This window comes from Pongo abelii, chromosome 6, assembly GCF_028885655.2.
Source record: "Pongo abelii isolate AG06213 chromosome 6, NHGRI_mPonAbe1-v2.0_pri, whole genome shotgun sequence".
Classification (NCBI taxonomy): domain Eukaryota; kingdom Metazoa; phylum Chordata; class Mammalia; order Primates; family Hominidae; genus Pongo; species Pongo abelii.
In genome coordinates, this window is record NC_071991.2 from 52,135,702 (window position 1) to 52,253,871 (window position 118,170).

The 118,170-nt window shown below is 39.3% G+C and overlaps 1 protein-coding gene and 2 pseudogenes across 2 annotated transcripts; 2 read left to right on the forward strand and 1 right to left on the reverse strand.

Moving 5' to 3' along the window:
- The first annotated feature begins 47,959 nt into the window (after positions 1-47,959).
- LOC129056666 (probable C-mannosyltransferase DPY19L2) lies at positions 47,960-55,153 on the forward strand (annotated as a pseudogene).
- Positions 55,054-110,655, forward strand: LOC100438739 (putative C-mannosyltransferase DPY19L2P2). Of its 2 annotated transcripts, none has more exons than XM_054546765.2 (10): positions 55,054-55,191; positions 83,394-83,487; positions 88,968-89,025; positions 91,360-91,451; positions 94,170-94,269; positions 97,333-97,428; positions 98,690-98,771; positions 99,933-100,006; positions 108,150-108,209; positions 108,902-110,655. In XM_054546765.2, exons 1-9 carry the CDS (start codon positions 55,170-55,172, stop codon positions 108,177-108,179), a joined length of 648 nt encoding a protein of 215 aa, XP_054402740.1. In that variant the 5' UTR covers positions 55,054-55,169; the 3' UTR covers positions 108,180-108,209; positions 108,902-110,655. The 2 variants fall into 2 exon arrangements, with proteins under 2 accessions (XP_054402740.1, XP_054402741.1); XM_054546766.2 differs by having other exon boundaries at positions 97,333-97,410.
- On the reverse strand, positions 66,625-67,082 carry LOC129056663 (protein S100-A11-like; annotated as a pseudogene).
- Positions 110,656-118,170: the final 7,515 nt, after the last annotated feature.

A 118,170-nucleotide genomic window follows, 5' to 3' on the forward strand; every position in this document is an offset into this window, starting at 1 on the left:
ATTTACATCGTTCCAAAGTCAAGTTTACAAAACAGGAGATATTGAAAGAAACTTTTTTTTTTTTGAGATGGAATTTTGCTTTTGTCACTGGAGTGCAATGGCGTGATCTCGACTCACTGCAACTTCTGTCCCCCAGGTTCAAGCGATTATCCTGCCTCAGCCTCCCAAGTAGCTGGGATTACAGGCATGAGCCACCACACCTGGCTAAGTTTTGTATTTTTAGTAGAGACAGGGTTTCACCATGTTGGTCAGGCCAGTGTCAAACTCCTGACCTCCAGTGATCTGCCTGCCTTGGCCTCCCAAAGTGTTAGGATTACAGGCATGAGCCACCACACCTGGCCGAAAGAGACTTTTATTATGTTGTTTTCGGAGACAGGGTCTCATTCTGTCACCCAGGCTAGAGTGCAGTGGTGGGATCATGGTTCATAGCAGCCTCCACCTTCTGGGCTCAATCGATTCTCCCAAGTCAGCCTCCCAAGTAGCAGGGACAGTCGTGCACCACCACACCCTCCTAATTTTTTGTATTTTTTGGTAGAGATCAGATTTCATCGTGTTGCCCAGGCTGGTCTCCAACTTCTAAACTAAAGCAATTCACCCACCTTAACCTCCCATAACTTTTATTTTTATCCCTCACTTTGTTATTTCCCTCTTCCTGTAATTAACCATTTTTAAATGTTTATAGTTTATCCTTCCATTTAAAAAATATAGCAAGTACTGGCTGGGCACAGTGGCTCATGCCTGTAATCCCAGCACTTTGGGAGGCCGAGGTGGGCGGATCATGAAGTCAGGAGACCGAGACCATCCTGGCTAACATGGTGAAACCCTGTTTCTACTAAAAATACAAAAAATTAGCCGGGCGTGGTGGCAGGCGCCTCTAATCCCAGCTACTCAGGAGGCTGAGGCAGGAGAAAGGCGTGAACCCAGAGAGCGGAGCTTGCAGTGAGCCAAGATCGCGCCACTGCACTCCAGCCTGGACGACAGAGCGAGACTCTGTCTCAAAAAAAAAAAAAAAAATATATTTATATATATATAATATAAATATAAATATAAATATATATAATATAAATATATCTATAATATAAATATCGATATCTATATTTATATATAATATAAATATCTATATTTATATTATATATAATATAGATATAAATATCTATTTTTATATAATATATAGAGAGAGCGAGCAAGTATTTTGTATACATAATATATTATGCATTTTACTATACACAGACAAACTTTCCTCCACTTTGCATCTTAATAATAATATGTTTTGACGATCTACTCTATCAATCTGACATTATTTGTATAATCAGTCCTCTACTGGTGGACAATTGGGTTGTTTCTGTCCTTTTTGCTCCTACAAATATTGTCGTAAGGATGGCTGTACGTGGTGGGTCATGCCTGTAATCCCAGCACTGTAGGAGGCTTTAGTGGGAGGATTGCTTGAGCCAGGAATTTGAGACCAGCCTGGGAAACATAGAAGACCTCGTCTCTATAGAAAATTTTCCAAAATTAGCCAGGCTTGGTGGCATGTGCCTGCAGTCCCAAGTCCCAGCTACTCAGGAGGTTAAGGTGGGAGGATTGCTTGAGCCTGGGAGGTTGAGGCTGCCGTGAGAAGAGACTCAGCCACTGCACTCCAGCCTGAGTGACAGAGTAAAACACTGTCTCATATATATATATTTGTTGTAAGGACTAACAGCCTTGTGTGTACATTTAAAAAGTATTTTTGCAGCCAGGCGAGGTGGCTCATGCCTGTAATCCCAGCACCCAGCACTTTGGGAGGCTGAGGCGGGCGGATCAAGAGGTCAGGAGATCGAGACCATCCTGGCTAACACGGTGAAACGCTGTCTCTACTAAAAATACAAAAAATTAGCTGGGTGTGGTGGCGGGCACCTGTAGTCCCAGCTACTCAGGAGGCTGAGGCAGGAGAATAGCATGAACCTGGGAGGCGGAGCTTGCAGTGAGCCGAGATTGCGCCACTGCACTCCAGCCTGGGTGACAGAGTGAGACTCTGTCTCAAAAAAAAAAAAAGTAGTTTTGCTCATGCCTGTAATCCCCGCACTTTGGGAGGCTGAGGTGGGCGGATCACTTGAGGTCAGGAGTTCGAGACTAGCCTGGCCAACATGGTGAAACCCCATCTGTACTAAAAAAAAACAAACAAAAAAACAATTATCCAGGCATGGTGGCACATGTCTGTGGTCTCAGCAACTTGGGAGGATGAGGCAAGAAAATTGCTTGAACCTCAGAGGCAGAGGTTGCAGTGAGCTGGGATTGCACCACTGTATTCCAGCCTGAGTGGCAGAGCAAGACTCTGTCTCAGAAAAAAAAAAAGATTGTATTTTTGCCAGTTTGTTTTGGGGATAAATTCCTAGAAGTAGAATTGCTGGTCAAAGGGCGTATGCACTAGTAATTTTACCAAATTCTGCCCAATCCTCCACAACCACCATAGTAAAAGGGTAATTTACAGGACCATCAGCAATGTGAGCATGCCTGTTTACCCATCAGCAGTCATGTCAAACTTTCTAATTTTTGCCAATTTAATATATGAGAAAGAGAATCTGTGATTTTATTTTTTTACATTTCTGTTAATATGAATGAGATAAGCATATTTTCATATGATAAAGAATCATTTGAATTTCTTTTCCTGTTTATTGTTCATCCTACAAGCTCATTTTCCTAAGGTTTGGGTTCTTTTATTATTATCTGTTTATTTTACTTATTTATTTTTGAGATGGGGGTCTCGCTATGTTGCATAGGATGGTCTTAAACTCCTGGCCTCAAGTGATCCTCCCACTTCAGTCTCCTGAGTAGCTGGGATTACAGGCTTAAGCCATCATGCCCAGCTTTTTATTTGTAAAGGTTGTTTATATATTAGAGATACTAACACTAGGAATACCTTTTCTCATTTTGTCATTTGTCTGTTTACTTTGCCTGTGATGTCTTGTTACTTGCAAATGTTTAATTTTTGGTAAGCAAAATTATACTTCTGGAATCTGAGCCATAGTTAGGAAAGTTTTCCCCACTCCCTGGTTATAGAGGAAATCACCAATGTTTCTTTGAAATGGTTTGGCTCTGTGTTTCCACCCAAATCTTATCTCAAATTGTAATCCCCATATGTTGAGGGAGGGATCTGGTGGAAGGTGACTGGATCATGGGGCAGTTTCCCCCATGCTGTTCTCATGATAGAGAGGGAGTTCTCATGAGGTCTGATGGTTTTAAAGCATGGGACTTCCCCATTGCTCATGTTCCCTCTCTCCTGCTGCCATGTAAGTTGTGCCTTGCTTCCCCTTTGCCTTCCACCATGATTGTAAGTTTCCTGAGAGAGCCTCCCAGCCATGCAGAACTTTGAGTCAATTAAACCTCTTTTGTTTATAAATTATCCAGTCTCAGGTAGTATCTTTATAGCAGTGTGAGAACTGCTGAGAACTGGTAGTGGGGCACTGCTATAAAGATAACTTGAAAATGTGGAAGTGACTTTGGAACTGGGTAATGGGCAGAGGTTGGAACAGTTTGGAGGGCTTAGAAGAAGACAGGAAGATATAGGAAAGTTTGGAACTTCCTGGAGATTTGTTGAATGGTTTTGACCAAAATGCTGACAGTGACATGGACAATGAAGTCCAAGATGAGGTGGTCTCAGATGGAGATGAGGAGCTGGAGTAAAGGTCACTCTTGCTATATTTTAGCAAAGAGACATTGACATTTTGTCCCTGCCCTAGAGATCTGTGGAATTTTGAAGTACAGAGAGATGATTTAGTGTATCTGTCTGAAGAAATTTCTAAGTAGCAAAGCATTCAAGAGGTGTCCTGGCTTATTCTGAAAGCATTCCGCTATGTGTTCACAAATAGATGGTTTGAAATTGAAACTTATGTTTAAAAGGGAAGCAAAGCATAGGTTTGGAAAATTCATAGGAAGCAGAAATTTGGAAAATCTGCAGCCTGACCATGTGGAAGAAAAGAAAAACCCATTTTCTGGGGAGGAACTCAAGTGAGCTGCTGAAATTTGCACAAGTAACAAGCAGTCAAATGTTAATAGCTAAGACAATGGGGAAAATGTCTCCAGGGCATATCAAAGACCTACACCGAAGCCCTTTTCATCACAGGCCTGGAGGCCTAGAAGGGAAAAATGGTTTCATGGGCTGGGCCCAGGGCCCCACTGCTCTGTGCAGCTTCAGGACTTGGTGCCTTGTGTCCCAGCTGCTCTAGCTTGAGCTGTGGCTAAAAGGGGCCAAGGTACAGCTTAGATTGTTGCTTCAGAGGGTGCAAGCCCCATGATTTGGAAGCTTCTATGTGGTGTTGGGCCTGTGGGTGTGAAGACAAGAGTTGAGCTTTGGGAACTTCGCCTAGATTTCAGAGGGTGTATGGAAATGCCTGGATGTCCAGGCAGAAGTCTGCTGCAGAGGCAGAGCCCTCATTGAGAACTTCTCCTAAGGCAGTGTGGAAGGGAAATGTGGGGCTGGAGCCCCCACACAGACTCCCCACTGGGGCACTGTCTAGTGGAGCTGAGAAGAGGGCCACTGTCATTCAGACCCCAGAATGGTAGTTTGCAACATGTACCTGGAAAAGCCACTCAACATCAGCCCATGAGAATAGCTGCAGGGCTGTACGCTGCAGAGCCACAGGGGCAGGGCTGCCCAAGGCCATGGGAGCCCACCCCTTGCATCAGCATGCCCTGGATGTGAGACATGAAGTCAAAGGATATTTTGGAGCTTGAAGATTTAATGAGTGCCCTGTTGGGTTTCGGATGTGCATGGGGCCTGTGGCCCCTTTGTTTTAGCCAGTTTGTCCAATTTGGAATGGAAACATTTACCTAATGCCTGTACCCCCATTGAATCTTGGAAGTAACTAACTTATTGATTTTACAGGCTCATAGGTGGAAGGGACTTGCCTTGTCTAAGATGAGACTTTGAACTTGGACTTTTGAGTTAATGGTGGAATGAGTAAGACTTTGGGAGACTGTTGAGAAGGTATAATTTATTTTGAAATGTGAAAAGGATATCAGATTTGGGAGTGGCCAGGGCAGAATGATATGGTTTGGCTCTGTGTCCCCACCCAAATCTCATCTCGAATTGTAATCCCCATGTGTCAAGGAAGGGAACTGGGAGATGATTGGATCATGGGGGTGGTTTCTCCTATGTTGTTCTCATGAGAGTGAGGGATTTTGCATGAGATCTAATGGTTTTAAGGTATGACAGTTCCACTTTACTCTCTCTCCCTTTCTCCTGCCACCATGTAAGATGTGCTTTGCTTCTCTTTCACCTTCTGCCATGATTGTAAGTTTCCTGAGGCCTCCCAGCCATTCAGAACTGTGAATCAAACTTCTTTTGTTTATAAATTACCTAGTCTCTTGTAGTATCTTTATAGCAGTGTGAGAACAGATGAATACATTATTCTACGAACTTATACATCTACAATTGTTCAAGCACCATTTTTGAAAAGACTATCCTCTCCCTATTGAATACCTTTATTAAAAATATTGACTATGTGTAGGGTCCAGCCCCACAGGGTCGGTGGGTTTTTCTCCCCATGTGCAGAGATGAGAGATTGTAGAAATAAAGACACAAAACAAAGAGATAAAAGAAAGGACAGCTCGGCCCGGGGGACCACTACCACCAAGAGGCGGAGACTGGTGGTGGCCCCAAATGCCAGGCTGCGCTGATATTTATTGGATACAAGACAAAGGGGCAGGATAAGGAGTGTGAGCCATCTCCAATTATAGGGAAGGTCACGTGGGTCACGTGTCCACTGGACAGGGGACCCTTCCCTGCCTGGCAGCCGAGGAGGCAGAGAGAGAGAGAGTGAGAGAGAGAGACAGCTTACGCCATTATTTCTGCATATCAGAGACATTTAGTACTTTCACTAATTTTGCTACTGTTATCTAAAAGGCAGAGCCAGGTGTAGAGGATGGAACATGAAAGTGGACTAGGAGCATGACCACTGAAGCACAGCATCACAGGGAGACGGTTAGGCCTCCGGATAACTGTGTGTGGGCCTGACTGATGCCAGGCCCTCTACAAGAGGTGGAGGAGTAGAGGCTTCTCTAAACTCTCCTGGGGAAAGGGAGACTCCCTTTCTTGGTCTGCCAAGTAGCTAGTGTTTTAACTTGACACTGACGCTACTGCTAGACCATGGTCCTCTTGGCAACAGGAGTCTTCCCAGACGCTGGTGTTAGCACTAGACAAAGGAGCCCTCTGGTGGCCCTGTCCGGGCATAACAGAGGCTCGCACTCTTGTCTTCTGGTCATTTCTCACTATGTCCCCTCAGCTCCTATCTCTGTACAGCCTGGTTTTTCCTAGGTTATGATTATAGGGGGAGGATTATTATAATATTGGAATAAAGAGTAATTGCTACAAACTGATGATTAACGATATTGATATATAATCATGTCTATGATCTAGATCTAGTATAACTCTTGTTGTTTTATATATTTTATTATACTGGAACAGCTCGTGCCCTCGGTCTCTTGCCTCGGCATCTAGGTGGCTTGCCACCCACAACTATACAGGCCAGGCACTGTGGCTCACGTCTGTAATCCCAGCACTTTGGGAGGCAGAGGCATGCGGATCACTTGAGGTCAGAAGTTTGAGACCAGCCCAGCCAACATGGTGAAACCCTGTCTCTACTAAAAATACAAAAATTAGCTGGGTGTTCACACCTGTAATCCCAGCTACTTGGGGGGCTGAGTCAGGAGAATCACTTGAACCTGGGAGGCAGAGGATTCAGTGAGCAAAGATCGCACCACTGCACTCCAGCCTGTGCAGCAGAGCAAGACTCCATCTCAAAAAAAAATATATGTATATATATATATAGATAGATAGATAGATAGATAGATAGACTATACATATGTATGTGAGGATCTTTCTGGATTCAATTATATCCCATTGATCTATGTCTATCCTTATGCAGTACCATGTTATCTGTATGTTAGAGTAAGTCTCCTTTGTTCTTTTTGTAAAAATTGTTTTGACTATTGTAGGACCTTTGCTTTTCCACATAAATGTTATAATCAGCCCATACATTTCTGCAAAAAAAGAAAAAAAAACATAGTGGTGGTTTGATAACAATTGCATTAAATCTGTAGAACAATTTGGAGAGAATTACCAACTTACCAATATCAACTCCTCCAAACTATGAACATGGTATATTTCTCTCTTCAGATCTTTTTAAATCTCTCTCAGCAATGTTATATAGTGTACAGTTCTTATACATCTCTTGTTGAATTTATTACTAAATGGTTTTCCTTAATGACACTGTTAATTTTTTTATGGCTGGGCACAGTAACATAATCCCAGCACTTTGGGAGACCAAAGTGAGCACATTGCTTGAGCCCAGGAGTTTGGGACCAGCCTGGGTAACATGGCAAAACCCCATCTCTACAAAAACTATGAAAATTAGCCGGGCATGGTAGCTTGTGCCTGCAGTGTCAGGTACTCAGGAGGCTGCAGCGGGAGGATTGATTGACCCTGGGAGGTTGAGGCTGCAGTGAACCATGATGGCACTACTGCACTCCAGCTTGGGTGACAGAGTGAGACCTTGCCTCAAAAAAAAAATGTTTTTTAATAGTTGATAGTACATACAATGCAGTTATTTATTGACTTTTTTTTTTTTTTTTCAGAGATGAGGTCTTGCTCTGTTGCCCAGGCTAGCCTTGAACTCCAGGGCTTAAGTGACCCTCCCACGTCAGCCTCCTCAGTAGCTGGGACTGCAGGCATGAGCCACCAAGCTTGGCTTATATTGGTCTTTATCTTGTAACCTGGCTGAGTTATTATTTCTAGAGTTTTTGTTTTGTTTTTTGAGACTCCTTCAAAGCCATATGCCTTTTCATTTTTCCTTAAACTATTAAGGGTTAAATTTTTTCTTTTTCTTGTCTTATTGCCTCAGTTAGGACTTCTAGTACAATTGTGAATAGAGGTGGTGAAAGCTGACATCTTTGTTTAGCTCCTGATGGTAGGGGGAAAGTTTTCCATCTTTCACTATTATACATATTAGCTGTAGATTTTTCATAGATGTTCCTTATCAGGTTGAGGAAGTTTCTTTCTCTTCCTAATTTGGTGAGTTTTAATTATAAATGGGTCCTCTAATTTGTCAAATAATTTTTCTATGTATTAGTCCATTTTCACACTGCTATTAAGAGCTACCTGAGAGTGGGCAATTTATAAAGAAAAAATGTTTAATTGACTCACAGTTCCACATGGCTGGAGAGGCCTCAGGAAATTACAATCATGGCAGAAGGAGAAACAAGCCATATCTTACATGGCGACGAGAGAGAGAGAAGAGAGAGAGGAGAGAGACAAGGGAGAGAAGGAGAGAGAGAGAGAGAGAGAGAACAAGTGCAAAGGGGGATGTGCCACACTTTTAAACCATCATATCTAGTGAGAACTCACTATCACAAGAACAGCATGGAGAACTGCCCCCATGATCCAATCACCTCCCACCAGTTCCCTACCCTAACATGTGTGGATTAAAAATTCCACATGAGGCTGGGCGCAGTGGCTCATGCCTGTAATTCCAGCACTTTGGGAGGCCGAGGCGAGTGAATCACCTGAGATCAGGAGTTGGAGACCAGCCTGACCAACATGGTGAAACCCTGTCTCTACTAAAATACAAAAATTAGCTGGGTGCACAGGCGTGGTGGTGCACGCCTGTAGTCCCAGCTACTCGGGGGGCTGAGGCAGGACAATCGTGTGAACCCGGGAGGCGGAAGTTGCGGTGAGCCGACATCGCCCCACTGCACTCCAGCCTGGTGACAGAGCAAGACTCTGTCTAAAAAAAAAAAAAAAAAAAAAAATTCCACATGAGATTTTGGTGGGGACAGAAAGCCAAACCATATCAGTGTCTATTGGCACAATGCTATGTCTATTGTGATTTTCTGATATTAAAGCAATCTTTTATTTATGAGATAAACTCTACTTGTTTATATCCTTTTTATATGTTGGGACTTTTTTTTTTTTTTTAATTCCAACTCATTTGATGGTTATTTGACAAATCCTTTTTCCATGGTGTCAGAGACATTTCAGTACTAATTATAATTCCAAAATAGTTGCCCGAATGACTTTACTGAAATTAAATTTTTCTTCGTGACCTATACACTCCTTTACATAGGTTTTGTTCAGTTCTATGCTTGTTATGTGCCACACACTGTTAGGTGTTGAAGATAAAGAGATAAATAGGATAGACACAGGCCCTTATCCTCACAGCAGTGAAGACAATCAAAATGACTAATGCAGTTTGGTGTTAAGTAATATGAGGTGCATTTGAAATTTAAACAAAAGGAACCAAGATAGAATTTTTGTTAAAGCCCCCTGGAGGAAGTTACATGAAGTATAAATTGAACTTAACCAGGGTTACCATATCATTTACCATCCAAACAGGCACATTTTTGAGAGTGATAGTGAAAACAAGCATAAACTAGGATGTATGGTTACCTAAGATTTAACAAGTCCATGGGGAATGGTGCTTAAGGCAGAAAAAACTGTATGAAAAGAAGGCCCATTAAAGTAACTAAAACATTCAATTTGGTCAGTTTGTAAATTGTAAAGAAGGAAATTAGTCCAGAAAAGCAAGCAAAGACCAGATTCAAAAGGCCTTATAAATCAGAAAATAACCTGGATTTTATTTCAAGGGTAATAAATGTTCTAAACAAAAGCATGACATTAAAATTTTATTGAAAAATATCTGATTGCAGTGTGGAGAAAGTGTGAGCAAAGAACTGCACCAAAGAGATCATCTGGGGAGGGAACGGAGAGTGGTATGGGTTTTGGGGGTCATGAAAATATTACACAATGGATTGATAGGTGCACAACTCTGTGAATACTCTAAAGATCAATGGATTGTACATGTTAAATGGGTGAAATGTATGGAATGTGAATTACAGCTCAATAATGCAGTTAATTTTGAAAAACAGATCACTTAGAAATTTATTAAATTCTCCAGGTGACAGATGATAGGGGCTCTATTCATGTGTTAGAAGTGAGGATGAATTCAAGAGATTTGAGAACCTGCCAGGCCTTGTGACTGACAGAATTCATGGAGGTGAGGAAGAGGGAAGAGTCGAAGTTGACTTTCACGTTTCTACCTTAGCAAGCCAGTGGGGGATGGTGTCACTTACTGAATCTGAACCACAGGCAGGTTTGGGTAGAGAAGAGCCAGAAGTTCTTCAGACATGTTAAATTTGAGACCTTTGAGATATCCAAGGTGGATATCCAAGGCAGACTCTCAGGTAATGGTCTGGGTTGAAGGGTATCAACATGAATCACTGTGGTGAACAAGACTGCCTATGGCATGTGTGAATAGAGGAAGGCCAAGATCTGAGATGGTTACAGGTGAGATCAGCAAGAGGCTGAGGAAATCCCAAGATAGGAAGAAAACCAGGCAAGTATAACATCAGAAGTCCAGTTCAGAGTGTTTCACACAAAGTGTTCAGTGTGGATTACTATCATGTGTCAATGAGACAAGTAGCCTCTGAACTTTAAAAAGATTGAAGTTTCAACTTCAGTGGAGTGATAGTTGCACAAATCACTCTCACCTGGGTTCAGTGGAGAATTGTGGTTCATCAGAAGACAAGGCATGGAACAAGGTTTGTGAAGGGGAGAAGAGGGAAAGAATTGAGGCGAGAAAGATCTTTGTTTTTAAAATGGTTTGGCTGTTTTTCCTTCAGAGAGGTTAAAGATATTGAAGAAATGAGCAGGCTGCATAAAAATCAGCTAGGAATGATTGTTTAAAAGTTAAGGTTTGGTGGTGGCCGGGCGCGGTGGCTCACGCCTGTAATCCCAGAACTTTGGCAGGCCAAGGCAAGTGGATCACCTGAGTTCGGGAGTTCGAGACCAGCCTGACCAACATGGAGAAATCTTATCTGTACTAAAAAATACAAAATTAGCCGGGCATGGTGGTGCATGCCTGTAATCCCAGCTACTCGGGAAGCTAAGGCAGAAGAATCGCTTGGACCCGGGAGGCGGAGGTTGCAGTGAGCCGAGATTGCGCCATTGCACTCCAGCCTGGGCAACAAGAGTGAAACTCCGTCTCAAAAAAAAAAAAAAGTTTGGAAGGCTGGGCACGGTGGCTCATGCCTGTAATCCCAGCACTTTGGGAGGCTGAGGCGGGTGGATCACAAGGTCAGGAGTTCAAGACCAGCCTGGCCAAGGTGGTGAAGCCCTGTCTCTACTAAAAATACAAAAAATTAGATGGGCATGGTGGCGGCACCTGTAATCCCAGCTAATGGGGAGGCTGAGGCAGAGAATTGCTTGAACCCAAGAGGCGGAGGTTGTAGTGAGCCGAGATCACACCGCTGCATTCCAGCCTGGGCGACAGAGTGAGACTCCATCTCAAAAAAAGAAAAAAAAAAAGTTAAAGTTTGGCGCCAGGCGCAGTGGCTCACGCCTGCAATCCCAGCACTTTGAGAGACTGAGGCAGGCAGATCACTTGAAGAGAGGAGTTTGAGACCAGCCTGGCCAACATGGTGAGACCCTGTCTCTACTAAAAATAGGAAAATAAGCTGGGCATGGTGGCAGACACCTGTAACCCCAGCTAATGGGGAGGCTGGGACAGGAGAATCACTTGATCAGGGAGGTGAAGGCTGCAGTGAGCCGAGATCAAGCCACTGCACTCCAGCCTTGGTGACAGAGTGAGACTCCCTGTATGTCTGTGTCTACACATGGCATTCTCCTCTCTGTGTGAGTCTCTGTGACTCTTCCCCTCTTATAAGGACACCAGTCATATTGGATTAAGGTGCACCCTAATGACTTTATCATAGCTTGATCACATCTGCAAAGACCCTATTTCCAAATAAGGTCACATTCTCAGGTACTGGGGTTAGGATTTTGGCATATCTTTTTGGAGACGCAATTCAACCCATAACAGTTGGGAATATCTGTCTTACCTTTATTTGCATGCCAAGTTCTTTGTTAAGATTCAAATCTCCTCTCAGGTTTTCTTTCCTGCAGGAAGAATTCCCAAGATGCCTTGCTCCCATTTCCATCTTGGCGGCACCACCATATCATATTGAAGTTATATTTTTATATGCCTTCTCCCCTATTGGACTACCAGCCCCTCAAGGCCCAGGATATTCATATATGCCTAGGGCAAAGGCTGGTGTCTAATAGATGATATTCAAAGCAGAATTTAGATTTTGTGTGTGTGTAGTTTAAATCTATTTTTTCTTTGTTGCGAGTTCTTATTGTGAAAAGAAAAATTATGTTTTCCAAATCATATACCCTGGAGGCACCCAAAAATGATCCATTGGCATGTAGAAATAATACATTAGAATATCTATTTACATATTTTATATCTTCCTTTAAAAGCTTTTTGTCAAATGTGCATTATTATGTTTATACTATATTTGTACATAGTACAGATATGAAGTCTAGAAATATTAATAAGTAATCAATAAAATTAGTAAATAAATACAAATATTGGCAAATGCTAACATATATCTCTGTTTTCCTTTTAAATGACAATTACTAATTTAAAGTGGCTTCACCAGAGTAGGCAAAAAAAATCACATTTGCACAAACACTCAGCACTCTGGCTCATATTCAAATGACCCATCCTCTTCTCTGACCCATCAGAGCTTCAACTCCTGTTGTACTGAGCCTTTGGTTTTAAAAAATTAACATTTTCGGCCGGGCACGGTGGCTCATGCCTGTAATCCCAGCACTTTGGGAGGCCGAGGCGGGCAGATCACGAGGTCAGGAGATGGAGACCATCCTGGCTAACACGATGAAACCCTGTATCTACTAAAAAATAAAAGTAAAAAACCCCCCAAAAATTAGCCGGGCGTGGTGGCAGGTACCTGTAGCCTCAGCTACTCGGGAGGCTGAGGCAGGAGAATGGCGTGAACCCGGGAGGCAGAACTTGCAGTGAGCCAAGATTGTGCCACTGCACTCCAGCCTGGGTGACAGAGCGAGACTCCGTGTCAAAAAAAAAAAAAAATTAATATTTTCCACTCCAGCCTGGGTTATAGAGAGAGACCTCGGATCAAAAAACTAATAATATTTAAGAATACATGAGACTTCAGAATCTACAATGAACTCAAACAAATTTACAAGAAAAAAACAACCCCATCAAAAAGTGGGCGAAGGATATGAACAGAGACTTCTCAAAAGAAGACGTTTATGCAGCCAAAAGACATAAAAAAATGCTCATCATCACTGGCCATCAGAGAAATGCAAATCAAAACCACAATGAGATACCATCTCACACCAGTTAGAATGGCAATCATTAAAAAGTCAGGAAACAACAGGTGCTGGAGAGGATGTGGAGAAATAGGAACACTTTTACACTGTTGGTGGGACTGTAAACTAGTTTAACCATTGTGGAAGTCAGTGTGGTGATTCCTCAGGGATCTAGAACTAGAAATACCATTTGACTCAGCCATCCCATTACTGGGTATATACTCAAAGGATTATAAAACATGCTGCTCTAAAGACACATGCACACGTATGTTTACTGTGGCACTGTTCACAATAGTAAAGACTTGGAACCAACCCAAATGCCCATCAATGATAGACTGGATTAAGAAAATGTGGCACATATACACCATGGAATACTATGCAGCCATAAAAAATGACGAGTTCATGTCCTTTGTAGGGACATGGATGAAGCTGGAAACAATCATTCTCAGCAAACTATCGCAAGGACGAAAAACCAAACACCGCATGTTCTCACTCATAGGTGGGAATTGAACAATGAGAACACATGGACACAGGAAGGGGAACATCACACACCGGGGCCTGTTGTGGGGTGGAGGGAGGGGGGAGGGATAGCATTAGGAGATAGACCTAATGTTAAATGAGGAGTTGGGTGCAGTACACCAACATGGCACATGTATACATATGTAACTACCCTGCACGTTGTGCACATGTACCCTACAACTTAAAGTATAAAAGAAAAATAAATAAATAAAGAATACATGAGACTTAACGCCTCCAGGGATACTTTTTTTTTTTTTTTTTTTGAGACGGAGTCTCGCTCTTGTTTCCCAGTCTGGAGTGCAGTGGCACCATCTCGGCTCACTGCAAGCTCTGCCTCCCGGGTTCACGCCATTCTCCTGCCTCAGCCTCCTAAGTAGCTGGGACTACAGGCACCCGCTACCATGCCCGGCTAATTTTTTGTATTTTTAGTGGAGACGGGGTTTCACCATGTTAGCCAGGATGGTCTCGATCTCCTGACCTCGTGATCCTCCCACCTCGGCCTCCCAAAGTGCTGGGATTATAGGCGTGAGCCACCACGCCCGGCCACCTCCAGGGATACTTTTATAAAATTTTTCTTGTGGAAAATGTCAAGCATTGACACAAATAGGAGATTAGTAAAATAAACCCGCTGCGTGCCCACCACCCAGCTTCAGCAGTGAACACCCAGACAATCCTGTTTCGGTCACTCCCCACTCCCACCCCCGTGTCAGTTACCCCTCCTTCCACATTATGATTTTTCAAAAAGGTTTGTTGAAGTATGATGTACATACACATGTATACGTATACACAGGCACAGAAAAGCGTATGCTATAAAATTAAAGAACAGTGAATTTTCGTAACCCAAAACCATTTGTGTAAATGCAAATCCCAGATACCCACCTCGTCCTATCTACTGGTCACTATCTCCACCCTCCACCCCGCTCTCTTCACCTCAACAGCACGGGTTTGTGATTTTCTTTTTGCTTTTGTACTTCATGTAAATGAAATCATACTCATCCTGTATTATTTGAAGCTAATCCCACAATCATTGTATTCATAAATATTTCGATATGTGTCTCCAAAAGATAAGAACTTTAAAAAAATGACCAAAATACTGTTATATAATTAGATTTCTACCCTCTGTATTTCCCTATTCAATCTTGGCTGCCACAATCAGACAGACAGAAAGTGTAAGGTCACTTTTTTCTTGCATCTGCAGGGGAAACCTTAGCAGCAGACAGTAATTATTCTAGTCTGTCAAATAGATGCAAATATAATTGAATTTTTAAAGAGATGTGTTGTTAATGCCAACATATCACTATCTCTGGGAATGAGTGGAGGAGATAGTTGTGAGGGTCGTTTACTGCCAGCAGTGTAAGTTGGGGCACGGGGCAGGTTGTTTACTGAGCCATGTTCTCCTCTGCCCCTTCGTGAGGTTTTAGACACACCAGATTCAACAATGACAGGGCTGGGGATCAAATGTCTCCACTCACACCTGTGCTGGTTGCTGATGTTTATTCTGTAGTGTGTTTCTCCTAAGGTAGTTACAGAAAGTCCTTTTTGGGGAATTGGAAGAGCTGGAATTGGGGGAAACTGATCCTGGTTATGACTGCGGGTGAGGATAAATCTGCTTGTCCTGCTGTTCTTGATGACTGCACTGTAGAGGAAGAATGTATCTTTTGAGCATTCATGTCAAGGATCCTTGACTGGAGAAATCCCTCTACAGCTGCACTCAGAGCATCTTGTAAAATGTGTGGGTAAAGCAGAGATCTGCTGAGGTTCTTCACTTGTCAGAGACGTAAGTGCCCTTGACTCAAACGCTCCAGCACCCCGCCCTCGGAAGCTTCTAGAGCTCTTGCCCTAATGTTGGTTCTATTCTAAGTCCATGAATGGAGCCTCTTGTTCCAGTCATGTCAGCCTGTGGAACTCAGTTCTGCCAGATTTTCACAGAAAATGCAGTCACACTAGCATGTGTGAGCCATTGGCTTAAGGCTGAGAGTACAAGTCAGAGGCCACACCACCTCCCAGACAGCCTCCTCCAGCTGCAGACTTCTTCCCCCACCAGAAAGAACCTAGGGGCTCATTCCCTCAGGAGCAAACACATTCCTCTCTTCCCCAGGGTGAGTTGTCCCACTGCCTTCCTTTCCAAATCCCCTGCCCGCAGGCTCTCAGTCAGTTTTCAGACTGACTTGTCAATGATTCATGTTCAAATATTACAGAAGTCATAATAAGTGGTCAATAAATATTTCTAGAATTAAACTCTCCCTGCAGATTGGTTATTAAAAGAGGAAAGAAACTAACATTTGCTGGGTGCTGTTATATGCCGATCATGATGCTACAGTCTCTCACAAATAGTATCTTACGTAATTCTCACAACAGCCTTGTGAAGAAGGCACTATTATTCCTAGTTGGAAAGAAAAGGAAACTGGCTGGATGCAGTGGCTCATGCCTGCAATCCCAGCATGTTGGGAAGCCGAGGTTGGGGGCGGATCACTTGAGGTCAGGAGTTCGAGACCAGCCTGGCCAACATGGTGAAATCCCATCTCTACTAAAAATACAAAAAATTAGCCAGATGTGGTGGTGCACGCCTGTAATTCCAGCTACTCAGGAGGCTGAGGCATGAGAATCACTTGAGCCCAGGCGGTGGAGGTTGCAGTGAGCTGAGATTCTGCCATTGCACTCCAGCCTGGGAGGCAGAGCACAACCATCTCAAAATAAATAAATAAAAGGAAATTGATGCTTAGAGGGATGAAGTGATTTGCTGCAGCTGTTCCAGACATCACATCCAGACCCTTAATATTCAGTGTCACTTCCTGTGAGTCTCCCTCAAAAGCCAGGGACCTTCCCAGCAGTTTCTCCCTCTCAAAAAAGTCTTCCCCTCAGGCTGCCTCCAGTCAGAAGTGAAGCAGAGAATGATCTCAGTGTTCATAACAAATATTGTCTCAATGGCTGAAGGGGAGAAAAAAGCAAACACCTCCTCTAACCATCTGGCCCCAAACCTGAGTCTTCAGAGCAGGCCCACACTGTCACTGCATCCTGAGGAGGGTGGGTGGCGATGGGGTCTTGGGAGGTGGACAATGGTCATGATCAAGAAATCCATTGAGTAGATACTGTTATCATCCGTACTAGATGAGAGGAAACTGGGCTTAGTGAAGGATAGTAACATGCCTGAGTGTTCAGTGCCAGACTCAGATTTTGAATCCAGTTCTTTCCGACTCCAGAAACTTGTTCTTCACCAGTGTGAAAGCACTCACGCTGGACTCACACCAGATCTTCTCCCCTCCTGCCCCAGGGAGAGCAACAGCAGACTCAGCCCTGGCATGATGGGGCTCTGGCTTGAGAGGGGTCTGGGGTCCCCAGTGAGAGCCCTGGCACTAGGCACAGGGCCACCTGCGGCACAGGGGAGCCTCCGCACAGCAACCTCTCCTCCCCACCATGTTGATATCAACCTCAGTTTCCTTGCTCAGCAATTTCATTTCCTGCTGACTAGAGCCCTATCCTGAATGCATGCCCAACCCCCTAGCCCTGATCTCCTCCTTAACTCCTGTGGGAAAAAAAAGTCAATATATTAATTTAATCGAGTGAAATGAGTGTTCATTTACAAAAGCCAGCCATGCAGTCTGCTAGTCAGAATGAAGAGTGTATTGAAACAAACACATACGAACACTCGCCAGAAGAAAGGAAGGGGACAGCACGCCTCTCTGGGAGGCATTGTGTTTTTAGGAAACCCACACACGGAGTCTGAGCTAAGCCACTCTGGGAGTCCAAATATGTCATAATCTGCTCCCCAGCACTCACAAAATCATATTTTCATTATGAACAGAATAAGTGTTTATTATAGAAAGTCAATTGAGAAAGGAATAAAGAAAAACCTCTATCATCCTGCAACTCAGATATATGTGCATGTGTGAGTGTGTGTGTTTACAGAATCGTAGTTATACATTTATTATATACTACAAAGTATATTGCTTATATATTTACAAAATTGGACACACTCTTAGCTACCTTTTGTGAAGTCATTTTTAATATTTGGATAGTTGTATTGCTTTGTGTAGATCAATATTTTCCAAATTTGGCCGTGCTTCACAATTGTCTGGGGAGTTGAAACATTTTTGCAAATTCCTGGGCTCTTTCCTACATGTTATTGCATCAGAATTTCTAGGTTTAGAAGTCTGCCTTGTTTGCTGGGTGCGGTGGCTCACACCTGAAATCCCAGCACTTTGGGAGGCTGAGGCGGGTGGATCATTTGAGGTCAGGAGTTCAGGACCAGCCTGGCCAACATGGTGAAACCCCGTCTCTACTAAAAATACAAAAAATTAGCCAGGCATGGTGGTGGGTGCCTGTAATCCCAGCTACTGGGGAGGCTGAGGCAGAAGAATTGCTTGAACCCGGGAGGTGGAGGTTGCAGTGAGCCAAGGTCGCACCATTGCACTCCAGCCTGGGCAACAAGAGTAAACTCTGTCTCAAAAAAAAAAAAAAAAAAAAAAAGAAAAGAAAAAGAAGAAGTCTGCCTTCTTTTAGCCCTCCCTGGTGACTCTGATGCAGGCCATCCTGCTGTGACCCATTTTGGGAACCACCGGCGTCCATGTGCCCTGGTAAGCAGTGAGAAGTGGCACCAGGCACAGGGCCACCTGCAGCACAGGGTGAGAGCTGTCACCTTGGAAGAGCCCAGGAAGGTACACCTGGCCAAGTACCCTTCCAGTTCTCTCTTTGAGGGCAGAGCGTTAGGGCAGCCTCCTGGAGCTGACGGAGAAGGATGACCCTGGGAAAGAAGAAAGGCTTATTGAAATGTATAGGGACCTGGGTCTTCCTATTTGCATAAAAGGAAGGAATGTGTGACCTCACTGTAGTCATTCTCATAAGATATAGTCTACCTCCCACCTCAGGTCTTCACTTTGTACTTAACACCACCACAAATGGCCTTTTATTTTGGGTGACAGCTCTGCTTCATTCATCTTCTCCAACTCTTTGCTAAGGGCTGGGCCCTGCTGCCTCTTCTGGGTGTCTGTTTTGAAGTGACAACTGGCATTGTGGCCACTCCAGCTGAATGTGGACCCCATCTTTGAGCACCTGACTCAGAGCCTCCCTGGAGGCTTTAGGATTACCCTAGTGACTCTGCAGCCATTTCAGTTTTATGATTCTAATGGGCACCAACATGTTCTCCCACATCTGTCACCAATCCTACCCTGATGGCCGCCTCTCAGCCACCTGACCGTTCTGCCTCTGGTCTCCCTGGACTCCTGGAGTGGGTGGACCAGTCCTCATCAGGCGTGTGCAGTCTGCTACCTGGGCACTCACTATTGCTCCGTCCAGCTTTTCTGAGGCTGTGCCTCTGACCCTGACCTCCATCCCCTTCCCAGACCCCCAAATAGTGCAGTGACACTTGTCCCAACACCCGGGGCCTGGCTGCTACACTCTCTCTAGAAGCCCTTGTCTTGTCTTCCACTGCCCTCTCCTCAAGACTGTCTGCAAGGAGGCAGGAGTGGGCCACCCTCTTTGTGTCAGGTTTTGGATAAGGGGCCCTAAGGGCCACCATTTTGATGTCAGCTTGGCTCTGTGCTCTTGCCACCCCCACACCCCCATGCATCCAAGTCCCACCACCTGTCAGAACATTACCTTCCTGGCCCCACCCCATGAGAATTGTGGCTCATCAGTTCTCAGTGGCTCCACGGTCCATGCTGAGATCCAGATCCTTTTGGCTATCAGAATGATTGTCATCTTGGTGGCCCCATCTTGTGGTTCATGAACCAAATGTAGACCTTCTAACTTCCCAACTCCTTTGGAGCCGTGGGTACGGGTGTCTACTGTCCAGGAGTGGGGGGCAGGCCCAGGTTGTGTGTCTGTATGGGGGACTCAGGCTCTGCCATGTGACCTGCAGCCCTGACTCTCCCAGGCCTGATTCCCCAGTGACTCCTGCCACCCACTGACCCTCACTGCTGGAGTCCTGCAGCAGAGCTCCTGGCATTCCAAGTCTTTTTCTGCTGTCAGAGCATTTCTCTCCAACCTTGCTCAATGAAAGCTGGATTCAGATCATATTCAATGGTCTCAGACAGAGGCTGAGTAGGAAAGTGGTCCCATAGCGGTCATGACTCAAGAGATATCAGCCTAGCTCCTTCTTGGACCTCCTGATACCATTTCCATGATTAGAGAGTCTTTTTTCTTTCTTTCTTTCTTTCTTTTTTTTTTTTTTTTTTTGAGATGGAGTCTAGCTCTGTCTCCCAGGCTGGGGTGCAGTGGTGCGATCTCGGCTCACTGCAAGCTCCACCTCCCGGGTTCACGCCATTCTCCTGCCTCAGCCTCCCAAGTAGCTGGGACTGTAGGCGCCCGCCACCGCGCCTGGCTAATTTTTTTGTATTTTTAGTAGAGACGGGGTTTCACCATGGTCTCGATCTTCTGACCTCGTGATCTGCCCGCTGCGGCCTCCCAAAGTGCTGGAATTACAGGTGTGAGCCACGGGGCCCCGCCGAGTCTTTCTTTTGAAACAGAAGCCATTGACTCTTTTGAAGTCCCCACTTAAATACAAATATTAGGTTGTATTACAAGTAATGGCAAAAACTGCAATAGCTTTTGCATCAGCCTCTGATATCTTGAGATGAATCATGCCTTAAGCCTTTCTCAGGGGGTGACATGGGCAGGACTGGGGTGGTGCTGTATGTACTAGTTGACAGGCAAAGGAAGCAATTTCTTGTTCTTTCTGAACTAGAATTGACAGTTTTTGTGTCAAGAACTGTGCTAAGCACTTTCCTGTGCTTCATTTCAGTTAATTTCATTGGCATATCACCACATACGGCTAATATCAGCATCTGCATGTTGCAGACCAGGAAAATGAGATCCAGAAAGCGTAAGCAAAATGCCTTAGTCACATAGCCAATACGTGGGGTAAGGGTTTTGAACTTGGGCTTCCTGACATCCTGCCCCATGATGTGGGACAGCAGTGATATTTCCCTGCCCCCTTCTTTCTCTCCTCTCCTCCCAGCTGCAGTACAACATTTTCAAATTCTGCTGTCTGCATCCTTCCCTGATCCGCTTGTGGTTTATGGCTGTCACCTCCTGTCCCACCTGTCTTTTGCCCCTTCATCTCTCCCTGCCCCACCATCCCTCCCAGTCCCTGGCAAAGTTTGCTGTAGCTTTACACCCTTTTCCTTGAGGAGAGACAAACAGGCCTTGCAGTGTGTCCAAGGAGCCACAGTGTTTCTGAGGAGGGTGGTGGGGCTCAGGAAGGGCTACAGGAACAGTGGCCATTATAATAGGGCTTTCAGGGCTGGGCTAAGCATGGTGCACACACAATGCCTTGACTTTTGTCTCTTAATCGATTCCTGGTCCATTTAGCTGGTTCCTGCCATTCAAATCCTGTAGTAAAGGGCCATTGTGCTTCTTTCCCAAATAGAATTGGGTCTGTCATTCCAAATGTAGATAGGAGCCCTGCCTTTTAGTCAGCATGTACAGTGCCACTGTCCCTGCAGCTCCTCATTCTCTCCTAACAATAGCAGCCAGGTGCTGCCAAGAGCATGATTCCACACAGCTGGAGGCCTCCAGGAGGCGCTGGGGCTTGACACCCTCTCAGGGAGCGCTTGATTCCTTGCTTCAAACTTGCGGATCTCTAGGCCAATCTGGGGTGGAGGGTAGACTGATGATGGAGCCCCAGGGCCAGAGACCTTAGTGATCTGCCTGCATTTGCAGCCTTCCGTCTCATTCCTTGAATCAGACCCTTGAGGTAGGGTGCTGGAAGCAGCTAAGCTCTCTGGAAGACGTTACCCCTTAGAACAGGGCTTCTTAACCTTCAAGGTGTGGGAATCATCTGGGGATCTTGTTAAAATGCAAGTTTAGATTCAGCCTGAGAGTCTGTATTTTTAATAAGCTTCTGAGAAAGACCAATGTTGCTCCAAGGGCCCTGTTTTTACTAGCAAGGGCTCACGAACTTTCTCAGTATGGTCACTTCGACTTTCAATTACTTATGTGTGGGACTAGGGCCTGAATTTGATTATCAGGAAGAGTTCCAAGCATTTGTTCATTAATTCATTCATCTAATAAATGTGCAAAGAGTGTCTACTATTGTTTTGGAGTGATAATGCCACAGGGACGAAGATAGAATATACCTGATTGTAACTGGTCAGTGGTGGAAGCAGGCAATTAAGCTGATAATTAGGTATAGTGCATCAGGTGAGATAAGTGAAGTGATAGAGGAAGTACTTCCCAGGAGCAGGATCCTTGAAAAATACATCTGTTGCTGAAAAAAGCAGAGGTAGTGGGAGCCAGGAGAACAGAGGAAAAGGGAGAGCCAATGGTCTGCTTAGCCTTGTTGGAGCAGTAAGTCCAGAAAGGGGAAAGGGAACCAACATGGCCTGCTGGAGTCCTTTAACTTGGTACTTCACATGGGACCTGGGTTTTCCTGTTAGTTGCTCATGCGGGGAGAGTTTGCCTGGCTCTGCTCAGTTTAAATTCTTCTCTCCCTACTCCCTTCCTCCCTCATTCACCATTCCTAGGGTCCTCAGAGGATGTTACCCAGACGCTCCATAGATCCAACCCTTTCAGCTTTCAGTGGTTTTAAGCAATAAGACAAGATGGTCCCATGGTTTAACTGAGGTTTAATTGAACATCCCATGAAACAATCCATTTCTGACTATTGTGGCCCTTGCGCAATTCCAGGGGTAGGACCTGGGGACAACATAAATGACACCCCCACCCCCAAATTATCCCTCCTTTTTTTTTTAACCGGTGCCCATTTTCATCAGGTCTCTACCCAGGAATCTTTGAATTCCTTGTAGCAGCCTGATGGTAGGGTGAATCTTAGGGTAATGTGAGCTCAAATATGACACCACTATGTTTTAAAATATTAAGTAATTTAGTTCTTACAAGAAGATCCTGACAAGCAGTATTATTGTTTCTACATTACATTTGAGCAAAGGGAGGCGCACACAGATAAATAAGCACTGCAACTTTCCTAGCATCACTGGGCTGGTGGTGGCCAGAGTGCCAAGGCTCCCCTTAGCTGACATGGTGAGGACAGTCGTCTAGTTCCAAGAGCACTGGGCTGGGGTGGGAAGCCAGACTCCAGTCCCAACTCTCTGCTTGTTGGGAAATTTACTCACTTCTCTAGGCCTCAGTCTTCTCCTCTTTCAAGAGACGACTGTGTATCATTAGGGCTCTTGCCAGCTCTAACTCACCATGGCCCTTACAGGTATGAGTTGTTATAACTTCAGTTATCAATGATCAGTTAGGGGCTGACAATAAGGCCCCTTTGCTGCACTCAGGGGAAGCTGAATGATGAGGAGCCTGCTTTGTTCTCCACTGCTTCCTGCCGCCTTATCTTCCTGCCTCCTGCCTAGGCTGTTTCTGAAGCCTGTTCCTGGCTTGCCCCACCTAGTCCAGCTGTCTTGGCATTCATCTCTGTTATGGTTTGGATGTTTGTCCCCTCCAAATCTCATGTTGAAATGTAACCCCCAGTGTTGGAGGTGGTAGCCTAGTAGGAGGTGGCTCCCTCATGAATGGTTTAGCCCTATCTGCTTGGTGAAGAGTGAGTTCTTGCTCTGGTAGTTCATGTGAGATCCGGTTGTTTAAAAGAGTGTGATACCTCCACCTCTCTCTTGCTCCTGCTCTGACCATGTGACACATTGGCTTCCCCTTCACCTTTCACCATGGTGTAAGCTCCCTGAGGCCTCCCCAGAAGTGGGTGCCAGCACCATGCTTCATGTAAAGCCTGCAGAACCATGAGCCAATTAAATCTTTTTTCTCTGTAAATTAGTCAGCCTCAGGTACGTTTTTTATAGCAATGCAAGAATGGCATAACACAAAATAAGTACTGAGGAGAGGGGCATTGCTGTAAAGATACCTAAAAATGTGGATCTAGCATTGGAACTGGGTAATGGGTAGAGATTGGAAGAATTTCGAAGTTTCAGAAGAAGACAGGAAGATGAAGGAAAGTTTGCAACTTGTAGACTGGCTAAATGGTTGTGACCAAAATGCTGATAGAAATATTGAAGTCCAGGCTGATGAGGTCTCAGATGGAAATGAAGTTATTAGGAACTGGAGTAAAGTCACCCATGTTATGCTTTAGTAAAGAGCGTGGCTGCATTTTGTCCAGGCCCTAAGGCTCTGTGGAAGTTTCAACTTAAGAGTGATGACCTAGGGTATCTGGCAGTAGAAATTTCCAAGCAGCAAAGTGTTCCAGAAGCGGCCTATTTGATTCGAACAGCCAATGCTTATATGTGCGAGCAAAGAAATGACCTGAAACTGGACCTTATATTTAAAAGGGAAGCAGAGCATAAGAGTTTGGAAAATTTTCATGCTGGCTGATATGGGTAGGCTGTGTCCTCACCCAGATCTCATCTTGAATTCCCATGTGTTGTGAGACAGACCAAGTGTGAGATAATTGAATCATGGGGGGAAGTCTTTCCTGTGCTGTTCTCATGAAAATGAGTAAGTCTCACAAGACCTGATCATTTTATAAAGAGGAGCTCTCTCTCTCTTTGTCTGCTACCATCCATGTAAGACATACTTTGTTCCTCCTTGCCTTCCATGATTGTGAGGCCTCCCCAGCCATGTGGAACTGTAAGTCCATTAAATCCTTTTTCCTGTATAGATCACTCAGTCTTGGGTATGTCTCTATCAGCAGCATGAAAACAGACAAATACACAGGCCATGTAGCAGGAAACAAAATCATTTTCAGGAGAGAAATTCAAACAGGCTGTGGAGCAACCACTTGCTAGGGAGATTAGCCTGACCTAAAGGGAGCCAAGTGTTAATATCTAAGACAATGGGAAAAAGGCCTTGAAGGCACTTTAGAAGTCTTGGGGCAGTCCCTTCCATCATAGGCCCAGAGGCCTAGGAGAAAATTGGCTTAGGGGGCCAGGCCCAGGGCCTTGCTTCCCTGTGCTGCCACACTGCTCCCTGCATCCTGTTCACTCTGGCTCCAGCCATGACTCAAAGGAACCAAGGTTCAGCTATGGCTGCAGCTCTAGAGGGTGCAAGCCATGCCTCAGCCGTTGTCACGTGATGTTAAGTCTTCGGATGCTCGGAATGTAATCATGAATGAGGCTTCCACCTAGATTTCAGAGGATTATGGAAGAGCTTGGGTGCCCAGGCAGAAGCCTGTTGCAGGGTGGAGCCCCAACAGAGAAACTCTACTAGGGCAATGGCAGGGGGAAATATGGGATTGGAGCCTCTACACAGAGTCCCCACTGGGACACTGCCTAGTGGAGCTATGGGAAGGGGGCCACTGCCTTCCAGACCCCAGAATGGTAGATTGGCAGCTTGCAAACTCTGCTTGGAAAAGCCACAAGCACTCCACTCCAACCCTTGAGAACAGCCATGTGTGCTGCACCCTGCAAAGCCACAGGGGTGGATCTGCCCAAGGCCTTGGGAGCCCACCCCTCATACCAGGGTGTGGGACATGAAGTTAAAGGAGATTATTTTGGAGCTTTAAAATGCAATGACTGTCCTGCTTGGTTTTAGACTTGTGTGGTGCCTATTACTCCTTTCTTTTGGTGAATTTCTTTGTTTTGGAATGGGAAAGTTTACCCAATGCTTGTGCCACCATTGTATCTTGGAAGCAAATAACTTGTCTTTGAATTTACAGGCTCATGGTGGAAGGAGAATGAGTCTCTGATGAGACTTAGGACTTTGGACTTGATGCTGGAAAGACTTAAGACTTTGGAGAACTACTGGAAAGGTATGATTGTATTTTGTAATGTGAGAAGGAAATGATATTTGGGGGCCAGAGATGAAATGATATGGCTTAGATGTCTGTCCCGTCCAAATCTCATGTTGAAATGTAATCCCCAACGTTGGAGATGGGGCCTAGTGGGAGATGTTTTTGTCATGGGGGTGGATCCCTCCTGACTGTCTTAGCCCCATCCCCTAATGACGAGTGAGTTCTTGCTCCGGTAGTTCACATGAGATCTGGTTGTTTAAAAGAGTGTGGTGCCTTCTCCCTCTCTCTCTTGCCATGTGACATACTGGCTCCCTGTCACCTTCTGCCATTATTGTAAGATTAGTGAGGCCCTCAGCAGAGGCAGACGCCAGCATCATGCTTCCTGTAAAGCCTGCAGAACCATGAGCCAATTAAATCTCTTTTATCTGTAAGTTACCCAGCCCCAGATAGTTCTTTATATCAATGCAAGAATGGCCTAATATAATCTCACTTGCCACTTCCACTACTAAGCCATTCACAACCTGTGCTTTCAGATATCCATCTATCCATTCATCTAACCTTCCTTCCATCCATCCATCCATCTATCCATCCATCCATCCATCCATCTTACCCACTTCTTCCTGATTAAGCTGTCAAATTAGGCCACCCTGTTTTTTCATGTCTAGATGAAATGAATTTAAAGCCCTAGTCCAAGGATTCTGAAGTACCTAGAGCTTCACAAGATTTTCATAAATTCCCCAGGGACTTATTAATTGTGGTCACTTCTGGCTCCAGCCTCCTTATTCTGAGCAAATTCAGTCTAGGGATCCCCGTGCTTGTTGCTCATGTCTTCCCTGTTCTGCACCCCATTAACTCAGGTATAGAACTCAGCCATTTTTCTTAACATTCACCAGTCCAACCATTTATATAAGGCATTCACATTGTGAATATCTTGTAGGTATGGAATAATTTTAGCTCAGAAAAGGAAATCTCAGTGTTATATATTACTATACCTAAATATCCTATGGTCATTTCCACAATTTGGGCTCATTTCACCTCATACTTGATTCCTTTCCTAAAATGAAGTCTGATGACAGCTGTTAAAATAAGATATATATTTTTTCCTGGCTCCAAATTTATTCAACAGGAATTTATTTTAGAGTGGTCCAGAAACTGGGCCAGGCACTATACCAGGGGCTGAGGATATTGATGAGTCATGTCTGACTCATCCCTGGCTCCAAGAAATTTACAGTACAGTGGGGTGACAGTCACATGACTAGGTAAGTGCTGAAGGTGTTCTGGGTGTGCGCATGGTACAGAGGCAGCTCAGAGGGAGGAGTCTGCTCTCCCTCTTGGGCCCAAAACTGCTTTGATATTTGAATTAAGTCTTGAAGGTAGGTGTTCATCAGGCAGATGACAAGAAGAAGAGATTTCTAGGCACAGAGAGCAGCCTGGGCTAAGGTACAAAAGTATGCTGGTAAATGTTCAACAACCTGTTCTTGAAAAAGAAAAAGCCTAGTGTCTGCATATTTGTAGTGACTACTGATTTCCATGGTGTAAATATTTCCACCCAGGTTGATTTCAAGCTACCAAAGCAATATCACTGAATGCAGAGTTGGGAAGAGATGTGCACCCTTGGTCTCCATGAGCTGGTAAAAGCCCGCGCCTACACCACTGAATGCAGAAGAGCTGAACACAGAGGGGTGCTAAATTTTGCCCGTAGAATGTAACTTCCTAAAGTCAGGGACTTTTGGTCTTTGGTTTACTGTTCCCTACCACTCTTAACAGTAGTCTGGGATGGAGTTGGCACTTGATAAATATTTTTTAAATGAATGAATGAATGGATGGAGGCTGTTATAAGGCCTATACTGTGTGTAGACTTTTGCCCCAAGGGTGTAGGAAGTCGGGGAACATTGCTAGAGGTAAGGAGGGCCCTGAAGAGTTTGGAGATTTACACGGATTGTTGTGAAAGCAGTGGGGAAGTAGAGGAGTACAGTGAGGTGAGACTGGTGACAGTCAGAAGACTACTGCAATAATCCTAGCAGTAGTTCATTATGTCTGATAGGAGAGGGTGTGTGGGAATGGAGAAAAGGCAGAGATTTTAAACAGGATCTGATGTCATCAAATTTGCGTTTTAGATTAATCACTTTGCAGTACTGGGCCTTTATATCCCCCCCTTGTATTGTTTTGTTGTTTCACTTGAATCGTTTCATTGTCTAATCCATGCTTCGCTGGTTTTTGCCTCCGCTTGGTTATGCAGGACACTTTCTCCCTATGGTTTCCAGAGGCTGTCATTGATGAAAAGTCCTGTCTGCTACCATACTGTGGCAGCCCTGTCATGGAGTAGACGTTCTTCCTGCCAGTGTTGTGGGACTCATTTCCCCAGAACCTTGACCTTAAATGCTAAATAGAGTGGTGCATGCAACATCTTTCCTTTATCAATGATAGAAACAGTAGGTTCAATGAGAGGCAGCAAGGGGCAGGTCCTCAGGAGTGGTTGGTCTCCTCTCTGGCTGAAGTCCTGTCTTCTGCAAGCAGGCTTGTTGCAAGTAGGCAGTTTGTTGCTCTGGGACACCCCCATTCAGGCCTTTGGAGATTTAAGGGTCAGCAGCACCTCTTTCTCCATCTGTGTTATATTTTGTCAGAGGGGGACAGAGTAGTCCTAATGCCTCACAGACTTCTAGTGACCCTGCCTGCCTGACCCCGGGGTTTAAATGGGAGTCCATGGAAACTGACTCAGGGAACAAACACAAGTGACCAAGACCACAATACTGTGAGAGCTGCCCCTCTTATTTTGAGGAGAAGGTTTGTCTTACTGGGCCAATCTCATGCACCCAGCTCCTTCTTCCCTTAGTGGAAGGTTTCTCTCTTCTGCCAAGAGCAAGCTCACCCTGCCATGTCTGCTGGACAAGCGTAGACACTGCTGTGCCCAGTGGTGCATCCTGCTGAGAGTCATGATAGATGTTGAGTGCAGCTGTGTGTCCAGATCTCATTCCCTTTCCTTGACTTTGGGGCTTACTTTTTTGCAGATTGACCCTCAAACTTTCTTGGTCAGGAATGCTGAAATTCCCAACTTTGATTTTCTCCTTACTTGGGTTAGAGTTACTTAGGTCAGGCTAAGAGAGAGACTAATAGGCTAGGCGGGAGTAACAGAGGGCTGTGTGGTGCAGAGTGGGGCTGCTGCCTGGTCCCTCCCTCTCCAGGGCTGGCTTTCTAGTGAAGGAGGAGCAGAGGTTTTAGACCCTTCCTAACTCTCACTTTTAGCTATCGCTGAAAGGGTCTACATCCCTACTTTCCCAGGGCTTTGAAACCTGCTGACTTCTTGCTCTTTAATAAAGAAAATTCACCAGGGGTTTATTTAATAACAGTCCACTATCCCACTGTGCCTGCAGATTATTTGGTGATTTGGCTAGTTGAACTGTCAATCTTAGATTCCTCTCATTTGATTTCCTCCCTAATGTCATTGTTTTTGGGGAGACTCAGATACTTCAGTATAGTATAGCTTTCCATGTTATAAATTTTAAAGACTGAAAGTTTTCAATAATACTGGCTGGATTTTCTCCATTTACGGTAGGCATAGCTCATTACTTTATTTATTCTACAGATTTCAGAGTTCCTCCTTTTCCATAGATGAGCTTGGAATTGAGTACCAAACTGTTTTAGACTTATCCTGAAAGGCTGGGAGTACAATGCCACAGACACCACTGAGCAGGGGAGCCACTTGCTTTATAATTTCTTAAGAGAGATTGCTTCTTAAGGAAGCTATAGTTCTATTCATGTCCCCAGTGACCCATTACTTATTTCCAGAGCAAAAATCAATCATCCCTGTTGCTCCTGGGGTGATACAGGAAATCTTCAGGAAGAAAGATGACACTGCTTCGCAGCTATGACAGTTGTGAGTCACAGGGACTTGGATGTGTTTCCAGTGGGCCCTCTGATGTTACTGGCCAGTGGGCATTGCCCCAGGCCTGCCTTCCTTGGGTTGAGGAGATGGCCTGGCCAATTGCCTGTTCCCTCCAGCTGCTGGCTTCTGGGCTCCAAATAGCCTCAAGCATTTACTGAAGATAGAAATAGGAGGTGCAATGAGAGGCAGCAAGTGCGAGGATTTGTGAGGCATCAGCTGGGATATCCTATCTCACATGGGACTCCACATCTACCATGCTTTCCACCTGCCACTTTGCCATCCTCTCCAGGGCTTGGCTTGGGAATAAGCCTTCTCACCATCCCTCCTCCCATCTGTTCTGTTTTGGAGGTTGAGTCCACAAAGCCTTTTGGCTCTTAAAACTCTGTCAGGACAATCACTCCCTTTCTTAGAGACATTCATTGGCTTTGATGATTAGGGTTCTGAGTTCCTATGTTACAGTAGCCCATGTTTATGGGTACTTATACTCAGAGCTTCTTTCACCTTTGCTTGAAAGGGTCTTATTCAGGCCTCAACGTCCCACAGTGGAAGGGCTCAGTCTTGCTCCTGGGTGGAAAGATGACACTGAGGCCTGGCTGTAGTTCTCCCATCCCCAGAAGAAGAGAAAGTCAAAATCTCTCTCCCACCCCCTTTTTTTTTTTACCAGCACCATGATTTCCTTGAAGACCTCCCATGTGGTCTAAAGAATTTTTCAATGTGGCACGGGTTTTGCTGCAGGAAACTTTTTTTTCTAACTGTAACCTCCAAACGTCATAGTAACCTAAAGAATATCCCAATAATTCACCTAGCTTACTCTCCTTTCTCCCTAAAGTGCAAATCTTGCAAAACTATCTAGTGTTTATTCATACCCTTTTCCCAAAGTTTGTAGCTCAAGGCATCTGCTATTTTAGGTAGGAAGAGGAGAAGCCCATATGATCATGGTTTTCTGGATCACTTATCACAGTCTAATGCAATTGTGGAAATGAGTTGTCTCAATCAGGCAAGGCACAGTGACCTTGACCACCCAAGTCAGGTCAAGGAAAAAGGGGCTTATTATAAACATAGACATGGAAAGAAAGCACTGAACAATGGACAGGTTCCAAGATATCTCTGTGAATTGTTTCCTCCAGGCTGTGCACTCTGCCTCCTGTCCCTCCGCTGTCCTCTCATCATTTGCATGTCCCACTACAACTGTGCCATTGTCCTTTCTCCATGAGGTGACTTCCTCCATTTACTCATGGGTCCTGCTGTCTCGTGGTTTTTAGATGGTTCATTGTGACTTATCTCATTTGAATTCTACATCATGAACTTTGGGTTTCAATTCCCATTAACTGGCTTATCTCTCAGCCATAGTGTGCTGACCAATCCATGGGCGTCCACCTCTGCCTCATCTGTTTTGGTTGGGAGGTGGAGGCCATGTGGGACAAAACGTTGGCCCAAGTATCCAGGGCTATGCAGGGCATTGTCCCTCAGTAGGGACTACGAGCATGGCAAGCACATTGAAGTGGATTCATCCCAGCATTAGTTTTGTTATGATGAAGATTGGAGCTTTTCTCTCTCCTTTTCAAATAAAGGCAGAGAAGGAAGGTGGGTCTGTAAGGCAGGTGGACTCTGGGCATTGCTGTGGGTGCAAACTTCCCTTAGGAAGAGCCTGGTGATTTGTGAGGAAATGACCTCATTGTTAAAAAGAAGAATGCATCCAGGATCCTTATTATGTCTGCTGAGAATGACCCTTCATGGACTCTGGAATCTGGAGCAGGTGGGGAGACAGGTCAGGAAGGGCTGTTTCTCCTTTAACTCTCACCCAAGCTTGCCCAAAGGCAACCATATGACTAGCATTCATGGGCTAGTCAGAAGACAGAAATGTAGTGCCCCTCTGTCTTATACCTGCTAAGGATGCCAAGACGGGGTATGTCTTGAGAAACAGTATATAGAATCTGGATGGGAAGCAAAGGGAAAGATTTCTAGACATCAAGAAAAAGCTGCACAAAAAGAAAACACATTTCGGTGGGGAGCTGTTTCCTTCCATGTGGCGGTGTGATTATTTTAGCCTCTGGAAAGAAGCTCCCTCACTCCTACCAGGGAAGAAAGAGGGGCTTAAGCTGCTTGGATTGAATGTGGAAAGATTCTACTGAGCATGCTCAGCTCAGCCTCGCCCTCTTTTTCTTGGGGGGAGCTGTCCATAGGGTCAGAAGTTTCTTCCGCGTCTCTGTCTCACCTGAGCAGTTCACTTCCTGCCACAGGAAAACCTGTCCTGCCTCAGGGCTTCCAGGGATTTTCTGGATGTTTCAGTCAGGATAGGCTAACCAGTGAAACAGACAACTTCCAAACATTCCGTAGTGGAACAAAAATAAATGTTTGTTTCTCACTTATGTCACTGTTCAATGAGGATCGGTGGTAAAGAAACAGGCTCTATTCCATGCAGTAATGCTGAGACCTAGTGTTCTTCCATCTGGTGGCTTTGCCCTCTTTTAAGCCCTGAAAGTCCTCTTCATTCAGCTTGCAAATGAGGGGAGGGTGTGAAAGCATGAAACACATTTGGGAAATTCTTATCGACCATGTTAGGAGGGTGCACAGAATTTTTTCCACATTCCATTGGCCGAAATTCAATCACATGAACAGAGTTAACCATAACGGAGGCTGAGAAAGATATAGTGTAGTTGTGCCCGGAAGAGGGGACAAACACACACATGGGTGAATAGTAGCTGTTTATGCCACAGTGGGGAAGACCAGTTCTAGAGTTCATTGTTAGCAGGCTTTCTTGCCTGTAGGCACAAGCCACATTTGTTAGTAATAAGGGTGTTGTTTTAGTCTCTTCTCTGTTCTCTGTTTTATTTTATAATCTGTTGAAGATGCTCATGAGGAAAAAAGAAGTTATATTTGGACATCTCAACTCCAACATTTGTGCATAGCCTAGGAACATTGAGAAATATAACAAAGAGGTTGAATAAGAAATTGGGATATATTTTGGACATTAATTTTCTTTAAACTTTTAATTACAAGGTGAAGAGAATATGATTTTGGACTTTAACTCCTTTGGGGTTTAATATCTTTGTACATTAATCATTGAACTTAATCTTTTAATTTTAATTTCAGAAAATTCATGATGAGAAGGAGTTTATATTCAAATTTGGAATATCTTGTAATTGGTATTTTATTGCTTGAATATCTTTTTTTGTCTTTTTTTTCTTATTATACTTTAAGTTCTGGGATACATGTGCAGAACGTGCAGGTTTGTTACATAGGTATACACGTTCCATGGTGGTTTGCTGCACCCATCAACCCGTCATCTACATTAGGTATTTCTCCTAATGCTATCCCTCCCCTAGCCCTCCACCCACTGACAGGCCCCAGTGTGTGATGTTCCCTTCCCTGTGTCCATGTGTTCTCATTGTTCAACTGACACTTATGAGTGAGGACATGCAGTGTTTGGTTTTCTGTTCCTGTGTTAGTTTGCTGAGAATGATGGTTTCCAGCTTCATCCATGTCTCTGCAAAGGACATGAACTCATCCTTTTTTTGCGGTTGCATAGTATTCCATGGTGTATATGTGTCACATTTTCTTTATCCAGTCTATCATTGTTGGACATTTGGGTTGGTTCCAAGTCTTTGCTATTGTGAACAGTGCTGCAATAAACAAATGTGTGCATGTGTCTTTATAGTAGAATGATTTATAATCCTTTGGGTATATACCTAGTAATGGGATTGCTGGGTCAAATGGTATTACTGGTTCTAGATCCTTGAGAAATCGCCACACTGTCTTCCACAATGGTTGAACTAATTTACACTCCCACCAAAGTGTAAAAGCATTCCTATTTCTCTACATCCTCTCCAACATCTGTTGTTTCCTGGCTTTTTAATGATTGCCATTCTAACTGGCATGAGATGGTACCTCACTGTGGTTTTGATTTGCCTTTCTCTAATGACCATTGATGATGACCTTTTTTCATACGTTTGTTGGCTGCATAAATGTCTTCTTTTGAGAAGTGTCTGTTCATATCCTTCACCCACTTTTTGATGGGTTTGTTTGTTTTATTCTTGTAAATTTGTTTAAGTTCTTTGTAGATTCTGGATATTAGCCCTTTGTCAGATGGATAGATTGCAAAAATTTTCTCCCATTCTGTAGGTTGCCTGCTCACTCTGATGTTAGTTTCTTTTGCTGTGCAGAAGCTCTTTAGTTTAATTAGATCCCATTTGTCAATTTTTGCTTCTGTTGCAATTGCTTTCGGTGTTTTAGTCATGAAGTCTTTGCCCATGCCTATGTCCTAATGGTATTGCCTAGGTTTTCTTCTAGGGTTTTTATGGTTTTAGGTCTTACATTGAAGTCTTTAATCCATCTTGAGTTAATTTTTGTATAAGGTGTAAGGAACGGGTCCACTTTCAGTTTTCTGCATATGGCTAGCCTGTTTCCCCAACACAATATATTAAATAGGAAATCCTTTTCCCATTGGTTGTTTTTGTCAGGCTTGTCAAAGGTCAGGTGGTTGTAGATGTGTAGCATTATTTCTGAAGCCTCTGTTCTGTTCCGTAGGTCTATATATCTGTTTTGGTACACAGTACCATGCTGTTTTGGTTACTGTAGCCTTGCAGTATAGCTTGAAGTCAGGTAGTGTGATGCCTCCTTGCTGGAGTATCTTAATATTGTCATTGAATTTCACTGTAGAACATATGATGGTCTATATTTAGAGTGACCATATAATTTATCACTCAAACTACATAGTTTCTAGAGAGAAAGGAGGCTATATTAATAATTTTGCTGGCATAACAGGCAAAAACCTGGACTGTCTTGGGTGCATTGGTATGTATGGTCACCCCAATTATATTGGGCAATGCAGAATAGCATACTTCTGGAAGAGAAATGCAATAAGGAATGGATTTGCAGTCTTGTAGAAATTTAATTAGTAAATTTTCTGACCCACATCAGAGCTCCCTGGGGATGAATTTTAACTTGTCCACTTGATGTTCCCAAAAGTATCTACAGAGAAGCTGTATGAGTTAGGGCCATCCAGGCAAAGAAAGAGAAACCACACTAGGTATTTCAGATAGAGAGACTCAATGCAAGGAACTGATCCCATGGCTATTGGAGGACTGAAAGAGCAGGAAGGAGGAGTAACATAGAAAGTCTAACTGCAGAAAGCTGCTAATATTCCTAAAACGGGAGGAACGAAAAGTAAAGGGTAGAACTATCCTGAGGGTTCAGAGGAGGCCCCAGGGCTGATGCTGGGACTCTGGGGGTGAGCTCCACACAACTCAGGACAAATAGTGCCTGGATGCTGCTAGTAACTGAGGAGATGGCAAAGCTGGGGCTTGGAGGAAGAACTGCCCGCTGCCACCCCTGACCTCCCCCCAACAATTATGTTCTTGCTTGCTTCCAGTCTCCTGCCTATCTCCTTTTGGCAGACAGGAAGTCAATGACTGAGGTAGTCTGAGAAATTTGGTTTGCAAAGTACTCACCCCACCATCAAGAGAAGGGAATAGAAGGCTGGCTTTGGAACTGAGAAACAATAGGGAAATAAAGGGCCCAGGTGCAATGGTTGGCACTTGGGGAGTGCCTGTTGAAGAGGGAGCAGAATGCTCTTGCTGGAACTTCTGATCTCTGAGGATCACCACAGGCTTAAACTGAGCATGGGCTTAGGAGTCAAGTGCAAATGAGTTAATAACAAACAGTTGGGGATATTGGGGTGGGTTCTTCTTTTCCATTCCTGATGTCTTCTTTCATTGTGGAGATGTCACATTCCCAATTCCTATTTGCCCTTCAGTCACTCTGATGAAAAGGAATGGCTGAACCATGCATCATGAATTTGCAGAGAATAAACCAAGCATGCTCAGCTCTGCCTTCCCTATAGGCTGCTTATAGGAAGCTGATGTTCTCCTTTGCCCCTCCATGTGTAAATATTACCTGTGCGTTCATTAAGCTAATATTTATTGGTGTCTACTCAATTTTGGGTGTGGTTCTGTCCTTGGGAATACAACACTGAATCAAACAAAGATAATTGTCTCATGAGAAATATCAACAATAAACAATAAACATAGCCAATAAGCACATTGTACAGTATGTTAGAAAGAAATACATACTACTGCAAAAGAAAAATGCTGGATAGTCGGGCATCCGGATTGCTGGGCTGGCAGCTGCAGTATTAAATGATGTAGTCTGGGTGGACCTCTCTTAGAAAGTACCATGTGGACAAAGATCTGAGGAAAGCAAGGATGTTGGACAAGCAGATATCTGGGGGAAACATATTCTCAGAGCCGGAACTGTTCAAGTTCACGGGGAGGTGGCTCAGAGGCTCATTCTGACAAACATGAGTGCTGTTTGTTGCTCAAACTCAGAACCCTGGCAAATGCCATTGACTTTGAGGTGAATCTTGACTATTCTCTTCCTCAATTCAAGCAATCACCTGTCCCCAGTGTAAGTAGGGCATCAGGTTCTTGCCCCCAGCAGAGGTGGGTTTAATCACCAGGTGAACCTGCTGAGGTGTTTGTTGCCTGGAACGAAGCCTCAATCGGCATTGGCTATAGTTAGCACTTTTACCAGCTCTGCAAATGGATGCGAATGGTCCCTTAGCTTGCCTGCCTCACCCGCCTCAGCTTTGTGTCCAAGAGAACAGTGTTACAGCAATGGCTGTCTACTGGTAAAGAAAGGAACACACTGCTTTTCTTTGAAGATGCAGTCTTCAGTCTCCAAAGCATGGTCCAGAACTAGGATGGGGGGTGGAGAGAGTGGGGAAGTGGGGGCCAAGTCTGAAAATCTTGGGGGTCTGTGAAGTCAAAACTATTTTTCTAACAGTACTAAGATGTTACTTGCCTTTTTCATTTTTGTTCTGTCATGTGTACAGTGGAATTTTCCAGAGGTTACATGGCAGGTTATAGTGCAACAGATTAAGTGCAGAGGTAGATTAAAATACTCCTTTTTTTTGCTAACTACGTATTTGTGAGGACTGATTTTCCTATATATTTCCATCAAAACAGCATATTGCAACAGATTGAATGCAGAAGATATGAAAATCTGTCTTCTATTAAGTCAAACTTAAAGAGATTTGCATGAAGTTAAAACAATGTCACTTTTCTCACTAAATTTTGTTGAAAATAGTTATTTTCATATAAAAGATATTTCTGTTAATATAGTGAGTTTATTATTGTTATTTGTAAATGATTTATAAACAAATATTTTTTCATTTTAAATTTTTAACATGAATGGATTATAAATATCCATGTAAATATCAATGCATACAATACACATAAGCAATCATAAAGGACTTGTTTGGTCTTTTTGAGGCCAAAATATTTAAGAATGGCTGCTCTAGAGTGCTTTGATAAGGGATCACATCAGCATGTTGGTATAGCCCTCAAAACACCTCTGCTGAGGTGTCCTTCCTTGTTCCAAGACATCACATCAACACATGGCCATATTTCCCAACTTGGCTCTCATTTGGACATTTATATGCATGCATAACTACATTAGATTAAAGTCCATCTTTATGTGAAAAAAATGCATTTAATCTCTAGTGGAAAGAGGAAGAATTAGAGATGTCTTGAGTTTACCAGCAGATATCTAGATGGTTAGAAGAAGTGATAAAGTTAGACTCTTAGGAGGTAACTTTCGTATTCCAGTTGGACCATGGGAAAACATTTAGATGTAAGCAAAGGAGGCCTACACAGTTCCTGGCCATGAGGTACTTGAGCTCTGACTCCCTGGGATGCTCCTAATTACCAGCCCATTGAAGAGTTGCACCAGAGCCACCTGGATAAATCACCTGGGTGAGTTGCTGTAAATACAGATTTCCATGTTCTACCCAGAACCCAGTAAGTCAGAATCGAGGTTGGGGGTTCAGAAATCTGGATAAAAAATAAATTCCTTGAGTGATTCATGATGCAGCCAGGTTTGAGAACATTGGATTGGCCTACTTAAAGTCTGTCAGATAGTTATGATGATGTTTGAGTTACACTGTTTGCCACAAATAGCTCTTCCAGTTGCCTACCATGGGCCCAAAGTCCCAAGCTTTGGTAATTAGTTCTTTGGGGTTAGAGCAGCAATATCTCCAGTGTTCCCTATATAGAGGATGAATCCTCTCCTGAGGAATGCTGTGTTCAGCTGTGCTCTGGGGCTAACATCACCACATAGTGGGGTATTATACACTTAAGAGCTCTACCCTGGGAAACAAGGAAGGGCAGAAAGAATGAAAACGAGCAGGAGGAGACTCTTTGGATGAATATTGAAGTGGGAAACCAGGAGCAAAAGCTTAAGGATTCCAGATCCCCTCAGCAGGCAAGAAGAGAACAGAAGATGGATATTGATTTCTTCTGAACTGACTCACAAGGCTCTGTGGAGGAGCCAAGTCATTTCTGCAGACTTTGAAAAATGTTGGCATCAGTGTTCCTGCTATCATTGGATGCTAGTCATAGATGATGGCTCTGAACACAGAGAAGGATTTTTCAGCTGTCTCTGCTGTTTTCTGTATGTAACCAAGACCCAGTTGATCACCTCCCTGTTTCTAGTCTGGAGCCCTTCTCTGCACTGCTTCCAAAATAAACTGAACACCCTTGAACCTGCCACTTAGAGCAAAAAAGAGACTTTGCCAGCCTCTCTCTGTACATCTCCTTCGTCTCCCCACAAAGATATTTCAATCTGGACTCTTATAAAAAGTGATTTCCTGCTTTGCTTTAGAGTTTTATCACTGATATGGTTTGGCTCTGTGTCCCCACCCAAATCTCATTTTGTAGCTCCCATAATTCGCACGTGTTGCGGAAGGGACCCAGTGGAAGATGACTGAATCATGGGGATGGGTCTTTCCTGTACTGTTCTTGTGATAGTGAATGGGTCTCACAAGATCTGATGGTTTCAAAAATGGGAGTTTCTCTGCACAAGCTTGCTCTTTGACTGCTGCCATCCATGTAAGATGTGACTTGCTCCTCCTTGCCTTCTGCCATGATTGTGAAGCCTCCTCAGCCATGTGGAACTGTAAGTCCAATAAGCCTCTTTCTTTTGTAAATTTCCCAGTCTTGGGTATGTCTTTATCAGCAGTGTGAAAAATGGACTAATACAATTACCTATGTGTGCACTGCCAAATATGATAATTTAATTTTGGCTAGTTTTGAATTTCATATAAATGAGATCATATGATATCTTTAATGTCTCTGTCTTTGACCTTTATATTATGTTTTTAAAAGTTTTTTTATGTTGCTGCAAGCATATGCAGTTTCTTCATTTATTTTTGTTGCTGTAAAGTATTCCATTGTATGAAATATACCATAGTTTATTTATCTATTCTACTGCTAATGGGCATTTGTTTTGCCTCCAATTTGAGGCTCTTATAATTAGTGCTATTAGGAATATTTTTTCATATCTATTATGGTGCACATAATTTACACTTCTGTAGGGTGTGTACTCAGTGTGGCATTTCAAGGTCACGAGAAACACAAATCCTTAGTTTTACTAGTTTAAGGCATGTAATTTTCCAGAATAGTTGTACTAATTATCCTCCAGCCCACACAAGATAAGCATTTCTGATGCTTTGCATCCTCACCAACATTTGATATTGTCAAAGGTTTTAAGTAATGCCAATATGCATACTCATATATCATTGTGATTTAATTTACTTTTCCTCGATTTTTAATGAGATTAAACACCTTTTCATATGTTTGTTGTACATTTGGATAACCTCTTTTCTGAAGTTAATTCTTGCCCATTTTTCTTTGTCTTCTATTGTGTTTTTAAATCTTTTTCTTACTGATTTGCAGTAGTTTTTATATATTACAAATACTAGATCTTGGTCAGTTATATATTTTGCAAATGTCATTTCCATTCTATAGCTTGTCTTTTCACATTTTTAATATATTTTGATGAACAGAAATTTCTAGTTTTAGGTAATTAAATGTATCAGTATTTTCCTTCTTGAGTACAGTGGTTTTGTGTTTTGTTTAAGAGCTCTTTCCCTCCCCTGAAATCTTTAAGGATATTCCCTCATATTATTTTTTCAACGTTGTATTGTCTTGTGAATTTAGGTCTATAATCCACCTGGAACCAATTTGACATATAATCCAATAGGTTTTCATTTAAATTTTCTCCCGCATAAATGTCCAGTTTTTTATATAATTGAAAAGAACACCCTTTCCTTACTGCTTTGCAATGTTACCTCTGAAACAAATCAAATTTACCTATATGTGGGCATCTTTTTCTGGACTCCTTTTCTATTCCATTTGCTAAGTTGTCTACTTTAGCGCCCATACCACAGCTTTCATTATTATTCTTTCAGGATAAGTTTGATATGTGGTTAGTTGAGCTCTCCCATTTTTTTCCTTTTGAGTCAACAGTGTCATGGCTATTCTTAGCCTTTGCATTTCCATATAAATTTTAGAGACAGTTTATCAAGTTCTACCAAATTCCTCTTGGGGCTTTGGTATTCTACTGAATCTTCAGAGATCAATTTGAAAATTGATCGTCTTAGGATATTCAGTTTCTGAACAATAGTCATGATATATTTCTGCATTTCATTAGTTTTTAGAATATTTCTCAATAGTATTATAATTTCTCCATAGAGATTTACATACCTTTTATAAATTTACTCCTACGAATTTCATTTTTTAAGGCTATTGTAAATAACGAATGCAGGAGCTCATGGAACTTTACCCTAAAATATGGCTTCATGGTATTGTAATGAGTATTTTGAATTAAAGTCCCTTAGAGATCAACAGATGCTAGAAGAGATTTTTCCCCCCATCTACATAAAGACTGGACCAGTTTTCAGTTCTCTTACCAGAGAGAACATTTGTTTCTCCTCTCCCTCCTCCTTCCTCTCAATCCTGAAGTTTCCTTATCTGCCTAGTTCTAGACTTACCAAAGAAGAAAACAATGACTTCCGGTCCCTTCCCTGAGTTTTCATTAACTGAACCCATATCACAAAAAGGAAGACAAAAGTCTATCAACAAACCTGGACAGACTTTTGTCACAAACAAAAGTCTGCTCTGTGAGCCCAACAGACTCTGTCCTGGACCATTGTTTTTTTCAAGCCCACCAAATTCCTAAAAATCATTTATTATTTCCCTAAAATCATCCACACTTCCCTATCTCTCTTTCCCCTAAGAAGAAGGCTCTACAAGCATCTGTACCCATTGAAGTATTGGCCAATCACTCCGATTTTCCCCGTGTGCATAGGAGTAATAAATTTGTATGCTTTTTCTCTTATTTATCTGGGTTTTTGTGACTTGATTTTTTGGTGAAGCCTCCAAGGGCAAAAAGGAAGCTTTCCCTTCATTGCTACAAAACTTTAAAAATTAAATTTTTTATTTATTGCTGCTATGTGGAAATAATATTGATTTTTGTATCCTGCAACCTTTTTAAACTTTCTGATTAATTCTAATAATTTATCTGTATATTATTTTGGATATTCAACTATATATTTGTATCTATAATGTTAGTTTTTATTATTCATTATGAAACCATATACCTTTTGTCTTATTTTTTTTTCTTGTTTTACTGTATTGGCTAGGATTTCTTACAATGTTGAATAGAAGTGATGCTGGCATTCTTCACTCATTCTTTATTTCAAAAGGAACGTCTTCAAAGCTTCAACATTAAGTATAGGTTTCCTGTAGCTATCTTGCAGATAAACTTTAAGGTTTAAGAAATTGTCTTCTATCCCAAGTTTGTGAAAATCTTTTATCATAATTGGAGGTCAAAAAAAATTTATCAAACATTTTTTCTGCATCTGTTAATATATTGTTTTATCCTGTAATCTATTAATGAGTTGAGTGATTTTCTAATAGTAAGCCAACATTGCATTCCTGGAATGAAACTAGTTTTGTCACATATGTTAGCCTTGTTATGTTTTGCTGGATTTGATTGGTAATTTTTGTTTTTGGAATTTTTACATGTATTTTTATGGCAAAATTGACTTGTGATTTTTTACTTGTAATGCCTTTGTAGCGTTTGGTATTGAGGTTTCTTTAGCCTTATAAGTAATCTGAAAAGTCACACTTTTTCTATTTTACTGACGACGATAAAATTGGTGTTGCTTTGTCCTTAAATTTTCATAGAGCTCACCAGTGAAGACATTCTCTTTCTTTAGCAGTTATGCTACTATTCTGGTTTTGTTTCTTCTTGGGTCAATTACATGTTTTCCCATTTATCTGTATTTTCAATTTGTTTTGACATAAGCTTAATCCTAATATCCTTTTATTATCTTTTGATTGACTCCAGGATCTATAGTGATATCCTTTAAAAAATACTGTTTATTTGTGCCTTCTCTCTTTTTCTTCCTTTGATCAGTCTCACTAGAGGTTTATTAATTTAAATTTTTTCAAGAACACAATTTGATCTTTGTTGAGGCTTTTATTATGTTTGTTTCTTATTTCATTAATTTTACTCCTATTCTTATTATTTTATTCTTTCTACTTCCCGTGAGTTTAATTTGGAAAATTTTTCTAACTTCATAAGATAGATAATTTGTTTATTGATTTTAATCCTTCTCTCTTTTCTTTAAGTATTGTTTTATTTGTATCCCATACATTTAATACATAATACTTTCATTAGCATTCAGTACAATTGTTTTCTAATTTTCATATGCTTTCTTCTTTGGCAATAAGTTATTTAGAAGTGTACTTCCTAACTTCCAAACCTATCAGAAGTTTCTAGTTATCCTTTTACTCTCGAGTTCTAGCATAATTACAGCGTGATCAGAAAAACTAGACTATATGAATTCAACCTCGTGGAAGTGTTGAAGCTTGTTTTATGGCCTGGCATGTGGTCAGCTTTGGTAACTGCTTTATGTGTGCTTGAAAAAAATGTCTGTTCGGGGGTGGTAAGGTAAAGTGCTCTTCCTGTGTTATTCATGTTGTTCAAATTATCCAGATCATTCCTGATTTTTGTCTGCTTTAATTACTGGCATTAAGTGTGATAAATTTCCCCATTATGGTTGTGAATTTTTCTATTTGTTTTATAGTTCTGACAACTTTTAAAAGTATATATTTGAGGCCAAGTTTTTAAATGCATGGAAATTTAGAATTATTACTTCATCTTATTGAACTAAAATGTTTATCATTACGAAGTGTCCCTGTTTAACTCTACTAATACTTTTTGCCTTAAAGTGTATTTAGTCTTTACTAATATAGCCTTACTAGCTTTCTTTTAGCTACAGTTTCCATGGATTCCTTGATCCATTCTTTGATTTTCAAACTTTCTGTATCCTTGTGTTTTAGGCATATTTTTTGTAAACAACAGACATTTATTTTTTAAAAAATCAGTCTCATAGTCTTTGATTATTAACTGGGGCATTTAATCTCTTTGCACTTATAATTACTAATCAGTTTGGATTAAAAAACCACCATCTTCCTATGTGTTTTCTGTTTATCCCAGCTGTTTTATGTCTCTGTTTCTCTCTTTTCTTGCTTCCTTTCAAATTGTTTGAGTGACTCGTCACTCAGCTTTCCTTCTCTTTTAGTCTGAAAGATATGTATTTTTGCATTTCTATTATTTCAGTGATGACTCTGAAATTGTAACATTCATTCTTGGTGTATCAATGACTAATCTTAATCTACATTTTGCATGCAAGATAATTCAAGGAACTTGAAACTATTTAACTACATTTAATCGCCTCTCGATTTCTATGCTATTGTTGTGTGTAAGAATTTTTTTTTTTTTTTCAGGCGGAGTTTCCCTCTTGTTGCCCAGGCTGGAGTGCAATGGTGGGATCTCGGCTCACTGCAACCTCCTCCTCCCAGGTTTAAGTGATTCTCCTGCCTCAGCCTCCCAAGTAGCTGAAATTGCAGGCGGCCCCCCACCATACCCTGCTAATTTTTGTATTTTTAGTAGAGATGGGGTTTCACCATGTTGGCCAGGCTGGTCTTGAACTCCTGACTTCAGGTGATCCACCCTCCTCGGCCCCCCAAAGTGCTGGGATTACAGGCGTGAGCCACCATGCCTGGCCATGTAAAAATATTGAGTCACCTCCTTGGAACAGCTTTGGAGTCTCTTAGCAATCTGAAAACCACAAGACCAGATTATATAAGACTCCATCCACTTTAACATTCTGTAAGCCTGGAATTGCACTTTTAAAATGTTAACTGGACCAGCCCTGTTGCGGATAATGTATTCTTAAAATGCAAGTGCAGAGAAATGAGGCATGGGTTTTTCATGTTTCCAAAAACACAGAGATTGGCACCTAAACAGTTACGGCCCTCTCCCTTCAATTGAATGCATTTGGAAAGCTTCAGGGAACACTAGTCGATCTGCATATAAGATGAGGTATATTCAAATGATGTTGAAAAAATTGGAGTTAGCAGCAGGTCTGTAGCTCACCTAAGATAATTCTAGAAGAGCAGAATCACTTTATTTCCTGCTAAAGATATTTTTGTTTTCCTTTTTTCTCTCAGACTCAGGCTTGTGGCCTTTTCTGATTGACATGGCAAGTTGGTGTCTTTCCACTTTCTCCTTGATGAAACACCTGCATCCAATATGAATTTAAAGAAGCTCTGTAAAGTAATTCAACAGCAGCAAATATGCTGTTTAAAAATGAGTCAATCCAAGATATGTAAATCTAAGAAAGGTTTTAGATTGAAGCAGTTGTTTTATAAAATACACATGTCCAAAGACACTTTTTTTAGTGGAGGCAACTTGCTGAAGAAGAATTTGAAAGGATCTTTTAACATTTTTAAACAGACCAATTTGAAATTGCCTAGAAAATAAGTAAGCTCCAAGAAGAACATACCTATGGCCATGCTATTTTTTGAAGACAAAAATGGAGCTACAAAATTAAACAAAGGATGTATTTCATGTTTGAATTTGTAGAAGTCTTAGAGCAGGATAATGAAAATAAATAAAATTACTAAATAAAATAACTATGAGATCCTAAGAATTTTGCCACCATCTTTGGGAATAACTAATGCTGATAAACTAGAGACTAATACTTTGGTGCCAGTTCCAACTCCTTGCACTGTACAAAGGGGGAAAAGTATCTTAATGCATAAGAAATTATAAGACAGCACAAATAAAGACCAATCTTTTATGCAGAAAGTTTCAATTAAAGTGAAATTCATATTTTAAATTACCAAATTATAAGTGGAAAAGTTTGTAATATTTTCAAAATGGTCTTCACTGAACTACCTCTATCTAGTCTGGAGGCTAGAGATGGAACTTAACTATCCACTTAAATTTATATCTATGTATTTGTGCAAAGTTAAAACTTTAAATCTAATAAATTATCTGAATCAGTTAAAACAAAGTCATTATTATTTGGAAAACTAAATCTTGGCCATGATGAATATCTTGATTATTTTGATATATGAAATATGCAATGTAATTTTTATGTGGGGTTACATTTGGAATTTTCCTACATTTCATGTTTAGTAAATGGATTTATTATAAGAACAGTGATTTTTTTAAAGAATGAATTTAATAAGTAACTTTTGAAATTTTGATTTACAGATCATTATTGCCATCTGCTGGTTACATAGTTTAATTGCATTTTTAAAAATTCCCAATTGTTTTACTAAAAGACAAAGGAAAAACTGAGGCAAGTTTTAGATATCCATAACCGGATTAGAGATCTCTATGTAAGACAGATAATTTGCAGCCCGGTGCAGTGGCTCATGCCTGTAATCCCAATACCTTGGGAGGCAGAGGCGGCAGGAGTGCTTGAGGCTAGGAGTTTTAGACCAGCCTGGGCAACATAGTGATACCCTGTCTCTACAAAAATAAACAAAATAACTGTGTATGGTGGCCTGCACCTGTAGTCCAAGCTACTCAGGAGGCTGAGGTAGGAGGATCGCTTGAGCCCAGGAGTTCAAGGGTGCAGTGAACACCATCACACTTTAGCCTGTGTGACACAGTGAGACCCTATCTTGAGAACAACAACAAAAAAAGCTAAATCATGAGGCATCTCTGTTTCAAAGATGATAAGATAATGCAAGAATATATTGCATCATACCTAATTATAATGTGCTATTTTAATTGTCAATTCATCATAGATTAAATTATCAGGCTAACTGCTTTAAGTTATTGTCATTAGTTAGTATGCAGCTAAAATGTGACTAAAATAACCATTGAAAATAACGAGGTCAAAATAAGTGACCACTGTTAGAGAGGCTGTAAAAACATGAAAATATCCATGATTCTATCTAACCGCACATAAAACTAAGTGTCATGATTTCCCTCTTATACACAAATCTACTCCTCTCCTTAGTAGGAGTAGATACATAATGATTTAGGCAACTATCTCTCAGTTAACTAATGAACCTAAAACATGTATTACTGTTTAATAATTACTAACATATCACTTGATGACAAAGAAACCAAGTGAGCAAAATATTAATTGGAAGTGCTGGCAAAAATAGCCATAACTTTTGCACCAACCTAAAAATCCTCACTAGTGCACTATAGGATGGCCGGTCTAGAACATAATAAAGGAACATTTGTTTAAGCATGTGCTGTGTTTTTGATGCTTTACAAGCATTAATTCATTCAATCATACCATCAGTAAGACAAACATAACTGTCTTCATTTTTCAGATGAGGAAATTAATCCTAGAGTGGCTAAATTACTAGCTCAAGGTCATACATTGGTAATCTTCCTATATGAGTCCCCTGTGTAAAAGATTCAGAGCAGCACATGGCACACAGTTAATTTTATGTGTTTACTAAACATATGAATCATAAAATACATCCTGCTTCTTTTTTCCTTTAACATTATATCATGACTATTTTCCTATATCATTAAATATCCATGCAAAATGACTTTAGTGGCTGTAATGCTTCATTATATGAATGTTTCATAACTTAGTGTTTGACATTGAGGCCATTTCTATTTTTTCAACGATATAAATAATAGCACAATGAACATTCTTATAAAAAGATTAATTTTTTAAATGATAAAATGACCAGATTTGTACTTTCAAGGGCTAGACCAGGGTAAGAGCATTTTTTATCCCACCAGGACACCAAGTGATGCAAAAGGCAATTGGAAACTCCAGAAAAAACAAACTGACCAAAAAGAAAAACAATCACTCCACTTCACTTATTGTCCCCCAAAAATTAAAAAGTCATATTTTAAAATAAGGTGCTTTATTTTGAGTTTGCCTAGCCATTCGAGAATATATTCTTATCAACCACCATAAATACTTTGTATTTTAAATGCAGTAGTGGACAGATAGAATTTATTAGCTGTTAAAACTTGGGCAAATAACTACATCCTGATGCTTGATTTTAAAATTTGCATATAGCTATTGCATGAATTAAGTGAGAAAACATTTTGAGCACCAAACACAATGCCAGGAATGTAGAAATGCTCCTTAAAAAAAATCTCCCAAAACAAGAAATGGACAGTAATAGCACTTACTGAATTTAAATGAATGACAAGATAAATGGTACTGTCAGTTAAGTGCTCTAGACCTTCAGAAAAAGCATAATTAATATGGGCTGGAGAAATGGGCTGGGGCTTGGAAGGTGACAGCATTCAGATGGGCAGGGAGAAAAGGATGTAAAAGCCAAGGGGTGGCTTTTCCATATGAGTAAAGGAATTCAGCAGTTATGGTGTCTCAGGCTGTGGACCTCACCTGAAATGACTGGGATGGAAGATTTGTGCCTGAGGAAGTGGGAAATTAAAGTTGAAAAGGTATATTGGGCAATTATTGAAGGCATTAGTGAGCAAGCCTAGGAGTTGATTTGTGGGCTATGGGGAGCCATGAATATTTTTGTGCTGTGTTGCATCAGGAAAAATCAACCTGGCCACAATGAGCCATGCTTTAGACTGGTCAGTTAGGATATGGGAGTTCAATTTGATCCATCATCAGACAGATGGGAAGTGAAGCGGTGTGGGCTCCAGCATGTGGCCCGTGACAGAGGACATGGAAAATGTCAGTGGCCCCAGTGCATCTGTGCCAGCCGCTTTGGCCTCCTGTAGGGCTGCGCGGTGATTGGGAGCTAAGCGCTCCCCTCTTAGTTGTTCCTGGCTGGTGCTGAAAGCTCTTGAGCACACCGCTCCTAGGGCTGACGACTTCTGAGGAACCTCATTGGAAAAGCATGTTGCTTTAAGATTCAGTAAACGCTGTCCCGTGCCAAGGAATTGGCGTCAACCTGAGGCTCTGGGATCAGACCCACCAGACTCAGGCCGGCTCTGCCACGTGTTGCCGGCAGTCTCGGCCCGTTCCCTCCGCGTTGGCAACGGGCACTGACTGTCCGATACCCCAGCGATCGTAGGAGAGCAGAGACGTTCCTAATGCCGGGCGCACCACGGGCGGGCCTGCGGGTCCGTTGGCTTTCCTGACACACTTCCTACAGTCATTTCTTTCAGCTGAGATCTTCCCCTTTAATACCTCGTTAATTAACGTGTAACCTTTTGGTTAAAATGTCAAAGCTAAGACTAAACCCGAAGAAAAGAATGAAACCACGGGAAGTTCTTCAGACTTAGTCGCCAGCAAGGTTATGGCCCGAAGCGGTGCAGGGGCGGCGCGCAGGGAAGCGATTGGCAGAGCTGTGCGCACTGGGGGTGCTGCAGGCGCTGGCGAGAGTGTGGAGAGGCCGCGTGGAGCTGCGCGCTCGGGGTGGGAGCTGCACTCCCAGTGAAGCGCGTGAAGGGCGAGCGGTGATGGGTTCTGCGCCAGTGGGGCTGGGAGCGTGTGGGGGGCTGTACGTGGAGCTGCCGCAAGGTGAGGACTGCACATGTGGGCTTGGGGACTGCGCGCACCGGGGGTTGCAGGCGCTGGGGAGAGTGTGGGGGGCTGTGCGTGGGGCTGCCCTCACCGGAAGCTGCACGCTCGGGGAAGCGCGGAGGCGGGGGTGCTGCGCGTGCTGGGAAGCACGTGGGGGGACACGAAGGGACTGCCCGCGCGAATGGCTTCGAACGCACGCGCCCCACCCCACATTTCACAGTCGCCAAGACGACAGGGAGGTCCGCAACGGCTGCGGGGACAAGTCCGTTGAGGCTGCCAGGCGAGTCAGGCCTTTCTGGACCTCGCCCGACTGGGCTGGGCTGTGCCTGAAATTGACCCAGCTCCACCAGGGATTATGAGAAAACAAGGAGTAAACTCAAAGCCGCTACAATCTTCCCGCCCGGGAGCCGGAGGTGGAGGAGGAGGTGGAAAAGTCGGCCCTAGGCGGCGGGAACCTGCCAAGGGGCGCCCCGAGGTACTCCACGCGGAGGATCCGAAATCTGAAAGCACGAAAAGGCTTGGAGCTAGAGGTGGGGGCCAAGACCCTTCTTCTCGGCCCCTTCCAGTTCGTCCATAATTTCCTGGCGCAGCTCCGGGAAAAGGTGCACGAACTGCAGGCGCGGCGGTTCTCCAGCAGAACCACTCTCGGCATCGGTAAGGAGAGGGCAGGAGAGCCCTGGGAGGGAGCCGCATGGCGCTTTTCTTAAGTCTTGAAGGAGATCAGTTTAACAAGCAAGGGTTTGTGGGTGCCTAGTAGCAAATAATAGCAAGGTCCGAGTAGAAAGCAGTTGGCCAAAGATCTTGCCATTGAACCAGGGGAGAGAGAGAGATGGGGAGTATATTGGTTTGAAGGGCTGTCAGATCGCACAGAGTGTTTTAAGGTCTAGGAGTTTTAAAGGCTGAGGGGAAGGATCAAGGGAAGAGGATGAGATTAAGATTCCAAGAGAGGAAATAATTAGTGGAGCAAGTCTTGGAATATTTGGGAGGGGTAGAATTAAAGGCACAAATTTGAGAAGCTAACTGTGGGAAAGAGGAGAGAGAATTCCTTTTCTGAGATGGCAGGGAGTAGAAAAGCGAGGATCACTATATGGAGAAATGTTAAAGTGGAGATAAAAGAAGTTGAGAGTGCTGGCGTCTAATGGTCTTTGTTTCAGTGAAGTATGAGACTGGGTCACCTTCAGAGGTGAGATTGATAGGATGCCGGGGTCCAGGGGACATGCTTCTGTTACAGCTTGGAAAGGGCATGTGATAAGCCCTTCAAGCATTTAGAATACTGGCATCATTACACCATATCATTTTTTTTCAGATGTGGTATGTGGGTTAAGGGAGGGAGTGAGAGACACAGAAAGATTTTGGGCATCTTTGGAAAGCTGGATGAATTTGGTAGTATATTTGACCTTTTCCTTATATATCATCTGAAGGGTTTTTGCCAGTGTATATAATTGTTAGGAGAATTAGAAATAGGATACAAATATAGTTGAATAGGATAGTCTCTGTATATTTTAAAATTAATGAAGCCTAATAAACAGTTAATGAGCATCTTTACAACCATTTAAAGTTTTCAGCCTTTTAAAAATTATAGCAACTGTGCTTGCAGACAGTCCAAAAATACACTGTGGGCCATACTTTGCCTATCCTGGTATAAAACAAGTAAATCTTCTGAGCAGTATTTAAGATAAGCCCAGGACAGTTAGTAGTATAGGAAAAGATCTGGATAAGCATGGTTGAGAATTTCAACATTGCAATTTTTTAATTTAAAAAAATTTAATTTCTTCAACAATTATTGAATTAATTTGCATTTATTTTGTTAGCCAAGAGGAGTAATTTTTGAATTTTTAAGAGGCTATTACTGGTGGTTTATAAGACGACTTGCCAAGTATATTTGTGATAACCATAAGAAATACCATTATAAAATCTCAGAAGGGAGGTAGGACTTCTGGAATAGCCAAGGAAATGCACTCCTCCATGATGACAATGAAAATACTTGGAAAATTATCAAAATCATTTTCTTCAAAACTTTGGAAATTAACCAAAGGTTTACAACAATCTAAAGGGCATTAATTCAAGAAAAGCTGCTGAACCTCTATAAGAACAGCAAAGTCTGTGGTGTTTTAACTTGTTCTATTCCCCACTCTTCTCTCTCCAGCTCCATGGTACCCTTGAAAACAAGCAATTCCCCAACCAAACAGGGGCACAGGCTGCGTTTGCAGCTCTGGTAAAAGCTCCATACCCAGCGCAGTGTCTCCCAGCTCCCTGGTGAAGTCTTATGTATACATGGGGCGCTGGCACAGGTGCCTCCAGATAAGTCTCCTAGGCCATCTAGTAGTTCCTAGGTCTGGGCGCTTGCAAAGAGCTTGCAATTAATCAAGGCTGAGTTGCACAATGGGGCTTTTAGATGTGATGCTGAGGAAGTGATTGCCTGCATTTAATCGTCTTCTGATGAATGCTGGAGAAACTGATCTAGAGTGGCTCCTCTTGGTTAGAATTAGCTGAAGCATACTGTATATATTTACTTCTTTTAAAAATTTCATATAAAGAAATAGAAAATAATACTAAAAAAAAAAAGGTCACAATCTTCCATAATTCCATCACTCTTACCAATTACCTGAAGTAAAAAAACCCTCTCAAGTCTCTCCCTTTGCTTGTCAAGCCCCGCTGCAGAGAGGTAAGGTCTGTTCAGAATTTGCTTTGAGTCCTGGATTTTTTCCTATGCTCTTAGAGACAGGATTAGCTGGCCGTCTGGCTTTGTGTGCTATCTTTCTAGACATGTAAAATAATACATTTGAAATACTTGTTTTAACGGTATTTTATAATAAAGCAGCTTTTAATAACTTTCCTTTTCTTTTTTCCAGCCGTTTTTGTGGCAATTTTACATTGGTAAGATTTAGTTTCAGTTTGAAATATTTAAAAACATTTGAATTAAAAATTACCATCACTCTTTGCATACAGTAAAACAATAACTTCTGGCTATATTTGTAGAACATCTTTATGTGTGCCAGTTTATACACATATTTTGCTTTTTTACAAACCTCATATGTGAAACAGCATTTACAAAATAGATGCATTGGGGAATAGTAACTTATGAATTAAAATATTTTGGTTTTACCAAATAATTCACCACACTTTTTAAAAATATCTAGCTTTTCTAGTGTATTTTGCATGTGTAGTTCATTTAAAACCCTCCTTTGTTTTATGGTAATTATATGTTGCTAGTGAAATAACTTTTTTTTTTGTTTTTTTTTTTTGTTTTTGAAACAGTCTTGCTCTGTCTCCCAGGCTGGAGTGCAGTGGTGCAATCTTGACTCATTGCAACCTCTGCCTCCCAGCTCAAGTGATTCTCGTGCCTCAGCCTTCGGAGTAGCTGGGATTACAGGTGTGCGCCACCACACCCAGCCAATTTGTTGTATTTTTAGTGGAGGCGAGGTTTCACCGTGTTGGCCAGGCTGGTGTCAAACTCCTGGCCTCAAATGATCCACCTGCCTTGGCCTCCCAAGGTGTTGGGATTACAGGCATGAGCCACCACACTCAGCCAGTGAAATAACTTTAGTGATAAAGTTTTAGTAACACCTGCCAATTGGAAGTCAGGTAAAAAAGAAGATGAAGATTCTGCAGTGGTTATACAGAGTTAAATGGCTTTGACTCTTTCAGTGTGCAAGCCTGTGTACATTATTTTACAAAAGTATTTATAAAAATTTGTAAAATAATATTTCCCTCTGGAATATTTTATTTTTACCTGTGCTCAGCGATTTCTACCCTTGGGAGGTATGAGATCTACCCCTATGTTCTGTTGACACAGTTCTGCTCTAGACATTTAGTCTGCAGGGAGATTTTGATGTTAGAACTGAAGCTGCAATGGTAGGGAATATTCCTGCAGTTTTTGGTACCCTGGCATATGTCCTACATGTAAAGAAGGGTTAGTGGAAAACGGGGTTAATATATATAGAACTTTGCTTTATTTTCAACTTCACTGGAAAGTACTGACTACCTAAGTTAGCTATAGCATAATTGTCGACCACAGCTAATTTTGTTTATCACATATGCTCCTTTCTTCACTGCCTACAGCTGTTGAGTTTCACTACGAAAAGGTGAAGTACACACCTGTATTCTTTGGCACTTGAAAGTTGATCCTTTATGTGATATACTTATTGTAAGTCTGCTTTGATCTAAAGTAATTTTATTTAAAATTATATTCTGAACCCTTTTCAACAGTTATGGAGGTATTTCCCAAGGCCGGTACATTAGAATCACTTGAAACTTAAAAAACAAACACTAACCTGCTTCTGTTCTGATTTAGAGGCCTGGGATGAAAGGAAGGGTGAGAAAAGCCACAAGAATTTTACATATACAATTAAGTTTTTTTTTTTTTTTTTTTTTTTTGAGACAGAGTCTCACTCTGTCACCCAGGCTGGAGTGCAGTGGCATGATCTCTGCTCACTGCAACCTCCGCCTGCTGGGTTCCAGCAATTCTCCTGCCTCAGCCTCCCTATCAGCCAGGATTACAGACATGCACTACCATGGCTGGCTAATTTTTGTATTTTTAGTAGAGACAGGGTTTCACCATGTTGGCCAGGTTGGTCTCAAACTCCTGACCTCAAGTGATCTGCCCACCTCGGGTTCCCAAAGTGCTGGGATTACAGGCATGAGGCAACGCACCCGGCAACAATTACGTTTAAAAAACCACTGAGTTAAGGAATTTCAGGTGTGTGCCATACTGCATTATAAATCCCTAAAAACATACAAGTTAGTAAGCAAATTATAAAAACAATATTATAACAATTTATTGTTTTCTTTTTTATGGCTTTCTTATCGCTTATTTTAATGTTGGTTTTGAAACTTGTTCTTATTGTAATATGATACTTCATTTTTTTCTAGGTTACATTTAGTAACCCTTTTTGAAAATGATCGTCATTTCTCTCACCTCTCATCTTTGGAATGAGAGATGACTTTTCTCACTGAAATGGTTAGGTTTCTTCTTCTAACGAATTAATTTGTGGTTTAAGAATAGCGAGACTATGAGGCAGAAATGTATTAGGAATTGAAACGAACTTTTGGTGAACTGCACTGTTTCATAAGCTATAACCCAGGTTTATTATTTAAATAGTAAAGCATTTGAGATTATTTTTCTGTTACTTACTTCATTATCTCTCACCCTTTCCTAATGCAGACTTCTTTTTAAGATAATGAAGATGAATTATAGTAGCTGAGGAAGGAGGACAAAGAAAGCACTGAAGAAGTGATAAAGGGGAATGAAATGAGATGTTATCAGAAATTGCTTTCTCTTTGGCAACAGTTGGGAGATCCCATGTTTTACTGGGTCTTTTACTGATGATGATGATTATTTGGCTCTCTTTTGATTTCAAGATAGTCTCTTTTAAGAGATAACTTTTGATATAATTTTTAAATATTTTTCTGTTTTTCGATACTTAATCTTTAAAATGGAGTTTTCTGCCATACACATCTCACAAGTATTGTGAGGAGTAAGTGGAATAGCGAATGCCAAAATTGTGCAATTTTACATTTAGAAGACACCACAACCGTCCATCTTCCAGATCTGCTCGCAGCTGGTCGGGGGCCTAGTGAAGCATTGAAACTGACTCTCCTCACTCTAGCCATTGCTTTTTGTTTAAATTATGGTAAAATTTAGATTTAAGTTTGTAATAGAAAAATTTCAATGTTTATCATTTAAGCGTACAATTCAGTGACATTAAGTACATTCTTGTTGTCTTGCAACTATTACCACTGTCCACATCCAGAACTTTTTGCTATCCCAAACAGAAACTCCACCCACTAAACACTAATCACACCCAGCTCTATTTTCTGTCTCTATGATTTTGCCTATGCCAGGCCCCTCAGTCACTGCTTTTTAATTTTCATCCCTATATTGCCCCTATAAAGTTTCAAAGCATTGGATACATTAACATATGTATGACATTTGAACATTTTAAAGGTATTTCCAAAGACAGAATATAAAATATTATTAAATAAAGAGTGTAACTGTGGCAGAGTCTGGACTTTGGTGACAGATTGCTGGATTCTAATAGCAGTTCTGTGCTTTATTGTATGATGGCTAGTCAGGTCACCTCTCAGATTCTCAGTAATCTCATCTGCTCAATAGAATAATGCCAACCTTAGAGGGGTTTAGGGACAATGAAGGGAGATAATGAATGGCAACACATAGCAGAATACTTAAAACAATAGTTGTTATTAGTCACTTATTTATATATTTAATATTTCCCTAAATATAGACTTTTGCATATTAGATACCTTTAATTATTATATTGCTTTATCCTCCTAAGCAGAAAGGAAAATTCTTTATGAACTCATATTTTGCCAATCAACTACGAGGTAATGGCCTTTCAGACATCAGCTAAAACAGACCTTTAATTTAGTAGCTACTCATGTTGGATGAGGCAGATATGATTATAGCATATAGCATTTTTTAGGGAGAATGCATTTTAAACAGTGTGGCCCTTTTTTGCTTTTAGATTTTAGGAGCGAAAGCAAGAAATTGATGGGGAAATAAGACATAACATGCTGTTGTTAATCCATGAATTTTAACTCAACAGCACTTTTACTATCCTAATGAAGCCTTTATTTTATATGCTGAAGTGCAAGACACTAAAATAATCTGCTTTTTAGTACATAGTATTTGTGAGTAACAATAGTCAATCAACATTGAGCTTCACTTTGCACAGAGGATTAGATGGAGCTATGAAGTAAGCTAGAAGCACTGGATTCCTTGCTCATGATGCTTATGGTCATTATATTTTATTTCCTAAGAGCATGGGAAAAAAAGAAGTAATTTTTTATATGCAAAGTTGTACAGAGGCATGAAGGCATCCCTGTTTATGATAGAATTAATCAGATGTCAAACTTCAAGCATCTCAAATGTGGGGGATAAAACCAGATTTGGGAAAATTAAACATATACTATCTACACATTTTAAGACATTATTAGAGAAACTCTTTAAATCACTCGACCATCCCTCCAACTCTTTAGTTTGAAAGCCTATAGAAAACTTGAAAGAATAGTACAGTGATCACCTGAAAATACGTGCTTTTTAAAGTCCAAGAATGCAAAATAGCGAGGAGTAATTAGGAAGTCTTATTACTGACCTTTTTTTTTTTCAGAAAAAAAGTTCTAAAGAAGTGATAAAAATAAATATTTTAAAGTTTTAATTACATTGACAACATGTGCCTTCTTTTTTTTTTTTTTTTAAAAAGGGACTTTATTATTCCTACTTCAAGACCATTATTGAAGCACTTTCATTTTTGGAAGGATTGTGGACGATTATGAATGACAGGCTTACTGAATATCCTCTTGTAATTAATACAGTAAAATGCTTCCATCTTTATCCAGAGGTGAGTCATAATTTGAGACAAATAATATATTTGTAGAGTGATCCTCTTTATCAGATAAAAATAGTAAGCACAATCTTGTTAAGAAAGGGAGGGGACCTTTCAGGTTTATTAGTTGTGTGTATCCTTATAGTTGAGCAGAATATCATAAGTTCCTCTCTTAAAATTTAAAGACCCCAGAAACTGTTCTCTCATGACCTCAAAGAATGAACCTTAGTGTGTAAATAATGGCCAGAGTAATAGACAAGCCAAATGGAAAAGAGAGTCATGGGAGCCAAAAAGTTCTAAATGGGGATGGGCTTTTGGCTTTGGATACCTTGTAGGTGGGCACGATGACCACGTGAAGGGACAGTGAGAGTGATGAGCTTGAATAGTGATCTTGGAGTTACATTAGTAAAGTAAGATTTATTTAGTCACACAGCTGGAAATCTATTACTATCTTCCAACACTTAGCCTAAAAGAGTATGGTTGTTATAGTAGTCTATAAATGCTAGACATTTGAAAAACGGAGACAAAATTAGTGAACTCAGTTTGTGAACTCAAGATAAATGCTAAATTTGACACCATGGTAAATACTACTGTTGAGTTTAAAGTTGTCTCAGAATCCAGCATATTAATTAAAAGTTACTGCTTTCTAGTCCTTTATTTATATTTTTATAGCTTTTAAAAATTATTATTCTTTAGATTTTGAAATGCTTAAAACTACAGGGACTTAGAAAATAATATTCAAATATGTGTGATCAACCATCTAAAATAAATAAATGCTAATCTTTGTCATTTTTGCATCAGCTATTTTAAAATAATTAAAATATAAATACAGTTAAAATCACCTTTGTTCTGCTTCTAGTCCAACTTATACCTTTATTAAAATTTGGTGTGTGTATCCATCCAATCTCTGTTTTCAGAGATTGTTTTATTATGTGCTTTAAGTCCACATAAATGATCTCATACTGAATGTGTCACTGTAGGATTTTTTCTTCAAAATTGTATTTTTGAACTTTCTGTATATATATATTTCTTTAATTTTAACCATCTTATGAATTCTAAAGTTTATATATTTCCCCATCTTAATATATTATTTCCAATTTTTTGATTACAAGCAATGTAATCTAAAATGTACACTTTTGTATGGTTTTCTTCTGTATATGTGCAATATTTTGTCTAGGATATATACCTAGAAGTGGAATTGTTGTTATAGAGTGTGTGATTTTTCAGCTTTACCAGAGATTGCTAAATTGCTGTCTGAAGCAAATGTAGCAGTTCACACTGCTGTCTAGAATTTTCTCATATCCTTATTAGATTTTGAATTGTCAGACCCTGTGATTTTTACTCTTATGATGACTGTGATATGCTTTTTTGTTTTAATTTTTACTTCCCTTATGATTTATGGGGATAAATATATTTCCACGTTTAATAAGCATTTGGATTTTTTCTTCTATCAACAACATATATAAATCTTTGTCACCAAATCAGCTTTTTTGAGGTATGACTTACATGTAATAAAATGTGCAAATTTTGAGTGTACCATTCTCTGAGTTTTGACAAATGTATGAAGCTATATATCTATCACAACAATTGAGTTACAAAACATTTTCAGAAATGCTCCATTGTGGTAACTGTCTTTTCCCCCATTGAATTAATTGTCTCGGTACAATCGTTGAAAATTGATTGACCACATTGAATCTGTTTCTGGACTCTATTGTTCTCTTGATCTATAATTATGCCAATGCCACACTGTCTTGATTACTGTAGCTTTACAATAAATCTTGAAAGTAGATAGTTCTCCAACTTTGTTTTTCCTTTTTAAAATTGCATTTCTATCTAAATGTTAGGGTCAGCTTATTAATTTCTCAAAAAAACCCTGGGATTTTGGTTGGGATTATGTTGGATTTGTACATGTATTTGGGAAGAATTGACATCTTAATAATATTGAATTTTCCAATCCACGATCATGGTATAGATCTCCATTTTGTTGATTATTTTTAATTTCTCAGCAATGTTTTGTATTTTTTCAATGTACAGTCTTCCCCAGTACTCTTTTATTATAAATGGTATTATTTTAAAATTTTTATTTTTCTACTTTTTGTTGCTTTTGAATAGAAATATAGTTGATTTTGAATATTAACTTTGTACCTGCATCTTGATGAAGTCAGCGGTTCTAGTAGCTTTTTTGTAGAATCCTTTGGATTTTTCTATGCACATGATGATATAGTCTGTAATTAAAAGCAGTTTTACTTTCCAGTAGATATACCCTAAATGTTTTTAAAACAGCTTTATTGAGGTGTAATTGACATATGATAGCTGGTCATATAGATGAAGTGTAAAGTTTGATTAGTTTTGGCCCACCTGTAAAACCATCACCACAGTCAAAACAATGAGCATATCCCTCATCCCAAAGTTTCCCTGTGCTCCTTGGTAATCCCTCCTTCCTTCGTCTCTCTTTGCCCACATCCCATCCCTAGGAAGCCACTAATATTCTCTTTGTCATTATGGTTTAGTGTGCATTTTCTAGAATTTTATAGAAATAGAAACAGAGTTGTTCTGTGCCTAGGTCTTAATTTACGCAGTTGACTGAGTGATGACACAGATAGATCAGTGCCGCTGAAAGAAGAATTTGTGAGTAATACTTCCTTGGAGAAGAGGACAAGTCACATCACACAGAGCCGCAGGAGAGAGACAGTTTGGTCAGGCGGAAGCAGTACTGAGGGTGAAGCCTAGGCCATCACCTTTATTGGGGTTTCTATGGGAAAGGGAAAACCAGGCAGAGTTTAAAAAAGAAAAGAAACAAAATCAAAAGACAGTTGATAAACTGGGAGAAGATATTTGTTTGGTTTCTTTTTGTTTGTTCTGAGACAGAGTCTCACTTCATCGCCCAGGTTGAAGTGCAGTAGCGTGATGTCGGCTCCCTGCAGCCTCCGCCTCCCAGGTTCAAGCGATTCTCCAGTCTCAGCCTCCGAATAGCTGGGATTACAGATGCGTGCCATCACGCTTGGCTAATTTTTGTGTTTTTAGTAGAAATGGGGTTTCACCATGTTAGCCAGGCTGGTCTCAAACTCCTGGCCTCAAAGCTAGGCTGGTGATCCTCCCGCCCTGGCCTCCCACAGTGCTGGGATTATAGGCGTGAGCCACCATGCCCGTCCAGGAGAAAATATTTGTAATATACCTTACAGATAAAGGGCTAATACACCTAATATATAAATAACTCTTAATTCTTTATATATTTAGCTTCTGGAGGCTTCAGGTTTCAGTTTGGTGACGAAGAGAGCTGGAATGATGGCACTCTCATTCCTACAACAAGGAAAATAGCTGGACAAACTGCAAGATAACACCTTTTCTTGAACCCTTCAGAAAACTGAGGTCAGAGGACAACCAACACAAAATTTCAAGAAGGACAGGTGCCTGCAGAAAGCAATAGGAACTGAGCATTCTGGAATAGGAACTGCTTGACTGAGATAGATGCTTTTGAATGCCATATAAGCTGGTAGAAAGATTAAACCAGAAATTTTTAATGAACTGCTACAGGCTTAGTGTGAGCTGGCATGAAACGTGAAGGTGAGCAGGCTCTCTCAGGGAAGATTGGGGAAGTATTTAGAGAAAGCTTTCCCTATGGTGCTGGCTAGGGGACAGGAAAAGCAATCATTGCTCAGACTCTGCTCACACCCATGTTGTGAAATCTCTCCTAAGGAAAAGAAAGCCATGATCTGCAGGGAGAACGGTATCAAACCCATTGTCTGAGGACACTGGTGGGTATCCAGTGAAGCTGGTGAAAGAGAACAGGCAGGGAAAAAAAAAGACCTAAATGTTAAAAAACAGTCATATTCCTTGAGGAGGGAACACTTATGAAGGGTACAGCCCCCAAGTCCCAAATTTACAGTACCTGTCTAAGATTGAGGCTTAATTGGAACATCAGAAAACCTGCCACTCTTCCCCCATTACATTAACAAGCCTTTGGTAAAAATCACAGTGGAATGTGACTGAGTGAGTTTTGCAAGGCATTTTCTTTCTAGGGAGCAGCACAAAGGAAAACCCAAAACCAAGTTCAAAACAAGGTACCACTAGAGGAATTTGAAATTGCTAGTGTCCATAGCAGCAACAAACTCCAGCTTTGGTAACTATAGCAATTACAAACTTCAAATCCAGCCCACCCTAACTAAATTAACACAAATCCCTACAATAAAGACCTAACAGTAAGAAAGATGTTCTTATTTTCAAGCATAAAAATACTGACCTCTACGTCTAATGTCTTATACAACATGTCTAACTTTCAGCAAAAATCATGAGGCATACCTAAAAGTAAGAAAAAGCACAGTCTGAAGAGACCGAGCAATCATCAGCCAGACCCAAAGAAGATATAGATATTGGAACAACTGGACAGGAGATTTAAGTAACTATGATTAATATTTTAAAGACCCAAATGGAAAAGACAGATGATATGCAAGATCAGATAGATAATTTTAGCAGAGTTGGACACTGTAAGAATCAAAGGGAAATGCTAGAAATAAAAAAAAAAAAGAAGTAAAAAATGCCTTAGATGGGCTCATCAGCAGACACAGCACCGCAGAAGAAATAATCGGTGAGTTTGAAGATAGGTCAATAGGAATGCAAAGAGAAAAAAAAGTGGAGGAAGGAAATGATAGAGCATCTAAGAGCTGTGACACCATATCAAATATTCTAATATATGCATAATTAGAATCCCGGTGGGAGAGGAAAGGATGAGGAAGAATAAATAATTGAAAAATAAATGACTGAGAATTTTCCAAAATTAGTGACAGATACCAAACCACAGATCCAAAAAACTCAGAGAACATCAAAAAGGATAAATACCAAACAAATGCATGAATGAATAGATAAACAAACCAAACATGTGTATACAAACCTAGGGCTAAATATAAACGCGTTAAAGAGTATGAGACAGAGACTATCTCACAAAGCCTAAAATACTTATCATCTGGCTCTTTATAGGAAAAGCTTGCTGACCTCTTATTTAGGAGAATGAATAGACTAGGGATATAATGCGAGTTTCTTGGGCAGCACCAAGGGCTTCATTTGAGGTGGATGGTCTTGAGAACAAAACCAGCCAACAGAATTGTGTTTCTCCAGCTATATTCAGATTCCCAAGTATAAACACGGAGAAAATGGAGAGTTGGATTTAATCATGTTGGGTCAGCTTTCCCTTGGATGTAGAAAGCCAAAAAGAACATTGCTCATGGCCTTCCAGCAATGTCAGCAGCAACAACAACAAAAGCCAGACAGTCTTCAAATTTACAACTTTTCCTGAAGCAGTCACGGAGCTGAGGACATAGGGCAATCAAATAACCCAAAATAAATTAAAAAGAAAAACCATGTGCAAGGAGAACAGAAACAAGCATTTAATTATACGGGTCATGCCACTAGACGCAATGGTAAAGAATTCAGCTCAAATTGTTCACCAGTCAGTCAGTAAATGCCTAGTGTGGGTTAGCAAGGGAATTTGCAATTGCTTACAGACATTTTTGCACAGATCTCATAAGGTGCTGACAAAAGATTAGCAAGAGTGCTCAGAAAGCATCCTCCATGGTAAAGCCTGGGAGAACAGGAGCCACTTAGAGAAAGGCATGAAACCCACCCACCCCCCTCTTCCTTATCTCCCCTATAAGTCTTAAACTCTCTTAGCTTAAACTGCTGGTGGAAAGGTAACAAACACTGTCCTTTTCACATTACTGGTACAAAAATAGGCCACAGATCCTGATATGGTCCTTGAGCCTTACTTTTGCTAACCCCTTGATGCCTGTTTCATATCTTCTGTTTCCAGTTATCCCAAACCTCCTGTCCCCCTTTCATTCTCAGTGAATGACCTTGTTTTCCACTTTTTTCTCGTGCCCATTATGTATTTCCTAGCTGTATCCCAGGTGCCTACTTCCTGGAATATGGAGTTGATTCAATATCATATTTGTTGAATAAAGGAAACTATGCAAATTTCCTTGTGCTACATACTCCATACTCAGTAGTCAATGGATACAACCTAAGCACAACCAAAATTAGGTTTATCTGTATCCTCACCTGCATTTGGTATTGTACTATTTTTTATTTTACTCATTCTTACACATATGTAGTGATAGATCATTATGGTTTTAATTTGCATTTCCCTATTGGCTAATGATGATGTACATCTTTTTGTGCTTATTTGCCATCCGTATGTGAAACATGTCTTTATGTATTTTGCTCCATTTCTATTTGAATTGTTTGTCTTATGAATTTTGGATCTTAGGATGTTCTTTACATATTATAGATGCTAATTATTTTTCATATATATGGATTGCAAATATATTTTCCCAGTCTGTAGCTTGTCTTTTCATTCTCTTAAACAGGGTCTTTTGCATAGTGTTATTGAGTTTGTCTCAATTTTGGGGGAATTTCTGTCTAGTTCTTCTATCAACTAAAAGAACTAGTTGAAAATACTAATTCTAGTTTTTTGACAGAGGGATTCTGAAGTCTCTTAGTAAAATTATGTATTTGTACATTTCTCCGTTGATGTCTATCTGTTTTTCTTCACATATTTTGTAGCTCTATGTTTGGTGCATATGCATTTAGGATTGCCGGGTCTTCTTGTTGGATTTTTAAAAAAATAACTTAACGATGGACTTTTTCTTCCTTCTCTGATAATTTTGCTTGCTCTGAAGTGTGCTTTTTTCTGATAATGGCATCGTCACTTCTGCTTTCTTTTCATTACTGTGTGTATGATAAATTCATCATTTTCCATCCTTTCACTTTCAGCCTGACTATTATTATATTTGAAGTGAGTTTCTTGTAAACAGTTGGGTAATATTTTTAAATCCAATCTGTCAATGTATCTCTTAATTGGTGTATTTACCAATTGGCCACTTACATTTAATATAGTTATTAATATGTTAGAGTTTAAGTCTGCAATTTTATTTTGTGGTTTCTATTCTTGGTTTTCAATTTGTTTTCTTTTTTTTAACCTTCTTGTGGCAGAACATTTTATTTGAACATTGTTTAGAGTTATATTTTGATTTATCTATTTTTTAAATATATTGCTTTACAAAGCTTTTTTTAGTGGTTCTAGTGATTATATTAACATAATTTATTACAATCTATTGCTGCTGTCATTTTACTCTATGTTTTAATCATCAAACTTATTTTAAACTCAAGTTTTCCACACATTTTATAAACTCAGGAAGAAAGTGAAAACCTGTTTTATTTCATCCATGTTTTTTATTTCTTCCTCTTTGATGTTCCAAGATTACTTCTTTTATCATTTCATTTCAGTTTAGGGAATTTTCTTTAGCTACACTTTTAGAATAGATGTCTGTTCTAAAAGTTCTGCTGGCTGCATATATATTTTTTTTTTTTAGCTTTTCTTAACTCAGAGAATGTGGTTTCTTTCCATTACTGAAGAATATTTTTGCTGGACATAGGATTCTGGGTCAATAGTTCCTTTCTTTCAGCATATGGCAAGTGTTGTGCCATTTTATTCTGGCCCTCCATATTTTCTGATGAGAAATCCACGGTTAGTTGAATTCTTTTTCTCCTTTAGGTAAGGTTTTGTTTCTCTCTTGTTGTTTTCAGTATTTTTTTAAATTTAGTCTTCAAAAGTGTATCAAAGTATAATGTTCAAATTTCAAACGTTTTCTAAAGTATGTTGTATTTTAGTGTGGATTTGTTTAGATTTTTTTCTGTTTGAGATTTGCTCAGCTCCTTGAATATTTAGGTTTATATCTTTTGCCATATATGGGAAGCCGAGTCATTATTTCTTTTTCTTTCTTTCTTATTTATTTATTTATTTATTTATTTATTTATTTATTTATTTTGAGACAGGATCTCACTCTCGCCCAGGCTGGTGTGCAGTGGTGCAATCTCAGCTCACTGCAACCTCTGACTCCTGGAATCAAGGGATCTGCCCACCTCAGCCCCCTGAGATGGGCAACTACCATACCTGGCTAATTTTTTTGAATTTTTTGTAGACATGGGGTTTCACTATGTTGCCTAGGCTTGTCTCAAACTCCTGGGCTCAAGCAATCTGCCTGCCCTGGCCACCCAAACTGCTGGGACTACAGGTGTGAGCCACTGGGACCAGCCTCAGTAATTATTTCCTTGAATTCTTTTTCAGCCCTGCCTCTTTCCCATCTCCTTCCAAGACTCCAATGACATGAATGTAGGATCCATTGTTAAAGTTCCACAGGACCCTAGGGCTGTTTTGTTTTTTTTTTTTATTCTGTTAGCATCTGTTTTTTCTCTTTTGCTCAGATAGAGTAATTTCTATTGTTCTGTCTTCTAGTTTACTGGTTATTTTCTTCTATCTCTACCATTCTTCTCTTGTACCATCCATTAAGGTTTTTTATTTTGATCATTTTATTTTTGAGTTCTGAAAATTTTGACTTTTCTTTATGTCTTCTATTTTTCTGCTGACACTTTTTCTTCTTCCAACTTCTATTTTAGGTTCATGGGATACATGTGTGGGTTTGCTGTATAGGTAAATTGCATGCAGTGGGGGTTTGGTGTATGGAGTATTTTGTTACCCAGGTAATAAGCATAGTACTCAACAGGCAGTTATTCAGTCTTCACCCTCCTCATACTCTTCACCCTTAAGTAGGCCCCAGTGTCTGTTGTTCCCTTCTTCGTGTCCATGTATACTCAGTGTTTAGCTCCGCTTATAAGAGAGAACATGCAGTATTTAGTTTTCTGTTCCTCTATTAATGCACTTAGCATACTGGCCTCTAGCTCCTTCCATGTGCTGCAAAGGACATTATCGTGTTCTTTATAATGGCTGCGTAATATTCATGGGGTATATGTACCACCACATTTTCTTTATCCATTCCACTATTGATGGCGTTTAGGTTGATTCTATGTCTTTGCTATTGTGAATAGTGCTGCAGTGAACATACATGTGCATGTGTCTTTATGGTAGGCTAACTTATATTCCTTTGGGTATATACCCAGTAATGGGATTGCTGGGTTGAATGGTAGTTGTTTTAAGTTCTCTGAGAAATTTCCAAACTGCTTTCCACAGTGTTTGAACTAGTTTATGTTCCCACCAGCAGTGTATAAGCATCCCCTTTTCTCCACAACCTCACCAGCATCTGTTATTTTTTGGCTTTTTTTTTTTTTTTTACATCACAACATGTTTTATTGTGTGAATTTTTTACAATACAAACAAAAAATACAGAAATGCAATATATGAATACAGCTAAATGCAGAATGGTGACTTTTTTCTCTTCAAGAGGCCATGATTCCCATTTCTAGTAAAATAAAGAGACTGCATATAGGTAGAAACAGGTTGGTCATTAGCTTCACAATTTTGCCTAGAAATGATCTATAAATGCATTTTTCCCCCTGCTACTTACCATAAAGTGTAAAAAGGGAGTTAAAGGAAAGTTTCCATGTTGGTTCCTACCATATGAAAGATGCTATATTCTATTTTACAGGGTCAATATATGGAAAATATCTAAATATTATTACAAAAATGAAGCAGTAATGAGATTCTGGCTGAAGAGGGCACTAAATGAGAATAATATATAAAGAATCCAAAACAAACAAACAAAAAGAGGTTGTTATAAAAAAGCTCTAGGTGCACTGTAAGCATATAGGGTTCTTTTTTCATGTGTATTTTTAAACAATGGAAGTGTCAAAAAATAGGGTCAACTGTGTTAGACTAAATTACATTATTGTATATGCTGCATTGAATGGAACCTTTGTATTATAATCATCATAGAGAAGCACAATTTGCATATTATGGCGATTTATCCTCAATGAAAACCTTCCAGAGTCCTTTTATTTTGGAATCTCCTGTAATCTATCAAACCATTAGAACATGATTGTACAACAGTAAAATGTTCTCTTGCATTAAACTGAAGATACCTGTTTAATAAAAAAAGAAAAAGAAGATGTAGGAAAGGTACTCAGAGCTGTTAGTTTCTAAGTACACAACACCCTAGACAATTCAAGGCATCTTAATCTCCATCAAGAACAACAAGAAAAATAATTTTTGTCATGCTGTTAAATCCATCATTATGGATAAAACTGGTGCAAATTGGTCAAACGGATCCAACAAACACTGACGTCCAAGCTGGCATATTAGCAACTAATACATAACTTGTGGTCAATGGAGAGTTTAAAAGATCTTCCCTTTCTTCTTGTTCTTTTCCAAGGTTCTTGAAGAGTTCTGTTGTTCTAAAATACGTTGTTGAGCTTCCCAGTTTGCTTTCTCATCCTCAAACTGTCGACGTTTTTTCTCTAATTCTTTGTGCCGTGCTTCCAAATTCTTTTTCATTTGCTCATGGTGCTGCTGGAGCTTTATCTTTTCAACAAGATAATTTTCTTCTTCATCATCTGTTTCTGGAAATTCATATATTTTAATTTTATGTTCTTGGATTTCTTTCATCATCTGTTTTGTAAACTGTTGGCATTCCTCTGGTGTGAGTGTGTCTGCTTTGGCAATAAGTGGGATGATATTCACTTTTTCATGCAAATGTTTCATAAACTCAGTATCCAATGGTTTAAGTCTCAACAAAAGGCAATGCCACGTAGTTACAAACATGTACTACCCAATCCTGCCTGAAGGTGGGAGTCTTCAGTTATGTAATGGTCCATGTCCTATAGGAGCAATGAAGTATAAACATTGCACCCTGTTATCAGGCATCTGACATCTGTTCACTCGCGATTCTGCATTTAGGTAGTCCTCAGATTTACTATCAATGTAATCGATAACAGGCTGCCAGCAATTACTATTATCCACTGCATCTCCAAATCCTGGGATATCAACTATTGTGACCAGCAACTGACCACCACCTTCTTTGATTAAAACTTTGGATTGTTCCACGTTTCTCCAGTGCTAGATTTCTAGGAGACCACACTCTTCTCTTCCTGTTCCTTCTCTAGATAAAAATGCAGCACAAAGTTCTGACTACAGATTTCTTCAAGAAAGACCACTGGATTCGGTAAGAGCAAGAGCCCAGGCTCAGGCGAGGCGAGTACGCGGCCCGGGCTGCAGCTGGCGCTGGCCATTGAGGAGCTTCTGCGCGACCATGCGATCGTGCCCGCCAGGCGCCGGCCAGTTGGCGCGCAGAGACTGCTCACGCCGAGTCTGGCCCTTGCTGCGCCCGGCCCCGCAGTCTGGGAAGTCTAAAGCTCCTCGTGTAGCTTATGGGCGGCAGCTGCAGGGCCGAAGCCTCCGGACTCAGAAGGGCCAGGTCAGTGGCGGTTACATCCCGCCGGGCCGCTTGACTTTTTAATAGCCATTCCGATTGGGTTAGTGTGGTTTTGATTTGCATTTCTCTAATGATTAGTGATGTTGAACACTTTTTCATATGATTGATGGCCACATAAATATCTAATTTTGAGAAGTTTGTGTTCACGTCCTTCATCCACTTTTTTTCATATTTTAAAAAAGTGACATTGTTTTATTACTATCCACAGGTGGGGCCTGCGTGATGTGGTGGGTGTGCTGGGCTCAGGGGACTTGTGGGCTGTGAGGACGAGATGATGACAGAAAGTCTGGAAAGAAAGGGGTTGGATTTGAAGGCCAGGCTCAAGGGGTCCTCAGGTCCACTTATGGGAAGGGACAGCCTTGAGGAAGGAGTCATGGCAAGCCACAGCTAGGCCACCAATCAGATTAAGAAATTCTAGGAAATCTAACTGCCCATCACTGTTGACATCCAGTTTCTTCATGCGGTCAAGGACACTGGGGTCCTTCTGGTTCTCTGTGAACCAGCCAGCTCCGTATTCATGAAGCTTAGGAACTCCGTCTTGGAGAGATTGCGGTTGTAACCATCCTTTCCAGCATACTTCTGGAAAACAGCAATCAGGGCTTCAATGCACCGCTCAGTCTCTGTAGGGCTGGAGATGTTTGCTATGTTGGAGCTGACCGAGGTGCGGGAGGCTGTGACTGGGAGTGGCATGGAGTACCCATTTTTTAATGGGGTTGTTTTTTTACTTTTGATTTGTTCCTTATGGATTCTGGATATTAGATCTTTGTCAGATCAATAGTTTGCAAATATCTTCTCCCTTTCTGTAGGTTGTCTTTTTACTCTCTTAGTAGTTTCTTTTGCTATGCAGAAGCTCTTTAATTTAATTAGGTTGCATTTATCAATCTTTGTTTTGTTGCAATTGCTTTTGACATCTTCGTCATGAAGTTTTTGCCAGGGTCTATGTCCAGAATGGTATTTTCTATGTTTTCTTCTAGGGTTTTCATTGTTTTAGGTTTTACATTTCAGTCTTTAATTCATCTTGAGTTGATTTTTGTGTATGGGGAAAAGAAAGGGTGACGTTTCAGTCTTCTGCATATGGCTAGCCAGTTATCCCAGCATCATTTATTGAATAAGAAGTCCTTTTCCTATTGACTTGTTTTGTCAGGTTTGTTGAAAATCAGATGGTTCTAGGTGTGTGACTTTATTTCTGGGCTCTCTATTCTGTTCCATTGGTCTATGTGTCTGTTTTTGTGCTAGCACCATGCTGTTTTGGTTATTGTAGCCTTGAAATATAGTTTGAAGTTGGGTAGTATGATGCCTCTGGCTTTGTCCTTTTTGCTTAGGATTGCTTTGGCTATTTGAACTAGTTTTTGGTTTCATATGTGTTTTACTTTATTTATTTGTTTAACCTTATTTACATTGAAGGTTTTAGAATAGTTTTTCTAATTATGTGAAAAATGTCATTGGTGGTTTGATAGGAATAGCATTGAATCTGTAAATTGCTTTTGGTAGTATGGTCATTTTAACAATATTGAATCTTCCTATCCATGAGCATGGAATGTTTTTCCATTTGTTTTTATTGTCTCTGATTTCTTTCAGCAGTGTTTTGTAATTCTCATTGTAGAGATTTTTCTCCTCTCTAGTTATCTGTATTCCTAGGTACTCTTTTATAAGTTTTTTATTACTTTTTTGTGGCTATTGTGAATGACATTGCATTCTTGATTTGGCTCCCAGCTTGGACATTGTTGGTGCATAGAAATACTACTGACTTTGGTACATTGATTTTACATCCAGAAAGTTTGCTGAAGTTTTAAAAAGACATATCTAGGAGCTTTTAGTCAGAGACTGTGGGGCTTTCTAGGTATAAAATTATATTGTTTACAAAAAAGATAGTGTGAATTCCTGTCTTCCTATATGGATTTATTTTCTTTCTTTCTCTTGATTGCTCTGGCTGGGACCTCCAGTACTACGTTGAATAGGAATGGGGAGAGTGAACATCCTTTTGTTGTTCCAGTTCTCAAGGCAAATGCTTCTAGCTTTTGCCTGTTCAGTATGGTGTTGGCTATGGGTTTGTCATAGATGGCTCTTATAATTTTGAGGTATGTTCCTTCACTGCCTACTTTGTTGAAGGTTTTTAAAATGAAAGGATGTTGAATTTTATCAAAAGCCTTTTCTGCATCTATTTAGATAATCATGTGGGTTTTTTTTTTTTTTAGTTCTTTTGTGTGATCAATCATATTTATTGATTTGCCTGTGTTGAACCAACCTTGCATCCTAGGAATAAAGCTTACTTGATCATGGTGAATTAGCTTTTTGATGTGCTGATGGATTCAGTATGCTAGTATTCTGTTGAGGATTTTGCGTCTATGTTCATCAGAGATATTGGCCTGAAGTTTTCTTTTTTACATTGTGGCTCTGCCACGTTTTGGCATCAGAATGATTCTGACCTTATAGAATGAGTAAGGGAGGAATCCCTCCTCAATTTTTTGGAATAGTTTCAGTATGATTGGTATCCAATCTCCTTATATGTCTGCTAGAATTTGGCTGTGAAGTCATCTGTTTCAGGGCTTTTTCTGGCTGGTAGGCTTTTTATTGGTGAGTCAGTCTTGGAACTTGTTATTGGTCTATTCAGAGTTTTCATTTCTTCTTGGTTCAATCTTTGGAGGTTATATATTTCCAGGAATTTAGCCATTTCTTCTAGGTTTTCCAGTTTGTGCCCATAGAGTTGTTCATAATAGTCTCTCAGAGTTTTTTGCATTTCTACGGGGTCAATGGTAGTATCTCCTTTTTCATTTCTGATTGTGTTTATTTGGGTCTTCTCTCTCTTTCTCTTAGTTTAGCTAGTGGTCTATTAAACTTATTTGTTCTTTCAAAGAACCAACTTGTGGTTTTGTTGATCTTTTGTATGGTGTTTTGTGTCTCAATTTCATTCAGTTAATCTCTGATTTGGTTATTTCTTGTCTTCTGCTAGATTTTGGGTTGGTTTGCTCTTATTTTTCTGGTTCCTCTAGGTGTGATGTTAGGTTGTTAATTTGAGATCTTTCTAACTTTTTGAAGTGGGCATTTAGCTCTGTAAACTTTCCTCTTAACATTGCTTTAGCTGTTCCAGCGATCCTGGTATGTTGTATCTTTATTTCTGTTAGTTTCAAAGAATTTCTTGATTTCCACCTTAATTTCTTTGTTGACTCAAAAGTCATTCAGGAGCAGGTTGTTTAATTTCCATGTAATTGTGTGGTTTTGAGAGATGTTTGTAGTATTGATTTCTGTTTTTTGCTGAGACTTTCTATTTCCCTGGTAAGCTTTTCAATTTTTCCATTTGTTTTAAGCATGCTCATTAGAGTATATTTATGATTGTTGCTTTAAAATCCTTGATAATGCTAGTATTTCTTTCATCTCAGTATTGGAATCCATTTATTTTCTCATTCAGTTTGAGACCTTTCTGGTTCTTGATGAGTGATTTTCACTTGAAACCCAGACATTTTGAGTATTATGTTATGAGACTGGATTTTATTTAAACCTGCTATTTTAACTGGATACCTCTGGCATCATTTAAGCAAAGGAAGGGGAAAAGGGGGAAGGTACCATCTTGTTGCTTTCAGGATCACCTGAGGTCAGGAGTTTGAGACCAGCCTGGCCAACCTGATGAAACCCTGTCTCTACTAAATATACAAAAATTAGCCAGGCGTGGTGGTGGGCACTTGTAATCCCAGCTACTTGGGAGGCTGAGGCAGGAGAATCAGCTTGAACCCGGGAGGAAGAGGTTGCAGTGAGCCGAAATCGCGCCACTGCACTCCAGCCTGAGTGAAAAGAGCGAGACTCCGTCTCAAAAAAAAAAAAAAAAAAAAAAAAAGCCCAGGGAAGGTGGAAGTCTAGCTTCCCCACTTGGCCTTTGTTTATATGGTAGGGATGGAACCACATTTTTTTTTTTCCCTCTGGTAATTAGTTGGAGCAGAGATTATCATCTAAAGGTTTTGTGTATTACTAGGCTGCCCCTTTTCTGGTCTTTTGACTTTTTTGGTACTTTTTGTATATTTGTCTTAGTCTGTTTTGTGCTGTTTGAACAAAGTATCTGAGACTAGATAATTTATAAAGAATAGAAATTTATATCTCACAATTCTGGAGTCTAAGAATTCTGGAGTCCAAGGAAGTCCAAGATCAAGGCGCCAGCAGATTTAGTGTCTGGTGAAGGCTGCTCTCCACTTCCAAGATGGTGCCTTGGTGTTGCATCTTCTGAAGGAGAGGAACACTGTGTCCTCACATGGCAGACAGTAGAAGAGTAAGAGAGCTTTAATCTCACTCATGAGGGGGGAGTCCTCATGGCCTACTCACCTCTTACAGGTCCCATCTCTTAATACTATCTCATTGGCCATTAAGTTTCAACACCTGAATTTTGGATGGGACACATTCAAGCCATAGCAGTGCCCATTGGCATTTCTGGATTGCCAGCCTCTTTAACTCCAAATTTGAGAAAATGAGGCACAAAGAGAGCCCATGGAACTCATAACCATGTTGTTCTTTGGGTCTCAAGTCTGTCTTCTCTCTACTTTTCAGAGTCTTCTTATGTTTCATTTGTATATAACTCAAAGGGTTTTCAGTTGTACTTCAAGGGGGTAATCAGGAAAAGTACATCCACTCCATCTTCCTAATAGCAAACATTTGTATTACTTAAATATTTATATGTTGTATTTTCATTTTCATTCAGTTCAAATTGTTTTCTAATTTCTCATGTAATTTCTTCTTTGATCCATCGGCAATTTAAAATTGTGTTAATATGGACACAGGGAGGGGAACAACACTCACCGGGGCTTGTAGGGGAAGGGCAGGGCAGGGGAAAGCATTAGGGAAAAGAGCAAATGCATGCTGAGCTTAATGCTTAGATGATGGGTCAATAGGTGCAGCAAACCACCATGGCACACGTTTACCTGTGTAACAAACCTGCACATCCTGCACGTGTACCCTGGAACTTAAAAATAATAATAATTTTAAAAACCCTTCTAGAAACACACACAAATAACAAAATAAAATAAAATTGTGTTGCTTAATTTCCAGGTAATTAAAATCTGGAAAATTTCTCAGATTTTGATTTCTGTACATTTTTAAATGTAATTTGTAATAGTAACAACTGGATAATATAGATCTGCCTAAGATTAAAGCCGCAGTTTTCTGCATCGACTTTCTCTGCATCCCTGCTTACTCTTTGGCAGCACTCTTCCGTTTTTATTTCCTCTAATGGCTATCTTCATGACTCTAATGTAAATGCAAAAACCCGAATGCAAAAACCTATTTCCTGTATCTTCAATTTCAGTTAAGGTTGACTTACTCTGTATATATAAAATGAGGGTTTAACTTATTACACTAGCCCCATTTCTCTCAGTGTTTGATAATTAGTATTTTTAATTTTTTGGTTATACTTGAATCTTTTAATTGTATAGTAAAATTCTCTATTTCTTGTTTCATTAATTTCTAACAGTATGGTCTCAGTGACAACTTTTTAACTTATTCAACAATGTTTATTTAATGATTAGTAAGGACAGTTTTCTTTTTTTTTTTCCATGACAAAATAAAGTTTATTCCAGGGACATAAGGCTGATTCAGTAGTCAAAATTCAGTTAAAGTTAATCATACCAACAGGCTAAAGAAGAAAAAATATCACATGATTATATCAACTGATGCAGAAAGAGCACATTTGACACAGTTCAACACTCATGCAGTATTAAAACTCCCGGGAAGCTAGTAATAGAAGAAAATGTTCTTAACAAAGAACATCTATAAAAAATGATCAAATAAACCTACAGCTAACAACACAATTTTTAAAATATATACCTTTTTTATAATACTTTAAGTTCTAGGGTACATGTGCACAACTTGCAGGTTTGTTACATATGTATATATGTGCCATGTTGCTGTGCTGCACCCATTAACTCGTCATTTACATTAGGTATATCTCCTAATGCTATCCCTCCCCCCTCCTGCCATCCCACAACAGGCCCCGGTATGTGATGTTCCCCTTCCTGTGTCCAAGTGTTCTCATTGTTCAATTCCCACCTATGAGTGAGAACATGCAGTGTTTGGTTTTTTGTCCTTGCGATAGTTTGCTGAGAATAATGGTTTCCAGCTTCATCCATGTCCCTACAAAGGACATGAACTCATCCTTTTTTATGGCTGCATAGTATTCCATGGTGTATATGGGCCACATTTTCTTAATCCAGTCTATCATTGATGGACATTTGGGTTGGTTCAAAGTCTTTGCTATTGAAGCACAGTTTTCAATTTCTTCTTTGACATTATGAAAAATGTCAAAAGTAATTATAATGTAGTTCGGTTGTTTTTAAAACTTGATAGCATTATGAAGAACAGGACTTGTTCCCAGTCTTGTCACATCACAGAGATAAAAAATTGAGAGGATCTAGATTTACTGCCAACACTATGTAGTACTGCAATGTTGAATTTTATGTTCATACTTTTTGTGTTCACAGGAGATTAATCTCTCATTTACAAATAAAAATGTAAGTTTAGAGCAGAATGTTTTAAAAAGGTAAAAGCATTCACTGCATACTATATGCCAGCACCATACTTAGGACATATAGGACATATATGACTGTATATGTGAGCTCTTATCTCACTTCTCTTGTAGAATGGTTATTATTAAACTCATTTGAGAGATGAAGTGATTGACAGCCGTTGAAGGATTACTTGAGACCATAGAAACTATAACTTGCAGAGTCAGAATTTGAGTTCAATTCTGACATCAAAGCTATGCTTTGCCTACTATATCAAGCTGCATAATAAATCTACACTTGTGAGACGTGGAAAGATGTTTATGATGTTTAGTGATGTATATTACATTAACATTGATAATATGATCTCATTAGGTAGTATTGAGTAACTCTAATTTCATGTTTTAAATGCCCAGGGGGAGGACTGGAAAGATAATCACCAACTTTTTTTTTTTTTTTTTTTTTTTTGAGATGGAGTTTCGCTCTTGTGGCCCAGGCTAGGGTGCAGTGGTGTGATCTCGGCTCACTGCAGCCTCTGCCTTCCAATTTCAAGTGATCCTCCTGCTTCAGCCTCCTGAGTAGCTGGCACACAGGCGCCTGCCACCATGTCCAGCTAGTTTTTGTATTTTTAGTAGAGATGGGGTTTCACTATGTTGGCCAGGCTGGTCTCGAACTCCTGACCTCGTGATCCGCCCACCTTAGCCTCCCAAAGTGCTGAGATTACAGGCATAAGCCACCGCACCTGGCCAATCACCAAGATATTAAAAATGGTTAGCTCTAAGAGGTGCTTACTTTCTCTTTTCAACTCTTTATGTTTTGACTTTTCCCCCCAGTGATCTCACATTAGTTTTCCAGAATGTATAATGTTCTTTTTAAAAAACCTCTAAGACATGAACATTCTGTTGGAAATTTTTTTCTGTTGTTATTTTTCCTTTGTCTTTGAACTTTTAAAAATAGCTTGCAGATTGGGAACAATTGGTCAATTAAATCTGCTTGGTTAAAATTGTAATGGGCACAGGTGCTATTATTCCATTCTGTTCCAGTTTTTATAATATATTTTATATATTTATGAAGAAATAAATTCAAGGATCTAAATGAAATGAATTATGAAATGTTTCTATAAATCTTTGTATTTTTCAGTTAATCACCATATTTTAATGATATACTTTTATATTGACTTACAGTTACTATTATTTATATTACAGAATTGGTTACCACATATATATTTTTCTATGTAGAAGCATAATGTATAATTTTGAAGTGACTGATTCCTAAGTGAAATGATCTAAATAAATTTGTGAGAGTTTATAATGTCTAAGGCAACCATCACAAAATGGTATTTTGGAAAGATTATTATTATGAAGAGAATATATTTTCCTCCGTTATCTCTTTGTTTTGATCTTTTTAAAGGTAATCATAGCCGCCTGGTATCGCACATTCATGGGAATAATGAATTTCTTTGGACTAGAAACTAAGACCTGCTAGAATGTCACCAGAATAGAACCTCTTAATGAAGTTCAAAGCTGTGAAGGCATGTTTCTTCCAAAAATGCTGTCATTTGTAAACATTCATAAACATTTAATAATATTATGATTCACTTTTAAAAATTATTGTAAAATACTGTTGTTGATTTAAAAAAAATTAGAACTGACTCACCTCAATGAGTATTTTACATTTTAAAGTAGTTTTCTGAGAAGGCTGTATACTTACAAATTTGAGTATAAATTTTAGAATTTGAATATTAGCATATCCCATTGTAAGGCAATCTTGACTATAAGTTAGTCTTCTATTTCAGAATGTGAAGATACAGAAAGATTTTTTTTGGGGTAGCTTCAGTATATAAATTTTGAGGATAGATTAAATAGTCAAATACCTATTTGTAATAGCTAATGTATAAATTTAATTATGCATACATATTTAACAATAGGATATGCAATAATAGATGGATTTAGAAAGATTACTTTTTTATATATGCTCATAGTCCATGAGTAGTATTAATGAAACTCTTCCTATTTATCTTCTACATTGGTTTCTTTGTCAAAGAACCGCTTTTGGAATCATCTAACAGCTTTCCAGGATACATAGTGTTCACTTCCATTTAAGATGTTTGCATTTCAGCACTTTTACAATTCAAGTATGGTGCTGTCCCTTGAGACTCTCGTTCAGAGTCACATGTATCTCTTTTCATAACACTAACACTGTTGTTTTTTCTTTTTTTTTTTTTTTTTTTCTGAAAAGAGCTGGTGGGGCTTTTTTATTAGGCAATATTAAATACATTTACATAGCCTATCTCCAATTAATTTGCCTTTTGTCAGTTGATTTTTCAGCAAAACTTCATAGGGCAAAGCGGAAGTTTCCCCTTGGCTCAAACACCCTTTTCCTTCTTTTTTTTTTTTTTTTTTTTTTTTTTTTTTTTTTTTCTTTTATTATTATTATTATTATTATCATTATTATACTTTAGGTTTTATGGTACATGTGCGCAATGTGCAGGTAAGTTACATATGTATACATGTGCCATGCTGGTGCGCTGCACCCACCAACTTGTCATCTAGCATTAGGTATATCTCCCAATGCTATCCCTCCCCCCTCCCCCCACCCCACAACAGTCCCCAAAGTGTGATGTTCCCCTTCCTGTGTCCATGTGTTCTCATTGTTCAATTCCCACCTATGAGTGAGAATATGCGGTGTTTGGTTTTTTGTTCTTGCGATAGTTTACTGAGAATGATGATTTCCAGTTTCATCCATGTCCCTACAAAGGACGTGAACTCATCATTTTTTATGGCTGCATAGTATTCCATGGTGTATATGTGCCACATTTTCTTAATCCAGTCTATCATTGTTGGACATTTGGGTTGGTTCCAAGTCTTTGCTATTGTGAATAATGCGGCAATAAACATACGTGTGCATGTGTCTTTATAGCAGCATGATTTATAGTCCTTTGGGTATATACCCAGTAATGGGATGGCTGGGTCGAATGGAATTTCTAGTTCTAGATCCCTGAGGAATCGCCACACTGACTTCCACAAGGGTTGAACTAGTTTACAGTCCCACCAACAGTGTAAAAGTGTTCTTATTTCTCCACATCCTCTCCAGCACCTGTTGTTTCCTGACTTTTTCATGATTGCCATTCTAACTGGTGTGAGATGGTATCTCATTGTGGTTTTGATTTGCATTTCTCTGATGGCCAGTGATGGTGAGCATTTTTTCATGTGTTTTTTGGCTGCATAAATGTCTTCTTTTGAGAAGTGTCTGTTCATGTCCTTCGCCCACTTGTTGATGGGGTTGTTTGTTTTTTTCTTGTAAATTTGTTGGAGTTCATTGTAGATTCTGGATATTAGCCCTTTGTCAGATGAGTAGGTTGCGAAAATTTTCTCCCATTTTGTAGGTTGCCTGTTCACTCTGATGGTAGTTTCCTTTGCTGTGCAGAAGCTCTTTAGTTTAATTAGATCCCATTTGTCAATTTTGGCTTTTGTTGCCATTGCTTTTGGTGTTTTAGACATGAAGTCCTTGCCCATGCCTATGTCCTGAATGGTAATGCCTAGGTTTTCTTCTAGGGTTTTTATGGTTTTAGGTCTAACATTTAAGTCTTTAATCCATCTTGAATTGATTTTTGTATAAGGTGTAAGGAAGGGATCCAGTTTCAGCTTTCTACATATGGCTAGCCAGTTTTCCCAGCACCATTTATTAAATAGGGAATCCTTTCCCCATTTCTTGTTTTTGTCAGGTTTGTCAAAGATCAGATACTTGTAGATATGTGGCGTTATTTCTGACGGCTCTGTTCTGTTCCATTGATCTATATCTCTGTTTTGGTACCAGTACCATGCTGTTTTGGTTACTGTAGCCTTGTAGTATAGTTTGAAGTCAGGTAGTGTGATGCCTCCAGCTTTGTTCTTTTGGCTTAGGATTGACTTGGCGATGCGGGCTCTTTTTTGGTTCCATATGAACTTTAAAGTAGTTTTTTCCAATTCTGTGAAGAAAGTCATTGGTAGCTTGATGGGGATGGCATTGAATCTGTAAATTACCTTGGGAAGGATGGCCATTTTCATGATATTGATTCTTCCTACCCATGAGCATGGAATGTTCTTCCATTTGTTTGTATCCTCTTTTATTTCCTTGAGCAGTGGTTTGTAGTTCTCCTTGAAGAGGTCTTTCACATCCCTTGTAAGTTGGATTCCTAGGTATTTTATTCTCTTTGAAGCAATTGTGAATGGGAGTTCACTCATGATTTGGCTCTCTGTTTGTCTGTTATTGATGTATAAGAATGCTTGTGATTTTTGCACATTGATTTTGTATCCTGAGACTTTGCTGAAGTTGCTTATCAGCTTAAGGAGATTTTGGGCTGAGACAATGGGGTTTTCTAGATATACTATCATGTCATCTGCAAACAAGGACAATTTGACTTCCTCTTTTCCTAATTGAATACCCTTGATTTCCTTCTCCTGCCTAATTGCCCTGGCCAGAACTTCCAACACTATGTTGAATAGAAGTGGTGAGAGAGGGCATCCCTGTCTTGTGCCAGTTTTCAAAGGGAATGCTTCCAGTTTTTGCCCATTCAGTACGATATTGGCTGTGGGTTTGTCATAAATAGCTCTTATTATTTTGAGATACGTCCCATCAATTCCTAATTTATTGAGAGTTTTTAGCATGAAGGGTTGTTGAATTTTGTCAAAGGCCTTTTCTGCATCTATTGAGATAATCATGTGGTTTTTGTCTTTGGTTCTGTTTATATGCTGGATTACATTTATTGATTTGCGTATATTGAACCAGCCTTGCATCCCAGGGATGAAGCCTGCTTGATCATGGTGGATAAGCTTTTTGATGTGCTGCTGGATTCTGTTTGCCAGTATCTTATTGAGGATTTTTGCATCAATGTTCATCAAGGATATTGGTCTAAAATTCTCTTTTTTTGTTGTGTCTCTGCCAGGCTTTGGTATCAGGATGATGCTGGCCTCATAAAATGAGTTAGGGAGGATTCCCTCTTTTTCTATTGATTGGAATAGTTTCAGAAGGAATGGTACCAGCTCCTCCTTGTACCTCTGGTAGAATTCGGCTGTGAACCCATCTGGTCCTGGACTTTTTTTGGTTGGTAAGCTATTGATTATTGCCACAATTTCAGCTCCTGTTATTGGTCTATTCAGAGATTCAACTTCTTCCTGGTTTAGTCTTGGGAGAGTGTATGTGTTGAGGAATTTATCCATTTCTTCTAGATTTTCTAGTTTATTTGCATAGAGGTGTTTGTAATATTCTCTGATGGTAGTTTGTATTTCTGTGGGATCGGTGGTGATATCCCCTTTATCATTTTTTATTGCATCTATTTGATTCTTCTCTCTTTTTTTCTTTATTAATCTTGCTAGCGGTCTATCAATTTTGTTGATCCTTTCAAAAAACCAGCTCCTGGATTCATTTATTTTTTGAAGGGTTTTTTGTGTCTCTATTTCCTTCAGTTCTGCTCTGATTTTAGTTATTTCTTGCCTTCTGCTAGCTTTTGAATGTGTTTGCTCTTGCTTTTCTAGTTCTTTTAATTGTGATGTTAGGGTGTCAATTTTGGATCTTTCCTGCTTTCTCTTGTGGGCATTTAGTGCTATAAATTTCCCTCTACACACTGCTTTGAATGCATCCCAGAGATTCTGGTATGTTGTGTCTTTGTTCTCGTTGGTTTCAAAGAACATCTTTATTTCTGCCTTCATTTCGTTATGTACCCAGTAGTCATTCAGGAGCAGGTTGTTCAGTTTCCACGTAGTTGAGCGGTTTTGAGTGAGATTCTTAATCCTGAGTTCTAGCTTGATTGCACTGTGATCTGAGAGACAGTTTGTTACAATTTCTGTTCTTTTACATTTATTGAGGAGATCTTTACTTCCAAGTATATGGTCAATTTTGGAATAGGTGTGGTGTGGTGCTGAAAAAAATGTATATTCTGTTGATTTGGGGTGGAGAGTTCTGTAGATGTCTATTAGGTCTGCTTGGTGCAGAGCTGAGTTCAATTCCTGGGTATCCTTGTTGACTTTCTGTCTCGTTGATCTGTCTAATGTTGACAGTGGGGTGTTAAAGTCTCCCATTATTAATGTGTGGGAGTCTAAGTCTCTTTGTAGGTCACTCAGGACTTGCTTTATGAATCTGGGTGCTCCTGTATTGGGTGCATATATATTTAGGATAGTTAGCTCTTCTTGTTGAATTAATCCCTTTACCATTATGTAATGGCCTTCTTTGTCTCTTTTGATCTTTGTTGGTTTAAAGTCTGTTTTATCAGAGACTAGGATTGCAACCCCTGCCTTTTTTTGTTTTCCATTTGCTTGGTAGATCTTCCTCCATCCTTTTATTTTGAGCCTATGTGTGTCTCTGCACGTGAGATGGGTTTCCTGAATACAGCACACTGATGGGTCTTGAGTCTTTATCCAATTTGCCAGTCTGTGTCTTTTAATTGGAGCATTTAGTCCATTTACATTTAAAGTTAATATTGTTATGTGTGAATCTGATCCTGTCATTATGATGTTAGCTGGATATTTTTCTCGTTAGTTGATGCAGTCTCTTCCTAGTCTCGATGGTCTTTACATTTCGGTATGGTTTTGCAGTGGCTGGTACCGGTTGTGCCTTTCCATGTTTAGCGCTTCCTTCAGGAGCTCTTTTAGGGCAGGCCTGGTGGTGACAAAATCTCTCAGCATTTGCTTGTCTGTAAAGTATTTTATTTCTCCTTCACTTATGAAGCTTAGTTTGGCAGGATATGAAATTCTGGGTTGAAAATTCTTTTCTTTAAGAATGTTGAATATTGGCCCCCACTCTCTTCTGGCTTGTAGGGTTTCTGCCGAGAGATCCGCTGTTAGTCTGATGGGCTTCCCTTTGATGGTAACCCGACCTTTCTCTCTGGCTGCCCTTAACATTTTTTCCTTCATTTCAACTTTGGTGAATCTGACAATTATGTGTCTTGGAGTTGCTCTTCTCGAGGAGTATCTTTGTGGCGTTCTCTGTATTTCCTGAATCTGAATGTTGGCCTGCCTTGCTAGATTGGGGAAGTTCTCCTGGATAATATCCTGCAGAGTGTTTTCCAACTTGTTTCCATTCTCCCCGTCACTTTCAGGTACACCAATCAGACGTAGATTTGGTCTTTTCACATAGTCCCACATTTCTTGGAGGCTTTGCTCGTTTCTTTTTATTCTTTTTTCTCTAAACTTCTCTTCTCGCTTCATTTCATTCATTTCATCTTCCAGGGCTGATACCCTTTCTTCCATTTGGTCGCATCGGCTCCTGAGGCTTCTGCATTCTTCACGTAGTTCTCGAGCCTTGGTTTTCAGCTCCATCAGCTCCTTTAAGCACTTCTCTGTATTGGTTATTCTAGTTATACATTCTTCTAAATTTTTTTCAAAGTTTTCAACTTCTTTGCCTTTGGTTTGAATATCCTCCCGTAGCTCGGAGTAATTTGATCGTCTGAAGCCTTCTTCTCTCAGCTCGTCAAAGTCATTCTCCGTCCAGCTTTGTTCCGTTGCTGGTGAGGAACTGCGTTCCTTTGGAGGAGGAGAGGTACTCTGGTTTTTAGAGTTTCCAGTTTTTCTGCTCTGTTTTTTCCCCATCTTTGTGGTTTTATCTACTTTTGGTCTTTGATGATGGTGATGTACGATGGGTTTTTGGTGTGGATGTCCTTTCTTTTAGTTTTCCTTCTAACAGACAGAACCCTCAGCTGCAGGTCTGTTGGAGTACCTGGCCGGCCGTGTGAGGTGTCAGTCTGCCCCTGCTGGGGGATGCCTCCCAGTTAGGCTGCTCGGGGGTCAGGGGTCAGGAACCCACTTGAGGAGGCAGTCAGCAGGTTCTCAGATCTCCAGCTGCGTGCTGGGAGAACCACTGCTCTCCTCACAGCTGTCAGACAGGGACATTTAAGTCTGCAGAGGTTACTGCTGTCTTTTTGTTTGTCTGTGTCCTGCCCCCAGAGGTGGAGCCTACAGAGGCAGGCAGGCCTCCTTGAGCTGTGGTGGGCTCCACCCAGTTCAAGCTTCCAGGCTGCTTTGTTTACCTAAGCGAGCCTGGGCAATGGCGGGCGCCCCTCCCCCAGCCTCGCTGCCGACTTGCTGTTTGATCTCAGACTGCTGTGCTAGCAATCAGCGAGACTCCGTGGGCGTAGGACCCTCTGAGCCAGGTGCGGGCTATACTCTCCTGGGGCACCGTTTCCTAAGCCCGTCGGAAAAGCACAGTATTCGGGTGGGAGTGGCCCGATTTTCCAGGTGCCGTCTGTCACCCCTGGAAGGGGAACTCCCTGACCCCTTGCGCTTCCCGAGTGAGGCAATGCCTCGCCCCTGCTTCGGCTGGCGCACGGTGCGCTCACCCACTGACCTGCGCCCACTGTCTGGCACTCCCTAGTGAGATGAACACGGTACCTCAGATGGAAATGCAGAAATCACCCGTCTTCTGCGTCGCTCGCGCTGGGAGCTGTAGACCGGAGCTGTTCCTATTCGGCCATCTTGGCTCCTCCTCCTTGTTTTTTCTTTATTTCTTCAAATTCTTAACAACATGACATTATACTTCAAGAATAAATTTTTAGACTTGTTTGTAACAACATTCAACTCTTGGAATATAAACTAAATCTATTTTCCTTACATTTTTTACTGATTCCCTCAGTAAAAATAGAATTGATGAGGATGTTTGAGGGGCAATTATACTTTTTTGTGTACAATGTAAAGGATTGGAGAAAATGCCTCATAAAATGAGATGCTTTTCAATGAGTCAATCAGCTAGAAGGTGTGACCCTGTCTGAGTGGTGAAAATGATCACCTAAATATGGTATTAGTTACATTCTCAATAAGTGATAAGTTAGTGTTTGGCACTTGGGACACAGAGATGAACCAGCTAGATATGGGGCCTTACCCTCATAGAGCTTATGCTGTAAAGGGGCTGTTAGCAGTTACAACTGTGATGGATATTACAAATAAGAAAATAAGGTTAGCGACATTAGGAGTAAGAGAGGATAAGTATTTTAAGAATAGGGAATAACATATTCAAATATCCTGAAGCAAGAGAGAACTGAAAGAAGGCTAGAATTCCTGGAAGCAATGGAGAAGAAAAATGATGTGAAATGGTGCTGGGAATATAAGCAAGGATCAGATCATGAAAGGGGTGTACTTATGAAGGATTTTATACTTTATCCATTGAAGAATTTTAACAGATTTTCATTTTAAGACATTATTTAGTCAATGGTATGGAAAGAATATTAGTAAAGGGACAAAAGTAGGTTCAGGGAGGCCAGGTAGGAGACAATTATATTCTCAGCAAGTGATTGCAGGAGAAATAATGTGCAAATGCCTGGGTTTGAGAGAGATTTTGGAAGTAGAATGGAGAAGACTTGGTAATTGTTTGTTAAGAGAGGGGAAGGTGAGTGAAGAATCATGTGAAACACAGTTTGGTTTCTAGCTTAAGTAACTGAGCTCCTTTGAATGGTAGGAAACATTTGAACAGCAGCAGGTTTGTATTGTTATGTTTCATTGTGTATGCGTGAATTTGAGGTACTTGAGAGACCTCAGAGTGGGGACATGAAGTGGCCATCTGGGTATAAGAATAAGGAGCAAGTTCTGGATTAAATGTAGAGTTGGAGTCATCTGTATATAGATCATTGGAGTCATGGATGTGGAAGGATTTCCTTATGGAGAATGTGCAGATGGAGAAATGAAGGGGGGATATGACAGAGCCTAAGGTGGTCCAGTATTAAAGAGTGGTACATAAAACAAGAGAAGTTACTGGAACTGACTGAAAAGAGTGATCAGAGAGGCAGGGGGAATCAGAAGGCCAGCCTTCAGACCTTGGCTCCAGCCAGTTAAAGTGAAATAACCTTTGACAAGTTGAATATTCTATGTTCTGTTTTCTCAATCATAAGAAAAGTATTTTTATACCAGCTAATATCATAAACTTGTTCTGAGAAAAATGTGGGATGATTGTAAAGTACATATTGCTACACACATGCGTGATCTTCTATATGGAATATACTAAGATTCTAGCTATACATAATAATGGATCAAATGACTGGATCATTTCATATAGACTAAAGCTGTACCCTGAAGTCAAAACCATATCTTAACTCTTCCTAGAGCCTAGCAAAAGATAAAAATAATGCAATGGATTTTCTTTTGTATTCATTAAGTGGTTCTACAGTTCCAGACACTGAACACTAACAGCATCACCTAAATAAATGTGAATCCCCAACAAATCATTACAGTATAATAGTAATTCATTAGAGGAAAGTACAAATACAATTATAAAAAGTATAAACTGTAACTATTTAATACCTCATTAAGGGTGAGCTTACATATGTGTATGTATATCTATGCACACACATATATATACACACACATATATATATGTGTCTGCATACACACGCACACATACACACACAAACTCTTATAAGGGTGAAGAATTAAATACAGCAGCAATCTGGAAAGCAAATGCTTTCAGCAAATTCATGAGCTCTTGTTGCAAAGCACTGAGATAATTATGCCCAATTGCTTTAGAGTCATATATTCATTAAACACTGATTATCTGTATCTTTTCAAAGGATTGGGAGATCCTGCTTGCTTTTATGTTGGTGTAATCTTTATTTTAAATGAACTAATGATGGGATTGTTCTTCATGTATGGAGCATACCTGAGGTAAGACTACTACTGAATTAAGAGACCTTTCAGTGGGCTTATACAGACTGGCTGATATTTTTTGATTAAATGAAAAGGAAAATTAATGAGATTAGATTCATATGAGGAAAGTTTGTGGATTTATTTGATTTTTTCAGAAGCTTAACCAATATCATGTAACCAGAAACTGGAGATGTCACTAAAATTCTATCTCAAAGGCATCCCTTTTATCCTGTAAGGATTTTTTTTTAACTAATTAAGATTTCCTAACAAAGGCTTTAATGGAATATGTCCTAGTTCATGTGTAAAATTAACAAAACATTGGAGGAGATCTTTGGTTAGCAGTAACAGCAGCTTATTTCTAATTGTATTCTCTAAGGATGAAATTAAGAAAGCAGTATGAAAAACTGTGAATCACCTGTGGCAGGCACTTACATCTGCTGGCCTGCCTATCTTGATAAGAGTACCACGATGAAGAAGCGGTGAGACCGGTCTCAGGTGATAAGTTGAAATTAATTTCAGCAGTCATGTGTTTTGCTCCCACACTTAATTGCTCCCTGAGATAGCCAAATCAGCGAGTTTTTGTCAATGAAAACTAAGGTGAAGTCAGTTTTGGTTACATCTAGGAAAGTATCTGCCTTTCTCACAAAAGGACAGACTTAGCTGCCCCTTCTCTGTTTCTTTCTGCTTTTATTACACTAGGATGTCATGCCCAGAGCTGTAGTGGTCATCTTGTGACCATAAGGGAAAGGCCATAAAAATAGCAGATATATCCGGCCTACCATCCTGCTGCTGCTGCTGCTGAACCAATGCCAACAGATACTTATCTTTCATTTTCTTGTTGAATGATATAATAAACAACATCCATATTCTGTAAGCCACTTTTGTTAGGTTTTCTGTTTCTTTCAGTGGAACATATTCCTAGCTGAATCATCAGATTTCTTTACAATGTTATTCTTGTTGTGCAAAACATTTAAAATTAAAATTAATTAATAGCTTTACTCTTTTTTTATTTTATTTTATTTTATTATTATTATACTTTAAGTTTTAGGGTACATGTGCACAATGTGCAGGTTAGTTACATATGTATACATGTGCCATGCTGGTGTGCTGTACCCATTAACTTGTCATTTAGCATTAGGTATATCTCCTAAAGCTATCCCTCCCCCCTCCCCCCACCCCATAACAGTCCCCAGAGTGTAATGTTCCCCTTCCTGTGACCATGTGTTCTCATTGTTCAATTCCCACCTATGAGTGAGAATATGCGGTGTTTGGTTTTTTGTTCTTGCGATAGTTTACTGAGAATGATGATTTCCAGTTTCATCCATGTCCCTACAAAGGACATGAACTCATCATTTTTTATGGCTGCATAGTATTCCATGGTGTATATGTGCCGCATTTTCTTAATCCAGTCTATCATTGTTGGACATTTGGGTTGGTTCCAAGTCTTTGCTATTGTGAATAGTGCCGCAATAAACATACGTGTGCATGTGTCTTTATAGCAGCATGATTTATAATCCTTTGGGTATGTACCCAGTAATGAGATGGCTGGGTCAAATGGTATTTCTAGTTCTAGATCCCTGAGGAATCGCCACACTGCCTTCCACAAGGGTTGAACTAGTTTACAGTCCCACCAACAGTGTAAAAGTGTTCCTATTTCTCCACATCCTCTCTAGCACCTGTTGTTTCCTGACTTTTTAATGATCGCCATTCTAACTGGTGTGAGATGGCATCTCATTGTGGTTTTGATTTTCATTTCTGTGATGGCCAGTGATGATGAGCATTTTTTCATGTGTCTGTTGGCTGCATAAATGTCTTCTTTTGAGAAGTGTCTATTCATATCCTTCGCCCACTTTTTGATGGGGTTGTTTTTTTTTCTTGTAAATTTGTTTGAGTTCTTTGTAGATTCTGGATATTAGCCCTTTGTCAGATGAGTAGGTTGCGAAAATTTTTTCCCATTCTGTAAGTTGCCTGTTCACTCTGATGGTAGTTTCTTTTGCTGTGCAGAAGCTCTTTAGTTTATTTATATCCCATTTGTCAATTCTGGCTTTTGTTGCCATTGCTTTTGGTGTTTTAGACATGAAGTCCTTGCCCATGCCTATGTCCTGAATGGTATTGCCTAGGTTTTCTTCTAGGGTTTTTGTGGTTTTAGGTCTAACATTGAAGTCTTTAATCCATCTTGAATTAATTTTTGTATAAGGTGTAAGGAAGGGATCCAGTTTCAGCTTTCTACATATGGCTAGCCAGTTTTCCCAGCACCATTTATTAAATAGGGAATCCTTTCCCCATTTTTTGTTTTTGTCAGGTTTGTCAAAGATTAGATGGTTGTAGATGTGTGGCATTATTTCTGAGGGCTCTGTTCTGTTCCATCGGTCAAGTAGATTACATCGTATATCTAGAAAAATTTTTAAAGTTTATGGATACAGTATTTGCAAGACTAAGAAAATTTACAATGTTACTAGATGTAAACATTAATATTAAAATTCAAAATTATAAATTTTATACTTTAGCATCAAATAGAAAATGAAATTTTGAAAGGATGCTATTTAGAATAGCATTAAAAGCATGATGTTCCTCAGAATAAATCCAACAAAAGATATATATGACAGCTATGGGAAAATGATTAAAACATTCCTGAGATATGTCTAGGAAAATCTAAGTGGAGAGATATTCCACATTCATTGATTGAAGACTTGATATTAAAAAGGTTTATACATTCAATGCTCTACCAGTCAAAATTCCAACATATTTTTTTGTTGACTTTGATGAGCTGATTTAAAAGTTATTCAGAAATGCAAAGGGCCAAATACAGTCAAGGTATTCTTGAAAAAGGAGGATTGGCACTATCAACTGTTGCTATATTATAAAGCTAATGGAAAAAACACTATGATATTGGCACAGGAATAGACAAATAGATAACCGAAATAGAGTACAGCCCAGAAGCAGAAATGTACATTTAAAGGCATTTGATATATGGAAGACTGGGTATTGCAGATTGGTGGGTAAGGAGAGGCATTTTAATAAATAGTGCTGGAATAATTGGGAGATCATATGGAACATAGAGAAATTGGAACTATATAAATAACAAATCCAATCTGGATTAAGCACTCAAATATGAAAGACAAATTTATAAAGTGTTCAGCATATAATATAGAAAAAGTCACTTGGAATAAGAAATGATTTCTTAAACAAGATACAAAAATCCAGCCATGAAGAAAAACTGATAAATTTGATGAAAAGAACTTCAGTTCCTCAAAAGAACTGTAGGATAAAAAATAAACCTCAAAGGGAGTGAAAATATTTACAAAGTCTATACCCCACCTACTATCCAGAAATTCCATTCATTAATTTGATAAATATTTATTGAAAGACTGTTGTGACCAGGAGCACTGTTCTAGGTGCTTGAAATACACAACAGAAATCTCTGTCCTTGTGAAGTTTATATTAGAGTGGGAAGATAAAGAAGAAAGACAACCTGATAGAAAAATGGAGAAATTGTTTATGAACTGATATTTCCCAGAAGAACACCAAATGGTCAATAAACATATGTAAAGTTGACCACCATTATTAGTCATGAAGAAAATACAAATTCAAACTACAGTGAAATACTAACTCACATCTAATAGATTGATAAAGGAGATTTCATCCACCACAGGTGGACATATAAATTGGTGCAACTATTTTGGTAAACAGTGTACATTATCTGGTAAAGTTGAAGGTATAGATACCTTGTAACTCAGCAATTCTAATTTAAAGTATTTATTCCCAAAAAAGTATTGCACATGTGTACTAGGAAGTACATACAATGATATAGTAGCATTATTTGCAATAGCTTCAAACTGGAAACAACCCAAATATCCATTAACAGAGAAATGAATACATTTTGGTTTATTAACATGGTGGAACAGTATACAATAATGAGAATGAATGAACTATACAGCTACACACAACATGGTTGAATCTTACAAATATAATTTTGAATGAATGAATCCAGGTATAAAATTTTAAAAAATACTGCATTCTTCCATTTGTATGTTGTTTAAAAACAGATTAAAGTAAATCATAGTTTGATACATATTTAGAAAGAGTTATGTTGATAATCTCAAAAATCAGGTCAGTAGCTGATTCTTATCTTGGAGGCTGGCAAGTGGAGACTCAGTATAATCATTTCTCTATTTCAATTAATTATATGGTGACTACATGGACATTCCCTTTACAATAGTTCTATAAGCTAGAAATTTTATGCACTTTTCTATATGCCGTATAGAAAAATATAAGCTCATTAAAGTATTTTGAGGGAAAAGGATTGCTTTGAGATTGTTTGGGCAGGTTTAAAAATGTTCTTTTTTTAAAAAAAGTTCTGTTTTTGGGCCGGGCGCAGTGGCTCACGCCTGTAATCCCAGCACTTCGGGAGGCCAAGGCAGGCGGATCATGAGGTCAGGAAATCGAGACCATCCTGGCTAACATGGTGAAACCCTGTCTCTACTAAAAATATTTAAAAAATTAGCCAGGCATGGTGGCGGGCGCCTGTAATCCCAGCTACTCGGGAGACTGAGGCAGAAGAATCGGTTTGAACCGGGGAGGCGGAGGTTGCAGTGAGCCGAGATCGCGCCACTGCACTCCAGCCTGGGTGACAGAGCGAGACTCCGTCTCAAAGAAACAAACAAACAAACAAAAAACCAAAACAACAACACAAAAGAAATGGTTTTTATCTTTCATCTGATTTTTGTATTCTGCATTATTGCTTCTCTGGGACTCAAGTAAAGAATATTTGCAGTAGTTTAGACAGTTCTAAGTTAATGCTACATGAAACTGTTAGAATCTTGTCTTCATCTCTCAATCCCTTCAATCCAGTTTCAAAAGATAAACATTTGCCTTTATTCAGAGTATTCAAAGGATGTGATCTAGACTCTAAAGTGCTAGCCTGTTTCTTAAAAATCATTTTATATGGCCGGGCACAGTGGCTCACGCCTGTAATCCCAGCACTTTGGGAGGCCGAGGTGGGTGAATCACGAGGTCAGGAGTTTGAGACCAGCTTGGCCAACATAGTGAAACTCCATCTCTACTAAAAGTCAAAAAAAATTAGCCAGGCATGGTGGCATGCGCCTGTAATCCCAGCTACCTGGGAACCTGAGGCAGGAGAATCGTTGGAACCCAGGAGGCGGAGGTTGCAGTGAGCCGAGATTTCGCCACTGCACTCCAGCCTGGGCGACAGCGCAACACCCCGTCAAAAAAAAAAATTATGTTCACACCTTATGTATTTTATTTAGAAAGTACTTTAGCGATAATAAATTATAAAATTGAGATTAATTTATATGTACACTTTTTAGAGTTGTACATTCAGGATTTAAACATCAACCACATGGGTATGGTTTTGTACTATTATGTTTTAAATATGATTTAAACTATGGTTTTAAATTCTGAGGTAATTTTGTGAAAAACTCACTATATTTTACATGAATTTAGATTGTATACTCTGTTATTATTATTATTTTTTACAGTGGGACTCAACTAGGAGGTCTTATTACAGTACTGTGCTTCTTTTTCAACCATGGAGAGGTTTGTTTTCTAGGAAGCAATTTTTAAGAAATAGAAGGGGCTATAGAGGAACAAGGAAATATACTCATCAAAACAATATATAATTGTATACTACTTATGACTTCACAATATTTTAAAGACCCTTGCGTTATAAGTTGATATTTTAATCATGTTGATTGAAATGTTTAAATAGCTAGAATTTCAAACATGAAATCTCTTGCCTTATTTTTAGTAAATATATACATATATTCTGTAGAGCAAAGGAAATACTGTACTTGTTGAGTTGAATCATGTCATGCACATTATCTGATTTATTCCCACTAAACTTTTTTTGTGGATGGTGGTAGCCTCACCATACAAGTTATGAAATTTAAATTTTGAGAAAGTTAAGTTACTTATCCACATTCCACATTTACAAATGATGAAGCTGGATTTCCCATTCTATGTCTGTCTGCCTCTAAAACCTGACATGTATATATTAATTTATAGTTTATAAATTATGAAATTACAGTTATATTTTATAAAAACATCATGTATTATATATATAATATATATATATTCAGCTTTTTTACTGTGGTAAGAATAAGTAACATGGGATCTGCCCTCTTAACAGATTTTTAAGTGTACAATACAGTATTAACACAATGCTATGTAGCAGATCTCTAGAACTCATTCATCTTGCCTAACTGAAACTTTGTATACGTTGCACTCCCCTTAACAAGAATGAAAGAGGCCTCAGGGCTGACAGCAGGGACACGGTTAAGACACTGCCACCTGCTCCCTCACTTCTTTGTGTTACATCATGCTGTCTGTTCAGTAATGCAAACTGCTGAATTCGAAATAGACATTAACTTACTAATTCAGCCCAATGAAGCATAGTCCACCTAAAAAAGAGCTCATAGAAGCTTATTTCAAATACAGTGGATTCATTCAACAAAATATTGAGTACATACCATGTCCATGCTCTGTTAGATGCTGAGGACATGGCAATGAAAAAGAGAGAGATTCTGACTCCTAGCTCTTGGGAGCAAAATATTTAATATGTTATGACACAAGTTACGTAGGGTAGAAGTACTTTTTTTTTTTTTTTGAAGATGGAGTCTTGCTCTGTTGCCCAGGCTGGAGTGCAGTGGTGTGATCTCGGCTCACTGCAACCTCCGCCTCCCGGATTCAAGCAATTCTCCTGCCTCAGCCTCCTGAGTATCTGGGATTACAGGCATGTGCCACCACGCCCAGCTAAATTTTTGTATTTTTAGTAGAGATGGCGTTTCACCATGTTGGCCAGGCTGATCTCAAACTCCTGACCTCATGATCCACCTGCCTTGGCCTCCCAAAGTACTGGGGATTACAGGCGTGAGCCACCATGCCCGGCCAGGGTAGAAGTATTTTATCCATTGCTATTGGGTTAATTTTAAAAAATCAGTTAGATAAAGGAATCATAAAAATTATACATAAAAGCCTTATATATATTATTTTAAAGCAAACAAATGCATTGTCATTCAACAATGTGCTTTTTAAAAAGACAAAGCTTTTTCTTTGAGTGTGCCAGACAACTGTTGGTATAAGTTGACTTTCTTATATGTATCATAATTCCTCTTCCAACGTTTACAACTTTGGTATCTTGGAAGAGGAGCAATAACTTTTAAGACCCTTGCAAAGTAATAAGAGTTCACATTCTTTCTAGAATTTCAGAATTTTTGATGGAAAATTTTTCTAATACTCTGACCCATATATCTTAGAAGTAATTTTAAAGTTTGTATAAAAATTTAATACTTTTATTACATGCATCACATTTGTAGTTCCCAAATACTTCTAGTTGTTTTTAAAATATATACTTAACCTTTTTTAAGGTACATTTTACAAATTCTGAGGCAATCGTAGCTATTCAAAGTATGCATTTATATTCATTGATACTTGTTACGTAGAAACTCTCTTGGTGCTTGCGAATGACCTAGGTGACATGTGTTTAGGTGTTTGTCTCAGCATGCATATATCCCAAAGCCTGGGATGCCAGGATCATATGCCAGGATCATACTGCAGGGCTGGGCTGCGGATCTAGTTGGTCAGTCCCAGAATTCTCACAACTCTTATACGTACAATCTTGTTTGTCCCTTGGGTTTCCTTTTGCTCGGTCTGATATATCTGTTGCTGGTTTCTGGACATGGTAGTTAATTGCTCTCTACTTAATGGCCTCATGCGTTAAGAGAGCTTCAAAAACTGAGAAGCTATGCCAGACACTCAGAAATGGGATCTAGTGAGCCTAGTATTAAAATTACTAAAATAAACTCACCCCTGGTTTTTAAGTATGTTTGTTGTAGTAAATATGATGTAAAGTGGGCATTTTGTTGATTTCAGGCCACCCGTGTGATGTGGACACCACCTCTCCGTGAAAGTTTTTCCTGTCCTTTCCTTGTACTTCAGATGTATATTTTAACTTTGATTCTCAGGTAACTTCGATTTATAAAACAAAGTCAAATAAATTATAATTTAAGTTTCTTAAAATATACTTCAATTCAGCACTTTGGGAGGCCGAGGTGGGCGGATCACTTGAGGTCAGGAGTTCGAGACCAGCCTGGCCAACATGGTGAAGCCCCATCTCTACTAAAATACAAAAATTAGCCAGGTATGGTGGTGTGCATCTGTAATCCCAGCTACTTGGGAGGCTGAGGCAGGAGAATAGATTGAACCCGGGAGGCGGAGGTTGCAGTGAGCCAAGATTGTGCCACTACACTCCAGCCTGGGCAATAGAGCAAGACTCCCTCTAAAAAAAAAATGTAAATATATATATTATATATATACTTCAACCTATGAAGTTGTAATTACCAAATTTAGACCATTTTTTAGTAATTTTAAAAGTAAATTGAGTATGGAGTTAAGAAAATAATTCAAAATTGCTATGTAAAAATTGCTCTCCATTTAAGAGCGTAGGCTACAGGTTTTAGATAACTACATTATGTTTTAATAAACCAAAAGGTATGTGTTTGTATATAGTTTGCCAAGATTCAAAAGTTTTTGAGAAACAATTACATTTTCTCTTCAAAGTTTAGGTACACTGACATTGTTTTCTAACCTGTGGTTTTGATGGATGTGCCATGAAAAAAGTGTTCTGTGTGCAAATGAATTTGGGAAATGCGGAGTTAGATGGATAAGGAGTACACATATATTCACATATTTATGAAGCATTTCTGAACAACCAATGTTTCTAACAGGACAATCAGTTTCATTTCAAACTTTTTTTTTTTGGATACACTTTTTTTGTAGGGATTACATTTATAAGCATTTTAGATATTGAAGAGGTCTGAGAAATGAACCAAAAACCCCATAAGTCGTAGAATAGTATAAGTAGCCTTATCAGAGAAATAAGTTTGATGGAATACTAATGAGAACTCTCACTGAATGAAATAAGGATCACTATCTCCTCCAAACTCCCAGAGGACCCCATTCTTCACCTACTAGTCCCTGGCAGATTCTGCCTTATATAAAAATCATTTGTTTTTCTTCCTTGTTTTTTAAAACAGTATATTTATGAATCACCCACACATTTACAAATTTTTATTTATTTATTTATTTATTTATTTAGAGATGAAGTCTTGCTCTGTCACCCAGGCTGGAGTGCAGTGGCACGATCGGCTCACTGCAAACTCTGCTTCCCGGATTCAAGTGATTCTCCTGCCTCAGCCTCCCAAGTAGCTGGGATTATAGGTGCACGCCACCACCCCCAGCTAATTTTTGTATTTTTGGTAGAGGCAGGGTTTTGCCATGTTGGCCAGGCTGGTGTCAAACTCCTGACCTCAAGTAATCCGCCCACTTCGGCCTCCCAAGTGCTGGGATTACAGGGGTAAGCTACTGTGCCCGGCCAATTATATGTATTTAAAAGTACCACTGGAAACAGGGACCATGCCATATTTATCTCTTTAACCACAGAACACTGTACACATCCGTGCAAATATTTGTGGCACTCAGATAAAGCTAATTGAAGAGTGGTAAATAGTAGTGTACTGGGGTGGCACAAACCTTGAGAATGGAGCAGGCTAACTTCCGATTTCTTACCAACCTGACAAGTATATTCTGGGGTTGAATTTGGATTTAGGAACCTCCTCCTCATTCAGATTTCTATATCTTTGCTCTACACTTTGTCTTCTCTCAAAGATTAGGTGATGGAAGCTGCCCATTCTTCATCACCCCTTGCTATTCATTCCCAGTTTAATTCCTAGGAAGGTGGGTTATTTTTATTTTTTTGAAGTGATATCAGTCTGGTCAGTCAGGGGTTTCATGGAATAAAATGTCTTAATTAGAACATTTAGGGTTGTATCATTGAGGGCATGTGCTATACTCTGTATCTTAGTCAAAAGTAATTTTTGTTTGAAAAATATAAGATTACAAAGTACATAATGAATATTTTATGATAACATTAGTAAACAATATGAACATTTAGAATTTTGTTTTTGAAAATTTATATATGATTGTACAAAGATTCATCAGAATCCAATACAGCATTTAAAAAAGGAACAGTTACAGTTTTATTATTTAGGTAAAATGTTTGTGTTTCTTTTTTCATATCTAAAAGTTACTGTAATTCTCTGTGGTAAAAGGTGTTGGTTCCCAATACATCTCAGTAATGCAGAATGGACAATTTAAACTTCCACATGCTTCAGCTGAATTCTAGAACGATTTTTTAATTTTTTAAGGTTCTTTTTCCTTAAATTTTTTCCCATAGTTGTTAACTTATTACTTTGTCAGCACTTAATTTCTCTTCAATGTTTTTTGAAACAGAAAAGTGGTGTTATATAAAAGTTGTTGCTACACATACAGGAGAAGCATGTTGAGGTGTGCAGGGGCAGCGCCGTGTCCTATTTTCTGACCTCCTTGCTGGAGTATTAAATTTCTAATGTCATGCATATGTAGAGGAAAATGAGCTTTTGTATTTAAAATATTTAACGGTAAATTACAATGTTATTTTTAAAACTCTAATTTTGATTGCTTCATGCAAGGCAGGAAGTATTTCAATTTCTTTTTAGTATACTTTAAAAAGTTAACTGTATTTTGTTGTATTATAGTAAAGGTAATGGAATAATTTAGATTTTATCATTTTGCAATTAGTCTTTCTTTTCAATGACAGACTATTTTTAGGGTGAAACTTATTGGTATCAATTCTCTCTGTTAAGGACGTTGAGCAATGATAGAAGGCCCTTCGTTGCACTCTGTTTTTCCAATGTTGCTTTTATGCTTCCCTGGCAATTTGCTCAGTTTATTCTTTTTACACAGGTAAGATGATTTTTTAAATTAATTTTTATTTTAAGTTCTGGGGTACATGTGCAGGATGTACAGCTTTGTTACATAGGTAAATGTATGCCATGGTGGTTTTTGCACCAATCAACCTATCACCTAGGTATTAAGCCCAGCATGCATTAGCTATTTTTCCTAATGCTCTCCCCACCCCATCCCCCAACAGGCCCCAGTGTGTGTTGTTCCCCTCCCTGTGTCCATGTATTCTCATTGTTCAGCAACCACTTATAAGTGAGAACATGTGGTGTTTGGTTTTCTGTTCCTGTTGCTGAGGATAGTGGCCTCCAGCTCCATCCATGTCCCTGCAAAGGACCTGATCTCGTTCCTTTTTTATGGCTGTGTAGTATTCCATGGTGTATATGTACCACATTTTCTTTAGCCAGTCTGTCACTGATGGGCATTTGGGTTAATTCCATGTCTTTGCTATTGTGAATAGTGCTGCAGTGAACACATTGGTGCATGTGTCTTTGTAATAGAATGATTTATATTCCTTTGCATATATTAATTAAGTTGAATGCAAGATGTACTTGGTTGTTTCCACAGAAATTTTTAAATATGGTTACATTTATGCCTTAAAGATTTTCAAAATAGGGAATAAAGTTTACTTAAAGGTATGATTTTTATGAAATAATATAATTCCACATTCTTTTACTGTATTGATTAGTTTGACAGATTTTAAGGCTCAACGTGTGAAAGAGTTTTTCTATTATTTTTATTCACAAATGTTATTTTTGGTGTTTGAGATAATATCTGTATGTATCTACCTAGAGATTTTCCTTTTGTCCTGGGAATGATTCTGGGTGCCAAACTACACAGCATGCTAAGGGCCAATCCTACTCTTCACAGCAGGATGTTCTGTGTCTAATCCAGCTAAATGTTGGCTGTTTTATCTGTGGAGCAGAATTTTACCTGGCACCATTTCTGCGAGCTTTAATCATAAAGCTCATCATTGCTTAAGAGAGCTGAGCCCATATCCTGTTTCCAAAGCAACTACGTAACTAGTACCAAGAAACTGAATTGGGGAAGCAAAGAGTAAATGGAGAATTTTGATGAAATTTCATGATACTAAGATTTTCCATCAGAGTTCCTTCCTGCATAACAAATGCTGATGATAATAATAATATTCTATATTGGAAGTGAGAAATTCTGCCAAGAAGTCTCATGCTGCCAATAGCCTACAAAGAATGAAATTATAACCCCAGCTCAATTGGTGCTGCATGTTTAAAGTATTCCCTCTGTTTTATTTCATGATAGTTGGCCCCTTTCAGGTTATAACACAGACATTATTCTATGGTTTTCATTATTTGCACATGCCAACAGAGTAGAATAGATTTTTAATGAGCATCACTTCATTGCAAGCAAATTTATTAATCCAGTGGTACTGATGAAACTAAGAAGCTCTTTGGGGCCGGGCATGATGGCTCACGCCTGTAATTCTTGCACTTTGGGAGGCTGAGGCGGGTGGATCACGAAGTCAGGAGTTCAAGACCAGCCTGGCCAAGATGGTGAAACCCTGTCTCTACTAAAAATACAAAAAAATTAGCCGGGCATGGTGGTGGGCACCTGTAATTTCAGCTACTCGGGAGACTGAGGCAGAGAATTGCTTGAATCCGGGGGAAGGTGGAGGTTGCAGTGAACCGAGATTGCACCACTGCACTCCAGCCTGGGTGACAGAGTGAGACTCAGTTTCAAAAAAGAAGAAAAAGAAGGAGAAGGAGAAGGAGAAGAAGAAGAAGCTATTGAGTAAGTTTGATATTGCTGTAATGATTTTCTAGACATTCTCTGGATATATACTAGGCTTTTATTTTTCTTTACTATTGTATATAGTTTTGTTTGTATGTGTGCATTTCATGCTTACAGAGGGATAATTCAATGTTATTTGTTATTTTCTGGGAGTACATTAAGATTTATTCTTTATTGTGTTTTTCATAGATTAAGGTTAAAATTAGTTCATTGTGCCATCACACCTGGCTAATTTTTTAATTTTTTGTAGAGATGAGGTATCACCTCTTGCCCAGGCTGCTCTTGAACTCCTGGGTTCAAGCAGTCCTCCTATCTTGGCCTCCCAAAATGCTGGGATTATAGGTGTAAGCCACCATGCCTGGCCCAATTTTTTTTTTTTATGACTTCTGTGCTCTCCTGGAATTTTCAATCCTATCAGTTATTTCCTTGAGCATTTGAAGCAAAACTAAAGACATATCTGATTATGCCAGACAAGTGTTTGAGTGATCTCCAAGCTAAGAATAGTTTTTATATATTTAAAGGGTTATAGAACAAAAATAGAAAAAGAATATACAAGAGACTGTATGTGACCAACAAAGCCTAACATATTTATTATCTGGCCTTTTATATAACAAATGTGCTAATCCCTGATCTAAATCTTTTGTGGCTCTGTTTCTATTGTGTTAGTGATAGTGTCTTATCTCCATCTATGCTGGGTTATTTTTGATTTGGTGCTGGACATTACACATGAAAAATTGGAGAGGCAAGTAAAAAGCACTAATAAATCTTGAACCACCTTCATGCAATCAGATTGAGATGATCCATAGATGGGTTTCAGTCTTTCTCAGGGCTGCTTGATTTCTGGTTCACTATTATAGTATGGCCTTTTGAAGCTCCAAACTAAAGCACCCTTCTTGGTGCACTCTGACTGCTGAATCTGCTGAAATACCTGCTCAGCTTGTTGGTCTCCCAACTGCCTCTCAGCTGGCAGGCATCTGCCTCTGTTGAAATTGGCAGATACCTCTGGGAGAAAAGTGGCCCAAAATATCATGCTCATTGGTATAGATTGCCATCTATCTTTTTAATTCCTCATTTGCTTTGTTAATAATCTGTGGCTTTTGTGCATATTTTAAAAATATGTTTATTTATATATTTATATTTTTCCTAGCCATTCTAGTTCTTAGTGGGAAGGTTGGTTCAAATTCCTTTGCTTACCGTTATTAGAACTGTAGCCCTCCTCTTGTATTTACTTTGCCTGTGAATAATAAAGTGTTAGTTTTCTATACTTTTTTTCACTTTTGCTTTTTTATATTATTTCAGATAGCATCATTATTTCCCATGTATGTTGTGGGATACATTAAACGAAGCAAATTTCAGAAGATCATTTATATGAACATGGTAACATTTTTAATATATGTAAGTCAAATATTAAGATAGGTTCTCAGAGTTTATAAAATCGAAGTGATTCTGTTTTATAGAGTACCTCCTCTTTGGTAAGATTTAATACATATGGTATTGGTGATATCCAGAAGGAAAACTGGAAATGTGTATTATAGATGTCATGTTATAACACATTGTACTTTCAACTAGACTGTAGATGTGTTTAACTCTCTAAAACTTTTATTTGTATGTTTTATTTATTATTATTACTACTTTTAAAACTGCCTTTTCTTTCTCGGACATGAGATTTTTAGCATTTTGCCTGAATATGACACTCTAACTGAAATTTTATATTCTTGCAATTTTGTTTTTGGCTTAGATCCCAAACATAGCTTCCTTAAAAACATACTGGGTATATACCCAAAGGACTATAAATCATGCTGCTATAAACACACATGCACATGTATGTTTATTGTGGCATTATTCACAATAGCAAAGACTTGGAACCAACCCAAATGTCCAACAATGATAGACTGGATTAAGAAAATGTGGCACATATACACCATGGAATACTATGCAGCCATAAAAAATGATGAATTCATGTCCTTTGTAGGGACATGGATGAAATTGGAAATCATCATTCTCAGTAAACTATCGCAAGAACAAAAAACCAAACACCACCTGTTCTCACTCATAGGTGGGAACTGAACAATGAGAACACATGGACAAAGGAAGGGAAACATCACACTCTGGGGACTGTTGTGGGGTTGGGGGAGGGGGGAGGGATAGCATTAGGAGATATACCTAATGCTAAATGATGAGTTAATGGGTGCAGCACACCAGCATGGCACATGTATACATATATAACTAACCTGCACATTGTGCACATGTACCGTAAAACTTAAAGTATAATAATAATTAAAAAAAAGCTAGTAAAGCTTCATAAATAATAGAAGTCCTGAAGTCTAACAAAAATAAGATTAGTAAAACTGGTATTTATAACTAAGTCTTTCTTGTTATATTACTCCATTGATAAAACAATAGAAATCATAGACTTATTTTTCATTGTTCCAAGTAGCAGATGGAGAAAAAGTTAAATTCTGCCAGATAGAGTTTATAGTCTTGAATTTTAATACTTAGAATCTAGCAGTGACTTGAAATTCTATTATCATTTGGCCAAGAGTCATTCATCTTTATACAAATAAATTTGCATTAGAAATGGCTATATACCTACAAAGTATGCATTATGCCAATATGTGTAATAACCATTAATTGTATTTTTTTCACTTTTTTTCAGATTTCAGTTATCCTTAGTTTCATTTTGATGTTTGGAAATTTAATGTACTTCTTATTATTTTTTGTCATTGTTAATGACGTGGGTAAGTGTTTAGTTCATAAAGTTGGGTTTTTTTAACTTACCAAATGGCATGTTTTCCTGTCTAAAACAGGTATAAGAGAATAAATAGGCCCTTTCCTGATTATCATTCAACATGACACAGTTCTTCCCAAGGAAACCTTTTTATCTATCTTATCCTTGAAAAATATTACAGTATGAAGTGTTTCTTTTTAAGACAGTGCCCAGGTAAATATTTAAAAATTATCATAAAGTAATAAGACTTACTTTAAACATATCCCATTTTATGATAAAAATGACTTATTTTCTCCTAAGTCACTTAAGGAGGTTAAGTACTCATTGCAGTGACATTGCCATTGCCCAGAACATTTTTGGAACTCCTCAGAGTTTCCTTTGCAGATATGGCACATTCTTTAGAATGTCTTCACTGGTGGCAAATCTTTGCCTTTCAAGAATGGATTTGATTTTTGGAAATGACCAAAATTTTGTGAATATTTTGTGTGATTGCACTGGGTAATACAGATCTTGCTCAAATGATGGTGTGACAGTAAAGTCATAAGACCAATTATTTTGCACCTATAACTAAATTATTTCTGAAGGCAGTTTAGAAAGTGTAGTTCCAAACTACTTTGAGCAACAGCAAGATAATTAGAATAAGTGTGTAGTCTCCTCACAGGAACTACATGGAATGACACTCATTTGGTTATGTGTTTGGAAGGGTGGTTTAGTAAATCAGTTCTATTACATTGTTGTCATATTTCTGATATCTATAAGCCAGAACCTAGAATATTCTCCTCTACCTCCCTTCTCCACACTGATCAGAAATGATACCAACTACAGTAATGCCAAAATATGGCACTTTTCCATGTATGGTGCAGTGATTTAATCTTTCAGGATTGCCCTTTATGTTTTAACATTTTTGCTTTCCATATCCTTTTTCCCTCATAGTAATTAATCCCTCCTCTTTCTCTCCCCACAAAAATGCTCTTTCTTTCCAACATTTTGTCAAACTATTCCACTATTACAGAGTAGAGGACTCCTAATAGTGTGCTCATCTACCTCTTTTAATGAAAACATTTTTATATTGAAATATAGTACAGATAAAAACTGCATAAAGGAAATGTTTTGTGTGCTGACTTAGTGCTGGCTAATGCTGATAAGTACAGTCTCCCCTCTGTGTCTGCAGGGATTGATTCCAGGACACCCCCAACCCTTGTGGATACTAAAATCTGCAGATGTTCAAGTTTCTCATGTAAAATGGTATGTTATTTGCATATAATCTATGCACATATTCCTATATATTTTAAATCATCTCTAGGTTACTTGTAACGTCCAATGCAATATAAATACTATGCAAATAGTTATATACTATATTGTTTTTTATTTGTACTTTTTAAACGGTATTATTATTATTATTATTATTTCAAATATTTTCTATCTGCTGTTGGTTGAGTCTGCAGCAATTGGAACCCATGGATGTGGAGGGCTGACTGTGTTATGTATTATGTGGCAAACATTCTTAAACTACCATTATATCAAAATTATAACTTTCTAAATGAGTGTAGAAGCCTCCATGTGACCTGTCCCAAAGCACTCCCTTGTACTGCCCTAAAACGATAATGACTGTCTTGACTGCTATGATAGTAACTTTCCAGCATTCCTTTATAGTTTCATTACTTAAGTTTCTCTTTTTAGCTACAAGTTTCCTGCATATCTGCCTGGTTTTATCCTCATGAAATTTATTTGTTGAGGAACCGGAGTCATAGAACATGTGGAGGATTTCATGGTCCAGATTTTGCTTTTTGAGTTCTTGTGGTGTAGCTAAGCATGTTCCTTTGTCTCATGGTATAACTTAATATATTAGAAATTGGATCTGAAACTTGGATTGCTTCAGGCTTGATCACTTTGGCAAGTCTATAGTATTGTTCCTTCATTAAAAGGCACATAATGTCTCTCTTTATGGTACTAGCCATCAGTGCCTTATGATGGATCTGTTAATTCAATAGGGATTGCAAAGTGGTCACATTCTAATCCATCATCTAAAGTTCATTTAGGAAAAGTAAAGTAAGTGTTGATTTACCTCTTTATTTGCAAGTTTTAAAAATAATTGATTCCCTGTCATCTTCCAAATGTGGGCTCTTTGGGCTGTGTATGTATGTGTTTAGGTTTCATTAGGAACATAGAGATTTAAACATTTTTTATGTATTTCAAGTTAATTGAAATTAATATCTTTACTCATTCTCAGATTGTTTCTTTGTTGACCAGGGGAGCCTCTTTAGGTTTCTCCTAAGTTCTCTGACATGACACTCGTGGTCTGATAGCATACTTGTGTCATATATGACAAGTTTTTCCAGGTCTCTCTTGTGTACTCCTGCCCAAAACCTGGAGGAAGCCATTCCTGCAAGGCACCCTCCTTGCCTTTACTGGGGAAATGGTGTTTTAAGACCGCTGTCTGGGACCCAAGGATGCTCATTGCTACTGAGTAGGTCATTGTTTCTAGGCCTTATTAGTGGGCAGAGCTAGGAAATATTATAGGTTGCAGGCTCTCTCTCTTTCTTTAAAAATCTACCATGAAAATATGTGTGTGTGTGCATGCATTTATGCTAAACTAGCTCACAAGTTCTGATAGATATTTCCAAATCAAATTCAAGAATATAGAGTTTTTACTTAACTCTTTCTATCCTGTATTTGTTTTTTTGTTTCTCTTGAGTCTCAAGAAGCCAGGGGATGATAGAATATCATATTTCCATTTGCCTTGTCCCAAAGCGTGTGCATGAGAATTGCCATACTGCACCACGCACAAGATTATGAGAAATAATTTTTTGCATATCCTTCTTTCGTTCTCTTCACCCAATTTTTTTTTTTTTTTTTTTTTTTTGAGATGGAGTCTCGCTCTGTCACCCAGGCTGCAGTGCAGTGGCGCGAACTCGGCTCACTGTAAGCTCTGCCTCCAGGGTTCATGCCATTCTCCTGCCTCAGCCACCCGAGTAGCTGGGACCACAGGCACCCACCACCACGCCTGGCTAATTTTTGTATTTTTAGTAGAGACGGGGTTTCACCGTGTTAGCCAGGATGGTCTCTATCTCCTGACCTCGTGATTCACCTGCCTTGGCCTCCCAAAGTGCTGGGATTACAGGCGTGAGCCACCATGCCCGGCTCTCTTCGCCCATTTTTTTTTAAACTAATTCTGTATCTGTATTGCCAGAACATAGAGTATTGCATACTGTACTTTCTGCCTTATAAATCTTATTTCATGTTTTTATGTGAACAAATATACATTTATTTATCACCAGTCTTTATGTCGTTTCTCCTAGTTATCTTGGTTATTATAGTCTTGTTCTACAAGATAATTTCTTCAATTCTGATGTGTTTGTCACAGTTTGTTTTGTCGCCTTTTACTTGAAAGTGAAGTTGGCTCTATGTAAAATTCTTGTCTCTTTTATTTTTACTTTTTCTTTCTTTTCTTTTTTTCTTTTTCGTTTCTTTTTTTTTTTTTTTTTTTGAGATGGAGTTTTGCTCTTGTTGCCCAGGCTGGAGTGCAATGGTGCAATCTTGGCTCACTGCAACCTCCAACTCCTGGGTTCAAGTGATTCTTTTGCCTCAGCCTCCTGAGTAGCTGGGATTACAGGTGCCCGCCACCACGCCCAGCTAATTTTTGTATTTTTAGTAGAGATGAGGTTTCACCATGTTGGCCAGGCTGGTCTCGAACTCCTGACCTCAGATGATCCACCCTCCTCTGCCTCCCAAAGTGCTGGGATTACAGGTGTGAGCCACCACACCTGGCCATCTCTTTTATTTTTGGTGTTGAGTACTTGTTTTACTTCTGTCCAAAAGGGTTGCTGTTAAAAGTGTTATAAGTTTTGATATGTTATAAACATATCACTTTCTCTTGAATACTTTTATCTTTTTTTTTATTGCTAAAGGTTTCTTCTCTTCACCTTTTATAGCTCTTAAGGCATTATTATTATGTTCATTTCCTCGTATTCCTTCTACTTTAATTTTTGTGTCTGAAATTATTGTTTTATTTCAAATTCTTTGATTTCTGTCAGCTCATTTCTCAGTTTTTCTAATTTTGATTTCTGTCATTCTTTCACATATTTTAGTATTTTTAAATGTCTTATTTTAAATGGCTCATTTTGAAATATAAGTTTAGTTTAATTATTCAATCTTTCATCCTTAAGTAACAGTGTTAGCTATAGGATTTTTCAGAGAAGCCCTTTATCAGGTTGAAGAAGTTCCCTTCTGTTCAGTTTGCTGAGTTTTTTCAAAAATGAATTTTGAAGATGTGTTAGAATCATATAGTTTCTCTTTTCTGTTTTGTTAATGTGCTGCATTATATTGGTTGATTTTCAAATGTTATAGCATCTTTGCATTCCTTGAATAGACCTCATTTTGGTCATGCTGTATTATTATTTTTTGTTGGATACAGCTTTCTAAAATTGTGTTCATAATTTTTGCACCTAAGTTCATGACAATAATTGGTTTATAGTTTTCTTATGACATTTTTGTCTTTTTTTTGTTTCATGGCAATGCTGGTCTCATAAAATGAGTTGTGACGTGTTCTCTCATCTCCAGTTTTCTGAAGAATTTATGTAAAACCATTATTATTTCTTCCCTAAATATTTGGTATAATTTACCACTGAAACCATTTAGGACTTTCTTTGTAGGAATGTTTTTAACTACAAGTTCCATTTCATTAATAAGGTATAAGGCTATTCGTTTTATCCATTTCCTCTTGAGTGAACTTTGGTTGTATCTTTCAAGGAATTTTTACATTTTATTTATGATGTCAAATTTATTGACAAAGGCATAATATTTTCTTTCTTTTATGCATCTATAGTATCTGTAGTGATAGTTCTTCTTTCATTCCTGGTATTAGATGTTTGTGTTCTATTTTTTTTTTTTCTGATCAGTCTGGTTAGAGGTATATCAATTTTATTAATTTTCTCAAGGAATCAGCTTTTGGTTTCATTGATTTGCTGTACTGTTTTTGTTTTCTGTTTCATTGATTTCTACTCAATCTTTATTACCTCATTTCTTCTGCTTACTTTGGGTTTTGCTCTCCTTTTTTTCTAGGTTTTTTTTTTAAAGGTATAAAGCAAGGTCATTGACTTGAGACCTTTCTTGTTTTTTGTTTTTTTTTTTAAACACAGGTGTTTAGTGTTATAAACTTTTCTTAAAGCACTGCTTTATCAGCATCCCACATATTTTGATAAAGTGCATTTTTAAATTTATTTCATGTTATTATCATACATTTTACTTAAACATATGATATAGAAATCTCAATAAATTTTTGTTTTTATTTAAACAGTAAATTACCTTTTAAAAGTATTCAAAATTTTTAAAACGTTATATATTTATCCCGTAGTTACAATTTTCAGTGCCCTTTACTTGTGTACAGCCAGATTGACCTACTGTATTCCTGCTGTCTGAAAGACCTCCTTTAACATTTCTTTTAGTACAAATCACCTGGTCATGAAGTCTTTATTTTGCCTTCATTTTTGAAAGGTATGTTTCCTGGGTGTAGAATTGCAGGTTAACAGCAATTTTCTTTAAGAATTTAAAAGATGCTGCTTGATTTGTCTTGTTGTTTGCATTTTTTTCTTATGAAATCTGTTGACATCCCTAAGCTTTCGTCTGTAAATAATATGTTACTTCTCTAGCTGTTCCCAGCTAGAGATAAGATTTTCTTTTTACCACTGATTTTGAGCAGTTTGTTTATATAATGTGCCTTACTATAGCTTTCTTTATGTTTCTTGTATTTAGGATTCATTGAAATTCTTAGATCTTTAGGTTTACAATTTTTATCAAATTTGGAAAAATTTTGGCCAGTATTTCTTCAAATATTTTTCTGCCTCCCCACCTCACTTTCATTTAGGGACTCTCATTACATGCATATTGGGCTGCTTGAAATTGTTCAGTGGTTCATGGAGCCTATGTTTATTTTTGTTCTTTATTTAATTTTGGATAGTTACTATTGCTGTGTCTTCAAGAGTTCACTAGTTGTTTTTCTGCAGTATCTAACCTGTTGTTAATCACATCCAGTGTATTTCTCATTTAAGTCATTGTAGTTTTCATATCTAGAAGTTCATTTTGGATCTTTGAAGTATTTTTGTGTCTCTAGTTAACATGTTCTCTCTCTGTTACCACTTCTTCACCATGTGTAATACAGTTATAGTAACTGCCCCAGTGCCTCCACCTGCTAATTCTGTCATCTGTGTCAGTTTCAATTAATTGTTACTTCTCCTCATATCGTAGTTGTGTTTTCTTGAGTGTTTGCATGCTTGGAATGTTTACTTTGATGCCAGGCTTTGTGAATTTTACCTTCTTAGCTGCTGGATATTTTCTTATTCTGATAGCTATTCTTGAGCTTTTTTCTGTGATGCAGTTAAGTTACTTGAACATAGGCTGATCTTTTCGGGTCTTGCTTTTAAGATTTGTTAGCTGGAATTAAAGTAGTGGTTAGTTTATGGCTAATATTGCTGCACTCTGAAGCAAACTCTTCTCTGTAGACTACCTGATGTGCCCTTTGGCTGCACTATTTTATATTCCCACCAACAGTGCATAAGCATTCCAATTTTTCTACATTTTTGCCAAGACTTGTTACTTCTGGTTTAGTTTTTGTTTGTTTTGTTTTACAATGGCCATCCTAACATGTTTGAGGTACTATCTCATTGTGGTTTTGATTTACATTTCCCTGATGATAAGTGATGTTGAACATCATTTTAAATACCTGTTGGACATTTGTATTTATTCTTTTAGGAAATGTTTATTCAAGTCCTTTGCTCATTTTTAATAGAAATATTTGTGTGGTTTTTTTTTTTTTTTTTTTTGCTGTATTCATCAGAGATACTACTGGCCTGCAGTTTTCTTGTAGTATCTTTTTCTGGATTTGGTATCAGAGTAATGCTGGCTTCATAAAATGTGTATAGAAGTGTTCTCTTCAGTTTTTTGGAAGAGCTTGAGAAGGATTGGTGTGAATTCTTATTTAAATGTTTCATAGAATTCTCCAGTAAAGCCATCTGGTTTGAGGTTTTCCTTTGTTGAGAAAATTTTTATTACTGATTTAATATCCTTATTAGTTATAGGTCTGTTGAGTTTTTCGTGTTTTCATAATTTACTCTTCGTAGCTTGTATGTTTCTAGAAATTTATTTCTTATAAATTATCTAATTTGTTGGCATATAATTGTTCATAGTTGTCTCTATAATCTATTTTGCTTGGTATTTTAGTTTTTTAGGGTGAGAAAGTAAATGTGGTTCCTGTTATGCAAACTTCGACAGAAGCAGAAGTTTCATTCTGATTGATTTTAGTTACTTTGGGTGAAACATAACCATGTTTCAATGAGGAAGAAATATAATTATACTCAGAAAATATTCCCTACTAAAAAAAATACATATATATATATTTATTTATTTATTTATTTATTTATTTATTTAAGCCGGGCGCAGTGGCCCATGCCTATAATCCTAGCACTTTGGGAGGCCGAGGCGGGCGGATCACGAGGTCAGGAGATCGAGACCATCCTGGCTAACACGGTGAAACCCCGTCTCTACTAAAAATACAGAAAATTAGCCAGGCATGATGGCGGGCGCCTGTAGTCCCAGCTACTCGGGAGGCTGAGGCAGGAGAATGGCATGAACCCGGGAGGCGGAGCTTGCAGTGAGCCGAGATACGCCACTGCACTCCAGCCTGGGTGACAGAGTGAGACTCCGTCTCAAAAAAAAAAAAAAAAATAAATAAATAAATAAATAAAATAAAAATAAAAATAAAATTATACTCAGAAAATATTCCCCACTATTCCTTCCAGCCCATTCTCTCCACCTTTCTTTTCACTCTGTTACTGCCTATTCCTTGTAGATAAGAAATCTCATTAGTTTTCTGGTTGACCCATTTAGTTGGGCTTTTTTGAGTACTAATAACTGTTATATGTGTATTTTTTATATCTCCTCTTGTTATATTAAAGATAGACTTTTGCACATTTTTTTTTGCATTTAACAACATATCCTGGATGTCAGTTCATAGAGATTTTCCTCATTATTTCTGGTAGTTTCCTAGTGTTCTACTGTGGATTTACTGTAATTCAGTCACTCTCCTATGTCTGGGCATTTAGGTTGTTTCCTAAATTTTGCATTTACAAACAATGTTGCAATGAATAATCTGATACATTTATATTTTCCTATTGGAAGTTTAGTAATCCTGGCTCACTCTGGGAATTTCTACACCAACTAAATGATATTTTGAATCTAAATCTAAATAATATGCAAGTCCAAGAATTCAGCTTCTCATGAGAGCACTGTTTTCACCCCAAACTTGGGAATAAACAAATAACCTATCAACTTGTAGAGATGGTAGGTGAAGTATTCTTAGTCACTGTGTGTCTTAGTCAGTTTGGGCTGTTAACAACAAATTTATCACAGACAGGATGGCTTAAACAACAGGAATTTATTTCTCACAGTTCTGGAGGCTGAGCAGTTCAAAAATCAAGGTCCCAGCTGATTTGGTTCTTGGTGAAAGCCCTTTTTATGGTTTGCAGTCAGATGCCTTTTTCTGTGTCCTCACATGGTAGAGAGAGACATCAACTCTCTAGTCTCTTGTAATATGGGCACACTAATCCCATTCATGAGAGTTTCACCCTCATGACTCAATTACTTCCCAGAGGCCCACCCTCCAAACACCATAACACTGAGGATTAAAGATTCAGTCTATGAATTTGAGGTAGACACAAATACTCAGTCCATAGCACTGCAGGTATAGTTTTGAGGACCCTAGCTTTATGTATTAGTCTCAATTCCATCTTCTTACCTTGCATAGACCCAAGGCCTCTTCTGCCACCCTCCCTTTACAATACAAGCCTATAATTGTGACCTTATTCTGCAGGCCTTTATAAAGACTGCCAGGGGTGGTGGTTCTCTGCTAATTAATATTGTATTTTTAAAAATTCACCTTTTTTCTAGCATCAGAAGTTCCTTCTCTTTCACAAGAGTATACATTTTTAAAACATATTTAAATATTTTATTTGGCAGTTTGGAGAGGAAGGATTTTCATGTTAGTTTAGTTCACTAATGTTGCTGGATAACTCACATACAGACTTGCATGGATGCTGTCATTTGCTCACATACCATTTACCTTTGTAGAGGAATTATCCTGCAGAAAATGGCCAGGGTATCTAAGTGAGGAAATAACTTGATTCAAGAGGCAGCTTTTTGACACACAAATGATTTAACTCTCACCTCAAGGACTTGCTATATCCAAAATTTGAAAAATAAACAGTTAAGGAGGAAAATGGCTGGTGATAGGTGAGATGGAACAGGGTGGCTATGTAATTTTTGAAATGTACCATATATACAAAATATAAATGTTAATTGAATTGAATTGTTTCATTTTCCCTTATGTGCATTTTAGCCAATAATTCTAAAGAGAAATAAAATTTAAAAACTGGGAGCATCTGAACTCAACTTTTGGGTAAGATTCAGTGTTTTTAATGCAGTTCATTTAAATTCTACTTTTTATTTCTATAAACTGAACACGGTTAATAGGCTTTAAAATGCTAATGACTTATAGTTAATAAATAGCTACTGTCTTAAAAATAGCTACTATCTAGGGTAGATAGATATGTAAGGAAATAGTCCTTAGCAAAGACTAGAAATCATTTTCAAGAAGTTAGCTCACGTATTTCACAACTAACTTTCAGGCCACTCTTCCTCTATGTTTCATTCTGCTATATCCATACAGCCTTGCTTTTTAAAATTTGTCTTGAGTTTCTCTCTTTAGCTTCAATTAACCTTCCCTTCAACATAACTCAAGTTTGTAGTTTCTTTCCAGCTTTCTCCTTTTCTTTCCTCTGCATCTATCCATCATCTATCTCTCTTTCCTTCTGCTTCCAACTTTAGACTCTATTACTTTTGTCCTTTTAACATTTTCCTTACGGTCTCCCAGCCCCTTCTAATTTGAACTTAGCCACTGACTAATTTTTGTTTGGCTTCTTCCCAAATATGCAGATGGATGACCCGTATTACCTCCATGGTTTCCTAGTAAAATAAGTTATTAGGCAGGTAGTGCAACTCCTAAATTCTCTTCATATGAGACAGATGATATTCTTTTTCTCTGGTCTGTGATGTACTTCTATTAAAAAATAAATCCTGGGCCACACACAGTGGCTCATGCCTGTAATCACAGCACTTTGGGAGGCCAACGCAGACAGAGAGCTTCAGCCCAGGAGTTTGAGACCAGCCTGGGCAACACGGCAAAACCCCATCTCTACAGAAAAATAGAAAAACTAGTTGGGCATGGTGGCATGAGCCTGTGATCCCAAATACTCAGGAGGCTGAGGTGGGAGGATTGCTTGAGCCCAGGAAGGTTACAGTGAGCCATGATCACCCCACTGCACTTCACCCTGGGTGACAGAAGAAATGAACTGTATGTTTACATGTTATATATTGAGAGGATAATCTGGAAATGTTATAAGTTGAGGAGGTAGGTTCCTACCTACAATACAAGAGAACAAAATGGAAGGAGTTGCTATTTTCTCCTTGTTGGAGGCACTCTCCCATCCTTTATGGTGAAAATATAGAAAGATTTGTCCACTGAGTTGTTGAATGAATGACATGATGCTTTTTTTGTCTTTTTATTATTCTTTATTGGTTCTACCAATTTGACTCTTTACCCAGGCCACCTGTCCTTAGGCATGCAGGCTTTGTAGAAATTCACATATCGACATTACACTTTTAATATATAATTCTTTCACTTCAGAAAAATTGAGCAATTTAATAACTCAACCCAAAAGAAGGTCAGAATTTCAGTTGCAAACTATTGAAAAATGACAATAAATAGAAAAGTGTCCATAAACATCAAAAAAATTCTGCCACGGCTGCACTGAAAGGAAAATTTACCGTCTTCATTTTCAACATTTTCAGTAGTAGACTGGAAAGAACATGAATTGACTAAGTTTTAAATTCAAGAATATCAAAGAAACAAAAAAATCTAAGTAGGGAAAATTTGAGATTTAACCAAATGTTCAGCTTACATTTTTTAAGCCTCCATAGGTATTATTTTCTGTTTTTAGCTCTGTATATCTTTGGCAAAGATAAGTATTTATTACACACAACCTGAACACGGTATTTTTAGATCTAAGTGATTCACTTTAGAGTTTAATGTCAATAGAAGCAAATTCACTGTTTAATGGGAGACTTGAGTTTTTGGTGGCAAGGTAATTATTGAATTGAGCTCATGCTGAAATTTACAAAGGTGAACTTTGTGTGTGCCATGAGGCATGAGAATCATTACAAGAAGGGAAATGGAACCTCCAAGATAATCTAAAGCTCAGTGCTAAGGCCAGATAAGGATAGTATGAGAAATGATATTCTTACTCATGAGCATAGACTCAAAATTTCACCTAGATTAAAAACATTCCATACACACAAAAGTATAGAAGATTAGTAACTCAAGAACAGCCATATATATGATAAAGATAATCCATTTGTGATAAAACTGGCTTATTCTAGGAATCCAAAGATGTTTCTGGAAAATCCAAAAATGTAAATTATCACACTAACAGAATAAAAGAGAAAAATATGATCATCCCATTAGATGCAGAAAATAAAATTGATAAAATTGAACACCCATTTATAATGAAAACGTTTAACACAATAGAAATAACAGTTTTCTCAACCCAGTAAAATTCTTCAGCAGTCATTAGTCTTATAATAAGGTATTTAGAGTGTTCTATTTAAAATCAAGATAAAGGTAAATGTGCTTTTTCACATTTTATTAAAATCCAAACTAGCCTACTAATGCAAGAAAAGTAAATAATAGGAAAAAGAAAGAAACAGAAAGAAGGAAAATTTATTATAGTATCAATATTTACCTAGAGAGAATAAAATAATTGACAAATTATTAGGAATTAGAAGAATTCAATACCATGGCTAGATGTAAGTTTAATATTCAAAAATCAATTGCATTTCTATTCTTTGGCAACAAACAGAAAACATTTTTTTAAAAATATGCCTTATGTATTAGGAAGAAAAATGCATAGGATCTAATGAATCTAACAAAATACATATAGTATTTGTATGGAAATTTATTTTATTTTTATTTATTTATTTATTTAATTTTTTTATACTTACATGTTTAATTTTTTTAATTTATTATTATCATACTTTAAGTTTTAGGGTACATGTGCACAATGTGCAGGTTAGTTACATATGTATACACGCGCCATGCTGGTGCGCTGCACCCACTAACTCATCATCTAGCATTAGGTATATCTCCCAATGCTATCCCTCCCCCCTCCCCCCACCCCACAACAGTCCTCAGAGTGTGATGTTCCTCTTCCTGTGTCCATGTGTTCTCATTGTTCAATTCCCACCTATGAGTGAGAATATGCAGTGTTTGGTTTTTTGTTCTTGCGATAGTTTACTGAGAATGATGATTTCCAATTTCATCCATGTCCCTACAAAGGACATGAACTCATCATTTTTTATGGCTGCATAGTATTCCATGGTGTATATGTGCCACATTTTCTTAATCCAGTCTATCATTGTTGGACATTTGGGTTGGTTCCAAGTCTTTGCTATTGTGAATAATGCCACAATAAACATACGTGTGCATGTGTCTTCATAGCAGCATGATTTATAGTCCTTTGGGTATATACCCAGTAATGAGATGGCTGGGTTAAATGGTATTTCTAGTTCTAGATCCCTGAGGAATCGCCACACTGAATTCCACAATGGTTGAACTAGTTTACAGTCCCACCAACAGTGTAAAAGTGTTCCTATTTCTCCCATCCTCTCCAGCACCTGTTGTTTCCTGACTTTTTAATGCTTGCCATTCTAACTGGTGTGAGATGGTATCTCATTGTGGTTTTGATTTGCATTTCTCTGATGGCCAGTGATGGTGAGCATTTTTTCATGTGTTTTTTGGCTGCATAAATGTCTTCTTTTGAGAAGTGTCTGTTCATGTCCTTCACCCACTTTTTGATGGGGTTGTTTGTTTTTTTCTTGTAAATTTGTTTGAGTTCATTGTAGATTCTGGATATTAGCCCTTTGTCAGATGAGTAGGTTGTGAAAATTTTCTCCCATTTTGTAGGTTGCCTGTTCACTCTGATGGTAGTTTCTTTTGCTGTGCAGAAGCTCTTTAGTTTAATGAGATCCTATTTGTCAATTTTGGCTTTTGTTGCCATTGCTTTTGGTGTTTTAGACATGAAGTCCTTGCCCATGCCTATGTCCTGAATGGTAATGCCTAGGTTTCCTTCTAGAGTTTTTATGGTTTTAGGTCTAACGTTTAAGTCTTTAATCCATGTTGAATTGATTTTTGTATAAGGTGTAAGGAAGGGATCCAGTTTCAGCTTTCTACATATGGCTAGCCAGTTTACCCAACACCATTTATTAAGTAGGGAATCCTTTCCCCATTGCTTGTTTTTGTCAGGTTTGTCAAAGATCAGATAGTTGTAGATATGCAGCATTATTTCTGAGGGCTCTGTTCTGTTCCATTGATCTATATCTCTGTTTTGGTACCAGTACCATGCTGTTTTGGTTACTGTAGCCTTATAGTATAGTTTGAAGTCAGGTCGTGTGAAGCCTCCAGCTTTGTTCTTTTGGCTTAGGATTGACTTGGCGATGCAGGCTCTTTTTTGGTTTCATATGAACTTTAAAGTAGTTTTTTCCAATTCTGTGAAGAAAGTCATTGGTAGCTTGATGAGGATGGCGTTGAATCTGTAAATTACCTTAGGCATTATGGCCATTTTCACGATATTGATTCTTCCTACCCATGAGCATGGAATATTGTTCCATTTGTTTGTATCCTCTTTTATTTCCTTGAGCAGTGGTTTGTAGTTCTCCTTGAAGAGGTCCTTCACGTCCCTTATAAGTTGGATTCCTTGGTATTTTATTCTCTTTGAAGCAATTGTGAATGAGAGTTCACTCATGATTTGGCTCTCTGTTTGTCTGTTGTTGGTGTATAAGAATGCCTGTGATTTTTGTACACTGATTTTGTATCCTGAGACTTTGCTGAAGTTGCTTATCAGCTTAAGGAGATTTTGGGCTGAGACGATGGGGTTTTCTAGATATACAATGATGTCATCTGCAAACAGGGACAATTTGACTTCCTCTTTTCCTATTTGAATTCCATTATTTCTTTCTCCTGCCTGATTGCCCTGGCCAGAACTTCTAACACTATGTTGAATAGGAGTGGCGAGAGAGGGCATCCCTGTGTTGTGCCAGTTTTCAAAGGGAATGCTTCCAGTTTTTGCCCATTCAGTATGATATTGGCTGTGGGTTTGTCATAGATAGCTCTTATTATTTTGAGATACGTCCCATCAATACTTAATTTATTGAGAGTTTTTAGCATGAAACATTGTTGAATTTTGTCAAAGGCCTTTTCTGCATCTATTGAGATAATCATGTGGTTTTTGTCTTTGATTCTGTTTATATGCTGGATTACATTTATTGATTTGTGTATATTGAACCAGCTTTGCATCCTAGGGATGAAGCCCACTTGATCATGGTGGATAAGCTTTCTGATGTGCTTCTGGATTCGGTCTGCCAGTATTTTATTGAGGATTTTTGCATCAATGTTCATCAAGGATATTGGTCTAAAATTCTCTTTTTTGGTTGTGTCTCTGCCCGGCTTTGGTATCAGGATGATGCTGACCTCATAAAATGAGTTAGGGAGGATTCCCTCTTTTTCTATTGATTGGAATAGTTTCAGAAGGAATGGTACCAGTTCCTCCTTGTATCTCTGGTAGAATTCGGCTGTGAATCCATCTGGTCCTGGACTCTTTTTGATTGGTAAGCTATTGATTATTGCCACAATTTCAGATCCTGTTATTGGTCTATTCAGAGATTCAACTTCTTCCTGGTTTAGTCTTGGGAGCGTATATTTGTCGAGGAATTTATCCATTTCTTCTAGATTTTCTAGTTTATTTGCATAGAGGTGTTTGTAGTATTCTCTGATGGTAGTTTGTATTTCTGTGAGATCGGTGGTGATATCCCCTTTATCATTTTTTATTGCATCTATTTGATTCTTCTCTCTTTTTTTCTTTATTAGTCTTGCTAGCGGTCTATCAATTTTGTTGATCCTTTCAAAAAACCACCTCCTGTATTCATTAATTTTTTGAAGGGTTTTTTGTTTCTCTGTTTCCTTCAGTTCTGCTCTGATTTTAGTTATTTCTTGCCTTCTGCTAGCTTTTGAATGTGTTTGCTCTTGCTTTTCTAGTTCTTTTAATTGTGACGTTAGGGTGTCACTTTTGGATCTTTCCTGCTTTCTCTTGTGGGCATTTAGTGCTATAAATTTCCCTCTACACACTGCTTTGAATGCATCCCAGAGATTCTGGTATGTTGTGTCTTTGTTCTCATTGGTTTCAAAGAACATCTTTATTTCTGCCTTCATTTCGTTATGTACCCAGTAGTCATTCAGGAGCAGGTTGTTCAGTTTCCATGTAGTTGAGCGGTTTTGAGTGAGTTTCTTAATCCTGAGTTCTAGTTTGAGTGCACTGTGATCTGAGAGATAGTTTGTTATAATTTCTGTTCTTTTACATTTGCTAAGGAGAGCTTTACTTCCAAGTATGTGGTCAATTTTGGAATAGGTGTGGTGTGGTGCTGAAAAAAATGTATATTCTGTTGATTTGGGGTGGAGAGTTCTGTAGATGTCTATTAGGTCTGCTTGGTGCAGAGCTGAGTTCAATTCCTGGGTATCCTTGTTGACTTTCTGTCTCGTTGATCTGTCTAATGTTGACAGTGGGGTGTTAAAGTCTCCCATTATTAATGTGTGGGAGTCTAAGTCTCTTTGTAGGTCACTCAGGACTTGCTTTATAAATCTGGGTGCTCCTGTATTGGGTGCATATATATTTAGGATAGTTAGCTCTTCTTGTTGAATTGATCCCTTTACCATTATGTAATGGCCTTCTTTGTCTCTTTTGATCTTTCTTGGTTTAAAGTCTGTTTTATCAGAGACTAGGATTGCAACCCCTGCCTTTTTTTGTTTTCCATTTGCTTGGTAGATCTTCCTCCATCCTTTTATTTTGAGCCTATGTGTGTTTCTGCACGTGCGATGGGTTTCCTGAATACAGCACACTGATGGGTCTTGACTCTTTATCCAATTTGCCAGTCTGTGTCTTTTAATTGGAGCATTTAGTCCATTTACAGTTAAAGTTAATATTTTATGTGTGAATTTGATCCTGTCATTATGATTTTAGCTGGTTATTTTGCTCGTTAGTTGATGCAGTTTCTTCCTAGCCTTGATGGTCTTTACATTTTGGCATGATTTTGCAGTGGCTGGTACCGGTTGTTCCTTTCCATGTTTAGCGCTTCCTTCAGGAGCTCTTTTAGGGCAGGCCTGGTGGTGACAAAATCTCTCAGCATTTGCTTGTCTGTAAAGTATTTTATTTCTCCTTCACTTATGAAGCTTAGTTTGGCTGGATATGAAATTCTGGGTTGAAAATTCTTTTCTTTAAGAATGTTGAATATTGGCCCCCACTCTCTTCTGGCTTGTAGAGTTTCTGCCGAGAGATCCGCTGTTAGTCTGATGGGCTTCCCTTTGAGGGTAACCTGACCTTTCTCTCTGGCTGCCCCTAACATTTTTTCCTTCATTTCAACTTTGGTGAATCTTACAATTACGTGTCTTGGAGTTGCTCTTCTCGAGGAGTATCTTTGTGGCGTTCTCTGTATTTCCTGAATCTGAATGTTGGCCTGCCTTGCTAGATTGGGGAAGTTCTCCTGGATAATATCCTGCAGAGTATTTTCCAACTTGGTTCCATTCTCCCTGTCACTTTCAGGTACACCAATCAGACGTAGATTTGGTCTTTTCACATAGTCCCATATTTCCTGCAGGCTTTGCTCGTTTCTTTTTTTTCTTTTTTCTCTAAACTTCCCTTGTTGCTTCATTTCATTCATTTCATCTTCCATCGCTGATACCCTTTCTTCCAGTTGATCGCATGAGCTCCTGAGGCTTCTGCATTCTTCACGAAGTTCTCGAGCCTTGGTTTTCAGCTCCATCAGCTCCTTTAAGCACTTCTCTGTATTGGTTATTCTAGTTATACATTCTTCTAAATTTTTTTCAAAGTTTTCAACTTCTTTGCCTTTGGTTTGAATATCCTCCCGTAGCTCGGAGTAATTTGATCGTCTGAAGCCTTCTTCTCTCAGCTCGTCAAAGTCATTCTCCATCCAGCCTTGTTCCGTTGCTGGTGAGGAACTGCGTTCCTTTGGAGGAGGAGAGGCACTCTGCTTTTTAGAGTTTCCAGTTTTTCTGCTCTGTTTTTTCCCCATCTTTGTGGTTTTATCTACTTTTGGTCTTTGATGATGGTGATGTACAGATGCGTTTTTGGTGTGGATGTCCTTTCTGTTTGTTAGTTTTCCTTCTAACAGACAGGACCCTCAGCTGCAGGTCTGTTGGAGTACCCGGTAGTGTGAGGTGTCAGTCTGCCCCTGCTGGGGGGTGCCTCCCAGTTAGGCTGCTCGGGGGTCAGGGTTCAGGGACCCGCTTGAGGAGGCAGTCTGCCCGTTCTCAGATCTCCAGCTGCGTGCTGGGAGAAACACTGCTCTCTTCAAAGCTGTCAGACAGGGACATTTAAGTCTGCAGAGGTTACTGCTGTCTTTTTGTTTGTCTGTGCCCTGCCCCCAGAGGTGGAGCCTACAGAGGCAGGCAGGCCTCCTTGAGATGTGGTGGGCTCCACCCAGTTCGAGCTTCCTGGCTGCTTTGTTTACCTAAGCAAGCCTGGGCAATGGCAGGTGCCCCTCCCCCAGCCTCACTGCCGCCTTGCAGTTTGATCTCAGAGTGCTGTGCTAGGAATCAGCGAGACTCTGTGGGCGTAGGACCCTCCGAGCCACGTGTGGGATATAATCTCCTGGTGCGCCGTTTTTTAAGCCTGTCGGAAAAGCGCAGTATTCGGGTGGGAGTGACCCGATTTTCCAGGTGCCGTCTGTCACCCCTTTCTTTGACTAGGAAAAGGAACTCCCTGACCCCTTGCGCTTCCCGAGTGAGGCAATGTCTCGCCCTTCTTCAACTCGCCCACGGTGCGCGCACCCACTGACCTGCGCCCACTGTCTGGCTCTCCCTAGTGAGATGAACCTGGTACCTCAGATGGAAATGCAGAAATCACCCGTTTTCTACGTCGCTCATGCTGGGAGCTGTAGACCAGAGCTGTTTTGGAAATTTATTTTAAAAATTCTAAGACATAAATAGAAAAATAAAACAGATTTATGTGTATGAAAGTTCATGTAATGTAGTTCTCGCCAGTTGATGTTCAGATTCAAAGCAATTTCAGCAAGATTGTCTTGCAGGTCACTTTTCACTAAATGATGCTGCTGGAATAGTCTATCTATATAAGAAAAACCATATGTTATACACAAATATCAGTCCCAGGCCTAGCCATTTTGAATGTTCCTAAGCTAGGATGTCTTTTTGACATGTCTTTATAAATTTATAATGCTCCAGGCTTTTCTTGATTTTCCTTGTGCTAGCCTTGGAATCAGCCATTTTTTCCAAGGAGCCCTGGTTCCTTTTAGAGGAGAATGGTATTTGGAAACCAAGACCTGAGTGGTATGTGCACTCATTACTACCAGTGTGTCCTTGTTTCTAGGCCCTTTCACTGCATGTATGTGCATGTGTGTGTGTATGAAACCATGATTTCATAACTGTAGCTCCAATCCCAGCCCAATGCTATAGAAAGGCAGACTAGTTAGGTACCTCAGAACTCACAGAAAAACACCACAGGCTTACATCGTCTGAAACTCCATCCAGTGGCAGAAGACACTCAGAAAGAGGGTCCAGGGAAATGCTCTCCATCCTGTGGGTGTGGTATCTACTATTCCCTCCAGGAAGGGTGCCCATGCAGGTAGCAGCAGCAGGGATCTAACAGGTGCCCTGCTAGGACTAGGCAGCCCAGGAAAGAGCCCTCTGCCCTTTGCCGACCCCCTACCCCACAACCTGGTGTCTCTCACCCTACACCCCATGGCAACAGGACATGGGAGGTACATTCTTCCTGCATCGGCAGCATGATTTGGGGCAGAGACGGAGCACCAGGGCACCAGATGAATCAAGCTGACCAGAATAGCACTAGTACTGCAAAGGCTCTGAAAACTAAACTGTCATTGTAACTATAGCACACAGAAGTAGGCCAGGACTTGAGTGATAAACCTGAAAACAAAGTGACTGTCTGCTGAAATAGAAATTTAAAATAGGATCCACAGTCTCTAACATAATATAAAAAATGTACTGGACACAATAGAAAAGCCACTCATCATAGCAAGAATAGAGAAAATAACAACTTGAATGAGAAAAGACAATCAACAGATGTCAACACTGAGATGAATAGGATGTGGGGATTATTTGACAAGGGTTTTAAAGCAGTCATCATGAAAACACTTCAATGAGCAGTTTTAAATACTCTGGAAGCAAATGAAAAGGCTATAAGATCTCACCAAAGAATTGT

What these genes read in the sequence shown, in the direction of transcription:
- LOC100438739 (XM_054546765.2), top strand. Translation starts at nt 55,170, where the DNA reads ATGCTTCCATCTTTATCCAGAG. An exon ending in ATTTTAACTTTGATTCTCAG is followed by an intron (nt 91,452 to 94,169) that starts GTAACTTCGATT and finishes CTCTCTGTTAAG; the next exon opens with GACGTTGAGCAATGATAGAA. An exon ending in TGGTAACATTTTTAATATAT is followed by an intron (nt 97,429 to 98,689) that starts GTAAGTCAAATA and finishes ACTTTTTTTCAG; the next exon opens with ATTTCAGTTATCCTTAGTTT.